General features: G+C 36.9%; 1 protein-coding gene across 2 annotated transcripts; it reads right to left on the reverse strand.

The window, feature by feature from the left end:
* Window positions 1-37,774: 37,774 nt before the first annotated feature.
* On the reverse strand, window positions 37,775-79,775 carry Cyt-b5 (Cytochrome b5). 2 transcript variants are annotated; one of them, XM_081764711.1, is made up of 4 exons: window positions 79,469-79,771; window positions 65,329-65,457; window positions 62,538-62,602; window positions 37,775-38,300 (listed from the first exon to the last, which is right to left on the reverse strand). In XM_081764711.1, exons 1-4 carry the CDS (start codon window positions 79,580-79,582, stop codon window positions 38,213-38,215), a joined length of 396 nt encoding a protein of 131 aa, XP_081620837.1. In that variant the 5' UTR covers window positions 79,583-79,771; the 3' UTR covers window positions 37,775-38,212. The 2 variants fall into 2 exon arrangements, with proteins under 2 accessions (XP_081620837.1, XP_081620838.1); XM_081764712.1 differs by lacking the exon at window positions 37,775-38,300 and adding an exon at window positions 60,635-60,776 and having other exon boundaries at window positions 79,469-79,775.
* Between the last annotated feature and the right edge of the window lie 30,851 nt (window positions 79,776-110,626).

Genomic DNA, 110,626 nt, shown 5'->3' on the forward strand with positions numbered 1-110,626 from the left:
GGCACTAAGACAATATGCGAATACGTGAACAAAAATTACCAAACATGTCTTCTGCTTGATTCGGATAGGTGCTGATTGCACGGGTGCTGACTGCCACAGCCAATTATTGGTGCTGACTGCCACTACTGTCGTTGATTGCAAATATTAAGGTGCTGACTGCCACGACGGCGTGCTGACTGCCACGAGCCTGGGATAAACTGTATTTGGAGAGGAATTAATCCCTCATACTAAATTTATGATTATTAATTAATTTAGTAGGGATTAATTTAGTAATCATCACAGCAAATCTATGTGGCATCCTATAAGTTTCAAAGTTGCTCACTAATTGAAACGACATACACTTGGATGTTTATAAAGGGATTGTCTTTTCTGTTATATGTACAATTTGCGCATTTCATTGTTTATATTAATTGTTTTATTGTATTATTTAATGGATATGATGGTCTGAAACCAGCTGACAAGGGAAGTTTGGGAGAAGCACTCGCCTGCAGAGAAATAAGCATGTCATTTGAAGGACCAATTCATGCTGATTACAACAGGTAATAAAACTCCTGTACGTTGAGAACTGTTCAAGATATTCAGCTTGGAAATTTATATGAGAAAATGAGTGGATGCACATTTCAATGCGTTAAGTATTCTCACCCATGGCGAAGTCTGATGGTTTAAATTTGCTATTGCTTCATCACTGGGGTCCATTCACAGACAATTTGTCCATTACAAGTTGCATGACGGATGGCAAAGACCTAATGGTTGAGAAGATACCAAAGAATTGCACACGATTTGTGCAACCATTTGATGTGTTTTGATTCCGATCAATCAAAGATTATGGCAGAAGATTTGTACATAGTATGCGTCTTCTTTATCTGGACGTTATAATGTACCAACGAAACAATCAAATAAAGTTCGTGTCCATACGGATCACTTCCGATCACCGCGATACATTGGATTGTTTCAGTTTGCGTTCTGCAAGGCAGGTTACGAACAAATTATATGCCTATAACTTTTGAATCACTTGTCGCATTTGCTTTTTGCTTTGGTTCTGCGAACTGTTCTCTTGACGGATGCAACACAATTGCACATATAAAATGTTCATGGTGCAATGGAGTATTTTGCCTGCGTCATTTCTTCATAAAACAGAAGAACAACAGTGGTCAATTTTCATCTCTAACTTATGATTATTGTGAACAATGTAATGACTAATTGTATCTAACAAACCCGTTAGTTATTGCGAAACACTTTTTTTTCTGTTACTTCCGATAGCTTTCAATTCGTATGTCAATATTCGTTACTAATTATGTTGTACTTAACGCGTATAAGTGCGTATATCCTCATTTTCTCATATAAACTTCCAAGTTGAATATCTCGAACCGTTCTCAACCGTATAGGAATTTTATCAGCTTGTTATAATCAGCATGAATTGGGACTTCAAATGGCATGCTTAGTTTCTCTGCAGGCGAGAGCTTTCTCCTGAACTTCCTTGTGAGGTACAGCCAGCAGTGCTTTTTTGATGGAACTTTCAAGAGCTGCTCGAAAAAATTTGCACAGCTGTACACAGTTCATGCTGACATAGGCAGTTCAAGTGAGAATACATAAACCGTACCAATTTTGTACGCACCGCTCCCTGACAAAACTGAAAGTACACTCATATCCAAAATTATTGTCGCATATCTATAACTGTCTTCTTCTAAGAATATAATTTGATAATTTTGCAGAGTACTTTTAATATTTATATTGTGTGTATAATCAGGAAATTTATATTTGTGATAAATTTCATAGGAAAAGAATTATAAATACGAAAATCATGAGTAAAATAAAATGTAACTAAATGGACAAGAAAATTTTATTTTCGTTTTATTGTTTTTATTTACTGCTCTTTTGACATGAAATTTACCACATATTTGCCTTTGCCGATTATACACATACTAACATTATAAGAAATACCGGGCGAATTCGTTATCAAATTATATTGCTAGAACAACATATTTATAATCATGTGACAATAATTTTGGACATGAGTGTACATACAGAGACCTGTTTACCTTTGTTAGGTGTTGGTCTGAACAACACGATCCTAAGGATCATCTAGTTTCTTTCATGCTTCTTGGCGTCCGGTAATGTTACGTCTAGTAACTTTCTCTCAGGCTCGTGGCAGTCAGCACGCCATCGTGGCAGTCAGCACTTTGATACTGGCAATCAGCGCCAGTCGTGGCAATCAGCACCATTAATTGGCTGTGGCAGTCAGCACCCGTGGCAATCAGCACCCCACCCTTGATTCCAGCAAAACAGTAAAATGACGTGTCATCCCAAATGGCAGGCAACTGTCAATCACTTGATTCTAAAACAGGTTGGGTGGGAGTGGAATGCAAGCAAAGGATATGAAGGTGTTGTTAAACAAAGACGCTTCATATGAGTTTCTGAACAGCCAGTTGACAAGGAAAAATGTTATTACAATGTTTCCTTGGTGATATATGTATGCATTTCTGAAAATGTATTTTTTCTGTATTTTTCAACTTGTTTCTAGAGAAAGTGTCCGTAATATGGAGGTAAATAATACCTATAAGAGACAGAAAAGACTGTCCGTGTCCGTACTAGAGAGTGTCCGCTTTAGAGAGGTTTGTCAACATGGTTTTTCCTATTACAGTGTTTGGGGATTACAAAATATGTCCGTTATGAGAGGTGTCCGCTTTATAGAGGTGTCCGTTAGTAGAGGTTTCACTGTATATTAGATTTTTTTTTCAGGGTCACAACATTTGTGAGCGGCCCCTATATCGAGTTTTCGTTTTTTTTTTTTTTTTTTTTTTTTTTTGCGAAATAAGCAAATGATACTGAGTTAAATGATAGTATGAGTTTGGCTACACTATATGTAGTTCTCCAGGTATAAGGCGTACAAGAAAATTTTGCCTAAAATATATTGAATCTTTTGATCCAATAAAACAAAAATATTAAGATAGGTAATTTTTAACAATGTTCTGTATTTTTTTTACTTTAATTAACGCGCGTATATTAAAGGTGATAAAGGATTAAAAAATTATGGCAATAATAAAATACCTCAGAGCCTCTCAAGTTACGGCTGTGAAACTCGATACAAATGTCATATTATAAATAAATAGACATATATCCTAACCTTTTCAAAAATTCCAACTTTAAGAAGTAGTAGAGGGGATTTCTTCAATTGTTTTATTCATATTATTTTGTTATCTATTGCATCATCACAAAAACATTCCAACCGTTTCAAATTAGTTTTTAAACATAATTATCAACCTTTTCGAACGAAGGCTTTATTATGTTACTTTCGTCTAAAGTCCATAGAGAAAGAGGGTGGAAAAATTTATGCTTAAAAAACAGTATCTCACAAGACTAATAAGGGGAAAGCAGACTTTGGTAAATGAACTTCGGGTTCATCCTTCGCGAGGTAGTAGTGCATATTTAAGTGTATATATTACAAACTGGGAGAGCACAATAGCCAGAAAAAGTGGAGAAAACGCGTCTTAAAGATTCCGACTCTCGCATATGATACCACGCGTAAAGTTATCAAGTGACGACGTGGCAGAGTTAGGAGCATCTACGACCCCGTGCAAATGGTTCCTGGTTGCATCCTCGCTCGATTCAACTTTTTTGTTTTTTGCTTTAACCAATAAAGTAGCCATAAAATATTAATTCACCATATGCTTATAATGCATAAAACAATAGAAATATTCAAATCAGTTGTAAAATCTTTCAATGTTCTGTGTTTACTAGCAATTAATTGTACCCTATTCCGCGTTGTATATTGATATCACGCATTATATTATGGTTACCACAGTCGTTGTGCAAAAAATGTTCTTGTCGCTTCGTATCTATATTTGTGAACATTGTGCGAATTACAAGGGTAATGAGGGAGAAACTCCCTTTGGTAATACTGGATGTATGCTGTAATCAGCAGCGTCATTTCAGACTTCAATTGAGGGGGAAAAAGCACCACCGACATAAGACTTTCACGTTTAGTTCTAGTGTATTAGTAGACAATCGATTAAAGGATATTTATTCCTCATACTCTTGAGGGGTAATTGCCGCTCTTGCTCTCCCTAAATGACGCCCCTGGCTACAACTATCATACTTTGCCATGCTATTGTCGTCTGAAGTACAATCCATCCTCCCTTGCAAATGTCCGGTCAATTCGCACACTGTTTACAGATACGACACGAAGCGTCAAGAACATGTTTTACACAACGACTCTGCTAACCATAATATAACTCCGGGCCGCGGTGACTCAATGATTGAGCGTTCAACTCTGGAGCATGGGGTTTCGGGTTCAAACCCTGCTCCCGCCAAGTGAACTTTGTGCTGGACAAACACCATATGCGTGGGTTTCGTCGGAGTTCTTCCGTTTCCTACCACTTTCTTCATTCCACCATTTCATTAATTTCTCATCTTCACCGTCTCCTTTAGCCTAGCCGGCATAAACGTGGGACGTAAAACTAAAAAATTTCATGTTTTTTTCATAATACAACCCGTGGCATCAATATACTACGCGGAATAGGTTACATTCTATTGCTAGTTAACATAGAATATTCAAAGATTTTACAACTGATTTGAACAATTCTATTGTTTTATGTATTATAAACATATGATGAATTAATATTTAATTTGTAGTTAAAAATGGATACTTTATTTGTTAAAGCAAAAAACAAAAAAAATTCACTCGAGCAGGATTCGAACCCAGGACTCTTTGCACGGGAGTCGTGGATCATCCTAACTCTGCTAGGCCGTCACTTGAGAACTTTATACGTCGTGTCATACATGCGCTGAGTTAGAATCTTTAGGACGCCTTTTCTCCACTATTTCTGACTATTGCGCTCCTCCAGTTTGTTATATTAACATTTTAAATGTGCACTACTGCCTCGCGAACGATGGCCCCGACGTTCATTTATCAAACTCTGATTTTCCCATGTTAGTTAACTCTGGCCGGGCTTTTCGCATGTCACTTTCATACAATACATGTTCTAAGGAAGGAGAGCAAATACTAAAAATATACTTCAAAAAAACGTTCTGACGAATGACTCATCATAGGGAGATGAAACTCGGCATTTAAACTCCTCCTTACAAATCTGTGACCACGTGATCCATCGTTTTTGGAAATTCCAACTCTAGCAAAGAAAGTAAGCTAACTGCTACACTATTTTAATTTCCCATTTTGTGTCCATAAACTGGCCAAAGTGAGTAAGCATTTTAGCTGTTTAAATTAAATCTAGAAGATAGCAGTTGGATTCACTTGGATCTTTTTCATTTCACTTCGCTTGATATGCTATTCTATTGAGGAACAGGTTTGAATATTTCCCAAATAATATTTCCATAAACATATTCTTTTCGTTCGATAAATGTCTATTTCACTAGTTGGTACCTGACCTTTAAAGACTGCTCCAGCCTACATTTTTAAACGAATTGTGAATTCTATTTTTGAGTTTTAGAATACACTAGCATCAATTATCTGCTTCGCTGGGGTAAATTAAGAAAACATAGTTCCGCTAGTCAGTCACTTTTTACTATTACTAAAGCGCTCTTTTATATTGGTCATTTTCGATGGTTTTTATATATCCCCCTTCTCTCCCCATGTTGCGGGGCACGGGATCGGAAGTAACACCGTTCATCTCACCAACCTGGAAATCTATAGATTCGCCACTAATATCGGTCATTTTCTATCGTATTTATATATCTCCCCCTCCTCCCTCTCTCAAACTGTGGGGCTGAATTTGGATTTAAACAGCATCGGAAGTGTCACTGTTAATCTCAGCTAGCTCAAAGGTTATAGATGACTAATATCGGTCATTTTCGATCATTTTAAATGTCTCCCCTCCTTCTCCCTAAAGTTACACCGTCAAAGTGATATGACAAAAACCATCTCAGGTTCGAACTTCATCTAGGTTGGAAACTTGATCCTAGTGGTTCAAGTGTCATTAAGTTTTATTTACTTTAGGTATCCCCTCCCCTCCCATAAGTTCTACTGTCAAAGTGAAATGATAAAAAAATCTCTGACCCTAACTTCATCTATGTTTAAAAATTCAACCGAGATTGATCGTTTGGTTCAAGAGTTAAGTTTCACTTACTTTTTAACTCCTTTCTTCCCCTCCCCTAATTTTTATCGTCAAAGTAAATAGATACCGGTAAATACCATCCCAGGCGCAAATCGCATCTATGTTGAAAATTTGATCGATATTGGTTGGGTGGTTCAAGAGTAATAAAGTCACAAAGACAGCCAGTTTTATTTTTATTTTTTTTACATATCTCCCCCCTCCCCACCTTGCACCGTCAAAATTAGATTATAAAAATTATCGAAGGACCGAACGTCATCTATCTTGAAAATTTGATAGAGATCAGTTGTGTGGTTCAAGAGTTGTTTTATTCATTTTCATACATCTCTCCCCTCCCCTCCCCCTAACTCTTTGTTCTACCGTCAAATTGATATGATAAAACTACCCCAGGTCTGAACCTCATCTATGTTGAAAATTTGATTAAAATCGGTAGGGTGTTTAAGTGTGATGAAGTCACAAAGACAGTCACTTTTATTTTCATTTTTTAACATATATCTACCCCCTGCCCATCCCTTACGTTGCATCGTAAACGTGAAATGGCAATAACATCCCAGGCCCGAACCTAATCTATGTTGAAAGTTTGATCGAAATCTCTCGGGTAGTTCAAGAGTTACTAAGTTTTATTCATTTCCATATATTTCCCCTCCTGCTCTCCCCCTTCCCTAAAATCTAGCGTCAAAGCAAAATGATAAAAAAAAACTACAGGGTGCAATTCTCAGATATGCTCTCAATAGAGTTTTCAGATATACGCTGATTTCAAGGAGGGTCCAATGTAGGCAGAATATAAGCCTTAACAATAATGGACATCCACTGCTTCGGAGGGAAGTCGGAAGTGTTAAGAACCGGCAGCTCCATGTTTTTTGTGTTCGCAATAATGTGTGATTCAATGGATTTCCTCACTGTATATTTCACGTTCTCTTCACTTATACGCGTGAAAGAAAACATTACAACATGCGTTTTCCCGATACGAGAAACCGTGTTGCTGACGATCCTTAACACTTTCGACATCGCGCTAAAGGTTTCTGTGTTCACTGCTATCAGGGCTTATCTTTGCCTACGTTGGACCAATCATAAAGTCAGTCAAATCTCAAAATTCGGTTGATTGTATGTCTGGGAATTTTGCCCTGTATGGAATACTTTGTACACCCACTGAAAAGTAATGAAATATGCATTTCTGGATTGCGTATGTGTGACTTCTTTTACCTGATAAGGACCACCATCTACAATTTCTGGAATTCGAAATAGGACATATTGAAGTTTTGCTTTTTCGCGATTTTGGACAGCCCTAGCTCTGAAACTATGCACTTTTCCCCACAGGTCCATATGAACTTTTTCTCTTATTTTGATGTAAGGAATCACCTCTTAGAGTTTGTCGGTATAGTTCATTAACACCCTGTATAAAACTCTAATACTACAAGTAATGTCTGTTCCTTTGACGAAAAGAAAAAAGTAAATATTACAAGTAATGGCTGTTTCTTCGGCGAGAAAAAACAAAACACACTTGACCACTGGCGTCTCTGGCATGTAAAATTTGGGGGAGACATCAAGGAAAGTGATTTAAATGGCACTACCAAACCCAACCTGTTTATTATCTTCGATTCCATTTGTTAGCTTTCTGATTACCTTCACGGACCCCTGAGGTATATCAAGTCTGTTATAATCCTTTCATAGCCAGAACATTATATTCCAAATAGTGTAATTATTATTTATATGTTATTCTGTCGTTAGTAAATAAATTAGAATAAAATATTGAATATTTTGTACTTCAAAATATTGAGGTGAACGCGTCCCCCTCAACCCCCCGCCAAAGACGCCCATGCACTTGACGAAGACTCGAACATGGATCAACTGATTGATAGATTAGAACGCCAATACGCCAACGTGTATATTAGATTGGTACGCCACATACTCAGGTGCTTTTTTTTTCTATACACTTTAAATATCCAGTTTGTGATTTTTGTTTCTGTTGTCTTACCATATAACAGTTTCTCTGCTTTCCCTGCTTCTCACACTATTCGTGTTATTTGTTGTGTAAATTGCATCTGCAAACGTAATATATTTTGTTAATTTACCAGCATCCACAGCTTTTAAAAGTTTTAATGGTCAATTACATTAACTGAACCGATTTTCCCGTATTTTCCATCGCGTCAAGAAGCAACAGATATTATCCTGCGGAGAACATGCATTTTCTTATGTGACAGGCAATACCTATCCCGCCCTGAGTGCCATTACACCCTTTCCCTTGGTTCGGATCAACTTCGTGTCCCTTCGTGTGCTACGAAGAAAACCGAAGGGTCGCGGCCGACAGTATCTCTTCAAGCTATCGAGTAAGAGTGATTGAATTATATAATTGTATTTTATTTATTAATTTACTAAACACATTTCCGATATAGCAAAAATACCATTATTTTTATAAAATGTTTATTATTTTCAGAAGCAGAGATAATTTTCTACTTGGCTTTAGAACTATCCCTACTAATTTTTAATCGACATCTAATAGTTTACGTTCATTATTTCTGTCTATTACCTGAATGTTACTTGCAGAAACTATGTTTTATTTAATTACTGTTTTATGAAAGTTTAGTCATATGTTAATTAAAATTCCACTATTTGTAAGTTTCTCATTTCGGTTATGAAAATGATTATAAATGAAGCTTCCGCTTTTTATAAAATTCTTGAGTTTTAATGTTTTTAAAGACATAATTTTAAATTATTTGGAAATATTCAAATAAACTAGAATGAAGAGAATAATACTAAGGAGCATTATTAGAACAAAACATTGTTCCTTAAGGAATTCACAGAATCAAGCTTTTCTTTAAAAAAAAAAAAAAAAAAAAACTTACTATAGGGTATGGGATTCGAAGTGATGATCGTGGAAAAATAAAGTATGTAAAGAAGAAGCTTTAACCGATTACTCTACAAAGGCACGATACGAATTGCACCTTGGTAGACGTATGTACCGAAACCACTAACACAAAATGCCTGATCGCTTCGCACATTTTGTAGCTTATTTCTATTTAGTCGTTTGTTTAAATGTAAAATACTTAATAGCAATGATTGTTAGAGCTGTGCCACATGTATAGTAACTAACCTTATGACAGATTTACGTTGTATTTCTAACAAAGCATAAAATTCCCTCCCTCTTTGTAAATTTCGCTGCGCGTTTGCCACGTTTACGAAAATGGAACTTAGAATTTTTCGATGAAAGTTTCGGAGATTTCTTTTTTTTAATTATAACTTGCTTATTTCTTAATTTTTTATTGAAATATTTTTTGGAAATATGTGTTTTGTTTTTCTGATTATTTCAAAGAAGAAATGTGACATTTTCTATCACAAGAAAGAGAGTTATTTCAATTTATGTAATTTCTAAAGACATGCGACAACAATTTTGGACACAAGTGTACCACCGGCAGCAGCTCGCGTACCACCAATGGTACGTGTACCACAGGTTGTGAAACTCTGCTTTATTTAATTGAATAATTATGGTAACAACTAGGAAAATAAACAATGTTACTTCCTTTAGGGACTTTAGTTATATATATTCTATACGTTCAAACGTCAAGTAAATTTATAAATGAAATGTGATGTCCTCGATAAATTTTACATGCCATGTATATAACCTTTTCAGTAGTATCAACGGACTTTTCAAGGCTCGTCCTTTCGCACGCATATCCGCTGACTGGGAATCATGAACTTCTCACACAGATAAAAGCATGCATGCTTGCTACGCATTTGAAAGTTCTCCATAGAATAAATTTTATAAAAATAATCGCTATTTCTGATTCAGTATACAATTCCACGTTTATAGCATTTTCAGGAGGAGAATGACTTTTTGTGCTTTGTATCTTTATACAACACAGAGGTTATGAAGACAGATATAAATTAACGTAGGCCTAGAACTACGAGATCAGGACTTAACTTCACTACAGATGAAGGGTACACATTTCACCATACAATCAACACACACACACAGACACAGACACACAGACAAAGACACAGAAACACACACACATACACACAGTATAGGCCTTCCCTATACCAAAAAGTTACGATGTAAAAAAAAAAAAAAAAAAAAAACTCAATTTTAACAGATGCCAGTGTTCCCAACATAATCACTACTTTAGTGTGTTCTTTCAAAACCAATAGTCCAATGTTTCGGTTAACACAGGGCTGATGTTATCGATTGACACAGACGCGGTGTGAAAATAACCCCGCTGTGGTGTCACAGAACTAGGGGAATGAACAAAAAAAAAAAACATGGGAATAAGAATAGTGCCACAGCGATCTTACTATGTACACTGACCAGCCAAAATATTATGACTACCTAATATTTGCCATGTCAGCCTTTGGATCGCAGGACAACCCCGATGTGATTTAGTATGGAGGCAAGGAGATGTCATGTACCACACCTTGAACACATAAGTCACTTAATTCGTGTTAGATGAGCTCGGATCTAACACTCAATGATATCCCAAAGCTTTCAATTGGGTTAAGATCGAGTAAGTTTGTAGATTATTACATCAATTGAAGTTCAGCGCTTTCTCCTCAAACTTTTCCAGGGCAACGTTGCCCTTGTGACCTGGAGCTTTGTCCTGGTAAAATATGTCATTCAAAGCTGCAAATATGGCCGACATGAATGAGTGTACGTGATCAGCCAAGACCTGCCAATACCTAGAAACCACCACACTGCATTACCGGGCTCATGGATGAACATGTGAAGGTTTCCCAAATCATAATGAAGCCTTCACAGGTTATCAACATCCTACTATACACGTCTCGAGCAGTTGTTCCTCCGGAAGACGACGGATTCTGACCCGGCCATCAAAGTGATGAAGGTAGTATAGTGATTCATCGGGTCATGCAATGTTGTGCTATTGATCCAATGATGATGGGCACGCGTGTCCATTCTAGTCATTATTAGCGATGCCGTGACGCTAACACTGGACATGTATAAGGCGTCGGCTACGGAGAACCATATCTATAGTGTATGGTAAACTGTGTGCTGAGAAACATACGTCTTTGTTCATTGTTAGTTTTTTGAAGTCTGCTGTTAATTGTTCCACAGTTCAGACTCTATTCTGTTGTACAAACCTCGACAAACTACGACATCCGACATCTTTAATGAGATGTAGCCGCCACATGTCTTATGGTTTATTGCTGGTTTCCACCATCCTTTCCCCATCTTTGGAAAACACTAACCACGGCAAGTTTCGAAAAGTCGCGCTGTTTCCGAGATGCTCATTCCCACCCGTCTCGCCATCACTATCTGGTCTCTATCAAACTCTGATATATTGCCGGTATTCCGTATTCTACTCACAAGTATCACACTCATTAATCGAGAAAATCCCTGTCCTTATGCAGGGTGTTTGTGCTGTGCCTCGTGCCTCTTACTTCAGCCCGACGACATTGTTCACAAAGTAGGGGGTGGTCATAACCTTCTGTCTGGATAGCATATATCATGTGTTGTTAATAACATCCCAGCTTGCATGGTGAACACAGATCATTAAGAGACTTTTAAATTAATAACTGTATTTATTCGTGAGTGATCAATTAAACCTTTTATTTACTAAGAATAATAATTTAGCAAAGGTATCATAGCTGCCTCAAAATCTTATATAAAAAATAGATACAACTATACTGTGCATTCTTTCATCCTCCCGTTTAAAGAATTTTGCTCTTTTTCCGGATAAATAGGCCTGCTACATAAATTATCAATAAGAAGTATATAATTGTGATTGTCCAAGGGATGTTTTTAATTCGTTCATTCATACGTAATCCAGGTTAAAGGGGAATGATGATAACACATAATCAATAATAGATATAAGGTATTGGTATCTACGAGGTGTCACACACATATAGATAAGGGAACATACATGTACTAGTACCAGTACCTATTATGTTATGGAAGGGTGAGAAGATAATCGGAATTAGAATGTAAAGAAGCTTACGGCTTGCTGAGGAGAGAGAAAATAGAACATTTAAGGGAACGAAATAGAGATTAATTACAGTGCATTGGACGCCATATCAGGGGGATCTCTTAGTTTCAACAAATAAAGTTATCTTCTGTTCCTGGGGCGATTCAGGAACGATGTAGACGGGGTAACTCATGTGAGTAGGTATTTATAGTGCATATGATAGATGGATATGTGATAAAAGTTTTTGTGGGGAATAAATAGTAAAAATAGTAAAAATAGGTTTAAATGCCCATTTATATATATGTATATATATGGTCGCCGCCCTTTATATCAGGGAGTGGAGTGAAGGAATCATTGAGACTAGGAGATTATTGATAAGTACTAATAAGAGTTATTAAACTTTTTTTTTCAACAGTATGTTACACAATCATAAGTTTATAGGTGTGGCATTTATTCAGCAGAGCAACAAATCACACATTGGAAGAGGTGGACATTACATACAGCCGTTAATCATAATTATAAAGTAAGATGAATGGGAATGAATGATATTGAGATATGCCAAACGTTACAGCAATGGATATGGTTTCAAATCAGATCCATGTTATCTTCTAATTCGAGGCTTAAAAAGAAGTGGTAGAGTGTAAAGAGGGGCGAAAGAGGTGTATGACGGAGCACATGTAAAATATGTAAAGGAAAATGATTAGTCATTTCTGGAAGTATGGAGTGACGAGTTTGAACTCGCGTTGAAACGTTGCGGAGGCGTAAGGTATAGAGGAAGTAGGGAAATAGAGTGCGGTCATAGAGTTCGTGGGATAAGTTGGAAAGGTGAATAAGGAAAGTTAGACGGAGGGTATACCGTTGAAGAATTTGAAGTCTGGTATAAAGCAAGGGAGCAGCGACAATCCAGGTGGTAAAACAAAAAATGAGAACCGGGCGTTAACAACCAGTTTGTATTTTGAAAAGTGAATTCAATGATATAATGTAAGATTTCTGTAACTGAAGATAGCATTTCCTCTTGAAGTTGAATAAATAAATAGACTGTCAAACGATTTAACTTTGGCAGAGGTTATGTGATACATTGACTTTGTAGAGGATGTAATTCCGCAAAAAGCAGATCCAGGCAATCTTTCTGATGCGTGCTGGACACTGCTAAGTTAGTCCTTAGGCCTTGTTTTCATTGAAGTGTTAGAACGGAAGCAGTCCAAATAGCGTGCTCAATGTTTTCCGTTTCCGTTCTCATGGAGGTGTACGTATTGTGGCGCATTACTTAGAACTAGAATATTGTCCTTGCGTGAAGAAAGATATTTCGGATCGCTAATAAACCATCATGGTCATACGGTGAAAAGTTACAATAGTTTTTGCTGCAATATTATATTTCAAAACACCGCAAATAGGATAGAATACGTGGCAGGTTTATCCTGTGCTGTAGGTTTGACAGGAGTACCGTGATTACAGAAATCTATTCTATGATGAAAATTTAATGACCAGGATTTTTATTATTATTATTTTGCAGAATGTCCTTTGACAATTTTCACGAATTATTTACTATTTTGCGTCCTTTTATTTAGCAAAATGAATGTAACAAGAAAATCAGTAACATCGGAAAGCCGATTGCTACAGTAAGGTCAATCTGCTTATTTATTCCAGATTAAGAATATGATAACCACTTTTCTTAAATTTATTTTGGAAAATGTAGAAGTAAAATATATGAATTCATAAAGAATGAGTAGCCTAATATTCAAGGAAATTCTTCATGGAGGTGCCAAATATGTCAGTCATGTAACATAGAAACAGCACTTGGAAATGTTCTTCCTTATGCGCACCGAATTAATGAACTATATAAGTCCGTATCTATTGATACAGATTTGAACTATTGAGTAATTGCCGATAGCGCTTACTTCTGCCCTGATACTCATTGATTGCTATTGCTCCTCTGGGGCCCTTACTTCCTTGTGAATCACGAAACAAACATCTCGTATAAATATACGTAGGAAAAATGAACAGTAGGCATTGGAATAATCGTTTACATAATATCAGTTTGCAACTATGTAAATCAGTATGCTGTTTACGAACAGGCGGCAAGAAAATAAGGATCAGAATGATTAGAAATCTATTGATACCAGTACGAAGAAACATATTAAAATATTTTCTTTACTGACCCCATATGCTTAATCTGTAATAATAATAGGTCTAATTCGAAAGAAGGATGCCTTTGAGAAAGACAGAGATAATTACCCTCTCTGAGTTTGAGAAACACGTGGCTTTTAATGGATTGTATAGTAATATACTAATGAAAATTATGAAACTTCTATGTCGGTAAACAATCTTTCTCTCCTCCCCACTGGTAAATCTGAAATGACACTACTATCTAGAGATTTCCTCTGACAGTAACCATTTTTCTGTTACTCTCTGTGTAAACTCTCTGTACTACTTAACATAATTGACAAAAACACTCTCATTCATTTAGTGTATTTCATTATTTCAGTACCAGTGACATTCTTAGCTGCTAACAGAACCCAGCTCAGTTCAAACCATTTATTACAATACCTATTACATTGTGTCAAAGTGAACAGGTATTGAGTTTCCTTTTCTTTTAGATACAGGGATTCATTCCAATATCATTCTTCGCAAACTTTGCTAATCGCAACAGAATGCAAAAGCACAAACACCAATTGTAACTGCTACGCCGATTATCGTAATTTAAAACGCAAATTTTGCATTGTGCTAGCTCAAACCGCTACGGTATGAAGATCATTGTCCATCATCACTTGTCCAGTCTCGAGTTAAAAACTTTTTCTTGACAGTACATAGACACATGTCTGCTTTGCTTGGTATCCACATACTCGTATTTTCATCTTTAAAAAACATTTTTAAGGCATTATGCAGTCGTTTAAAAGTATGATTAACGTCATACTAAAGGCCTGACTGCAGGAAACATGTTAGTCCAAGTCTTTAATATGGCACTAGTCACACGTCAGAACGACTTTGTATAAGGCCTTTAGTGTTTGTAGCCCACTACACAATGGGTCTCATCTTGGAACAAAAGGAAAGAGAAAGAAGGGATAGTTACAAATCTTCAATGCGCAGTTTCATTGGTTACTTAGCAAAATCGCTCACAGGTAACGGAGTAAAGGACAAACAAAATCACTTCATTATTCTGAATTTAAGGACAAAGGACCTCATTCCGATATGCATAACGATATGCGTAAGTAAATACCACAAAAATTTTACATTTTAGTTTATGATATTCGATAACATAAAAATTTGCGATATGCGGACAGTAACACATTTTGTCCTATCCAATAATCTATTCTTTGCAGTTTTTTGTTCCACAAATTCACCACCAAAATTTATTAATGCATATTTTGCGTTGCGCTCGTCAAATTTTCGAAGACTGACGTAGAAAGTAGATTATTCTCACGCTTACCAAATCAAGAAACTAAAAAAAATGTTCAATTCATATTTTGTTTCATTGGAGTGGGGAGGAATCCGAAGGTTAATGACAGCAGAAACAAGACTACGACATTGCATATATATTGTTCATTCCGAATTATTATTACCCACGTAACTAGGATATTAAAATATGGAAACAGCAGTTGTGTACAGAACCAGCAGTACTGTGAAATAGCGTGGTAAGATTTGTGGACACGTTATGATATCATGCATGAATAATAAACTTACGTATTTCTCAGCTGAACATCACGTCTCCAAAGTATTTCGCATGTTCAAGACAGCTATATTCCCCCAATTTTAACATTTTCTTTCGTTCCTCGCATTAAAAACAAATACGAGACTTTTTGATGAATGATTCAGACAGCTCTGGATATTCTGAATACGGATCAGAGTTGTTGAAGTTGTTTGATGTAACTAACTAATAATACTAATAATAAGCACAAAAAACGCAAAGTCTTCTTATGTAAGTGTTTTAAACCAAAACTAACTGTATACAGATTTGTTACGCACTTTCCTAGAACATTAATTTGCTTTATGGCTATAATAAATATGACAGTCACGTCGAACCCAACCGCCATGCAACCTTCAACTAATTTTTAAAAAGTCACGTACGCCAACTTCCGTGAAGAATGAACAAATAATGCTTCATCATCATTAAATATTTTGCCATCGCTAGCGGATCATTTGCTACAAACTCAGAAGTTCGATGCATTACGATGTTCTCAATAACCTTTTAGTATTCCCATAAGAGCAATTATCTGTTAGCGTTCATCAGTTGTAATGATTTCTTTCTATTTCATAGACACGTCAGCAGAGCCGTAGCTAAGGGGGGGGGGGGCAGCGGGGCGCCCGCCCCGGGCGCTGATAGCAAGGGGGCGCCGAACGAGCGAGGAGAAAGAAAAAGTGGTGTTGGACATGAGTAAAATACGATTCGCCCCCAGAAAGTATTGGCGCCCTATTAGATTAATATTGCTGTCGGTTATCAATGAAACACGGAGATTTCTTAAAAATATTCTTGCTCGCTTCGCTCGCAATCCAAAAGTTTAAATAAGTCATAAGTTTTTACTTATTACTTAAAGGGTTTATTATAGAGGATTTCTTAATAACATGTGGTATACAAGGTCCCGAATAATGACTTATAGTGTATGCAGGACAGTGGCGTATTTACGATTTTGTTTCGGGGGCTTTGCTAACTTTCGGGTGGGGCTTTGCCTGAAAATGTGAAAATTCTGCAAGCTATTTCATATACTTTACTATAATAAGTAAGATTTCGGGAGGGGGGTTAAGCCGGGAGGCCCCTTAAACACGCCACTGATGCAGGAGCATTTTTAAAATCAGAAAGAATCAAAGTCGTGTTCGGCATTTAATAGCGATGAGTTTGCTTAGTTCAAAACTTTTTTTTTTATCTACCCAATCGGATTAATCATGACGCACAGTGGGGCCAAAGCACTGAATTCTTGGCAAAAATAAGAATTCGCAATATGAAGCAGAAAATTGAAAGAAAACCAATTAGTTCGGTGTGTGCAGTGGCTACAATAATGTTATTTCGACATTATTTCATCAAAAGCATAGTGTTTTACATCATAAAAGGAAATAGGTCTATTCCTTATATTCGCGCCTAAATTATATATCAGATTATATGATTGGCATAAACAAACGCGTGGGCAATATGCTTTGATTTGGCAATTTACGATTGGCTTATATTCTTACGCATGAAAGGAAAAAGTGTATTTATTCATTTTACAACTGAAGAGTAATAAAATTGAAGAAAAGTTCTTGCTTCTCAAAATTATTTCAAACTTGTGGAGGATTCGTTATGACAATGAAGATGCAAGGACGCTTCAATACATAAAAATTATCTCATCACAAGTTCTCGATATGGATATATTATCAGATATATTAAACATTTTGGGCCATATGCAGAGTCCTACTGAAGTGTGATTGGTGCCATACTAAAGCGTTCGACTTACATATGCTTCCTGCAGAAGTCGAGCGTTTAGCATGAGCTAATCATTTGTCAAAACGACTCTGCATAAGACGGATTATGATTTATAAGCATCAGTAACTTGTTCAGTTTGTTTTATATATTGCATCGTGCATTACTTGAGTTCATTTCAGGGCTTGATTGGAACATTCTCAGTTGGAGCGAGCGGAGGCTCATTACAGTTGATTCCAATGTCACTTCTGTGCACGCATCACAAAAAAACACAATACTGAGTTGATCAACACCATTTTAATATGGTTCTACCTTATGGTCCATAGATTGTTTAGCATTGGCGTTTCAAAATGTCACCACCATTAATCAAATATATTTGACTAGAGTTTAGTCCTGTTGGTGAATGCCAGAGAAGTATGACTAGATGTTGGAAACAAGATGGGTCGTGGAGGCGAAACCCCCAACGAGGTCTGGAGGCAAAATTCTCAGAATCGACCTATATTCAACTTCGTCACTGCGTGCATGGGGATCACACGTCTAATAACCTAACACTTGCTCTCACATTCATCCCAGCTAAATTCAAAAGCAGCATTGCATCCAGAATGCGGTTTTCATCAAACATTTTAATGTGGTATACTTCCCAAAAGTGCAAATATGTGCAGGTTTTCTCTTTGCATACAGTAATAACAATGTTTCCACTACGGCATATTAAAAAATCACAGACATTCGTATTATGTCATACTTTCTACTAAAATGCCATTCTATCGTTTGACCATAGTTTATATGCTTTCAGTATCACAGCATTTTCCAAATATGATATTAAGTAGGAGATTATCATAGGGATATGATAATGATATTAGCATCATTGCAAATATGATTATTGACTACACATCACATCAACATTCTAAATATACAAAACTTTACATACATATCGGTCGTGTCACCGTGTTTACAAGCCACTGAATATCTACACGCAATGTAGGAATAGTCGCATTCAAAGTCAGTCCTATCTTCTGTCACTAAGCAGCGCCTCTCCGGCTTCGGCGGATAACCACATTTACACGTCCCATGAGTTCATTGTAAACTGCTATCACTTCTTTTCCTGCACACTATATTATGTGTACACTATTAAACTTTCATTATAACAAATCATATCAAGTCAATCTTTTACTTCATTTTTCGAGTTTTTGCTGAGAATTGCCTGGTTTGGGCCCAGTGTGCGATGGTGAGAATGAAGGTATGAAAGTGAGAAGAGTGAAGGGACATTCAAGCTACTGTTTGCGCGGGAATATTAAAAATAAAAGTAACGAAGGGGAACAATAACATTTTCGAACTTCAAGCAGTTGTAGAATAGCGGCTTACCCAACGAAGTTCGACTTTTTCAGACACTAGTCACTACCTATGATTTATTTTAAAATTCCATTGACATATCAAATGCTTCCAATTTGGAGGAATTTATTGGGTTCATTTTTTCATAAACTATTTGCATCGCAGTATATTATTTTGTGCATACGTGTTTAGTTGTGTGATGTTTTTATCTATCTACATACACACATTCTTTATATACCGTATGTACGTGTTAGTGTATTTTCATATGTTAATTAATAATAAGTACCTTAAATTCGGAACTTTCATTCATTAAGAAATTAAGTACTAAATAATTACTATAATTTCAGACATATGTAGTAGCCAAAGTATATTTTGGATTTTAAGTACAAACATTGAACATATTCTTCATCGATCAATATTTAGAAATTCACAAAGAAGGCCCCTTCTGAATTTCCATTACATTTCACAAAATTTTTTTTTACCGTAAAAAGATCGAAATTAAAATGCTATTGATGTCGTCACAAACAGAATAAAATTAAATAGTTTACAATTATTACTGGCAATTAATACTGTCACCCATTTCGAACGATTAAAAGAACATAGTCTAAATGTATTGAAATTTCATTTCTTATCGTTAGTACGAAACGTTGTAAATAGTAGTAACTTTTAGTAGTAATAGTAGTCTAGTAACCAAAGGTAGTTTTAACAAGTTTAACAAAAAAGTCCAAAATAACACTCTTGAAAACAGCTCTTATTTGCAAAAGGTACATAATGATCGCGTTTGGTTTTTGCAATGGTCTTTCCAAGAAGATTAAAAAAATTCAACATAGCATAACAACAATAACAACAAAAGCTGTTTTGCTTTTATATATATAATGATTGGTAAGTTGAGTGTAGGGGCGCCGAAATCTACTTCGCCCCGGGCGCCGAAATCTCTAGCTACGGCTCTGCACGTCAGAACTAAAATTAGTAGTATCCGACCTACATTTCAATTACATGTAAAGTAGATTTGCCACTTTTAGTGCGTTCTTAGTAATTCCATGATTTTACAATATACATGCTGGTGCAAAATTGGTTGAATGTAAAATCGTGAATATTTCCATTCAGTAATATACAGATGATGTTGAATGTCTTTTTATTTTTATAGATTGGTAATTCGTAATGATGGACATACTGACAAATGGGAAAAGTGGATCCTTAAGATTTTACTGGAAATTTGAGAATGAAGAAGCAGTGTGACCAATGTAGAGAAAAATAAACTTTACAAAAAGTAACTTTAACAACTGTTTATTTACCAGATGAGATAAATTTGAAATCTGTAAGTTTTACGTCCCACGCTTATGCCGGTTAGGCTAAAGGAGACGGTGATGATGAGAGATGAGTGAAATGGTGGAATGAAGAAAGTGGGAGGAAACGGGAAAACTCCGAGAAAACCCACGAGCACGGTGTTTGTCCACCACAAAGTCAACACGGCGCGAGCTGGGATAGAACCAGGGCCCCCAAGTACTGGAGGTGAACGCTCTACCACTGAGCCACCGCGCCCCCTAGAGATAAATTTGAATATGAAATGAAATTTCCAGTTTAAAGTCCCACGTTTACGCACGAGGCTAAGGCAGGGGTAAAAGTGAGGGGTACGTAAGGGGACGCCGTCCCCTCAACTCGAAAAAATATGTACCGCGTTCTCCAGTTCTTAAAAAAATGCAATAGGCAAAGATAGGCAAGGGGAACGGCGTGACGTCATGCCGCTACCTACCGTCCCCCTACCTTTTCAGATCCACTTTTACCCTTGGGCTAAGGGAAACTGTGATGATGATAACACTAATTAACAAATTTAAACTTTTTGTTTGTTACATGAGAAAAACCACCTGATCTTAAAGGAACTTTTTGCGCTGAATTCGAATATGCACTCGGTTTCTCTCCATCACATACAGTTTTCCCTAACAGAGGGATTTTCGGGAAATTCCCTAAAAAATTTCCCTTTTTCAGATATTTTATTCCCCTAGCTCCTGTCCCCTTACATATAGTAACATAGAAATTATACCTAAGTATATCTTGATTTATATTTAATAAACCCTAAAAGTTTCGTAAAAATCGCTTTGTTCTTTCTAGAGAAATAAATATATTTGTATGTATACTGTGTGCACTGTTTATTGCACCTGATAGTAATGCTTTCAGATCTCCTGAGTTGGGGTAAAAACGATTTGCTTTATTACTACAAACACAGACATAAAAATGAATATTTACAATAGTCAACAACACACTTGTATTGCTCTCTGTAAATTAGAAACGTGTATAAAAATAGAATGTACTTCCAACGTATATTTTTTTTAAACGTACAGTATATGTATATCTTAATACATATATACACAATTCTCCAAGTTTTTTCGTTTTGTTCATGAAATGGTTATCAATATTTGTTATCAAATGTAACAGAATGCAAAAGAAAGAAAGAATGGAATACAGACTCATTGTTGACAACAATGAACTAATGCAGTCTGAATTTTCCACTACGGTATCGTTTCCACCTACCCCCCGCGCATTTCTTTCTTTCTTGTGTTCTTGACACCTGGTGAGGGAGTTTTGTACATTTTTATATTGACGTGTGATTTAACACTACTTCACTTTCAAAGTTGTCTTTGCTGCTAAGAGTGCTTTCATGTTTGATCTTAACGGCATTATACCCAACTAAGACCAGAAGTTTAGTTTGTGATCAGTACAATGGCGTCAAGAGGACGGCGTTCGTGTGTTAACTCACCAAATAGTTTTTGTTATGTGTGTGGCCAGTTTGTAGTTAAAGGACAGTGTAGATCCATTACGCCATCGGTGAAACTAGCATATTATATATATTTCGGATGTCGTGTGGGAGATCAGGACAAAACTTGGGCACCCAACATAATTTGTGCGTCGTGCTACGTCACTTTACTTGCATGGGCCAAAGGGAAACGGAGGTTCATGAAATTTGCTGTACCAATGGTGTGGAGAGAACCCACCAACCATCTGGATGATTGTTATTTTTGTCTCACAGTAGTTAAGGGACATTCTAAAAAAAGCAAATACACAATAAGTTATCCCAACGTTAAATCCGCAATTAGACCTATTCCGCACGGGGATGAACTTCCACTTCCCGAGCCCCCTACCAACTGGGAAGAGATATGGCCAAAAGACTCTGATGATGATCATGACCTTGATGAACCATCGACATCAACATGTACATCCAAGGATCCAACGTTCATCCCTGACTGTGTTCGCGAGCCACATTTCATCTGGCAATGTGAACTTAATGACCTAGCCCGTGATTTGCACCTGACAAAACAAGAGGCGAAACTTCTGGGATCAAGGCTCCAGCAGTGGAACTTATTGGATGCAGAAACGAACATATCAGTGTACAGGAAAAGGCATGTTCAATTTTCAAGCTATTTCTCAATGCAAGATAATGTGTGCGTATGTACGGATATAAATGGGTTGATGGCGGAGCTAGGAATTCCTTACGTTCCAGAAGAATGGAGGTTATTTATCGACGCGTCAAAGGTCAGCCTTAAAGCTGTCCTTTTACATAATGGAAATAAAAAACCTTCTATACCACTTGCGCATTCAGTGAAGATTAAGGAATCCTATGACACCATGTCAACTTTGCTAAATCTTATAAATTACAAGGACCATTGTTGGCAAATATGTTGTGATCTCAAGGTAGTTGGTATTTTATTAGGACTGCAGTGCGGTTACACGAAGTACCAATGTTTTTTTTATGTTTATGGGATAGCCGAGCTGATGACAAACATTATGAAGTGAAGGAATGGGAACCTAGAGTGAATTACGTACCTGGAGAATGCAACGTCAAATACGCTCCTTTGGTAGATCCTAATAAGATATTACTACCGCCACTTCATATCAAGTTAGGACTTATGAAAAACTTTGTCAAAGCCATGGACACATCTGGTGAAGGTTTCAAGTATTTGCGAGATAAGTTCCCTAACCTGAGTGATGCTAAGATTTCAGCGGGAGTGTTTATTGGTCCCCAAATTAGGAAATTAATGCTTGATGATAGCTTTGACAGCAAGTTAAACAGTGCTGAGCTAGCTGCCTGAACAGCATTTAAGTGTGTTGTGCGCAACTTTCTGGGCAATAACAAAGCTGAGAGTTACACAGAAATCGTACAGGACATGATACAGAAATACAAAGAGTTGGGTTGTAGGATGTCTTTAAAAATCCACTTTTTGCACTCCCACCTCAGCTTCTTTCCTGCTAACCTAGGTGCTCTCAGCGACGAACAGGGGGAAAGATTCCACCAAGATATAATGGCAACGGAGAAAAGGTACCAGGTACGATGGGATCCTTCAATGATTGGGGGCTATTGTTGGGGTCTTGTTAGAGAATGCAACATTTCTTACAAAAGAGAAAGTAGTGTACGTTTTTGTAACCCAATGGAAGTTTCATATATTGTGATAGTTTTGATTGTCTTTCCATGACCTTTTCGTACATTTGTATTATTGTTTATTGTAAATTGTCACACTTGTAAATTATATTGTATTATATTTTATATATGTGTTTGTGGTAATAAAGCAAAACGTTTTACCTCAACTTAAGAGATCTGAAAGCATTACTATAAGGTGCAATAAACAGTACACACAGTATACATACAAACATATATATTTCTCTAGAAAGAATAAAGCGATTATTACGAAACTTGGAGGGTTTGTTAAATATGAATCAAAGTATACTTAGGTATAATTTCTATGTTAGTATATGCAAGGGGACAAGATCTTGGGGTATAAAATAAACGAAAAGGGAAATTTTTGAGGGATTTTCCCGAAAATCCCTCTGTTACGGGAAAATCGTACGTGATGAAGAAAAACCGAGTGCATATTCGAATTCAGCGCAAAAAGTTCCTTTAAGAACAGGTATTTCCTTTTATGTAACAAAACCTTTGTTAACTAGTGTAATGGATAAAATGGTGGCGTGAAGAAAGTGGGAGAAAACGAGAGAACCTCGAGTAAGCCCGTGCACAATGTGCTTATTCGCTACGAATTTCATTAGGCGCGAGCGAAATCTGGACATCTAAGATGTGTTACCACTGAACAAAATGAGATGTCGGTAGTGTTGGGAGTTTGAGGACAACCTACAAAAAACCATCAGACGAGCGTTTGTTGAGTTGGACAACACAAGATGGCATTTGATCATCTCGTGAAAGAAATACATAAAAAAAAAAAAAAAAAAAAAAAAAAAAAAAACTTGGAGACCTATACTCCGAAACTTCTGCAACACCTGACAGGATTAACCAAACTGTCGTCTGCAGTTCTATATATTCTGTTGAATGAGGTTTGCAGCTCAGAACATCCTATACAAGATTATTTGGTTGGATAAAGCTTAAAATAGATTCACTGCTTAGAATATTAAAGATGCCACTGAGTTCAGTGTTGTTAAATCGTTTTATATAGTCCACTCTATGTTTAAAAATCACTGGTTTATTTTACAGTACGAGAAGATGATTAAAGAAAACGAAATCTTTCAGTTTAACATCCCATGATTATGCTCTTTAGACTAAAGAAGACGATAATTATGGCAAGTGAATAGAATTATGGAATAATTGGTGGAATGAGAATGTAAGAGAACCTCGAGGAAACCCACGGACATGTCCACCATAAACTTACTGGGCCGGGAAGCGTACCAGAGATGCCACACACACACAGGTAAGCGGTTTACCACTGAGATACCGTGCTTCCCTAAGACAAATAAACATGAAATTATATGTAGGCCTACATGAAATACTCAAAACACTATCACGATTAAGACATATCACACCGCAAATCAAATAAATGACTGTTAGAGCTCGACTAGTGGATATCGTTAATCAATTATAAAACTCTGCAGTACTGCTGATATTTCAGCTGCTTCCGGGTCTACGATGCGAGACCCAGAGCCGGATAAATGTCTTGACCTATGATCCGTTCCGTAAATGTCTTCTTCATAAATGGGCTTTTTATCGACGAAAAACTGAACGAAGTGGTGATTTACAGCCTCATCTAAATTGAACGTTATACCATATTAGGAGTTTTCAAAAGACTAGGACAAGTAGAAATATCAGGAGTGTGTGAGAACATCCTATCCAAGCTCCAAGATTTTTTTTTTCTTTAATGGGAATCGAACTTTTTCTCCCGCCTTGTATATTACAGAATAAATTTATTGAACTAGAAATTTCACATGTGGATCTTTCTGCACAACAGATTGTTTTTAATAGGGGACAGTTGTATAAAACGGGGACGGCGGTTCAAACGGGGACATTGTGTTTCTAATATGATTGCCGCTGCTTACAGCGGCAAGGCTATGCATTATTGTTCAAGACAACGATTACACCATTTTGGGCAGGAATAAAAACATCACTGTACAGTTAGTGTGGATGTGTATTGCTTGGATGTTTTTGGCGAAGTATTTTTCGATGTGTCGCCGTTCTACTATGTGACTTACTCCCTGATTACACGTAGAAATAAATTTGGTAAATACACTAATGTATTCATTTGATTTAAGCTATTGTTTACACTTTCATTATTGGGTTATATAACCTATGAGCATAGGGAAGCCATGTTTTTCCATGTATGTCACATTCTGCCAAAACGGGGACATAGAAGTTAGTACAAATTGGGGACGTCCCCATTTTAGACAACATGCAACATCATTACAATTTACTTGTAGTTAACGTATTACAGTCCTCTTGAGACTGCGTATTACAGTCCAGCACATACTAATACTAGAAGAAAGTCTTTTTGGCCTGACATTAACCGATTTACATTCTCTTGCGTTCGAGTTAACTGAAACTAACCGTATTTCCCACTCGTTTAACAGGGACAAGCAGATTGCTGGAAAACACTGGCTTACGGTTTTCTCTAAGGCACCCTAATCTTTCTTCGCGTGATCCTGAGAAGACATCTATGGTTAGGGCAAAGCGATTTAATCGCGAAACTCTCAAAAAGTTTTTGATATATTGGAGTCTTTTTATGAACAATATCATTTCTCTCCGAATGATATTTATAATGTTAACGAGACAGGCATCATGATGGTACCCAATAAGCCGTCTAAGGTGCTTGCGCTCTGTGAAAAAAAAAAAAAAAAAGTAGGTGCTTTGACATCATCTGAAAAAGGGGTTTTAGTGACTACAAAAATATGTATAAACGCGACTAGTAATTTTGTACCTGCCATGTTTGTTTTCCCCAGGAAAAGGGAAAATCATATGTTGATGGATGATGCACCTCTTGGTTTATTTGTTGTGTACCACGAGAGTGGCTGGATAAATAAGGAAAATTTTTGGTTTGGTTTAATAAATATTTAGAGTTCGCAAATCCTACTTCTGAGAAACCTGTGCTGCTGCTATTAGACGGTCACAATTAACATGTCAAGAGCTTATAACTGATCAAATCTAGCAAAGAAAAGGAATGTAATTTTGTTCTGCTTTCCACTACACATCCCACAGATTACAACCTCTGGATGTTAGTTTCATGGCACCTCTAAGTAACCACTATTCTGGAGAAGTAAGGAAATGGTTGATAAATCATCCTGGCCGGAAAGTAACCATTTATCAAGTCGGGAAACTCTTCAATGTAGCTTTTGTAAACCAGCTTCAGTGCAAACAGCAGTAAATTGCTTTAAGAAAACTGGAATATACCCCTTAAACAGAGATGCACTTACTGATCACTTACTCACTCTATCTGAGAAGACCGAAAGACCATGCGGATCGACAACAACTGCTGAGCTTTGTCAACTTTCTACCTCTGTGCCCATTTGTGTCCTGCCACCAGCTGCAGAACTATCTCAACACTCCACGTACGCGGCTGCCACTTCTCCAACATAAAAATGTTAAACCTACTCAACCTTCAATATCTGGGATTAATTGGGATCCGGTGGATTTTTTTTAAAAAAAGTTTTCGCATTTCATCAAAATTGCTCATACCTGTCTTGTGTGATAAGGGTTATACTCTTAGAGATCCGAAATCAAAGAAAATTAATCTCAAGACGAAAACAATACTATCTTCATCGTCGGAAGAGGAAGAAAATTCTGATGTGGCTTGTGTTTTTTGCAACGGACTCTATAGTCATTCAAAAGCAAAAAAAGGATGGATTAGGTGTTCTGGCTGCAATGGGTGGGCACACGATGCCTGTTGTAACGTGGACGAAAAGGATAATATATCTGTTTGTGACTTTTGTAGCACGTAAAGTTTAAATTGTTGCTTACTAGACAAAAGTATTTTATTTCTAATTAGTTTTATTTAGTACGAAAATCTCATTTTTATTTGTTTTTTGATTAATTATAAACAAGATATTTGTAAACTAGATATTTGTAAATTAGATGCGTGTATAAGATATAAACAAGTTGTAAACATGATGTAAAAAGTATTAAGCAAGATATTTGTAAGTTTTGAAAGTATTTGGTAAGTTTTTAAAGGCAACCCCATTTTACCCGACTAGTAGTATAAAACGGGGACTTTCATCCTTTTTCAGTTTCCCTTATTTTTTGTTAAAATAAACGTTCTTATGATACATAACGGCCTGTTTCATAGTAGCCAACATTCCACTGAATGTTTTGATTTACATCTAGCAATTTTATCATAGATAGTTTTGGTTTTATGTACTAAAATATATAAGGGTCCCCATTTTGTACAACTTTCCCCTATACTTCTCCTTTTTCGTGACATGCGCCATGCCTTTTCCAACAGCCCAATACACACGTCTTGGGACCATGTATTGTTATTATTTGTGAGCATTGAGTCTAGTTCACTGCTTTCTACCGGAGAAGTATAAATTAGGGCTGTTCCGATAATCGAGTAATCGATAACAATTCGATAAAATTTCAAAACCGTTTCATCGATAAAGAATTTTAATTTTATCGAATTATCGAACTTTCGAGACTCCCGAAATGTTTGAGACTCTCGAAATGTTCGAGACTCTCGAACTATTCGAGAATCTCGAATTGTTTGAAAGCAGAAAATACAGAAATATATCAATATGATCGCATTTGTCGAGTCGCTTGAATATTTACAAAAGTTCGGGATTATCGGAGTGTTCGAAAGAAACGATGTATTCGAGGTTATCATAGTTGTATATAATATGTATTGCACTGTATGTATTGCATATATGCAGTGTTCATTTTAAAACTTCTCTCCTTAGCAATGTAGTGAAGGAAAAGTATTTTCCCCACAGATCTGTACAAGGTTTAAGCAGTCTGTCAGAAGAGAGAAAGAGGAAGAGAAAACATGCATCACCCGAATGGAGGATTGCGCCAATAACGGGGAAGGCAGAAAAATAATTTTACATGTGATTTCGACAAATACAACTTTGCAATAACTTGCGCCAATAACGGGGAAGGCAGAAAAATAATTTTACATGTGATTTCGACAAATACAACTTTGCAATAACTTATCAGATGAAAAAAGTTGTTTGACTAGTTTGGCTGCAAGAAGAAATCATTGGAGAGGTGAAGGAACCGAACTGTTCATCACTACTTTTGATAATACCCGAAACTTCGATAATATTCGAAATTTCGATAATACCCGAAACTTCGATAATACTCGAAATTTCGATAATACCCGAAAGTTCGATAATTTCAAATACTCGAACGGTTTCGAGTAACCGATGACAACTCGATAAATTTTCACTCTCGAAGTTCGATAGGTCTTCAGGGTTATCGAACACCCCTAGTATAAATTAGTGTGTGTGGGAGTGTCCCTGTAAAGAAATAATAATTACTTTGGGGGGTACCTTCTTTGTGACCTCTATTTTCTAATTAAAAAGAATAAGAACCCTCCAATTCAGAACAAAATAATAAGAGAAAGAAACTATTCACCCTCTTCCCTGTTGATACAATTGTCCAGAATAGTTACTTACATAAATCGCCTAGAACCTCCATAGGTCAACAGACAAGAAATTTAAACTAATATTACAAAAGATTTAAACTAATATTCTATTGTGCTTCTTCATCGTGAAGTGGTTAACACACGTCAAGGTCCTGGAATCGATCGCATGCTTAACACAAAAAACATGAATAGTTTGGATCCTATTTTAAGCAGTAAATTCACTCTTACAAGGAACCCTAGGTGTCTATCAGAGCCCGATTTTTATAAAACTTTGTATATAAATAGAGTACCTCGGGAAACACGCACAGCCAAAATTGTATCTGCAGAGTCCAAGACGTTGGAACACTAGAGCTCGAGATAGATCAAATGTGGAACGTCAGTACATTAATGATATGGTGAGAACATGCAAGTTTTTCTTTAAAACTCGTCATTGTAACCACACGAAATGAGCATACATAGATACGAGATGGTAGATATGATCTGTTAAAAGTGATGAAAAGAATATCCGCCATCTTGAAAAAGGCCATGTTGAAACTGGTGCGATTGGTATAAATGAGAAGAAGGTCATGCGATGCATCAATTTGAACATAAATATACACAAAAAACAGTTGGTGAAGTTTGTTGTGGGATTACATTATTTGTGTGCTTGTGGTAGAGTGGTTTAGGTACAAGATCAGCAAAGTGTATCTCATGACGCTCGAGCAGATGCAGGTTATGGTGCGCTATGAGTGGGATCAGTACAACTAGAAAAACAGAGCAAAATATAATTTTAGCACTATATGATTTGTGTCAGAGTCAACATATAATTGATATGGATGTGCTGATACAACGGGTTCTTCATAATAATGCCATGGTTAGCATTAATTTGTAACTGTTTATTATATTTCCATTAATTCAAACAGAAATGGGAACGCCAATCATTCACTCATAGCGCTCCGTACCCTCCATTTGTTCGAGTGTCATGAGATACCTTTGCTCATTTTGTACATAAACCACTCTGCCAGAAGCACAGAAATTATGTAATCCCACAACAGACTTCACCAACGGGTTTTTGCGTCTATTTACATTCAAATTAAAGCATCGCATGACCCTCTTCTCATTTACAGCAATCGCACCAGTTTCAACATGACCTCTTTCAAGATGGCGGATATTCTTTTCATCACTTTTAACAGACCATATTTACCATCTCATATCCATGTATGTACATTTCGTGTGGTTACAATGACGAGTTTCAAAGAAAAACGTGCATTTTCTCACCATGTCCTTAATGTACTGACCTTCCGCATTTGATCTTTCTCGAGCCCTAGTGTCCCGACGTCTTGGACTCTGCAGCTACGATTTTGGCTGTGCGTGTTTCCCGAGGTACTCTATCTATATATAAAGTTTCATGAAAATCGGGCTCTGATAGATACCTATGGTTCACTGTTAGATAGCTTCAGTCCTGAATGTTAACATTGGAATTTTTAAAGCGTAAATTATAGACTTTCAATCAAGCATCATCCCTATTTAACTTAGGATCATGGTTCGTACCTAATTCCTTCAGAATAGAACATTTCAAACGGTACCATTCACATTTCCCTCTCATGTCCCTGAGGCGAGGAATTTTTAGAAATCGGGATTTTTTTCTGAATATTTTCTTTTCAAATTTGAGCCCTTCTGGACCCCCTGTTTTAACACACAAATCTCAAAATCAACTAAAAAATAGTAAGTGGTGTATTAAATGTGTATCAAATTTCAAGCCTCTGCTTTGAATAGTAAGGGTGGGAAAAAAAATATTTACCAATGAGATCCACAGACCCGACAGAAAAAAAAACAAAAAAAAAAATGGGTAGACCCTACAATATAAAAATTTTCTGATATATCCCTGTTTAATACATCATTCTCGTCAGAATAGAACAGACTTTCAAACATTACCATTCACATGTTTCCATAATGTATCTGAGGGGGGAAATTCGCGAAAAAGGGATTTTTTGTTAAAATATCCCTTTTTATCCCTCTGGACACCCAGATCTGAAAAATACTAAGGAATGCACTGAATGTGTGTACAAAATTTCAATCTTCTAGGCGCAAAAGTAAGCCCGCCAAAAAATAGTATCACTACAATACCCCAGATTCCCGTATAAAACAGGATCTTAGGTAAAAATTCCCTGAGACATCCCTATTTATCCTATGGTTCATATACCATTCTCTTAAGAATAGAACAGTCTTTCAAAACGGTACCATTCACATGTCTCCACCATGTATATGAGGCGGGAAAATCGCGAAAAAGTAATTTTTTTGTTAAAAAGTATCCCGTTTTTAAACCTTTCCCCCCTCTGGAGATCTGAAAAATCTAAAAAAATACTAAGAGGTGCACTGAATCTGTGCGCAAAATTTCGATCTAGTTGCAATAGTAAGTCCGCCAAAAAATAAATATAGGCCTAAAATTATTTTCTGTAAGTTATGACGTCATCACCTACATCTCGACGCAGAAAGGCGTGAAACCATACATAATATGTTCTAAATGTCTCCTTGCTTTTTAAAAAAATTAAAAAATGTTATTGGTTCTTTTTTATTCCGAACAATGAAAAAACTACCCAATATACTAAAAATAGTACATATAACTTAAAAGGGTTAAAGCCTAATTAACCAATCAAACTACCATACAATACTGTCACACCAGTAGCCCTACGTCTTTCAAATCGGACAATAGTGAATTTCCAATAGTGCGACGTGGCTGAATAGCCAATTGAGCAAGTTGTTTTAGTACGGTCCTACCTGGAACACAACTTTCTGTTGGCTACACATAGAAGTCGAAAGCAACAAACTCAACCGACGCTTGTATGAAAATCCGCCCCCAAAACTGCGTCCTCCACCGTCTGAGGTCAACTTTCGCACAGTTCTTGGATCCCACACCCATAACAGTTATTAGGAGTCGTCCCATATCAGTCTTCGCAAAAAAACTGTGGACACTAACACAACGTTAAAAAATTATTAAAACTGATATGTCGACTAATTGCATATTTTGCGTTGCGTTGACGCAAACCAAAGCGGAACATAGCCCTTTGTCTTTCGAGGTGAGGAACTGCACTATAGCTTCTGCCTCCTCTTGATTGTTGAATCATTGTATGCAGACGAAATATGCCATGGGTTGGAATAAGTAAGGTTAGTTTTAGACGGAAGCATTTCTCGTAGCAAAAATCGTATCATCGATATCCTACCGTGTAAAGTAGTAAATGCTATAGCATTTTACATGCCATGGCATTTCTTGTCGATAGAACCTGCTCCATTTTGTAGCATTTTCCCCAGCATTTCTGGTGCGATTGCAGCACCGTAATGTCTTAAAAGGAAGTGAAAGATTTTGTGCCAAATATCCATGCTCTTGTTTTGTATGGGAAATTTAGTTGTATTAAAGAAAACTGAGCTGAGTAGGGATGCTATTACTATGCTGATCGAAAAATATGAGTACCATCCTTGTTGTAGAAAGAACTTTCCGAAGGCTTCATTATCCATACGCAGGGAGTTCTTGAATGTAATAGGATCCTTAGGTTTCAGTTCTTTCTCTACCATACAAAGAACTGAAATATTATCATCCCTCCGCAACAACAAATTCTTTATCCACATATTTCTTTGCAGTTTTCGGTTTTTTAATATAACCGGCGAAAACTGTTGTTACAACCACTATAGCTTTAGCTACTTCACGCTTTAATTTCGGAGCCATAATTGTACTCTTCTACAGTGATTTATTTGCTACGTTGGATCAGGATGCTTATCAAAGCCCTACTGTGTAAAAGCACCATATACTTTCGATGCTATAGAATATACGAGATTTTTGGCAGCACATTGCTATAATAAATGCTTACGTCTAAAACTAGCCTAATAATCCGAAGCCTAGCATGCGAAGTCCGGACTATCTGGTGGAAATGGCATCAGTTCAATTGAAGGGCTTGATGGAAGAAGGAACAATCAAACTCCTCCATGAAAAATGAGTTTTGTGTGCTATTCCTTAGCCCGCCCTCTCTCTTCCTTCCTATCAATCCGCCACCTTATATCCACAGAAGTAACAAGGAAGGTTGGAAGAGAGTATTAAGCGGGAATCTTGCTTCTTTAGCTCTCTAGGGGTATGTCAAAGTAATAAACAAGTAAAGAAAAAAAAAAAAAAAGAAGCCAAGATTCATAGATTATGGGAGGAATGCCTCCCCCTTCGTCGCTTCTCCAGCCTATCAAGGAAAAAATTTATAAACATAAACTAAGGTCGACAAAAGAGTATCAGCTTAAATAAAAACCTGAAATTGCCCTGGAATAACTCTTTATTGACTAGTTAAAATATCTGTACCATGAGGTTACTCGCTCTGTAACCGCAAGCTCTCCTAAAGGCAGAGACCTCCACTATTAGGCCTGCTGTCTCCTAACAAGTTCCTCTAATTTCTCTAAAGAACCTTAAATTATTATTATGGACTCGAACAGGAACTCAAGCCTCGCTCCAGCCTTCGTGAATTCCCGAGCCCTTAAAATCATCCGAGAACCTCATTAAAATTCTCATCCCGGCAAGCACCGAAAAGGTAACTGCCCAAGTCGTTCTCTCAGACAGAACCAGTGCCAGCATTAAAATCTAAAGAGAAACCCTCATTTTGGGCTACTCTGGCCTATGTCCCTAAAAAAAATAATGATCTAGCTATTGTTTACGAAGTCGCAGGCTTCATCACTTAGAAACCTGCTCAAAACTATCAGGAGCAGCTCATTCCGCCCGCTCCGTCCAAAAATTCTTAAAGTAAAAAAAAAAGAGAACTTTATTCACCTATGTCTGGACATAGAGACAACCCTCTTACCGGAACAAGAGAGTCCCCGAAGAAAATCATAGAAGTGAATCCTGGAAGAAGGGGTGGGTTGACTTATATAGTCTCAAGCCTCTCGCCAAGTGGTCAGCCTTCCACACAATTTCCCCCTTCTTCCCTGTAAAAAAAAAAACGAAAAATAGAAAGTGAAGCTTCCCACGGCGTATAGGGGAGTCAAGTCCAGAGCTCATTTTGTAACTTTCTAAAACTGCTAAAATAAAAAAAAATGTTAGAGGCATAACAAGAATTCATTTACACAAGATTCTTAACATTTTAAAATATATAAAAACAAAGCAAGAAATTAGCACTATATACATAAGTACCTTGGCCAAGGATTTTTCATACCACTAAAACAATACTAAAATTATATTAAATACTAATTTAATTACAAAAATATTTACAAATGAAACAGCTATGCACCAAAGGTGCTATAGCATGTGGCTGAAATATACGCAAGTGTCATGTAGTTACTTGCTGAAGTAAATGCATTGTGGGATATGTAATATGGGATATGTATCTATTCCTACAAACTAAAGTACTTATGTTACTTAGATTATTTTCTACATCAAAAACTACTTGAACTGCATTTCTCTCCAAACCACAAAGTTATGGGATAGGCCCTTCTTCCACTGACCCCTTCAATTATTACACATTTCTGATGTTCATTCGTAGTCGTTCGAGATTTATGAGATGTAGCATTGTCTTGCTGAAGAGTGGTTTGCTTATTTTCCAATGAAGTGTGTTTTTGACACAAATTACTACATCTACTCAGGTTGGCACTGATGGTTTGACTGTCCAGATCAAACTCGTGCTAGAGCTCCTTCGTGGCCTTTGGAGACCCGGGTTCGATTCCCGGCGGGAGCTCATGTGGTTTGGATTCCACGTTAAACAGAAAGGTTCCATCTCATATAGCCTCGCTGTTGAAAGGAAAAACTCAAAATCAACTCAACTCAAACTCGTACTAAATTATCAACTCTTATCAGATGCAGAGACAACTAGTATTTGAAATAGCAGTGTTTGCCGATAGATGCCGGTACCTAATCCTTATTTAATCACAGCTTATTCAAGTTAGGAGTAGTACTGTTCGAATACAGGATGTTTCTAAATGATTCTTGGGTTTTTAATTAAATAATACAGAAATGAAACATACCTTAAAAGGATAACAGCTTTCCTCTCTTTGCAAATGGCATTTCGTTAACTCTGCAGTAGTTGCAAACTTGGCGACGAAATCTTTAGTTTTCTGTAGGAATTCGCAAGGAGTAACTTAGCAAGTGGTGTGCAACACGCTTTTCGGCAGGAAAATGGATATGATCCCCCATCGGATAACATCCGGACGTGTTACAATTAATACTGGATGCCTGTGCAAGAGAAAGAGCTTTCGATGAAATCCCAGAAATCTGTAAGCCGGGTGCGCCAAGAACTGGTAATACGAATAACTGTGTGAAGGGTGTCCTGAAAGAATTAGGCTGTCCAGTCTGCAACTCTTACAGGCCCGAAAGTCTGAAGATGTGACCCATGCCAACTTCTGTGAACAGGTGCTGAATGAAAGGATTTTTTAGTCGTATAATTTTAAGTAATGAAATCTCATTTCATTTTAGTAGGACAGTGAATACTCATAATATACGTGTTTTGGGTGTCTGAAAATCCACATGAAACGGCGCAGCACTTGAGAAATTTGCGAAAAATGAGTTTTTTTGTAATATAAAAAAGGTATAGATTTCCTTTTTAAAACACGATCAATGGTACTGGATACGTTCCAACAATGGTCCTACACTCACGTGGATCGTTAAAAATCTAGCCAGAAGACGACGCACCCCCTCACTCTCATCATGAAATATGGAATTGTTTGAGTGCCGTACAGGGAGTCCATGTCCTGCAGGAAACTAAAACTCCAAAACTTCAAAACCGTTACGTTTAAGTGTATGAATTTTTGGAGTTAGAAGAAGGGAAGTTTAAAATTTTGTTCTGGCCACAATGCTCGATGACGTTTGCACTGGTAATCACGTGACTTAAGATGGCGTCCATTAAACAAAAGGCACGATGTGTTTTGTGGTTTGCGGAATTAAAATCTTGCGTTTCAGTGCGGAGAAAGTTCCAAACAACGTATGGGAAAACACCCCCAGCAGGAACAAGTATCAACAGTTGGTACAAGAATTCAAAGAAACGGGAAGTGTGTCAGATTTACCACGCAGTGGAAGGCCAGGAACGAGTGACGATGTGATTAACACGTTACAGGACAGCGTAGCCAGGAGTCCAATGAAGTCGTTTAAACGTAGGTCATTGGAACTGGGAATACCGAAGTCAACGTTACACAAGATCGTACGCAAGAATTTGAAGGTCGGGCCCTATAATTTAAAATTTGTGGACGAGCTGATAGAAGATTGTGACATGAGAATGGATTACATGATTCAATGCTTACCCGCTTACAAGATGGTGACGACCTGTCTCGATTTCTGTTTACTGATGAAGCCACATTTCATGTGTCGGGAATGGGGATGGTGGTGGAAAATACACATGCCTTCGAGAAACACAAGCGGGGTAGTTCCAAAATCAATGTGTGGTGTGCTGTTTCAATGGACCACATTATCGGTCCCTTTTTTTTTTTTCGAGGAAGAGATGGTAAATGGTAACAATTATCTGAAAATGCTACAGTCATTCCTTTTGCCAGAACTTACTAGGTTAGGCATTCTTAATGAGGTCCACATGCAACAAGATGGGGCACTGCCGCACTATGACCTTCAAGTTCGACAGTTTCTTAACGAAGAATTTAAGGAGAGATGGATTAGCCGAAGAGGACCCACACCTTGGCCTGCAAGATCACCAGATTTGTCCCTTGTGATTACTGGCTGTGGGGACACGAAGACCAAGGTGTATTCGCAGAAGCCAGCTAATCTGCACAATCTCAAGAACAAAATAACTGTGATTTTGAACATTCCACACGAATACCGCCAACACGCAACTCTTGGTTTCCCAAAAAGACTGCAAGTGTGTTTGGGCGTGAATGGTGCACAATTGGAGGTTTGGCGATGAACCTTAACTAGCTGAAACAAAACTTTGAACCTTTCTGTACGTACACCAAAAAGTATTTGTTACATTACGTATTTTCCAAGTTCTAGAGTTTTACTTTTCTGCAGGACTTTATGGACTCCCTTTATTTCCCCAATGATGGGTCAGTCGTCATTGTGAGGATGATGTGGTTCTTCTGCAATGGCCGACTTCAACCCCGTGGATTTGTTTTTGTAGGAGTATGTCAAGGATTGATTACATGCCACTGCCATCCTCCCTGAATTGCATCGCAGATTGTTGGAGCAGTGGACTTCGTTACACAAGACGTGCTAGCTTCAATATGGGAAGAAATTTACTGCAGTTTAGATGTGTGCTGTGGCGCAAGAGAATCTCACATTGAACACACGTAACTTGTGCCAAATAAATAAATAAAAAATAAACGTTCAAGATAGATTTCTTTTCCGTATTATAAATGTGATAGAACATGCACTTATTTAAAATCCCGATATTTATTTAGAAACACTGTATTATGGGAAAGAGGCAGGGGGCGAAGGAGACTACAATTAATGGATGATATAAAAACAGAAAGATCATATGTGAAGAACGAAGAGGTTAGTGGAGCATGGAAGCTCCTCAGCTGCCTGCCAGTAAGGACAATACCTATGATGATGATGATGGTGTATTTTTTATTCGAATATTGAAAATTAATATTACAATACTCGCAAATGAATAATTCGGATAACGAATAATTTTAACCGCACCAGTTTTAGTTTTACACATATCCACTCTCCCTTGTGTTAGAGCTAGAGTCAACTCGGAAAGCACAACTAGATGGCTATGACTACTTCTGACAAGGTCATAAAGATTATAGATCACATTGAACTAAGGATAAGGAGCTTGCCTGATAACCCTCCAGTCTATTCGCCACATTTGGCTATACCCTGTGTACAACTTACGAATCCTTGGTTTCCGGCTGCCTGATCAGCTTGTTGTGACCAGAGCGAGACTCCTTGAAACACTTTGGTTGCGCTTTCATTTTTGCTGCTACCAAATCACACACGGAATGATGCACCATCTAACATATGTGATACAAGCCACAAAAGATCCATGTTTACCAATATTACGTACTTATTGATTACCCTAATATATTAAGTTGCAGACGAGCCATTCCCGTCTCTTCCAATATTCACTCAATGAGCGATGTCAATTGAGCTGGAATAGCAAAAACAACTGAGCTGTAAGTATTCTTTTCTTCTTCCACAACTACGGTATCATCCTTGGTGGAATCTACCTTCCTTTAGAAATCAGCTTATCACAACTTAATTAGTAAGTACGCTGATTTGAATACATTTTCTTTTAACCGAAAAAAGAAATTATAAAGACATCAAGTAACATAGAAAAAAAAAAACAGGACTTAGGAAGAATATTTTATTAACAAAATCCCTTATACAATTAATCATCATTATGAGGAAAAAATTAATCTAATAGTTTGAATTTACAACAATATATCCAAATCCCTATAGGATTTCATAACAGACGACTTGCGCCTCATACTTGAATCAGCAATAAAATAGCATACATGATACATAAAACGTCGTACCAATTATAGACTACATACGGAAATGCAAAGCCACAAAAGGCTTTTTATATGTATATGTAGTTTGATCCCTTCATTATTAACAGCATTTGTTCCGATTTCTGGTCAGCACAGGGAGAAGTGAAACACTGTACAAGTGAGGACATTATTTCTTCCTTATAAGCACATCTAAGAATATATAGATTCTCTGTAACCATCATATTTGTTCCAAAATAAACATCGGACAGCTTGACAACAATATCGTTCGGGCCTTCTTTAACGATTTTGAGCAACAAAATAAAATCTGTAGATAATTGTTGCTACCACTCCCAAAGTTACCGGTATTAGCCATGACTTCCAAGAACTGGAAAGAAAAATATCAGTGTTAATGAACATTTGCAGGCTCAAGAATCTGTTAATCATTTTATACAATTTTCTTGATTGTTATATCCACGGTATCACTAAAAAGTCTCCATCCGATTTCAAAATCAAAGCTTGAAAACGGCTAATCGTAATTCAAGTTTCAACGAAATGCTTACAGTTCGAAAGAGAGAATGTTCAATCAAGTTCATACGCATATTATGAACATACACATATCAGTTTTCAAAGTGCTCCATCAAATTTTCAGTTCACAAATGATTAATATGGATTCTTCCGATCGTATTGCAGACATTAAGTCGATAATCGAACTCTTCCCATACCTTAAATACTAATGGGAGATGACTGATGGTTGGTGGGAGATGTCCTGCAGATCAGTAACATCTTCCGCCAACCAGAGAACTTTCTTTCGAACTGTAGGAGTTTCATTGACTTAGAATGTGGATTTAGATACTCTATGTATACAGTTAATCATAAAATCATAATGCGACTACTTTTCATTCTTACTTTCGATGCACTTAACAGAATTAGAAAAGGGAAGCGATTATTTAATTATTTTGTAGATATCACCTGGCTCACTACTTTTAATATTTTTCACTAAGTCATTCACTACATTTTAAAGAAGGAGGAAGCTTAAAGCTTTAAGGCCAGTCTTTAACACACTGATGGAAATGTGGAATATGTGACGTAGTTTTCCATAAGACCATTCTGTTACTCGTTTGTACATCAGAGGTACTGACACGGGACATCAACCAATTGTCCGGCTCCGATTTCAGTGATTTTTTTTTTTTTTTTTTTTTTTTGCTGATAGAAGACATGTATGTATTATTTGTTATGACAAATTTTTACCATAGTGCATATTTTCTATTTTTCTATAATTTTTAAGAATTGTGATGTGGTTATTAGAGATTACTGCAGAAGTCCCTTACTACCCTTTGTAAACGGAGTGTTAATGAAACAACATCCATGTTGATATATATAAGGCCTAGGGGGAAGTCGTATGATAGGTGATATATGACTTCGCAATCATCTGATGCTCTAAAAATTGACAACTGCCTGATTTAATCCTCACAGTTCGGAAACTTTCCTTCTGTTTCACAAAAATCACAAATTTCGTCATAATATGGATGCTGTCCGATCATTTTTCTCAAATTCTAAACTTGCAATGTAAATTATCCCTCTGTATCCATACCTGAATCCCTCTCTCAATGTCGTCTGCTATGAACGCACATGGTTTGGGATCACACCCTCGATTCTTGAAACCAAATGTAAGCGCTCTAGTGATGTGGTATCATAACTCTATAGATTTGTTACTAAAAGCAGTGTAATTTTACATTTTGTTCGGGAGGAGGGAATCTACGAACATAAGAATTTCACTTTTTATATCAGTGTTCTACTTTACATTTGATCAAACAATGTGTATCACACTCAAGGGAGGGAAGAATTACACCCTCCTGTCCTGCACAAATGATGAGTCTGGAACATTTGCTTACAATTACTTTGAAACAAATTAATCATTGAATAACACTAATTTCTGTCAGTAGTCTTTGGATCTGTGCGCCCGCATTGCAGACTTTGGGAAGCACAAAACCTATCCCCGTGATTGACAATTTTGATAGATTTCACAAAGAGCATCTTCCTAGCTTGATGTAATACGCAGTCTTTGAAGAGAGGAAAGAATGCAAATAAAAGCATTTATGAAGCTATGGGAACATTTTGTGGATTTTTATTCTGGCGCTAAAAAGGCATTTCAGAACAAACGAATGAAAGAGACTGTTTTAGAGCTATAAAGCTTGCAAACATGCTTCCTGTATTTCCGTCGGAATGGAAAGAGTATATTACGTCCCACAGACTGCTTTAGATAAGGAAGAGGAGGAGGAGGGAGAAGCCTAGTTGGATTGAATACCAGGAGCAAGTAGTCAATGGAGACGTGTTTCTGACTGCATAAGCACATGGTGCAAGAGCTTGTTAGTAATTTGGACTTAAAACGTTTTGTAACATTTTCTATGTCGCGAACTGTACAAATTGAATAACGTTCTGACGGAAACACTGAAAGCTTCGAAAAGGTTATGTTTCTTCAGGACGATGTCCCTGCTTACAAAACTGAGGTGAAATGGACGCAGAACATTTTTCTTTACCGATCTCCAGTGTCTTATTTGCAACTCTTTAATAGTTGCAGAAACGTTGTCGGAAGTGCAGTAATCTTCGTGGAATAACCTGTAAGTTTCATTGCTCTCGGGAATTTCCTTCCTGGTTGGGCTAAGAACACCCCCTATCTTTTTAATGAAGTAAAATACCTCATTCAAACATTCAATGTATCTTTCTCGCATAACATTTTCTTCTTCCCAGAAATCTTCTTTCACCTTGTATTGTTCTATTCCACATTTCAATTTCAACTTATTACATGGGTAATGGAGATAGTCACACCGTAGAGTTCTTTCTCAAGAACTGTGTTTAAATGAATGAACTACGTATATAATTATGAACTCTTACGGTATATAGAAGGTAGTTTCACGTTTATGATAATGAATTTGTAACTCTTACCAGCTTAAGAAAAACCGCAACACAACCAGTGATTGTGCTCGATGTGCAAAGCCGTGTATGTTAGCTTGACGTCGCATTCAATCCATGTACGTCATCGTATGACAACGCCTTGCTTTGAGAATGACAACATGAGATAGGTTGCTGCCATATAGAGATGTGATATCCTATAATGGCTCCAAAATATTCGCGTAGTAATGGACCAGATTGATTTTAGTCTTTGATTTTAGTTCACTCTGTGCAAGATTCCCATTATAAAATTCGGAAAAATTTTCCGCACATTCATATCCCGTCAGAACGGTCTCTGGAATCAATGAAACGATATAAGATACCTTTAACTTCCGCCTCTTCCTTGCAAGATGACGTTCCTACACCTTTCAACTGCTCGTCTTCTCTTCACGTGTGAAACTGAGTGCATGAACTTGTGCCTTATGCTTATTTATCAGATGTAAATCTTGAACAACTACGTGATTTATGGTCACGCAGGAAAGTTGTATTTCCTTCTTATTGTTCTTTGAGACTACGTGTCATTTGGGTAGGCAGGGGAAGAAATTGTTTTCAGAGTTTCAGAAACAAACAAACAAACAAAAAAAGTATACTGACTATTATTAGAAAAATACGGAACTCTTATCTCAGTGGGCAATCTTCTTCCCCCTGGGAACATCTTAAATGACGAAACTGACACACACACTTTTGGCACCATATTGGATGTACGATTGTACCTGCGAAAACTACGATGAGTAATACCTGAGAGCTTAGCAAGAGGAGGGGTGCCAGTTTTATTGCTATTCAACATAGTTGATTCATTTATTTGACAGGAAATCTTTTGTCATATTTATTTGGGTGTAACTATAACCAATGTCGGAAAAAGCACAAATGTGGTCTTCCCAAAAGAACGAAACTTCACGGAACGTCCCTTCCCCCAACAAACTTAACACACACAACAGCCGTCTTTTCTCTAAGTCAACACAGCACTTTCGAACTACTCCAGTAACTCCTTTCATGCGTGCTTCTACTTACCGAGCGTACTGGTTACTATAAACCTGAAAGTACTTTCTGTACAACAGCATCTTTATTGGAATAAAACGAGAGCACTGCGGTTTAAAACCGACAGTAGCTACATCATGTAGCGCAGCTGTGAAGTTTCTACTTTCACCGAAGTCGACACTTATTCTCTTGCTTCGCCGATTATCATATATTTATTCCTCACAGCTTCCCCCTCAAATTTTCCAATTAGATTCCGCAATATGAACCATAACAGACATCGGATGGAAATATTTAAAACAGAAGAAACGTAAAAGAAAAAAGCACGACAATTTAATTTCCTCTTGGTCTTTTCTTTTTCTCTTTTCCCACTTACGTGGGATCGACGTTTCTGATTAGTTTTCTCCATAAAGCCCTGTCACGGAATTCTTTTCCTGATGTTTTATTCTCTCTTAAGAGGTCTAATCACTGCGAAATTAAAATATCGTTAATTTTAGAGTAATTATGTGATATATTCAAATAAATAAAAGATAATCGAAATGTGGAACAAGAGCGCCCTAGACAATACTATTTTGCATGAGTACCGTTATCACGAGTCACCTAGTATAGTAGCTTTCCGGTTGCAGAGATTTAGAAACGCAGAAAACAAATGCCAATCTTCTAAATGGCTGGAAATCCAAAGCAGATAAGTGAGTGTGATAACGGTATCTCATGTAATATGTTGTCTAGGGAGCTCTTGTTCCACTTTTCGACTATCTTTTATTCAATTGAAGATGATATAATTACTGTAAAATTAGCGGTATTTTAATTTCGCCGTGATGGGGCCTCTTAAGTCATTCTTAACCATATCCATTAGTTTTTTCTTGGCCTCCTATCTCTCTCTCTACCAACTATTACTATCACTCTTCTCACCACATAATCGTTTGTTTTCTGGTTAGATGGCCATATCACTGCAATCTTTCTTGAATCTTCTTGCGAGACCTTGGTTCGATTCTCGGAGTTCATGTGGTTTGAATCGCACATTAAAATGTAGGTCCATGTTTCATATAGCCTCATCGCTAAAGGCGATGGTAACTTAAATCCAGTCTAATCTTAGGCCTTCTTAGTTATCTCCAGAACTCTGGTTATTCCCGTTACTCTGTCATTTCTCACTCTGTTACTTGTTATACCATACATCTACGGGAACATTAAATATTTTGGCCTGAGCTGTCTTTATTGGCCATTTCCGCTCTGTACATCATACTGTTTTGTAAATTATCCCTTTATTCTTTTCTGTGACTCTGCGGTCAACCAGAACGTCACATACTTTTTTCTAATTTCACCACCCCTCTTGTATTCCGTATGTTATTTCCACGTAAAAACTGCCATTCAGGAGAACCAAGTGAAATGAAACGGGGATAAAACAAAGCTGTTCACTCAACGTCGCCCATCCCCTACACACTGCCAGTTTATTATTGTGCAGTAGCGAGTATGAAAACTTATCGAGTGCAATGAAAGCGCCCGTGAAGTGTAAATTCCTCCAAGCAGCTAATGAGTTATCTGAAATTCCAAGATCAGCTATATATTAGAAAACATATCATTCACGTAATTATCAAGGATGTCTGCAGCTACAGATTTCCACATTTTGCTACTCTCGTCGTGTGTCTGTATGTCTTTGAATCTTGAAACGCTCACTAACACGCTTTAAACCTCAATAGCTCAGGCTAGAAAGAATTTTGGTATGTTCCTGAAGGATGAAGCTTTCCTCCGATATGCATTTCCTGTACGTGCAGGATACCACGGCGGAAGGGAGGGATCAAGTTCGTTATTTTTTGTATCAGGTTTTATGGGGGCCATTCCTCCCTTGGGGTACGCACATAAAAATTGCTATGTGAAGAAATGAAGTAGTCAACTACATGGAATACCGCGTATATGTACTTTTGCTTATATGGGGGGAACGAAGGGGGAAAGTTGGCCAACTTTTTGAGTCTCAGATTTTTGACATGAATTACATTTTTCAGGTCGGTTCCTTCAGGTTTCTTCTACAAATACGGCGGGAATTGCACAAATGTTACCTTGTTGGAATCTGTGTTTCACAAACTTTCCAACAATGTATTAATCATGACTGATGATTAAGAGGAAGGGGGGGGGTCACAAGAGCCGCCAAAGCAAAGGTCATAACAGCCCTTCGAAAATGATATACAGGGCGTTTTTATAGGAATTTCGTTCTGAATTTTTATCTCGTTTTGTATTGCAGCAATGGCTACCATATATATATAAAGTATTGTCACAAGTGTGTTGCCTATACATTAGCATTATCTTCTTAGCGTAAGGTGACTGCAAGGGCCTCCCAAATTCTATTTTTTCTTACTTTCTGGGACTTTTTGTTTGTTTCTTCTATAACTAGGGCGGGAATTGCACAAGTGTTACCTAGTTGGAATCTGTGTTCCATAAGCCTTCCAACGACGTTATCAATAATGATTGTGATAATTAGGAGGGTCACCAGGGTCGCCAACCTTAGAATCTACGATTTTGTTCAAATCCCTGGCGGCCCTGTAGCAAGATTAAACCTCACTGTAGCAATCGGCACACAGTTATCACTTATAAGTTCCGCCGTAATCCTTACTCATTTGATGAATTGCAGTTGTATTACGCTCTCCCGCCTGGAGCAATCTAATTACATCACGTAGTTCACATTTGGCGGGCGCTTCCGTTTCACTCCATGTTTCCACGTTCGCAAACTACATAGTGATTGAATGGCAGAATCCGTCTACGTTGTGGAAGATGGGCGACGTTCACTATACACCTTTGAATTAATTAAGTTTCATCATCATCTGTAGCCCTCCTCTCACGGCTTAACGGAGACGAAGAAAGTTACCCTCATACAGTCCGCAGCAAAAAACCTGCAACATGAGGATGTAAGTTTATTGTGAAACGACGAAGTCTTTTGCTCCAAAATAAGTGTGCAGGGAAGGACGCCGAGGTTTCTCATGGCGTGATTCGTGCCACTTAGACGTTATGTTGATTCCCTGGACTGTCAGGCATAATTTCACAATAAACTTACATGCTCATGTTTCAGATTTTTTGCTGCGGACTGTACAATACCAAGTACATCTCTTTCAGTGCCGTGTTCTGAAATATTCACTACGAGAATATCCTCGCCAGTTTAAGAACTACTTTGAATTATTAGTTATTATTGGAGGAAGACTTGCACTGTGATAATACGTGAATTTACTAGCACGAACTTCACTTTTTTGACTTCTGATTGACGAAGAGAAAGCTGCAGCAGTTTTCCGAAATATATCGGGAACAAATACTGAGATCACAACATAAACTACTTGTATTCAACAGATAAACATGGTTACTTTTTGTCACTTGAATTGATGTATGTTATTATCGGAAATATAAAACAAGACTCTCTAAACATTCCCGTAATTTCTATCACAGCTATTACATCCCAGTTACGTGCTACAACATTCGTTAGATGTACAAAGTGAATAAGAGATTTCGCAATATTTCTCCAAGTATGAATTGATGATACAAAACTATTATTTTATACTCTATTTCTATATGTACGTAATACTTAAATGTCGAAACTAATAGAGATCTCAGCACACAATAATATTATTTTACGAATAGTTTAAAAAAAAATGCAAAAGCTAATTTTGTGATGTGACTTTTATTCATGATTTTGTATTTTCACCTAGTCAAGAGGTTTATACGTAAAACTAAGAGTAAACTTTAGCAGAAAAAAAAAAAACCTTCCTATTTTATCAATATACAGGGTTTATCCGGAAAGTAATGAGACTGGATCCAGGGAATAAAATGTATTGATTCGATTGATATAAATTGTCAAAATTCTTCGAAGTACTTTCCTTGGTTATTGAAGCACGCTGTCAGCCGTGATTTCTACGCAGCGTATGCCTCCTGGAAGTTAGCTTTCCACAACCCCCTAAGAACACCCGTCGTTGCTGCTTTGATGGGAAAACATCGTCTAACCGGGATCTTTCAAGTTTCTTTTCAGCTTGAGAAATAGAAAAATGTTCGCTGAGGGACTACGGTGGCTACGGCAACATGGCAACGCCAGTTGTAGTCAGTATAACGTCACAACGAACGCACTGTGTCTCGGCGCGTCATCAAGATGGAGTTTCCAGCATTTCGCAATCTCCAGTCGGACCCGATTGACTGTCTCGCAGGCGTTTACGGACTTCCACGTAGTAAGCCACGTTGATAGTCTTTCCTTCAGGCAAAAATTCTTTATGTACACCTTTCTTATCAAAGAAGACAATGAGCATTGTCTTTATCCTGGACTTGGAATCCTTGCCTTTTTATGGTGCTGAGACTCCTTAGTGTGTCACTCTGAACTTTAGCGCTTGATTTCAGGGTCGCATTGAAAAAACCCATTTCGTTGCCTAGTATTACGTTGTCTAAAAAGTTTGGTTCACTCTGCACTTGCTCCAGCATTTGATGGGAAATGTGAAGTAGTTTTTTCTTTTGTCCATCATCCAGCACTTTTGGCATCAACTTCGCACAAATCAGGAACTCTTGTGCATATTCAAATTTTCACTAACAATTTCGTGCACTACTGTTTGGATAGATTCAGTTCTTCAGTTATTTTCACACTCAAACAACACTCTTAGTCCAAGAGTTCCTTCACTTTCACGAAATCTTCGTCTACACGGCTCGTCAAAGGGTGTCCAGAGCGTTCGTCGTCTACGTTTTCCCGTCCGTTCTTGAAATCTTCATATTGACGATAAACCTGGGATCTTGACAGGGCTTCGTGCTGGTAAGCCTCCTTGATCATGCTGAACATCACTGAAGCGGTTTTCCCAAGCCTGAAGCCAGGGTTACCAAAAACCATGGTTTTTATTGAAAAAAAAAACGTTCTTTTTGTTTAAACGTTTTTTGTTTAAAAAAGGATTTTTGGTTTAATAAATTTGTCCTATGTATTTATATCACATATGGACAGAAATAAGTGTTTCGCCTTCGTGTTATTATGCAACAACCAGGTTATGCTGGAGGGTATCACATAAGCTTAAAGCAGAATCCAAACCGCTTCTCGGCTTACATCCGAAAGAAATTGTCCTTCATTTGAACTGGCCACAAATGCGATACGTCTGCTGATTTACTTACGAAGTACTCCTGATAAAAATATGTTGTACTGATCTTGACATACTTGTTAATGTAATTGTGAAGTCATTTCAGAAGGACAAAAAGATAAACAATTGCACAAGTAAAACCATTATACAGAATTACATATGGACAAGAGTGCATATATGCAGAGTACAGAAGAACTAATTCAGTCCAAATTAGTTCACTACGACTTTTATTACTTAAAGAAATACGACTTAATTTGCATATCAATAAAAGTGAATGAAGATACGAATTATTTGAGTCCACTTTGGCTCTGACCCATTTATACATAAACAGATACCAAAGATACTTCTAATTTCAATAAATGCCTCTCGTGGCGTCTGTATGACCCCTCGCTGGCCCCCCCCCCAAAAGTACGGCATTTCGATGTATTTTATCAACAGTCATCATCATCATCATCATCATAGGTATTCTGCCTTTATTGGCAGGTCACTTGCCGCAGCTGAGAAGCTTCCATGCTCCACGGTCCTCCGCTAACCTCTTCGTCTTCGCGTATGATCTTTCTGTTTTAATATCATCCATTAATTGTAGTCTCCTTCGCCCCCTCCCTCTCTTTCCCGCCACCATACCTTCGAGGGCGTCCCTCATGATACAATCTCTTCTTGGGCAATGTCCCAACCAGTTTCTCTTCCTCTTCCTAATACTATCTAAAAGTGTTCTTTTCTCACCCACCATTTCTAACACTCTCTCATTCGTTTTCCGCTCGACCCAACTAATTCTTTCCATTCTTCTCCACACCCACATTTCGAAGGCTGCCAGTCGATTTTCTTCACCTTTACGTAATGTCCACGTTTCCGCCCCATACAGTACAACACTCCACACGAAGCACTTTATGAGTCTTTTTCTCAACTCTTTATTCAAGGTCCCACAAAACAGACTTTTCTTCCTCCTAAAGGCTTCTTTCGCCATTCCTATCCTTGCTTTTATTTCACGTTCGCACTTCATGTCATTACTAAGAATACTACCCAGGTATCGAAAACTATTCACTTGTTCTATTTTCTCCCCTCCTACTTTTATATTTGACACAGACCCCTTCGTTCCAATCACCATGGCTTTTGTCTTTCTAACATTTATTTTCATCCCATATTCTTCAAAGCCCTTTCTCATTTTTCTAACATTTTATTGATTTTCTTTTCAGATTCTGCAACAAGCGCCATATCGTCTGCAAATCTTATGCATCTAATCATTCTACCTCCTACTGAAATACCATCATCATGTAGGCTCTTTTACACTATATCTTCTAGATATACATTAAATAGTGTTGGCGAGAGACAGCATCCTTGTCGAACTCCCCTGCCAATTGCACTCTCTTCCGTCATTTCTTCCCCTATCCTCACACTTACTTGTTGGTTCATGTATAAGTTTCTTATGAGTCTTCTATCTTTCCATTCCAACCCTATCTTCGTTAGAACTCCCAACAACAATTCCCAATTCACGCGGTCAAAAGTCTTTTCTAGATTAATGAATACAACATACACCTCTCTCCCTTTTTCTATAAATCTTTCACCGATCGCCCTTAATAATCCAACTGCATCTCTTGTGCCCTTGCCTCTTCTGAACCCGAACTGCTCCTCCTCAACATTTTTATTTGTTCTTTCATATAACCTTCTGTTCAGTATTCGGAGCAGAATTTTAGCTGAATGAGATATGAGACTAATAGTTCTATAGTCCTCACATCTCTTTGGGTTCGATTTCTTAGCCATCGGTATCATGATCGTTTTCAGAAAGTCTTTTGGCCATTCTCCTGTTTCATATATTTCATTGCATAGTCGCAACAATTCTTTCTTTCCCTTGTCTCCTATATTTTTAATGAATTTAATTGGTATGCTATCTATTCCGGTTGCCTTTCCATTCCTAATCTCGGATATAGCCTTTTCAAACTCATCCCGAAGAATACTAAATCCTTTATCATCCTCGTCTACTTCATTTTCTACTTCAACATTTAGGCTACACGGTCTATTCCTACTCTCATATAAGTCTTCAACGTATTCTTTCCACCTTCCTATGACCTCATTTCTCTCGCTGACTACCTTCCCATTCTTATTTTCTACTGCCATCATAATACCCCCTTGTTTCCTCCGAAATTCCATAGATTTCACCTCCTTGTACATTTCCTCATATTTCCCAACTCTTTCTAATTCTTCTATGTCCTCGCATTTTCTTTTGTAAAACTCTTCCCTCGCTCTATCTGTTTCTCTTCGTAATTCATTATTTAACTTCCTGTACATCTTTCTGCCCTCTTCTGTATCAACCTGTTTCCACATCTTCCTCTCCCTCATTTTCTGCAACATCTGCTCTGTAACCCATGGTTTCTTAGCATTTTTGTGTTCTCGATAACCTACTGCTTCTTCTGCAGCCTGCTGTAAGCAACGTTTAATATGTTCCCACCGTGCGTTACTACCTGCGCCTATCCTTTCCTCGTTTGAACATTTTTCTTCGAATGCTTCAACGAAAAGATTTCTTATTTCCTCGTTTTTCAACTTTTCAGTATTCAACACTTTGTTACCTACTTTTCTTCTGCCTACATTTTTCAGTTGAATATCTACTTCGGCCAGCACAAGATTATGATCAGAGAAAATATCAGCCCGGGAAGGATCTTCGCGTTCTTTAAGCTATTCCGATACCTGTCCTGAATCATAACATAGTCTATCTGATATCTTCCGCCGTCTATTGGTGATTTCCATGTATATCTTCTTCTCTTGTGCTGATTGAACCAAGTGTTCCCAATTACTAGTGAATTCTGTCTACAGAAATTCACCAGTCCCTCTCCCCTTTCGTTTCTTTCGCCTAAACCATATTTGCCTACGATACTACCTTCCTGTTTTTCTCCCACAACTGCATTGAAATCTCCCATTAGAATTATGCATGCACCCTTCTTCTCCCTATCTATAATTTCTTCTATTTTCTCATAATTTTCCACTACTTCTTCAGCTGCATGCGACGTCGTCGGTGCATATGTCTGTATCACCACTAGATCCTTCGTTTTTCTTTTAAGTCTTAACATCATAACTCTATCATCAATAAATTCTACTTTCACTACCTTCTCCTTTAAGCGCTTTCCAAGAATTATTCCTACGCCATTATGATCGCTCTTTTCATTACCTGAGTAAAACATTCTATATCCTTCGCTGTTCAATACCCCATTATCTTCCCATTTAACTTCACAAACGCCTACCAAATCTAAATTATTTTGTATCATTTCTTCTTTAAGATTTTCTAATTTGCCTCCCTGTAACATAGTACGTACGTTCCATGTCCCTATCCTAAACCTTTTGTTCTTCCTTGTCTTTCTTTCTCTGTCTGTCTTCCCTCCATTATTACTTTCTCGTCCAATAGTCCTTCCCAAGCCATCCCCCTCCCGGAGATCCGAATGGGGGATATTTTACCTCCGGAACTACATTTTGACCTGCGAAAGACCATTGTTCATATGTTCTCTCTTTGCTGCCAGCAAACTAGGGAAAACATTATTAAAATGAAACTATTAAAAAATGAAATCTTTTCAGTTTTACGTCCCATGATTATGCCGGTTAGGCTAAAGGAGATGGTGATTGAGAAATGAATGACAATGGTGGAATGAAGAAAATGGGAGGAAACGGGAGAACCCCGAAAAACCCACGAGCACGCTGATTGTCCACCACAAAAACGAAACTATAATTTTCCTTTGATTGCAATTGCATAACAATAATAAACTATTAAATCACAAAAGAAACATTCATAAACTGACAAAAAAAGTTGCTTTTCTAGTAATGAGTAATGAATGGGGAATTTAGGTCTGAATATAATACGAATAATATACGGGAGTGAAACGTGATAACCAACAAATATGTGTTCATCAAGATTTTACGAACATCTACACTTTTTCAAACATTTTACGTTTTTTGGTTTAAACCTGTTGGTTTTGGTTTAATCCAGCCAACTGCCTGAAACAAAATTCAATGGCGCTTCGTTGCTCAAATGAACACTGCATTTTAAGCTTCCAAAACTCTATGTAGATTTTAAATTCATTTCGCACGATATAAGCGACTCACTCTACTAGAGCTCGGAAGCAACTGATCCGGGTCACGTTGGTTAGCTGCGACCTGTCGCCACCAATCCCCAGCGTGGCGGACAGAGTCGTGTATTAGCCAGTCTCATTACTTTCCGAACAAACCCTGTATTTGGACACCACAGATGACAAGTATTGATTGATTGCTTTCATTAAGGTGAGTTATCTGGGCCTGTGTGTATCGCTATATAAGCTGATCTTTTTCTATTATCCTTTCACTTGAAAGAAAAATAATCAATCTGTAAAAATAATCAATCAATCTGTGACGAAGAACAATATCACTTCAATAAATAGTTTTAAATTAATTAAACAGAATTCCATTCGAAGATATTATCTCGCTCACTTTACCACTGCTTTTAATTCTATACACCCGATTTCTTGGGATTCTTTTTTTAACGCTTCATACAAAATGATAAGGCACTATCCTGAATTCTTATCATAGTACTTAACGATAAAAATACAAAAAATTAAAAACAATTTAATCAATTTGTTTTTAGTTCTCCGTCAACTTTCTCTTTAAATACTGGTACTCGCTACGTTAAACTTACTTTTAAGTTACTCAGGCAGTTTCCAAAGTAATTTCTCTTTCGTAATAGGTTTCGCATTTTCTTGCCTAACAAAGTACTGTAGTTTAACGTCATTACGTTGCTTGATATCAATTTTCTGTCAGAGAATTTCCTTCAATTTTGATACTTTCTCATTTATATTATACATATATACACTGGGTGATTTTATGATGTCGGCTACTCGAATTCTTCGTTAACTACCTACCTGATTCGTTATGACCCAAGAAAATACGAATATTATATATATTTTCCCTCTAGTGGCTATACAGGGTTTTCATAAAGTCTGCACGGATTTAATTCGCTTATAATTTACATAAAAATGCTCATATTGAAATCAAATAAAGTGCAAACGGTAGCGGAAGGATTAAATTTTTACCTGTAATCTGCACCCGCTCAGTTCATTCACCGCCATACCTCCAACTGGGCGCCATTTACGTCCATACATTCGCGTAGGCGGCGCTGGAATCCACTCACAGCGTTCCGCCGTGTTTGATCCGAAATGCCAGCCACAGATGCAATGATTTTGTCCTTTAAGTTCTCCAAACCACTTGGCTTCTTTGCATAAACTTCCGTTTTCACATGACCTCAAAGCCAGAAGTCGCAGGGGGTAAGGTCGGGTGATCTTGGCGGCCAAGCGGTCGGGCCACCGCGGCCAATCCATCGGTTAGGGAATTTCTCGTCAAGGAACTGTCTCACCTTGATTGCATAGTGAGGGGGTGCCCCGTCCTGTTGGAACACGATGTCGTTCTGGATTCCACGTGCCTCCAGTTCCGGAATGAGGTATTTCTGCAACATATCCAGGTACGAATCTCCATGGATGGAATTTGGTAAGAAACTGACCCTTGCTCTCCCTCTCCCTCTCTCAACGTGTTCAGAGTTGCCGCTTATCTAACAGTGTTGCCAACTAAAAATTTAATCCTTCCGCTACCGTTTGCACTTTATTTGATTTCATTATGAGCATTTTTATGAAAATTATAAGCAAATTAAATCCGTCCAGACTTTATGAAAACCCTGTATTAGTACGCAGTAAGCAATCGTAGAAGTTGAGGAAGAAGATATGAAGGCAGAGGTACTAAATGAATGCCGGCGAATTTGCTTTAAAAACAGATGTGTAACTAAAGTAAAAGAAAAGTAGTAGTGTCACTGTAAATTCCAGTTGAGTACTGAAGTGTTTCATAAATATAGTGTGTGTATGCGAAAATTCTAAGCATTACGACGAGAACCGGTGAATGTGGACAAAGACATAGGTCTCATGGTGCCATAGCTGCAAGCAGTGTTGGAAAATAACAAAAAATATTTGCATGTGTACCTCGGGGCAAGTTGATACAGAAAGACGTGGGGCAAAATGGTACAGGTATCATTTTGCCCCATTATTATTTATATGAAAGGTACAGGGAAGAAATAAGTTAAGTCACACTTCGTAAATTATTCAGGAGAGCGTATCTAAAGTTCGGAAACCTATGCTTTTCTCCTTGAGGGCATGTAACCCTGTACGCGATTCATTTAATAGCTAGTAAAAATGATAAGAGAAAGAACTTGCGTCTAAGTATAAGAAGGGGAAACGCATTCTGAGGAAAAGTATCAAGAAGTCATCAGCACCAACGTCAATATTATTGCCCAATATGTTCATTAAAATATATCGATCCGCTGTCCACTGATTGGATTGAGTGTTGTGACAGCAAACAGTGGTTTCATGAGAACTGTAAAAATTATAAAGGTGTTACTCTTATCTGCAGTGATGAGTGATATCTGCAAGTGGTGAATGATCAGTGATAGGAATTCGGCACATTTCAAGTTTCACCTCACATTTATTTTTATTTCAGTTCTAGTATCATCACTTACATTCTATATTACTTGAATTAGTTAATTCGCTTTTCATTAAAATTATTATTAGCCAAAGAAGAATATGTAACATCAGTTTTATTTTAAAATCATAGGATTAGAAGAATAATCTTATATAGCCTATGAGTACACTAATCCTTTTCAGGTATCTATTTTCAAATTACAAATGCAGTCTTGACCGAGTTTATCTACATCGTTGAGACCTCTCAGTGTACCATTTGTGTTTATCACTAATATACATTTAAAATGTTCGATATAGGTTTATTTGTACTTTTAGATTACAAAATTATATATTATTTACATGTAAGGAAAGCATTAGTATTGTATCAACTTGCCCCAGTATCATTATCATCTTGCCCCAGTAGGTGGGGTAAGATGATATTTTTAACCTAGTCATTAAAAAGATATATTCCTCGGCAACCACTGAGGGAACATCAATATCACTTTGTTCGTTTTTGCTAGAAATACCAGTCTTTCTGTTGCTATAAAAAGCTGCTACTTGCGATGAATAGTACTTTCACCACGTGATAAACAACAACTGTATCATCTTGTCCCATCTTCCCCTACATATACTGCCTGTCAACTGATCACTACGGGACTGGGCCCTAGACGGTCAGTTAAAACGAAAATCACCGTTTCATAGCCTCTAGATTGTATAGTTTTCCCACAATAGTTAAAAAAGACTTGACCAAAATCAGAAGTTTCGACCACAAGTTGCTACAGTAACACTGAATTGAACGAAATACTATATATTGAATCAGGCCCACTAGACTATCACATAAACTAATTATTTACGGTGTATATGTATTGAAAATCACAAAATCGAAAAAAAAGACTGAACCTGTACAGTATTGTATTCTATTATTATTATTATTATTATTATTATTATTATTATTATTATTATTATTATTATTATATTGAGTGTACGATTAGTTTTGTTTATATATTCAGTGTCGATTACATATACGTCTGAACAAATTAAATAATTAGCTACATACAAACAAATTATCTACTGGATAATTAGAATGTACGAAGCCACTCCGGAAAATAAGATTATTCACTGAAAAAATGTGTAATTGACAACATGTCTACAACATATTTAATGATGTAGGGTTTAGTTTTCGATTTATTTGTCGCCATTGACCGAACTCTATTTTTAAGTCGAGGTACTAGCTTCTGTGTACCACTGTTACACGAATTCCAGCGTCTACTGCTAGAACCACTTTCAAGTTAGCTTTTAATCTGTTCATCGTCTCGAGAGTTACTAGCACTCGACTCCACGTAGCAATGAGAAACAGTCGCGAAAAGGAGACTGACAGCGAAGCTAACGTATGCACGAAAATACTACCTCCCTGCCTACAGGGGTTGTAACCTTCCTTTACGAATACGCCTCGTATATCCAAAAGTAACAATAGCAACTAAGAGCAGTGCAAAGAGTAAATGAACGTTTAGTATTCTCCCTTCATAAGCGGAAGGTTTCGGGCTCGAATCCGACGACAGGCCATTCCGACATTTTTTTTTTTTTTTTAAATCACGTTCTGACTGAGTTCCTTCCAAACTTAGTTCTATCTTTCATGGTGGTTTCCAGGCAACACAAGTTCACAACTGTATCGGTTTTAAAATTTTTCAATTAAAACAAACAACATTATGACACTAACTGTAGCAAAATATGGCTTTCTTCAATACAAGGGACATGTAAAAAGAAGCCGATAATTTTTAACGAGGGCTGGAAACACTGATGAAACTGAGCATGTGCAGATGTATACTCTAGTATTCTGTGCAAGAGAGAATCTTCTGAATGGAGCTGCGTACTTGCGAGTAGCAGTAAGATGAAATGGCTGTCGTAATACAAAATTCCCCTAAATATGAAGTTAGATCTGTCATACCATTTCTGCCAAATAGCTGAATCCAGCTGACATCCATCGAGAACTGTGTGGCATTTACGGACCAACAACAATGAGTTAAGGTAAAGTCAGACAATGGTGAAGAGAGTTTCGGGAAGAGCGTTCAAATGTTCATGACTATGAGCGTAGCGGAAGGCCGTGTTCAGACGATATGGTGAAAAATGTTACCACGAAATTGCGATTCAATCGCCAATTCACAATAACTGAAATCGCCAAATAGTTGTCTAGAAATGTCTGCGAAAACAGTTCATCGAATTGTGACTGAGAAGTTGGATTATCACAAACTGTGTGCGAGGTGGATACCCAAAATGCTGACCGAAGCTCACACAAAGAGTGTCACTTGCAAATGATTTTTTTTTTTTTTTTTTGGCCTGTAGGGGGAGATGGGGATGACCTTTTCTCACATAGTGATGGGAACATTGTACACTATTGGAGAGTCGAAGCAGCAGTCAAATGCAGTGCCGGTATCCTGGTTCACCTAAAAAGAAGAAACTCAAACACTATCAACCAGTTCACAAAATCATGGCAACCGTGTTTTGGGACCAAAACGATGTGATTGGAACAAGGATGAACATTTACAGCGGATGTGTACTGAAAAACACTGAATAATCTGCGACGTACTATCCAAAATCGGCGGAGAGTAATGCTACGCTCTGGAATTATTCTGATCCATGGCAACGCCCACCCACACAGCTGCTCATACTGTTAAGACAAATCAAAAGATTTCGATGGGAACTATTCAATCATCCCCCTTACAGCCCCAACCTTGCCCCTGCCGATTTCATTCTTTTTCTTCACCTGAAAAAGTGGTTTGCATCGAATTGTTTCACCAACAATGAAGTGCTCAAGGCATCAGTTCTGGACTGGCTGCACTCTCAGACAGTAGAATTTTACACAGAGGGTATAGGAAGCTTGTGCCACGCTACCACAAATATTTGGAGGCCTGACTTAGTCGAAAAATAGCCAAGGTATGTATGTACTCTTATATCAATGAATTTCTTCTTCTATCATTTTTTTTAACATCGGACTTGCTTTGACATGCGCCTCGTATATTGAAGCACCATAGAATTATTAAGAAGCCTACATAAATGACCAGGTAAAAAGTGTCATATCACGGCATCTCACATTCTATTATTTTTGTACTCTTTTTAAAACGTCTTTAGATATAACAGGAGTGAGAACAGTGTACAAAAGAAAACATTAGAAAGAAATTACAAACGACATTTCTCAGCTTGAATGAATAGATACAGCAGTGCCCAATCCTCTTGAAGTGCTTAGACACAATCCCCATAATTTACCCACCTCAGCCCGCCAATAAACAAATAAAGTAGAAGGGACCAGAATTGGTTGCGATAAAACCAAGACAATTCTCTTTATAGACTACCTTTCTTCATAGGATGTTATTCAATTCCGGAAACTTTCACCATTCTGAAAAGCAACATTATGGCATAATCAAAGTTTAACTGTGCCATTTTTTAATGAAAAATTATGTGTACTCCAAAAATTCTCAGTTGCAACCTCCGCCCTAAAACACCCTGTGGGCACCTGTGAACAGGTAATTTAATAAGAACGAAAATCCAGATTACAAAAGAATGTGTTATATCTCTCTGTAAGTTACTGTGATTTCACTGAATATTTTGATCCGAAATAGATACAAAAAGAATCAATACACTATCAGACTATTAACACCATTTTCGCCTAGCAACAATCTAATCAAGTGTATTTCTGTTTAGTATCTTTGGCAATCAAAACATCAACTATGGTTACTTAACATTTAGAATATTGACAGAAATTATGCACAATGAAAAGGGTGAAAAATCAGGCCACAGATCAAAACCTGCATTTTCACTAGCGCTTGGAGCAGTTGCTTGGACCAAAAACAACTTTAGTTTGGTACTGACAGTTTGCATTCTACATGCTGTAGTGAGGCTCTAGCCTGGCCCGCTTGTTTGCGTCCACCAAATTGTCCTTCATAATTGGAATTTGTACTCTTCTGTTTTATCAACTGTAGCTTTGCAATGTACCGTATTGACCTGAATACAATAGTACAACCTCGAATATAGCACGACAAAGTTTTTCAATAATTTTGTTGTATTTTTTTCTTTTTCGTATGATTTATCTTGTTAGTTTTTTAAAAGAAGAAATAGTTTTATTTTTCAAAAATGTCTTTTTTCAAACGTTATGAAAAAACGTGAAAATCTGAAATAATATTCGAACATGTGAATGTTAACCTCTGTATACTAGACACTCCTCCTGTATTCTTGGAATATGTTCGAACTTGAGAATGTTAGCCTCTGAACTAGACAATCCCCCTTTATTCTTGAGTGACATCCATCTTTAAAATCATATAAGAAACCTAATTTTAGACATAAAAGTAACAATGGAATATCGTATTATCACCCGACTTAATTTCGCTACCGGTATGCATAATTTCATCGTTGTAAAGATTATGGAACACAGATACCAACGAGCTAACTTTTTTGCCCCCGTGCCAAACACACAGAAAAAGAATTTTTTTAAAATTGAGAAATTTTTTTGTTTTTGGAAATTTATGAGGCTGGCCACACTGTTACTTGTACGCAGGAAAAAATATTTTCACGTGTACGCCAGACTTTGGGTACAATCATGTAATAAAATGAAGGGCGAAAGTTCAATACCAACTGAGAAAAAATTCCGAACATGTTTCCTATCAGAATCACCTATACATATTTTTCGAAATATTGTGGTCTACCCTGACGTTGGCAGCCTTAACGACGCCCTAATTTTTATAGAGATATGAGTCACACCTCGTTGGAAAACTCAAGTGAAAGATTCCAACGAGGTAACTTTTGTGGCCCGTTCCAAACCCGTAAAAGATAATTAAAAAAAAAAAAATCGAAGTTTGTGGGACTTATGGCGTATATGTAAGCAAGAAAAAAAGTCTCACATATATGCCAGACATTTGTGACCATTGTACAAAAAAATGAAGGGCGTGGGTGAAAACCACTCGAGAAAAAATACGGAATATCGTACCTATATGAACCATCCTGTCTATTTTCGATGGACTGTCGTCTACCCTGGCGTTGGCAGCCCTAGCGACGCCCCTAATTGTCACAGATTCAAACAAGGTAACTAGATTCTCCCGTGCCAAAAACGTAAAAGAAAAAAATGAAAAAAAAATCGAAGCTTGTGGGACTATGGCAATACTTATTTGTCAAGAAAAAAATCTCACATACACTCAAGACATTGGAAACAATCGTACAAAAAATGAAGGGTAGCTACAATAGAAATGGAGCAAACATGCAGTGTACTCACCGCTCTATATTCGCTCATGATAACTCCGGTAACAGTCAGGGATACAGAGTGCGACGTCGCAGCCAGTACAAACTATCCAGACCTGTTTCCGGATTCCGCGAGACGAACACTCCCTGCACCTCCTACTTGAAACTTCTCCCGGAATATGCCGTAAAATATCTCTCGATGGGTTGTAACTGGCAAGGAATTCAAATATCTGAGAAGTATGCAACCTGGACGACGGAGTAAATGATTGGATTGCCTACCTCACATGCACTAGACTTCAATATTTATAATTTTTGCATACATTTTGACCCTTGATTCGTCCCTGAAGTCGAAAATCGTAAAAACGGCTTTGTACACGATTAGATCTGACGAACGTGTATCTGTGTAGAAAATTTGATGGGTTTTAGGTGACTCTTCTATCCGAAAATCGGATTACACGCGCAAGCTATTTTGTTTTACTTAGTAAAGATAGTGTATGAGTTTCACGATTTCCTGCAATCCCCAGAACGGACTCAAGTCAATAAATGTAAGTAACATTTGCTATCTCGGTTCGATCGATTAAAAAAAAAATGTTCTTCAATAACCTGCGTTGATAAGTATATTAGAAAGTGAATTTAATCCTACTTCGACCGTATATTCTGCCAAAAGTGTGGCCAAGTTTAGCCCCAACTTCATCTCCCCATGAATTTGCCCGAACGTGATTGCAATCGAGTTTCCGATGCGTAGAACACGCCTATCAAGGAACCAGAGTGGTCAGATGCACCATTCCTGAGATATCGCGTTACAAAGGTGTGGGATGCCAAAAGATGGCGTCAGCATGTGTTTTCTTGGAAGCTTAATAATTATTCCTATTAGTTGAGACTGAAGTTGGTGAAACGTCTTCCGTAACTTTTAAAATGTGTACGTTTCTGTTCCCACTAGACTAATTCTGGTCCATTGTGCTGTTACAAACCAAGGGTATCCATCAACTTTTGCACAAGTCACATCCCTAAAATTTTTCTCCCATAATCCTTCAAACCCGCTGAGGTCGAAAGCATGGGTCTGTAATCCAAATCTTGGAGGTGAGATAGCGTGGTGGGGAACGGCCTATACTGTGAGGGTTGATCTTGCAGATAGTTTGTACACTCCCAACCACATCGGATTCAAGTCCCGGTCGTATCTCGGAAAGCACAGCCGTAATTAAAAGTGTTTTTGTATTAAATATCCTCATTTTAAATATACTTTGAAGACTAATTTCAATTAAGCTACTTTGAAAGATTCCGAAAAATTTCAATGACAGTGTGGGTTATAACCCATTCATTCTTATGGGCACTCTTGCTACAAACGTAAATATTTCATAAAATATGGTAGTAGTATTCGCTACCTACACGTATGCGTATTGCTTCTATAATATTCTAAGCATGAATGCGACGGTAGAGCCACAAGAGGTTTTTAAGACTTCTACAGTTTAGGATTAGTGCTCCTACATGACTTTTAAGAGTTCTGAACTTTAGGACTACTGCAGTATCCCCTTATATTCAAGTCAATTAGTTATTAGTGGGCCTTCTAAATGGCTAGCATGCCTCGTTATGGAGAATTCAAGCCACGAAACTGTCAGCCAACACAAAGGAATTTTTATTAATAATATTTAGTAGATTACAAGCACAGAAAAATCCTACGCACACATGACACACAGCACATTAAAATTGGATATGATCAGGTGAAAACGACAGATTCGATAATCATATTAATCTTCATATACAACTCTATATTTCGATTATTGTGTTTCTTTGTTTACACTGCAGGTAGAAAGCAGATGAAAAATGGTATAAGAAATATCATGTACGTTCCCTTACAACGAGCTGTTGAAGATCTTGAAGTACACTAATGTTCAATAATGTACGTTATATTGAAATAAAGGGATGTTTGGGACACGCTAATTGATAGTCATTGTATTTTAAACAAGAAAACATGTTTTAATTTCTTGAAGAAAAAATCTTTAGACACTCACAAAAGTTAATATAAGGAGTGAAGTTCAGAGTTCATATTTTAAAACTTTTTTTTTTTTTTTTTTTTTTTTTTATCTCCTAAACAAAAAGTATAGAGGACACTGGACGGATGTTGTTGGTATGACGATCTTCATAGCCATTAGATGACTTCCATTCAATTAAGAAATGACACACCGTTTCCTGCAACAGGACAAATACTTCTGTATTACTTGCTCCCTATACACTTCAGAACTACCATACTTTTCCATTACTGTTCTATGTGAACTATAATGGAAAATAGACCTTTTTATTATATAACGAATTGGGAATCTACACTAACAATCCATCCTGACATGTTTTGGAAAACTGAGAAATAATACTTCACATTTTAGTTTTCTAAATTTTTGCCAATAAAAAATATGCATAGCACCTATTAGTAAATTAAACAGTAGCTTTTTAAAAATGTTCTCATCTCTGATGTTCTAGGAAGCACTTAATAAACTTTGTAGCTGAGGCAGCAGCAGTTACAAAACGTTCACTTTTAATAGAAAGGGTTCCTGACAAGATTCCACATTATGAGTGTGGTTGGCCAACATAATGGCCATGGATTTTGGGTTCTTCATTTCTTTCTACTATCTATTCAACTAACTACCAAGGTTTTTTTCATTTCTCTATGGTTCTATTAAGCTGTTGTTGAGAGCTAAAGTTTTAAAGTTTTACCGTTATTTCGTTTAAGATACATACACTGAATGATCACTCATTAGAAAAAAAAAGCTTAATTTTACTTATGGGAAGATTGTGTTGGTTAATTTTTTTTTACATTGCTGCTGAGGAAAACTAGCTTAGGAGAGAGGAAGAAAACCTTCACCACGTCTTGTAATATGCTCAAAATAATTCTAGTTAGTTATTAATTAGAATAGTAGCAGCACAACCTAATATTTCCTATACACTTTGAACATATCAGGTCAAAAGCAGAAGATACCAGCAAAACCCACGAAATAGAATGGAAGAGAGATACCAAGATAGGAAAGAAAAATCCAGACGCTTCTTCGATTTCCCAGATATATACGCAGAAACTTCGAACAAGTACTTAAGGGAAGTTAACTGAATACAACAAAAAATAGTGTGATACTTCAAGATCTAAAACAGTCACCTTAATGAATTTCCTGGTCCAGTATGAAACAAATATTGGAATAAACACTAACAGCGACAGGACAAAGTCATGCACACCACAATCATGTTCAGCTTAAAGCACCAGAAAAATCATACCCATATCTCCAATACATACTTATTTTGAAATCAGTAACGGATACCCAACATTTACATTGATATAGAATTTAGTGTATGAATTCGATACAATTTTGGGTCTTTTCCACGAAACGATACTTAAATTTCCGTACAGAACTTTCAACAGAAAAATGTTGCCTAATACATGCATGATCCAAGGTAAACCTTATCACAAACGAAAGAATGGAAGAGTCCCTCCTCCTTCCACTAGCATTCACTTTCTGTTGATCGAAGTTTAATTTTCAATAATTTTCTTATAATGTACTACAAGAAATGTCTGTAACATCATTACTAACTTAATAATTAAACTGACTTTATTAGGTCAGAGTACTGATTTTACTTTGTGATTAGAATCATTACGTAACAGTGATAACTGTTTCAGCATGATGAAGTTCTGCATTTGACAAGTTCGATGGAAGTTTTTGTTTTGCAGTAAAGGTTTTTCTCCGTACGTCATAACTAACAATAGTGTTTTGAAATTTTTCACAAGGTAAATATACAGTGACAATAAAGTCAGTTCTATTATTAAATTACTCAAAAGTGATAAATCTGAAAAGAATTCCCACATATTGCCAAGTACTATTTAGTACATACGTTAACCAGTATCTCAAAACTCATGGTCTTGTAAGTTAATATAATTAGAACCAGTAAGGTATAAAATACATGCAAATATACCTTGAAGGCTCTTCGGATGATTCCCAGCTCTTTGGAATATTTTGCTTCATATCTTTCCTGTCCTCCTGTAAAAGCAGATAATCTTAAATTAAAATTCTCGCCAAAAATAACCAAATAATAAAAAATTACGAACTAAGTTTACTGTAATATCAGCCCTTTTAGTGAGATTGACTTACGTAGTACGGAATTAAAAAGATTTCAATTGAAACTGCAATTTCGTCGTCTGCCCTTTTTTATACACATTTCCACAGATATAAAACTAGTATATCAGCAAAGTAAACTAGTCCTAGTATTAAAGTAGTAAATAGTAACCATTAGCCCTATAGTACATTACAATTAATCAGATCTTTAAATTAAAACTGACAAACGACCCGACACATAATTACATAAGTTTCACTATTTCTCAGTACTCTACTTCGTAGAATAGAAAGTTTCAAATTTATTTGATCAAGAAATTGATATTACTTCTTACGGGAAAAAATCATTTCTAGAATGCCAAGAAAATATATTTTACATATACACATAAGGCAAGATGTCCTATCATTCTCACGTGTGAGTGGGATTTCTCGGGGTTCTCCCGTTTCCTCCCACTTTCTTCATTTCACAATTTCATTCACTATTATCACAGTTTCGCTTAGCCTCGGGTGTATAAACATGGGGCGAAACATTCTTAATATATATCTTTCTCATGCACTGACCCCGTCATTCCACGCCGGATTGACAAAAATTAAAAGGTAGGAGTGTTATAAGTGACGTGCGAAGAAACAAGTATCACACGATTTTCTAGGAAGAAATATGAACTATCGCCTTCTGAACACACACATGAAGCATCTCCTCAAACAGAAATAATTAATATATATATATATATATATATATATATATATATATATATATATATATATATATATATATATGGCAGATGCAATACAAAGACAAGTCACACGAAATAATTGGATAAATTAAGAACAAAATAATAATAATACTAAACACCAATACTGAATTATCTTCAATAAGAATTTTGTAGTACTTATTCTGGAACAAACTAACAACTTTTCTAACACTTACAACCTAAGTTTGTAAATAGTAAAAATCTGAATAGGTCATCCAATAGTCTTCATTGTCATTATTATTATCGCTCCTGTATCTTGGTTTGAACCGGTTTCAACTTAATTTGACGGCCGTCTCGTACAAGTGGAAATTCTTGGAAGACTTCTCCAAAGAACTTCCTAACATATGAAGATACCTAGAATTATTAACTTTTGTAGGTTTGTGAGGTGTTTTGAGTTTATCTGTTCCTATTGCGTTACAGTACTTTCAAGGATAATAGCCTGTGGCCGAGATAATGATTGGTATATGGCCTGCCAGGTCTTTATATTTACTAATTTTCTTACTAAATGTTGAGAGACAGTGGCACTGCTACAACTGAGACTGTCTTCTAGGTGATGTTTAAGGTTCCGTGGAGTTCTTTTGCTCTCCATTTGCTATGTTTTTGTTCTCTGATGAATAATTTATAATGCATTCTGTCTTGGCTAGATGAAGTGATATAGCTATTACGTCTACATCGCATACTACATAAAGCAGATGATTTGGTTTCTTTCCTATTGGTGAAATATTGGCAAAGGTCCTTAACCTGTTCCTGATAGTTTTGGTATATCTACAACACCAATGTCTCCTTCTGTGGGAAGTGATACTCGCTCTATTGCAGCTTTTGGGTGTTTCATTCTGAATTCTCTCATTAAGGCCGGATCATTCGTCTTAAATTCACGAATTCATTTAATTCATTCCCTGTCCATTTTATTAAGCCAAATGAATACGGTATGCATTTAGAGATACTACAAATGTGTTAATGGCTTTAACTTTGCTAGTCCTAAGTGAGATGAGTTCTGAGTATACCCTTAATTTTTGACTAGTAATCTCGTCATGTACGTTTCATTGTGTTTTGTTAAATACCTCGAAGTTGCACTATTCCAAGGTATTTGTAATGTTCGTTTAAGTCTTTCTATTTTGCGGTGTTCATCAATTGGAAATTGCTGTGTGTGTTATTTTTGACTTGAAGTCCTTTACTCTTAAATGCGTACGGAGTCATGGCTAAAAGCTGTTATTACCTTTATTTCTGTAATTGAGTTCCTTCATGGACAAGCGGTTAGCGTACGCACCTTTGGTGTGGGAGACGGGTTCGATTCCCGGCGAGAGCTCATGTGGTTCGGATTCCACGTTAATCAGTAGGTTCCGTCTCATACAGCCTCGCTGCTGTAAAGGACGTCGAACTAAAAATTAACTCAACACTTTCTAGTAATCTGTGTAATTGGCTTACCGAGCTTTAAGTCACCCATATACAGAAGGTGGCAAATTTTACATGATTTGTTGTGTGATTTTACCTTAAAGCAGGAAGTGTGTACTAATTACCTACTGAAATGATTAGAGCTATGCAGAACAAAGGACAGTGAGAGAATCGCCTTGGAATATTTCTGTTTATTCTACCTTGTTCTGATCATTGGAGAACCAAGTTTTCCATTTGGTTCTGTGTGCATTATTATTGAAACTATGTATAAAACAATATTATTTTAAATTCAGATATACAGTTTGATTATAATATAACACCTGAAATAGAAAATGCCACTCCTACATATCAAGTTGAAACAGCAGCCAAGCAAGAAAGAAAAAATATTACTACGGGTTGGATAGTGATTAAAATGTTTATTGCTGCTACTGAAATAATTTCGCTTTGAATCTGACTCACCTACACTAAATTTTTCTTACACACTAAAACACAAACAATGACATTTCTTACTTCTCTCAGCGTGCCAATTCTGTATTTCTTCATGAGTTCTCTTGCATCTGTGGAATGGCCGACATCTTCGAAGTTCTCAGTGCCATCCTTGCCTGCTTGTTCCAACAACACTTCTTCACCACCGGGATGCTGAAATAAAAACGAAAACAATTGTAAGCGTGTTTTGTACTAGTGAATGTAGAATACAAATCACATTATAACTGAACTCCTGGAGTCAAGAGTTAACGAAATCTTCCGGGCAGCCCACAGCATTAGAAAAGAAAATTCTGAAACCTTCAAGAGTCAAGGAAAATCGGTCATTCGATAGGGGAGAAGGGCAAATCATTGAAGGCAGAGGGATTTCTAGTTCCAACGAATTGTTTATAGAGCTATTACATTAATGTTCAACGACAAAAATGTTTTTCCAAAAAGTTTACTACTTTTATCAATAAAACTGTGGCAAGAACAATACACCTGCCAATCAAATTATAAATGAAGGGAAACGGGAAAAAGGAAGGAATGTCACAAAACTGCATTTTCGAGAAAACTGCGATTTAATATTGAAAACCGAGTAAGAAGAATAGGGTTAGTTACATCTTTTGCCCCTTTTTACATGGACATTTTTACATCTACGTATGCATGGCATATACAGTCAAATAGTACCAAGAGTCACCAACAGATAGGACAAAGCACCCGAAAAAGCACATACATGGACATTCCTTGTTTTTTTTCCCCTTATCCTTCACTTAGCTACGGAAGCCTTTACGAGGAAAAAAAAAAAAATGTTTTAGCTTTATGTCTCAAGGTTGGTACAATAAGAACGTAGGAGTAAATGGGAGAAAACTCACGGACACGATGCTAAGTTCTCACCACCAACCGATCATCAAATTCTAGAATCGACTGCAATCCCTCGCACCAGTCACATCCGTCTCCTTTAGCTTACAGGGCATAACATGGGAAGCAAAACTGAAAATTTCACTTTGCATTTCATTTACAATTAAGGAAATAACTACGTGTTTGCTTTCGTCTTTTTACAAACTCTGGATGTTAAAAAGAGATTACTGCACTTTTTCGTATTATACCTTGTTTATTGTCTTAAATGTTTGTGACAATTCAATTTAAACCTCAATGTAAAGAACTCAAGCAACGCAATTTTAAACAGCGTGGGCGTTTCTTGGAAAATTCAAATTCAAAGTTCTCACTTATTCGGGGAGCACGAATTGACTGACTTTTCCAGATCACGATTTACAAATTTACAGAGCTTGAAAAATCCACTCGCTTGGTCGCCAGTGACGAGTACCTTTTTACATTTGGCGAGTAAAGTCGATCAATCAAGCTGTACAGCTGGACATATACACAAGAAATTCAAGAATAAATAGCAGGTACCACTATTTTCATTTGTAAAAGAGGAATAAAAAAAGTATTGATACGTTTATTGTGTCGCAAAGATTTTTTTTTTTTTTTTTTTTTAATAATAATAATAAACACTGTAACTGCAAAATGGTCTGGCTGGTAACTTTTGGGCTGACTAGTATTTGCAAGCAAGATTTCTCAAACCCTGCAAATTTCTAAGACTATATATAATATAAAAAAGCAACTATATTTTTCTCGACCACGTGGTTCTTTATCCATTATGCATGCACGTCTATTTTCTGAGCTATCCAGGTTTTTTTCCCCCAGTTTTCCTGACTTTTCCAACATTTTTTACGAATAAGCTTGAATTCTCTGACCTGACCTTTCCAGGTTTTCTAGTCAATGACCAATCCTGTTATTGCTGAGTTTACACTGAAATTCTGGTATTATTTCATAGTCTTTCCCTGAATTTTATGAGTATATTTTTCCCAACATGCGACATCGTAAGCACTATAATTTCTAGTTAAGTTTAAAAAAAAATCTTAATCGACCTCCACCATTTTCATGAAGTTCAACATTATTCTTATTTTTTAAAGTCCGCAGTGACTAAGTAGTACAACATTCACTTCTGGTGCAAGGGGTCTCTGGTTCGATTCCAGCTCGCTCCAAGTGATCTTTGCGGTGGACAGTGTGTCCCCCAGTTCTTCCACTTCCTCCCACTTCTTTCATTCTCATCATTATAGTCTACTTTAGGTTACATGGAATAGATTTCATTTAATTTTTACATATAGTGTAAATTTACTTTCTTATTGTAGATAATACTAAAATTCAAATTTCCTGTATTTGGAATACAATAAAATATCAGTACTGAACAGAAATTATACACTAACGATTTAATAATTTCACATTCTGAATCATTCATAAACAACGAAGTAAACACGTATCATGATTCGGCATCTCTCTCCCTAAGTCTTTTTTTTTATGTTGTTGCATTTTTTAATTTTTTAAATTCCTTTTTCAAAGCTTTAAGTGTTAACAGCTCCTCAATCATCTTTAATTAAAGATAATTTAATGATTTTTCCTTTTAACCCATCTTGATTCTTTGAAGTAGTGTTCATATCTTGTGGGCAACTTTATTTTGAAGCATTTCTCGGATGTTCCTTGACTCCTACTAATTTCCCTGACCTTCTCTCACTTTCAAGGTCACTATGAACCCAGAATTAACCGCAAAGTATTCCCGTATACGGACTGGAGAAGATATAATGAAAAGAAGAAATTAGTGCAGGACAAAAAAAGTGTACGGAGAAAGAACATTCCCTTCGGGAAAAAAAAAAAAAAAAAACTTGTGGTGGTGATCCGTTAACTGATCCTTTATGTCTCGATTGGCTTTAACCCTACAATTCATTTTTTTTTTTTAATTTTCTGTGAAAAACTGGTTTTACAAAAGAAAAAACTGAGTAACGGAAGTACCGGTACTCTTAATAGTGCCATCTATGCAGAAACTGGAATTAGAACTAGCTTCAAACGTTCCCAACCTGGTTCAACATGCATTAGCAACTACATACTGTTATGTAGGAAAGCACAGATTATTTACCACTATGATAAATATCTGTCCCACTATGCATCATAGGGTTAACTGTCCCGAAATATAGAAAAGTATCAAACTTAACTGGCATTAGGCATACAATATGCATCGAATCCTGTCTTTTTAGAGCAAAACGGACGAACTGAGAACTACAGCATCCTACTGAACAACTGTTTCCGAACGTCATACTTTTCCACGTCCAAACAAAAATGAATTCTAACAGCATCGGCTACGATCATTCTAACAATGATTCATGTGTCGTGCATTATTTATCGACTCCTTCACCTTTTATTTGATTAAATGTTAATAAATATTGCTGCCATATCTAGAAAATGAAAAGTTACGACTTGAGATTGAATCTTAAAATATCATAAAACAGCCTACAGCACTTTCACATAACACTTATGGAGGGATAAATTAACATTAAGTGTGGACACATTTTTTTTTTTTTTTTAAAGAAAAAACGAAACCGGCTTGGTTTCCTATCAAAAACCGGTTTTGGTATTAAAAACATCAGATTTTGAAAAAACAAAATTTCGGTTTTTCTAGAAACCCATCCCTAACAATACTTTTAATTTTATTTATTACAGGCCAAAATCACCCGTACTTTTGGAAGAGAGATACATTCGTCCCCACTAGGTTTCGTAATCTGCGTCTACTCAAACACATTCAACGTAATATAATAATTTCAATCATCTTAATCATAAAGATTTCCCAACTGTACGCAACTAATATGAAAACAGCTACTGTTCTACTGAATAATATTTTGTACATACCTGACTTAATTTCTATGTTCTTTATTGTTTTGAAATATTCTTTACAATTCAAAAATGTTATGCAAATCGTAGTTGAATGCCTTTAAATAATTTTACTTTTTTTCTTTTTTCTTTCTTTTAATGGCCTTTAGTCTTATGAAATCATTATCACCAAAGCAAACAATTCAATTTGCAATCGCAGTCAACACACATCCTAGAGCATTTTGAACATGCGCTTAGTAGAGTAAGCAATATCATCCTGATTTTATTATTTAATTATAAATTCCTTTCAGGATTTTTATGTAGATATAATTTGCCGGCAAACAATAATCATAATTTTAAGATCTATAAGGATTTCCTAGAAAGTAAAATGAAAGTATCATAAAACTTTCCTTAATTATGTATATGACCTTCAGCATTTCCCACTACCTCACTATCTAACCGAACAAAGATCGTGTACATTGAAGGAACTTTGATCGTTATGTAAGTATAGCATTGCTCAACACAACGGGAAACGTAATGAATGTGGATATGGTTGGTTGATTTCTAGATTAAGTGTGTTTGCACACGGCAACGATAATATCGGTGGAAGCCCCGATAATATCGGTGTCGGCGTACTTTGCACACGTCGCCGACAATATCGGTGGAAGACCCGACAATATCGTTGCCGGTGATGAGCGAAGTAAGCGACACCCACAAAAAATCTTCTCCATATATGAAAACAAATAAAAAAAATAATAATTGGGAAAATTATTTTTTGAAACAAGGACTACAAAAACTGTTCTGAAGAAGTGTGGAGGACGGTACAAAACTTAGAAAAAATAGCCCTATGCCTAAACATGTTTAGATTTAACAGTGCCGTTTTAAATAGATGCTGTAAACATAATATTTTCGTTTCGATGAGAATTGATGCTGCTGTACATTGCAAACTATATTAGTTTTAATTTTTGTTGGAACACTGTTACATATTGTATGTATATTATTTTGTTTTCCATGCCATTAACATTAATGTCATAGTAGATTAAATGATAAGATTCGAATTAGTAATTCTGTTTTACATTGCTCCATACCTACACTGGCGCAAATCCCGGGGGATGAAGGGGACATGTTCCCTCCAATCTTGGAACTGGGGAGATTGTCCCCCCAATAATCCGATTTTAAATGTGTTTTTTGGGAAAGAAATTTGATTGTGTCCGACCGCCAGAAAGGAAAGTGAGATGAAATTAATGTCCACTCAGAATAAGTCTCAAATCTGCCCGCCTCCCAATGTTGAAGACAACTCGGCTCCCCTGATCCTCCACAGCATTGTTTCTCGACTACAGAAATAGTTTGAACATCGCTATATATATATATAATATGGGAACGATCTTACCCCCCCCCCCCCCTAATGTTGAAGACAGATTTGCGCTGTTGCATACATACCTGTCGTTTCTCGTTTCTTTTTGTCCATGAACTCAAAATCCTGGGCAAGGCTTGCATAAACTTTTCGCCATGCTTTTTGCTTTTCGATTCTGTCCTTGAAAGAGTCTGTTATCTTATCCCATATGCAAGGTCTACATTCCACAAGTTCAATAAGGGTTAAAATATCGAATGGAAAAATTCCTGCCATCTCTAAAAATCTAAGCAAAACTAGAAAGATACGAATGCAATCATACATAACCTTTTCATTCAGTCACTGTAGCTAAACTGCAGAACTCAATCAGGGGGTCGATCCCGGTACAAAGGGGAGAGGGAAAACTTGGATACATAGCTTTGGTCTTTGTTTTCAATTGCCATTCCACAAATTATTTTTAAAAAGAGGGGATTTGGGATAGTTTTGGAAATGAGAGAAAAAATCTGCAACAAGTGAAGCATGAAGTCACATCCCTATTGTTGAGATCACAATCAAGAAAATGCCAAACGAGTAACTTGTCCTTGGAGCTTTGGAAAGAGTGTTTGATTGTGCTGGTTACGTTTCAAAATAATAATTCTACTTTGACTTGTCAACAAATATTCTATTCAATCATTGCTTATTGAGTGGGAACCGGGAAAAGTGATCTGCACACAATTCTGATGAAAATAAAAGAAAGTAATAATAATCAGGATTTTTTCCATATGCTTATGTTCAGTGTATTAAACTTTGAAAATTACGCTTAAATTAATTTCCAGAATGTATTAAAATTTAAAAGTATTAATAGATTAAAAAATATACCATCAAAGAGTGTGTGTGAGAGTGAGAAAGAACAAAAATAAAAAAAGGAGTGGAAAATAATCAAGAAATTGATTATCTAAATTTCCTATATTCTATTTGGTAATAGCTATTTAGAGGGAAACCAGTACTCTTCAGACTTCCCACATTTTATATTTATTTAATAAAGGGAATTAGCTACTCCAAAACAGACTGTAAAAAAATAATAAGCTGTTCCGAAGTTGTTTATAGGACAAGATAATAATATTATACAATTGTAATAGAAAAAATGGAAACAACAAAATTCCAAAGACAAGAAACGAAACAAAAATACACAGCGCCTTGTCACTCACTCTCTTCATCTAACCCGCCGGCCGGCCGACATTATCGGTGGCGTGTGCATTCAATCATAAGAAAACATGCCGGGAATCGAACCCGGAACAACGATCTAACCACCAGACTACCGGAGGACGTTCCTGCATCAGTCTTAGTGGATTCGACTGCTGAACAGCACCTACCAGCCTAACATAGTAAAATTATATTATCAGACACCAGACACACATGACAGCAGTTCCTTCATATTGTGGGAAATTAACAAGTTTATAGTTTGGAAAGTGTAATTCTTTTAGAAAATAGTGCACTTCATCCTGTCATCGACGAGTTTCTTCGACCCAGAGAAAGAACGTAGTCAAAAATTAAGATTTTGTACGAGTATTTGATTCTGCAATAATGCCTGGCGCGCATTTAAATTATATGTTTTGTTGGGCCCCTACAAAAAAAAAAAAAAAAAAAAATCTTAAATAGTGTGTGTTAAGTTTGTAACTGAACACACAATACACTTACGACTTGACTCATACTATGGTCCTGGGCAGATATTCATTTCTGGTGTAGATCAACATTTAACTCCTGACAAGCAGTAATGTGATTTTTTTAGAAACAGCAACAGTATTTAAACATTCAATGATCAATATTATTTTGTAACCCTACGCAATAATGCAGCGACTGAAAGTGTGTTCTCTCTAATCAACGCTGAGTTGACAAATATTTAGTTTGATTTGAGTTTAAACCTTTTCAGAACCGAAGCTGTATGAGACAGACCTAAAGCTTAACGTAGGATCCGAAACACGAGCTTCCACCAGAAATTGAACCATGCCAAAGGTGCGTACCGCTAACCACATAACCATAAGGTACTTGCAGTGAACAAACAAAACGAATAAAAGATACGAAAAAATATAAAAATACCCTGTTAATACAGAAAGTTGAAATCATTGTAGTAAAATGTAATTTTACACACGACTTGTAAAGAATTTCACAAACATCTGTGGCAAGAATATATTTCTTCTGTCAAAAATGAGGACTGTGCTAAGTATGACTCTGTTCCTGTAATAAACACGTTTGCAAAGAACTTTTCAAAATTTCATATATATACAGAGTGGACAATTTATCTTGATCATCCGCCATAACGGAGAAACCAAACGAGAGAGAAAGGCGAAACTTTGCACGAAGTAACTATAAGGCGGAAGACATCTTCGCATGTATTAAACAGAAATATTATTACATACTTCAAATTAACATGTCAGACGAAAACTTAAAATATCATTTATTATTCAGTGTTGCAAACTAAGGATGTTATAATATCACAAAGCTCCAAAGTTTACAAACCTCTAATGCACACACAGCAAAACGGAGATGCACAGGATAATGCACATTGAAAGTACTTTAGCGTTGGATACCATGGTCATGGTATGATTTGTTTCGAATGAATAGGAACGAAGTTACCAGGGCTTGAATATTTTATTTTATTTAATTATTTATTTTTTTGAAAGGCTTTACTTCGAACAAAAATGCTTAGATAAGTATCACATCTCGTTATTTGTATGGTTTGTAATGAATGTGTGAAGTTTTTTGACGTTTACAGCACTTCGCTATCTCAACGAGTTCTGGAGATATGATAAACAATGATAATGTTTGCAACACTACTGAAAATGACGCATTTGTGGAGAATATTTAAAATGATTATTGTTCTCTTTTATATTATGAAAGGAATAGCTTTTAGTAGCTGTAATTACAAGTTCTCGTAATTACTGATTTAAGCAGTCTTACAAACTTCAGCAATGTTTATATCTCCGGAACGGTTTCAGATATCGAAATGCTGTAAATGGCAAAATAATTTAGACATCCATACAAACCATACAAGTAACTAGATGTCATACTTATCTAAGCATTTTTTTTTTTTTTTTAAATAAAGCCTTTCAAAAAAACAAATTTTCAATCCCTGGTAACTTCGTTCCTATTCATTTGAAACAAGTCATACCATGACCATGGTATCCAACGTTAAAGCACTTTCGATGTGCATTTCTGTTCTGCTGTGAGCGCGTTAGGGGCTTCCAAACTTTGGATCTTTGTGATACTATAACATCCTTAGTTTGCAATACTGAATAATAAAAGTGGTATTTTAAGTTTTTGTTTGACCCATTGATTTGAAATATGTAATAATTTGACGTAGTGTCATTGGAAAATATATAACTATATTGGGTTGGCAACACTGTTTGTTGTGTTTCTGTTTAATACATGCGAAGATGTCCCCCCTCCCCCTTCCTTATAGTTGCTTCGTGCGAAGTTTCGCTTTTCTCTCTCGTTTGGTTTCCTCTTTTTCGTAGCGTTCTCGTAATTGGTACAGTAGAAGCAGGAACTACATTTTAGCAAACACTATACATAACGTATCTTTGGTGTTTCAAACTTAGATCAAAAAAACCCTACCTTACTACCCAATAAGAAAATTAAATACATTTAATTTCGAATTATTTTTTCTTTATTTAGTCCTACAAAATAAATATGAAACTGTTTGTAGAGCTTCAACTTGTGATACAGTATTCCTACAATTATTTTCTTCTTGACAACAGGGAAATTGGAAAAATCTTTTACAGTTAGTATCTCCGTTACTTCCCTTTGATTTCTACTACAGGCATGTATGTAGTACTGTTTAAAAGCACAGGAAATTACGGTTCAAAAGAGATTAACTGCCTGGTATGCCGGAAGTTACAAGTATTTACAGAAAACTTTGGGTTTTATAGAAAAATAAAGGTCTCTTATCTCATAGAAGGGATTCGAACATTAATAAGACAAACTGTCGAAGTTAGGATAGTGGTTCCCAACCTCTGACTGATAACACCTTGTTGAAACTCCACGACATCGCGACTAATCTACTTAATTTCTTTATTAATAAAAAAATTTAGTGTAAAACCAAGTTCTATGTTTTATTATTAATAACAAATTTTAGTGTAAAATTAAATTCCTATGGAGCAATAACTAGACAATACTGAGCAATGTTGCTGCCACTAGAGGTGCTGACTGATACAGTCGGGATCAAAACTGATTTTAACTATCGTAATTATTATATGCTTCATAATATTTCTGATTTTAAAACTTCGCGACACACTGGCTGGGAACCAGTGATTTAGGATATGTACATTCATGTCCAAAATTATTGTCGCATGTCTATAAATAGGAATATAATTTAATAACGAATTCGTCCGGTATTTCTTATAATGTTAGTATGTGTATAATCGGCAAAGACATGTATGTGGCAAATTTCATGTCAAAAGAGCACTAATAAGAACAATAAAAGAAAAAAACTTTCTTCTCTATTTAGCAATATTTTGTTTTACTCATTCTAATATTTGTATTTTTAATTCTTTCCCTATGGAATTTACCACAAATACAAATTTACTGATTATACACATAGTATCATTATTAAAAGTACCCTGCAAAATCATTACGAAATTATATTCTTACAAGAATACAGTTGTAGATATGCGACAATCATTTTGGACATGAGTGTACGTACGCTGATCAATAAAGACTGATCAACAGAGTTTATAAGGTGAATACAATAGCTAGTCGCAGAAAACGAAACACGTCTGTATAGTGGGAGAAGTGACGAATAGATCGAGCAAATTTCAAGGCCATGACGACAGGAATGTGATCTTGGCAGCCGTTCAAGCGCACAGTTTCAGTTTCGCATAAGGCAACAATGGAAGTGACACGCGAAGACCAGTACCGGTACAGAAATTCAGTTTACTATCTTACAAAGATCAACGTTTCGTGTGTAAGCATCCTTCATATAGCCCTGATTTAGCCCCATGTGATTTCTTTCTTTTTTCCAACTTTGAAGAAACACCTCCGAGGACGGCGTTTCGCATCTTCAAGGGCAGTGGTGAAAGCTGCGGAGGCGATTTTGAAGGATCTGCCCAAAAGTGGCTTCCAGCATATTTTCGATGACTGGCAGAAACGTTGGGACTAATGCATTGCATTGATGGGGACTATTTTGCAAAAGACCATCAACATTTGGAGGATTAGTACAGGTAATTATGTTTCACTCATTTATGTTCAATCTTTATTGATCAGCCCTCGCATATTAGGTTGGTTCCTACTATGATTACATAAAATGTCATTTTTTAAGTTAGGTTAAGATAGGATAAAGTATGTTAGGTTGTTTCTGTAGTCATTCTGTGAATCTTATTTTATATATATATATATATATATATATATATATATATATATATATATATATATCTCAAACGGTTTCTTTCCAGCACTGAAGCTATATGAAACTGGATCTTTTGTTTAAAGCGGAACAACTATGCACATTAACAATCTTGGTACCATCATACAATGAACATACGTAACAATTTAAGTGCCGATTGGGAATCCAGATCCACATACTTGTAAAATTTACCGAAAAAAAAAAAATGTGTTGTAATATTTTAAGAAACCAACGTGCAAATAATCGAAATATTTATGTTTTTACCTGTGAGATGCGTATCTACTTAGAAATACGTCAATAAATGTCTACCTGTCAAGCACTGATTCCTACATAAGGTACCCGTTAAGCACAGTATACAAAGTGAGGTGAAATTTATCTGAAGGCAGTGTGCTAACTCATGAGGCTCAACCATAGACGTATTCAAGGCAGGGTGGAAAAAAATCATGATTTTTTAAATAAAAATCATTTTTGTTGATTTTTTTGATTTAAATCGATTTTTTTGATTTAAATCAAATCTTTCTCCTCGTATAATACAAGTCGCGAACTGGAGAAAAAACATTAGGAATTAATATTAAATGACAATTATGCCATTTAAGTGAAAGTATTTTGGTTTAATTTCGAATTAATCCTCAATCGTTAACCTATTTCAATCCGAAACAATATTTCTTAAGCATTAAGAAAAAAACGTACAGCAACGTTTATCAACATGACACTTTTCTTTTCACGAAAGTTCCTGATATTTGGCAGGAGTATATTTTTTAAAACATCGAAACTACCCAGCGCAACGGCACGAAATACATCTAAAGTACATAAATTTCGCCCAAAATTAACTGTTTAACTCTATGGCCTATGGAACCCGGAGGTTCATTGCCGCGTTCACGGAAACTCTCCACTGACTTCTATCCTTAGCCAACTGGATCCAGTTTCTATTTTGTATTCCTATTTCTGCGAGATTCATCTTAATATTGTCATCCCATCTGCGCCTAGATCTTCCTAATGGTCGTTTTCCGATTGGTCTTCCAGTTAAGAATTTGAAAGTGTTCTTATTTTCTTCCATCCTGGCTACATGACCTGCCCACCTGAGTCTCCTAGACTTGATGACCCTAGCAATGTTTGGTAAACCGTATAAATTATGTAGTTCCTCGTTATGAAGTTTCCCCCATTCCCCTCCTCTTGGGTCTGAATATTCGGCTCAGGATCTTGTTCTCAAATACTTTCAGTCTACGTTCTTCCCTGATAGTAAGCGACCATGTTTCGCAACCATACAGAAGCAGGGTGTCTACCAGTCAGGGAAAGTCAGGGAATTTGCAGGGTCAGGGAAAATGTCAGGGAATTTCATTGTGTGTCAGAGAAAAATCTTTCCCAGGCTGTGAGGGGTGAAGGAATGCCACTAAAATAGTCATAAATTACAGGTAAATGAATTGGTTCGTTTGTACGTTTGTAGAATATTGTATAAGCATATAAACAATGGTGAAAACTTACAGTTCACTTTAAATATAAGTTAGGGGCGCGGTGGCTCACTGGTAGAGCGTTCACCTCCGGTGCTTGGGTTCCCTGGTTCGATCCCAGCTTGCACCGTGTGAACTTTGTGGTGGACAAACACCGTGGTCGTGGGTTTTCTCGGGGTTCTCCCACTTTCTTCATTTCATTCATTACTCATCATCACCGTCTCCTTTAGCCTAACCGACATAATCGTGGGACGTAAAACTGAAAGATTTCATTTTCATGATTTAAATATAAGTTACTTTTCATGAGTTACTAAGAAAAAAAGAATGACAGAGTCAGGGAAAATTATAATTTTGTCAGGGAAAGTCAGGGAATTTGATTATGCTTGCTTGCTAGACACCCTGAGAACAACAAGCATATATATTTTAATCTTCAAATTCCTGGACAGAATTCGTGACGACAAGAGATTTTGAACTGAATAATAACACGAATTCCCTGCTTTTAGTCGACATTTAATTTCTTCGTAGATATCGTTTTCATCTGTTAATATTGATCCTAGATATTTGAAAGAATCCACTTTATCAAAAGTATTATTCGATATTTTAACGCATCCAAAATTTGCCGTATTACGATCCCGAGGAACTTCGTTCTATGTATTTAGTACATAAATTTCGCCTAAAGTTTTATTTATTTATTTTTTGTTTCGGAAAGGGGATCGGGCCCCTCTAAATACGCCCCTATTATCTGGAAACAAACAAATAGACGTGGACATAAAAGAATTTTTGTCTTAAATGTCGATGGTGATTTCTCCGTTTTAATAGTTAACGATTTAAAAACCCTATGTTACGAAGACAAGAAAGCAGGATTCTCCCGTTACCCGTTCAAAACGGGAATTTTCCTAATCATCCTCTGCATGATACTCGTTTTCATACTGTGTTGTACATACATTTGAGTCTCATTGTATTATGATTATTATCTTCCATAATCGAAATAACAGAACAGAAACGGGATTTTACTTATTTTCACTTTAAATTAATTTATTTCGAAATTTGATTTAAATCAACGATTTTTATTTAAAAAATCAAGTGATTTAAATCTTGATTAAAATCGTGATTTAAATCAGACTGATTTAAATCAATCCACCCTGATTCAAGGGTTAAGATATCCACAAATCTGTGAAATTTACGTAATCAGTGTCATCTTATATTAGAACAACAATGTGGAAGTAATGAAAATTTATTCGGATCTTATCTCCAGCGTACATTATAACCTACAAATCCAACACGGCCATATAGTGTTTTTCCTACCCTCGTTAGTGTGTATATTCACCATCGCTGACGCGTATCTTTCGGCAACCAACCTACGGACGCTCCCCGCGCGGCCTCCTGTTGCCCCTGCCCTTACTCTACTAATCTCACTTACGTTTTGTAATAGCAACCTACCACAAATTGGTCACTGCTCTTTGCACAATAGTTCTTATTGCATACAAAAACAATCTGCACCGAGAAATGCAAGACTATCCTCAAAAATTAGCTATTAAGGTATAAACTTGTTATAAAAACAGATATACAATATATGTACCGTACGTATGAAACCGGATTTTCAATCTGCACCATATTTATAAAGAGGTCTCCATACTGTGAAACTGCTTTTCTTATGAATAACTATACAATCTGACGTACAGGTTTTAAACCAGCACCCAATTTGATGCTTACACTATCTGAGTAATGAACACATCATTGTTTCCTACGAACGACTTCCCTTGCGAATAGTAAAATTTTACCAGTAAATGTTCCAATTATTGGGCATCCAGATATTTAATTTGGACCATTGAAGGCCAGTACTCCCATCTACAAACAACCCGGGAACCCTGCACATTGAATGGGGTATTAGCAGTCACTGGAGAAACGCAACAAAAACAGTTTCAGCAGTGCAACAAAAACGGAACTGGAGAAATTGACGGTCAATGATTAGTTTTTATACTCTAATTCAAGGCAATAAAAGGGTTGAACTGTACTCCTGCCTATATGTAACAACGTATTTTACGGCACGCAACACTAAGTGTCTACACTCTTCTTGGGAACTGTAATTTAACATGTAATAATATAAACAAATGCTACATCCTGTTAACCTCCCTCAACATAGGAAAAAGTGACCTACGATAATATGAAACGTATTTTAAGTCTGAAAGCTGGAATGAATTTTTCTAAGGTATAAATGAAGAAGTACATAAGTTACTTGCAACATTGACCTGTTAAAAATTCACTTACGCCTTTATCGTTTTTTTTTCTTTCTTTATTATTACTCACCTCATCCAAAAACTTCGTGACATCGTATATACCCTCATGTATCACTATCCACGCCGAGGTATTGTCCTTGTGTTTTGCTACGTCTTCCAAAGAATATATGGTTTCCGTAGCCATTATAACAATAAACTAACACTTTTAGTTTTAAGTATTCTTTTATATATTTATAATTCCTTGTCGTGTGAAAAGTTCAATGAAAATTCCTTTGCTTCATGCACCTCATACACCACACTACTTGCCAAAGACTATCTTCCTCTCGTCTCGCCACTTACTATGCTGATTTGCTGAATAATGTGATTTGCACTTTCTTTCACGTCGTGTTTCATTATGCTCACGCACGTTCAACTGTACTTACTCTGAGTCTGTGTCAACCAATCAGATTTAATCTAACAAAAATACCAAATCAAACAACATGTTACTCTCTTCATCACCTACATTCTGTTGAACTACTTTTAATTTCAGTAAGTGCTTATGAACAAGAAAAATACTAGTTTTACAACTCTTTTCGTATATTAAAAGTGATAATGGGAAATTTGTCTATATTTTAACATCACGTGTAAAAGTTCAACAGATAAGCACCAATGAAGTTACAGTGTGAGAAAACTTTTTTTTTTTTTTTTTTTAATGTTATGTAACCATAATTGCTCTTCAGGAGTCCAGTATTGCCATATTATCTAACCTTCACTGTATCCTCTTCTATTGTTAATTCGGTGGAGCCTGAATTACGAACAGGAGTAAGGCATATATATGTGTACACCTTACTCCTGTTCATGTATAGCCTATATGAGGAAAAACAGTTCTTTATGTTTTCTTTTGTTCCTTTTTCTGTTCTTTGAAGACGTAAAGAAGAAAAATGATAAGAGAAAGAATAAAGAGAGAAGGAAATGGAAAATAAAATATAAGGGTTAACTTTACCCACGGCCGGCGCGAGGGGGGTCCCGTGCCACCGCCCAGAGCGGCAAGTCTAATGGGCGACAAAATTTGAAAAAGAAAAGAATACTATCAAAATATAATGCTTCGTAATAGGCTCACATGGAAAAATAAAATTGTGTTAACCTGAGAATGTAATTGAACTTACTTCACTCACATTCAAGAAAATACTCCCTCAGGAAATTCAGAGCGTTCCTACTCATTTTCAATTATCAAACTACTAGTCACAGGTATCTCGTTCAATATTTCCCTTGCAGCGGCGTAGATAGGATTTGAGCTAGAGTGCATAAGATTATCAAGGTGTTTTTTTTTTTTTTTTTTTAATTTTAATTCAGTAATGTTCTAACTCTCCGCTCCAAGTATGCAAAAGGTACACTCCCACTTGAAACAGGCCCTTCTAGCTTGTAGCATCTAGACACATTTAGGTTCTAACAGCGAGTTTTTGACCAATTTACAAATTGTTCATTCCGAATATAGTAAATCGTACAGCGTATTTTTTCTTGAGAAATGTTTCATTCTTTGTATAGCTAAAAAAAAAGTTTGACTTTTTTTCTGCGTCAGTTCAACGTTGGGCCATACTAAAGGAACATATTAGCAGTCTCATTTTAAAATCATTAACCACCACAAGATGGGGGAGCCGAATTGATGCTCTGACTCAGTTATCAAATAGGGGAAGTTTATGATGCCTTACTGCAAATAAGTAATGACAATAGAACAGATAGAATGGTCGCCCACGATGCTCTGTGTATAGCAAACCAGCTGAGTTAATTTCCTTTCCTTTACTCACTCGTTGTCTAATATGACTTTTACTCCACATAAACATAGTAAGCAAAAATCTTCAAAGCATTGATTCTCATGTGTTGAATGCAGTAGGAGTTCTTGAAAATATATCTGGGTACTTTCAGAGGAGCAGAAATGATGCAAAGTTTCAATCTTACTTACGAGGAAACGGTCTCAAGTGTAAACAACCGATTTGGCAGGGGTCTGGATATGTGTTACGGGAGACCAAAGTAGGAGACACGTATTTTGGCGTTTGGGCCCATACACAGAAATTTCCGAAATACGGGGCCCCAAAGTGGCCCTATATGCTATAACTAGGAGGCGAATGACGTTACATGTACACAACCGATCTCGCTGGGTTCCGGATATGTGTTACGGGAGACCAAAGTAGGAGACACGTATTTTGGCGTTTGGGCCCATACACAGAAATTTCCGAAATACGGGGCCACAAAGTGGCCCTACATGCTATAACTAAAAAGCAAATGACGTTACTTGTACACAACCAATTTCGCTTGGTTCCGGATATGTGATACGGGAGAAAAAAGTAGAAAACACGTATTTTGGCGTTTGGGCCCATACGCAGAAATTTCCGAAATACGGGGCCCCCAAAGTGGCCCTACATGCTATAACTAGGAAGCGAATGACGTTACTTGTATACAACCGATTTGGCTGGGGTCCGGATATGTGTTACGGGAGACCAAAGTAGGAGACACGTATTTTGGTGTTTGGGCCCATACGCAGAAATTTCCGAAATACGGGGCCCAAAGTATCCCTAGATGCTATAACTAGGAAGCGAATGGCGTTACTTGTACACAACGTAGGGTGTTGTTTTGTAGGGATACGCACGAGTCGAGACAAGTCTCGAATCTCGACTCGACTCGAGTCGAGACACACTTTGTAAAATTCGAGACGAGTCGAGACAAACGTATTTCTCGACTCGAATTTTCGAGTCGAGACTCGAGTCGAGTCGAGACAGCTGGTAAAAATCTCGACTCGACTCGAATGTCTCGAAAATTTTTCTATAATTTTTAATATTATTTTGAAGAAAGTGCTCGCTCAGAAACACTCGGCACGATAATTTGCGAAACTGTAGGACTTGTCAGGTGTTCGAGGAGTGCTGTGGTGATTTTCTTCATCAAGTGGCGCAACCAAGGGGAAAAGACGTCCAAATGCCGAGGGGTTGGGGTGCCCCCACCTCATTACAGATGTCGAACGTCGTAGGCTGCGCGGACTGGTAAAACAGAACAGGCGGCGAACTGTCGGAACTAAGATCAGAGTTTAATGCTGGGCAAAGTACAAGTGTCTGAACTAGTGTTGTCAAATTTCCGGAAATTTTGAACCTGTTTTTTAAAAAAACGTTTTTTTTTCGATTTTCCGGAAAAATTGAAAAAAATAAATATGTTTGTATTAGATTAATTTTACTAGTAATGATATCTCTTTTTTTTTCAAACACGCGAAAAATGTAAGTTCAAAAATTTCAATATTCCAAATATTAAAAAATAGCACTCGAAAATAGAACTATTCCGATTATTATCTATATATTAAAATACTAGATTTACGCGTATATGTTTCTTCTCACAGAAAAGTAAATATGTTTATCTCCAACCCTTTCAACAATGAGATCTCGAACCCACAAGTGCTAGAAACGTGCCGTTTTCATTTGTCGATTCCAAATTTTATGTAAATTGTCCAGTTCTAATTGAATATTTTTATTTAAAAAACATGGCCATTAGTTCTTTATTACATTTACAGGGGTACACAAGAAGTACTGTGGGGGCGCAGTGGCTCAGTGGTAGGGCGTTCCCCTCCGGTGCTTGGGGTCCCTGGTTCGATCCCAGATCGCGCCGTGTGGACTTTGTGGTGGACAAACACCATGCTCGTGGGTTTTTTCGGGGTTCTCCCGTTTCCTCCCACTTTCTTCATTCCACCATTTCATTCATTTCTCATCATCACAGTCTTCTTTAGCCTAACCGGCATTACCGTGGGACGTAAAGCTAAAGATTTCATTTCACTAGAAGTACTGAAATTTTTGAAAAAGTAAAGCATCATACCCTACGAGTTATATATTCCAACATCACATAGTTGTATATAGGGTTGTATATCTATCAGGCGTTTGTTTCATGGCAAAATGATAATGAAAACGAAGATAACCATTTCTCCAGTCTGAAATTAATCTTCATTGTTTGGAGAGGGTTTTTTTCAATAAACACCGTTTATCACTGACATAATTAATTGTGTGTGTACTTTATTTACTTATTAAATAATGCATGCAAATGCATGCATACACGATATGGGCATTCATTAAATGGATACTTGAATATTTGAATTCAATTATTTATATAAGCCGGCTACGCATCTTTTCTTTGGCCACGGGTGCACTAATCTTTGGATTGAGCTTCTTACCGGATGTGTAGCCTACCGAAGGACCACACAGATGTTATTGAAACTATTGTGCTATTGTTTCTTTGTATGCTTTGGCAGAAAGTTCTGTAGATATCGAAGCCCGCCAGTGAAGCAAGGTCTAGCATCTTGGTGCTAGATCTAGCATAATTCACTCCCATTTAGAATCTAGCATCTTGACTTTAGCATCTTGGCAAAATCTCATTCTTTCCTCTGGAGAACAGAAAAAGAACGAAAATTTAGATGGCTCACTGGCCGTTGGGAATTATCCCTTAGTTGAAGCGATGGTTGGAGTAATAAAACCAGTTAGTATTTCCGCTGTTGTATTGTTGAATTCACAGAAATGTTCAAAAATAAGCAAAACGTGACTCTGTACAAGATGTTTACTTACCCATAGTTTTATTATTGTCAAAGTGTCTGGGATGTTTTTGAACCTTCTCATTTTACAAATTGAGAGGGGAGGGGGTATGACCGCTAAAAGAAATGCTTCAGTGCTGCGTCGGAAGCGGCATGTTTTGTATATATTTCTTAAAATGTTATCCATTCATAAAGTATAAATTCCCCCTTCCTCCCCTGATTCTCTTTCCAATACAGAGAACCGACTCTTTAAATGAAGAAAGAACCCTGAACCCTCCCGAAAATGCAAAAATGAATGATGCGTACAAATAACAAATCTGTAGGTGAATCAAATAATGCAGATACATGAGAAGATGATGAAGATAACAGTGCTTGATGCAGCGCAGTCCACCACATGTAAATAGATTTGAAGTGTTCATATTTGTGTATGTGTACGTGTATATGTACTTGTTTCTGAGTATTTATATGCGCGTGTGTCTTGTAATTGTTATATTAAGTTAATATCCACTGGATTAAGTGAAAGTATCAAATGGATTTGATGACTGCCAAATTGACGTCACCTTGGTAAGTCATTATTTTTTAATATTTAGTAATATTAAATTAGATTACAGTTTAGCGTCGTTTTCAGGAGCAAAGCTCTACAAGACGTGAACGTACAGTTTAACGTCGGATTTCAAACACATGAGCTTCTACCATGAATCAAACCTCGTTCGAGAAAGGCGCATACGCTAACCACATAGCAACGGGGAGCTCAACATTTAGTGATATGTGTATTAAGTTGTAAATTTGTATTCGTTTAATTTTCCCTAATATAATCTTCACAATGTAAAGCATTCGCTAGGCACGTTACCTTGTTTAAAAACAAAAAAGCCTATCTCTTATGTTTCCGTCTCGGGGTTGGACTGCGGGATGATAGCATTCCGAAAGAGATGTTTTTATTATATTTTGTAGAGTAGATCTGCTCCTTCATAATCTCCGTATTTGATAAGAATGAACCTTCCTGGCTCACGAAAATGTATACGTAATATAACAAAACCATGCACATTAAATGCCAGACTAATATAGCAAACATTGAAGATGTCCCCCTAGAAAATTTTCTTCGGCCGCCCATGTCTGAAGGTACACAATTTCGCAACTCAGTGGATACGATGTGGATGTATTCAAAGTCTACTGATTTACCCATCAAATTAAAATTTTATAACAATATTCTCAGTGAATACTAACCTGAGGAGAACTATTTTTTTAATTCGATCGCTAAAGGAGTTTTTTTTTTCACCAGGTCTCGGTAATCGTCCGGCACGAAAACTGAAGTTTCTACAAGTGTTTCTCCAGCAATTTTTTTGAGAAAGGGGTCCTCCAGGAGCATTATTTAGGGGGTAATTCCTGCGTTTGTTATATACATATATAGATATAGATATACTGTGTGTATATATAAAGATAAGTAGGAGCGGGTCTTTAAAATTAGTTCGGAAAGATAATATGAAAATCTGGCATAATTTGCAAGAATCTATCTAGTCTAATATAAATAAAATAAATAATTTGTTTGTGTTTGTCTGTCTGTATGCGGCCTGGGGACCAGACGAGTGGACCGAGAGTTACCAAATTTTGGTCTGGGGTACCTTGGCCCAGGCCCCAGGTCAAGACGAATCTTTTTTTTTTCAAAATTCGAACCAGGGGGTCTTAGGGGGCGCTTACAGGGACATGTAAAAGTGGTAGAAAATGGCCGATATTACTGTCGAATTCATAGTTTTCGCGGTCGCTGAAATCAATGGTGAAACTCTGATCACATTAACTTACAAATTCACCCTATTCGGACCGGGGGTCATCGGGGAAGGGGGGGTTGGATACCGAGACAAGTAAAAGTAATCCAAACTGACCGATATTAGTGTCAAGTTTTTGCGGTCGCAGAAATGAATGGTAATACTTCAACAGGCGTTGTCTTCCAAATACTGCCCCCATGCGAAGAATGGGTATATACAGCTGTCTAATTTAAATAAAATAAAAGAGTTTGTTTGTGTGTTTGTCTGTCTGTGTGCGGCCTTGGGACCATACGAGTGGACCGAGAGTTACCAAATTTTGGTCAGAGGTACCTTGGCCTAGGCCCCAATCAAGACGAAAAGTTGTTTTCAAATTTCGAACCAGGGGAGTCTCAGGGGGGCGTTTAGCGGAACCGGATTGGTAACCAGACAAATTGACCGAGAGTTACCAAATTTTAGTCACGAATACCTTGAGTCAGCGGGGGGGGGGATACCGAAACATGTAAAAGTAATACAAAATGACCGATATTAGTGTCAAATCCATAATTTTTGCGGTCGCTGAGATGAATGGCGACACTTTCATTAGCGATCACTTGCAAATTCAGCTACTATTGTGTGCGGGCTGGGAGTCAGCGGGGGGGGGGGATACCGAGACATCTAAAAATAATCCAAAATGATCGATTCAATCTCAGATCCATAGTTTTCGCGGTCGCGAAAATCAGGGTAATACTTCCACAGGCCTTGACTTCCATGCGAAGAATGGGTATATTTAGCTAATATATATACTGATCAAAAAATTAGAGAATCAGATGAAAACACACGTAAAACTTCTTACGAGCAATGTGAGAACACTGTATCTTGTCCAGTTCAGATTAAAATCATGAAGGCCCAACGTGCAAACGAACCGTTTGGAACATCTGTGCACGTGATCAGTGACGTGGCGCTACCAGATATCATTTTGTAGTGTGACGCTGCCAACACATTCCAGCTCCAGGATACCTTTGTTCTCATTGTATTTAGTGCGTCACAAATCAACGTAGTGAAATTGCGCAACAACGTGATTTGCCAGAATCGTTGGCATGGCGAGCTGTCGGCAGGTTGGAAGCTGGTCAGTCACAGCGGGAGGTGGCACATGCCATAGGAGTGGAACAAAGTGTGATTTCCCGATTGTGGAATTGATTTCAAACAACTGGAAGTGTTCGAAGAAGACAAAGACAGGGCCTTCCACTAGCAACCAAAGCCAGAGACGATCGTTATCTCTTGTTAACAGCCCGTCGAAACCGGCGTCAGAATACAACTCTACTCCTGCGAGCCTTCCGGACAACAACAGGACGCACAATATCTACTCAAACGGTCCGCAATCCCCTTCGAGAAGGTGGTCTTTATGCACGTACACCTATGGTGTGTGTCCCATTAACTGCACGACACCGTGTTGATCGAAGAGCGTAGGCGGAGGAACATCGTGGGTGGGGACGCAATGAATGGGGCAATGTTTTGTTCTCTGACGAGTCTCGATTCAGTGTAGAGCCTGATAATCGACGTGTTTTATGTGCGAGAAAGATCCCAGTATCATGGTGGTGGACTGATGGTGTAGGCAGGAATCAGCATTGGTGAGCGACTGAGCTCCACATCCTCCGAAATGGCTCTTTGACGGCTCTCAGATATAGGGATGAGATCATGAAAACTCTTGTTCTTCCTTATGCTGGTGCCATTGGTGATTCGTTCCTTTTTATGGATGACAATACTCGTCCTCACAGAGCTCGGTTAGTGGATGAGATGCTGGATGCTGAGGGTATCGCTCGGATGAAGTTGCCAGCATTTTCTCCGGATCTCGTTCTAGTTGAGCATGTCTGGGATATGCTTGGCAGACGAATTGCCGCTAGGCCAGTAAATCCAACAACCATTCCAGAGCTGGAAGTCGCTCTTCTGGATGAGTGGCACAACATCCCCCAAGAACTCATCGATAATCTGATTGAATCCATGCCACGCAGGTGAGAGGCTGTGTTGGCTATTCGAAGTGATCATATGACATATTAAGGAACAATCAGTGTTGTTGCCTTGCCTGTTTGTGAGCAGTTCGAGAGGTGCACACATAACCGTCTTGTGTCATGAGCCATGTGAACAAGGTTTTCCGTGCCCCAACACCAGTATGTGCCCCATTTTTCTAGTGTATCTTAAAACATTCCTTCTTGTATGATATATATGAGTCAAACACAAGCTTATTCATACACTATCTTAAGGTCTTGTGTGATATTTCAGCTGAACCCCTAATTTTTTTGAGCATTATATACAGTATATATAGTAGCGGATTCAGGATATGATCAAGGGAGGGGCTAAACCATAGTTTGCAGTTTTATCCAGGATTGAAGCCCATTTTATGCAGTGCATACTTGATTGTGAAGGGGGGCTATAGCCCCCTTGGATCCGCCTCTGTATATATATATATATATATATATATATATATATATATATATATATATATATATATATATATATATATATATATATATATCATCATCATAGGTATTCTGCCTTTATTGGCAGGTCACTTGCCGCAGCTGAGAAGCTTCCATGCTCCACGATCCTCCGCTAACCTTTTCGTCTTCGCGTATGATCTTTCTGTTTTAATATCATCCATTAATTGTAGTCTCCTTCGCCCCCTCCCTCTCTTTCCCGCCACCATACCCTCTAGGACGTCCCTCATGATACAATCTCTTCTTAGGCAATGTTAGTTCTTCCCCTATTCTAACACTTACTTGTTGGTTCATGTATAAGTTTCTTATGAGTCTTCTATCTTTCCATTCCAACCCTATCTTTGTTAGAACTCCCAACAACAATTCCCAATTCACGCGGTCAAAAGCCTTTTCTAGATCAATAAATACAACATACACCTCTTTCCCTTTTTCTATAAATCTTTCACCGATCACCCTTAATAATCCAATAGCATCTCTTGTGCCCTTGCCTCTTCTGAACCCGAACTGCTCTTCCTCAACATGTTTATTTGTTCTTCCATATAACCTTCTGTTCAGTATTCGGAGCAGAATTTTAGCTGCATGAGATATGAGACTAATAGTTCTATAATCCTCACATCTCTTTGGGTTCGATTTCTTAGCCATCGGTATCATGATCGTTTTCAGAAAGTCTCTTGGCCATTCTCCTGTTTCATATATTTCATTGCATAGTCGCCACAATTCTTTCTTTCCCTTGTCTCCTATATTTTTAATGAATTCAATTGGTATGTTATCTATTCCTGTTGCCTTTCCATTCCTAATCTCAGATATAGCCTTTTCAAACTCATCCCGAAGAATACTAAATCCTTTATCATCCTCGCCTACTTCATTTTCCACTTCAACATTTAGGCTACACGGTCTATCCCTACTCTCATATAAGTCTTCAACGTATTCTTTCCACCTTCCTATGACCTCATTTCTCTCGCTGACTACCTTCCCATTCTTATTTTCTACTGCCATCATGATACTCCCTTCTTTCCTCCGAAATTCCATAGATTTCACCTCCTTGTACATTTCCTCATATTTCCCAACTCTTTCTAATTCTTCTATGTCCTCGCATTTTCTTTTGTAAAACTCTTCCCTCGCTTTGTCTGTTTCTCTTCGTAATTCATTATTTAACTTTCTGTACATCTTTCTGCCCTCTTCTGTATCAACCTGTTTCCACATCTTCCTCTCCTTCATTTTCTGCAACATCTGCTCTGTAACCCATGGTTTCTTAGCAGTTTTGTGTTCGCGGTAACCTACTGTTTCTTCTGCAGCCTGCTGTAAGCAACGTTTAATATGTTCCCACCGTGCGTTACTACCTGCGCCTATCCTTTCCTCGTTTGAACATTTTTCTTCGAATTTTTCAGCGAAAAGATTTCTAATTTCCTCGTTTTTCAACTTTTCAGTATTCAACACTTTGTTACCTACTTTTCTTCTGCCTACATTTTTCAGTTGAATATCTACTTCGGCAGTATATATATATATATATATATATATATATATATATATATATATATATATATATATGATCGAAAATGGCCTCGAATCCATACTCGCTGAGATGAACAGATGATGCCGTTTAAATCCAGAACCATTAGTACTCTAAGGAGGATGGTGACATGTAAAGATAATTGAAAATTATCGATATTAATGTCAAATTCATAGTTTTGGGACTCCACAAGTTCATTTGTGACAATTTTGGTGCCCTTTTTGTCCAAAATGAAACGTATTCACCCCGTACGAAGAACAGATATTCTGCTAGTCTGTAATAATAACTAACGTAAGTTTCACTTAATATACTTCTCGCTGCTCAAATTTACTCACTTGTGCGGTATATGTGTGTAAAGTAGAATTAAAACCTGTTGCTTTAAGTATTTTTCCGTTAGCGAAATACATTGTATATACAGTAGGACGTCGATAATTCTAACGTTAAAAATCCGAACGCGGTCCCTAGAAGTTTTTTACATTTTGTCTTAACGCTAGCGATAAACAAACAATAGCGTGTCTATCGACGTTATGTGAAGTCAGTGTTTCTACAAAAGTTCATTTATATAATAGATTGTTTGTCATGTATTTTTATTTTTATTTTTTCTTAGGCCTATAAGTTTTAACTGTGACTTACAAGAACAGTGTCATTTAGAGTACAAGCAAGTTCTTCAGAAACATTAAATGTAAGTAGCCTTACGTACGGTATTGTAATTACTGTATGTACTGAATAACCACTGTATCGATAGGAGAACATACCGTACAGTATATGTAAGCCTAAATGGCATTTTCTTGGTCATTTTCAAAAATCCGAACAATTTGAAAATCCAAAGACCTGTGGTTCCAATTAGTTCGGATTTTCGACTTCCCACTGTATATGTTGCACTGTATATACAGACATGTTACAGCAAGTAAGATTACTAGCACCAGGCCAACAAATAGTTTTTAAACTACATTTTCCTGTTTTACCAATATTTCCGAACAAATGATTTTTTCTAATGGTTTCAAAATTTCCGGAATTTTACATAGAACAATGAAGATATCTCTATGAAATATATGTTTGATTTAACATATTAACTAAAATGATTCTGTGATTAACAAAAATGGTGATTCTGATAATACCCAAATTTTCCGTTTTTCCCCAGCTCGGGAAAACAGTAAAAAAACTGTTTTTTTACCCAAAATTTCCGTTTTTTTTTCACAGGCCTTCACAACACTAGTCTGAATACACAGTGCACCGAACACTCTTAACGATGGCGAGTGTTAACACCACGACATCGACAACTATAACTGAAATGAACACGTGACCATCGCCACTAGACCTCGGCACAATGGCAGAGAGTTGCATTGTCTGATGAATCCCGATATCTTCTTCATCATGACGATGTGAGGGTGAGAATCCGTCATGTTCAAAGGGAACAGCTCCTTGACATCTGTACTGCGGAACGGAGACAAACTGGCTGTAGCTTAATTATTATCTGGGGAACATTCAGGTGAGCATCCATTTGTCTAGTGGAGCTCGAGCAAGGCACCATGACGGCCGAGGCGTCGCACGCTGCTTGCAGACTACGTAAACCCCTTCATGACGGCCATGTTTCCCATCGGTAGTGGCATGTTTCGACAAGATAATGCACTATGTCACAAGGCCAGGAGTGTGATGGAGGGTTCAAGGAACACAGGAGCGAGTTCCAAGTGATGTGCTGGCCCCCAAACTTTCCGGATCTGAACCCAATCAATCACATCTGGGATGTGGTTGAACGTGACGTGAGGGCGCATCACCCCCTCCCCGGAATTTACGGGAATTAGATGACCTGTGTATGCATATGTGGTGCCAACTCTCTCCAGCGACCCACCTAGGAACATTGCGACCATGCCAAGACGCGTTGCCGTTGTTATTCGTGCCAAAAGGTGGACATACTAACAATTAGGTAGGTAGTCATAACGGTCTGGCTGATGTGTGTGTATATTTTAACTCGTATATTTTGTCTCGACTCGAATTTCGAGACGTCTCGACTCGAATTCGAGTCGAGTCGAGTCGAGACAGAGACTGTCGAGTCGAGACAGCAACATATTTTCGAGTCGAGACAACATTTTCTCGAGACGAGTCGAGACAGGCTTAAATCTCGACTCGACTCGACTCGTGCGCATCCCTAGATATACTTAGATACGAAATTAAACTGGAATGTGCATACTATGCAACTTTGAAAAAAATTATCAAGGGCAGTATTTATTACGTAAATTAAATATTACGTAATAATGTATTATGTAAATTAAAAAAAATGTGTGTTACGTAAATTAAAAATATCTGTAAGTAAAAGTCTATTAATCACTGCATATTATTCTTTCTTTCACACTCATCTTTCGTATGGCATACTATTATGGGGTAATTCTTCCGGGGCACAAACAGTATTTAAGTGGCAAAAAAGAGCGATAAGAACGATAACAGGAATTCCAGAGAGAGAATCTTGCAGACATTTTTTCAAAGATTTTGAAATAATGACCATCCCGTCCTTGTACATATTATCGTGCCTTATGTATATCAAAGAAAACTACAAATTATGTTACTCGAAGTAGTGTTCACTCACACAATACAAAGCCAGGGGTGTAGCCAGCAGGTTTGTGTAGGGGAGCCCGTCGTTTTTGAGGGGGGGCAGCTACAATGTACAAAGCCAAAAAAAATGTGTTGCTGCTAGTATTTTTGAGGCCTGAAAGAAAGGACAATTTTTGTTTCTTTCTGGAAGACTAAAAACACTATTTTAGCTTATTATTATTATTATTATTATTATTATTATTATTATTATTATTATTATTATTATTATTATTATTATTATTATTATTATTATTATCCATAAATTATATTCAAGATAGTTTTTATTATGCTTAATCAAGAACTACTGCCCGGGATCAAACGCTATACTTTTGTGCATAACTATAAAGGTAACCAAGAAAGTTCTGTCCTTTTTCGTGGAGGTCTGTGTTCAATTGGACCTCACACTGTGAGTTGAATGCAAGTGGAGATAAGGCGAACGTCAGTTGTTGGTGTGGGTATATCCAACATACTACCTGGTTGTGGCAATTCAGACACACCGTAAACTTTCGTAAAGACAGAGGGAACATGGGACATCCACAGAGCGTCATAAGAGCATGTATGCTGAACGAGTTCAAATGGAGGTCAAACGCCGCTGTAGCGGAACAGAAGATATGCCGGGCCTTTGGTGAGGGTGTCGTTACGACGCGGACATTGCGGCGATGGTTTAACAAGTTTAAGAATGATGACGAAACACCCGAAAACACCACGTGCCAGAAGACCAACACATGCACAAAGAGGAACTGGGACTACTCTACAATTCAGTATGTGCTAAAACCATTCGGCAGCACATCCATCAACTTATGAAGCACTACAAGTTGGGTCGATGGGTCTCTCATATTTTGACTCCGGGCCAGAAGGTAACGCGGCAGTCACCTGTGTTTATTTACTGTTTCGGAGCCATTTCTGGACAGGGCATTGACATGTGATAAAAAGTGTGTCCTATACGAAGCTCCACGGCACCGTCATCATTGGTGAGCATCCCATGAAGCGATTTCAAAATAGCAGAAACCAGCACTGTACCAGAAGGAGGTCCTTCTGTGTTTGGTGCATCGTGCATCGGGAACTGCTACCAGCTGGTCAGAGTATCAATGCAACTGTGTACTGTCAGCAGTTGAACTGTGCTCAACAAAAACTCAAAACTCTGCAGCCATCACTTCTGAATTGCAAATGGGTCCTCGTTTACGGGACAACGCTAAGTCCCACGTGGCTAGGATGACTCAGGACACCATTTTCCGCCTTGAATGGGAAACAATATTGCAATCACTATATTCCCCGGGTATTGAACCGTCCGATTATCACCTGTTCCATTCTTTGGACAATCACCTTAGAGGACGCTAGTTCAAATCCCTAGTAAAAGTCCAAAATGCACCTGATACTTTCTTCGTTTCACGGCCCACCAAGTTCTACCGCGATGGATTGCATGGCCTTCCAGAACGTTTTCAGAAGGTCGTCGATGCTGATGGGGACTATTTTTAATCTTCCAGGTTAGGTGACATATCGATGTTCGAAGGTGGTGGGTGAAAAAGCAACAAAACTTTTCTTGGTTACCTTTATATTTCAATTTAAGACCTTGTACACAGAACCTATCCTCACAAGATTGATTTTCTGTGATATTTCACTTAATTTCTTTGTTTCCAGACAACAATATTTATTTATTATTCGTGACTAAATATAATTCGTGACTAAATATTACTCGTGTAATAATTATTTTATTACACTGAGTAGAAATAAGAGAGAGCGAATGAAATCCAAATTGAATAAAAGCATTGTTTCTCACCAAATTTTCCATCCTCTATGTCTTTTAAAACACTTGTTAAACCATATAAAATATACTGTACTTACAAATCAGTTTAGTACCTTTGTTTTATGGCTGTATTTATAGTGCCTTGTTAAAACGTTGTCTTCAAACTGTCAAATACAAAACGCAGTAAATTGTGTAATCTGTTGTCACAAGAAAGTATCCTATTTTTCGATCAGTATAAGGAAGAGATACTATACTATTTTTCGATCGGTATGGAAAAACAATATTTCTCCATACTATTTTACCATAAATTATTAATTGTCAATAAACTTTGTTACTTTTAAATGAATGAAGCGAGATAATTTTACTATGATGTTTTAAAAGCTGGTCATTTGGGGGTGCCAGGAAACCATTTGGGGGGGCCTGACCCCGATGCCCCCCTTGGCTACACCCCTGTACAAGGCGCAAAAATGAAATAAATATTCCCCATGTGCGGCTGTGCAAAACTCAAAATAGTTATAAATATATAGGGATGAAATTGTATAATCTATTGCCACTTAGAGTGAGAGAAATGGAGATTAAAAATTTTAAATGTTTTTGTAAAAAGTGGCTCTTAGAAAAGTGTATATATAGTATTTCAGAATTTCAGGATTAGAATAGAAAAGTAGTACTAGGTAAAATATAAAATATTGTATTGATTAATTAAAATTGTAAATATTACATGTACGCGAACTTAAATTTTGACGTTGTCTATTACAACATCATGTTGTTTAATGACAATAAATTATTCTTATTCTTAAAAAAAAAAAAAATGCCTCTCACTCGTGGTTGTAAATACGCAGCTAACAACTTCTGTTATGTTTGTGGCGAGTTCACCTTCGTGAGGAACAGATAGAAAATCACACCAATCATCAAGAGAGCATATAAGCAGTACTTTGGTGTCGGAGCTGCTGATTTTGATAAGAAGTGGTCACCTAATATGTGTTGTGCTACATGTTATTGTAAATTAATTAAGTGGTGGCAAGGACAAAATGTTTCATTATTTGCTGTACCGATGGTTTGGAGGGAACCAAGGGACCATTTGACAGACTGTTATTTCTGCTTAACCAAAATTCAGGGATTCACGAACGGCAAATCAAAGAAACATATTGTTTATCTGGATCTGCCGTCAGCAAGACGACCTATGGCACATTCTGAAGCTTTACCAATTCCTTGAAGGCCCACAGATATAGAAGAGGTGAGTGATAGTGAAGAAAGTAGCACTACAGAACTTACATCTTCTCCGGAAAAAGAAGGGATCCCCCGTACTGAGTACGCCCACGCCACGTGTATTACAGCAGGATGATTTAAATGATTTAGTGCGAGAGGACTCAGTAAACAGAAAGCAGAATTGTTAGGCTCCAGGTTACAGGAATATAACCTTCTCCACGAAACAACCAACATAACCTTCAGGAACAGAGAACGTGCTTTTGTGTCTTATTTTGCCAGTGATAGTTCCATGACATTCTGCAATGATGTTCATGGATTAATGACAGCCTTGCACATAACATACGAACCTGGTGAATGGAGATTATTTTTGAATGCTTCGAAGAAGAGCTTAAAAGGTGTATTTCTGCATATCGGGAATAAACTGTTTTTAATCCCAATGGCATATGCCACTTTTACCAAAGAAAGTTATGAAATTTTCAGAAATTTTCACCTTAATTAAGTACAGTGAGCATAAGTGGAAGTTGTGTTGTGACTTCAAGGTAATAGCATTATTATTAGGGATGCAACAAGGTTACACAAAGTATGCATGCTTTTTGTGTGAATGGGATAGTCGGGAAAGAACTTCCCACTATGTGAAAAAGGAGTGGCCTAAACGCAATTGGACAGTTGGCGAAAAGAATGTGCAACGGGACAGTCTTGTAGATCCTAGAAATGTTCTTGTTTCACCCTTACATATAAAACTTGGACTTATTAAACAGCTTGTGAAGGCAATGGATCCCAATGGGCCAACTTTTGCATATCTTGTTGACAAATTTCCTCGACTGTCAGCTGCAAAAATAAGAGAGGGCGTGTTTGTAGGTCCGCAGATACGAGAACTGCAGAAAGATAGAGGTTTTGAGGCATGTCTCACAGAGAAAGAAAAGCGCGTATGGATAAGTTTTACGAAAGTAACCCAAAACTTCCTTGGGAGAAGACGGGACCCTAAATACAAGGAAATGGTGGATGAAATGCTTGCAGCTTATCATTATTTAGGATGCAAAATGTCCTTGAAGGTGCATATCATGGACTCACATCTGGATTACTTCCCCAGTAATTGCTGTGACATTTCCGATGAACACGGAGAAAGATTTCATAAAGATATATCCACCATTGAAAAACGCTATGAAGGGAAGTGGATGCCCACCATGCTGGCAGACTATTGCTGGTGTATCATTAGAGACAAGAGAGACACTCAGTACAAAAGATAAAAGTAAATCATTATGTACGGTAGACAGCTGTTTCGCATACCTACAATTCTATGTAATATATAGTGTCAACAATATATAGTAATGCTTTACAAACATAAACGTTACGTGCTGATTACTCCAAAACTATCCCTGATGCAGAAAAACTAAAATCAGATTTGAATTCAGGAGTGAAAATCCTTTCAGAATCACTACTTTGTTACCCAGAAATAGAACTTTTTTTTAATTTTTTGTAGAACAGTGTTATTTACCGAATATTGTGATTAGCAATATTTAAAGTATCATATTATTGAATGGAATGCAATACAATGCAATGTAATACAACGGAAACCAATATTTATTTAATACGTTTAAAAATGTGTATTTCGGTTAGATTGATGATAGTGGGGAGTATAACATTTACATACTAGTCCTCATTCACACACTCTCTCTTTCTATAGATTTTTCACTTCAAAAATGATGCAAAAATGTCAGGAGTAGAGATGCTCTTTAGGATCCTGTCACAATAATTGCTCTAAGTGGTCATAGTTGTTCCATACCGTCACCTCACAAGAACAATGCAAGTAGGTACTAACCTTTTGTACTCTCAACCCTTTCGTGGGTCAATTTTTTCTACAAGTGATGGAACGATACCTCCTCCATGTTACCAAACACGCACTCAAAACAACCAAGCAATCAAAAGAAATGATTTCTCTAGTGCAATTCCCATTTCCGTGGTGAAAACGACTCATAATCAATTGGAATATCGCTTCCCAGTGGAGCAAATAAGAGCATACTTATGTTCCCTTGGCGGGAACTCTTCTTCCCATTGCCCACGAAGTGTAAGAAGAGATTTGATTCCTTGCACATGAACATCCTAAAATTCTGTCTGGAAAATTGTGTGATCAGATTATTTAATAACAAATTTGCAAAACAAATAAATAGAAAGGATAATATTAACATAGTAATGAATAATGAGGCTTGTTTTGCAAAAGTTATGTTGAAACTGGGGATTAATGAATATTTTCAATTCCACGCATGCTATTAAATGTATATTATTACTCTTAGAAATTAAAAGACAGTAAATACTACAAGTATATGTTACGTCATTTAAAGACATGCTTTTGCAGCTTTCCGAAACACGTTCGTTGCCATTAGGTGCAGTTTCCACTTTGTTGGAACACATCAAAACACAATGGGCCTTATGCAGAGTCGTTCTGACGCGTAATTAGTGCCATACTAAAGAGTTCGACTAACATGTTTCCTGCAGTGGTCAGGCCCTTAGTATTACGGTAATCATACGTCAAAATGACTCTGCGTAAGGCCGAATAATACTTAGAATCAGGAGCGTCATTTCAGATTTTGCTTGCGAGGGGCAGGACCCCTTGATATAAGAAAAATTTCCTGTTTTTCACGGTATCTATAGAAATCTCAACCGTGTAACGTCGGTTCCTGTCACCACGGCATGGCGCGTCCTCAGGTTGCGGATCGAGGAGAAGGCTTCTAGATATAGAGGTTGGCTGCGAATATACTGAATAAGCAGTCGCGGACAGCCGACTAGGAGTGGTCCTCCAGCTTGGGGGTTTGGGTAAGGCTAACAACCTCATCCTGTAAAAAAAAAAAAAAAAAAAAAAAAAAAAAAAAGCACTTGTTCAGAAATATTTACAAAAGCCTCGGACAAGGACTGGTAACTTGGCACGACCTCAGCAAAAGAAAATGGACATGAGATTTGGAACATTGAATATTAGAAGTCTTTATCGGGCAGGCGCGTTAAAATCCGTAACGAGTGAGTTAGAGAAATACAGGATGGACCTAGTAGGAGTTCAGGAAGTTAGGTTGGAAGGAAATGGATCTGTGAATTCCGAAAATTTTACGTTCTTTTACGGGGAAGGAAATAAAAATCACCAGTTAGAAACAGGGTTTTTCGTTCACAAACGAATATTACCAGTAATTAAACGGGTTGAATTTGTTACTGACAGACTTTCTTTTATTACTCTTAAGGGACGGTGGTGTGATATTATTGTTTTAAATGTACATGTCCCAACTGAAGATAAGGATGACGATATAAAAGACAGTTTTTACGAAGAACTGGAACGGATATTTTACCAACTCCCGCGATACCATATGAAAATTCTATTAGGGGATTTCAATGCGAAGGTAGGACGAGAGGATATTTTCAAACCAATTATAGGGAACGAAAGTCTGCATAAGAAAAGCAATGACACCGGTGTTAGACTCATGAACTTTGCAACATCCAAAAACCTAATCGTGAAGAGTACAAAATTCCCTCATCGCGACGTTCATAAATACACTTGGACATCACTAGACGGAAAAACACATAATCAAATTGATCACGTTTTAGTAGATAGAAGAAGCCAATCTAGCATAATTGATGTCCAGTCGTTTAGAGGGGCTGATTGTGACACTGATCACTACCTGGTAGTAGCGATAATACGAGAGAGATTATCGTTCAATAAAGGTAATATTCATTGTCCGAAAACGGAGAGACTCAATTTAAAGAAATTAGAAGAGAGCCAGGTAAGAGAGGAATACCAGATTGAAGTTTCGATTAGATTCTCGGCTTTAGAAGATTCGGAGTGTACTAGAGTTGAGGATACTTGGATTGAAATTAGAGATAGCATTAAAATTTCAGCAAAAGAAAAATTGGGACACGCGGAAATACGTAGGAACAATGGTTCAACCAGGAATGCATTAAACTAACAGAGAAGAGAAATCAGGCAAAATTACGCTGACTAAAAAATCCGAATGAAATAATTACACAAAATTTCGCAGATATCAGGCGGGAAACTTCCAAAATTTTAGAACAAAGAAACGCGAGTTTTTGAAAGCTAAAATTAAGGAACTTGAAGATAATAGTAAAAATAAAAACATCCGGGACATGTATAAGGGGATCAGCGAATTTAAGAAAGGCTATCAACCTCGTGCTTCCATATTAAAGAAATCTGACGGTACAGTTCTCACTGATACGGATAGCATCTTAAATAGAAAGATTTCTTTGACGATTTGCTTAACACGCAACCAAAAACTAGTGTGCGTGGAGAAAAGGAGATATACACCGCAGAAGCGTATATTCCAGAACCCAACCGAATAGAAGTAGAAACCGCTATAAAGAAATTAAAGAAATAGAAATCTCCGGGTGTAGATGAAATTCCGGCTGAGTTAATTTTAGCTGGAGACGAAAAATTGTGGAACAATATACACAAACTTATTCTCCTTATCTGGAACAAGGAAGAATTGCCACAAAAGTGGAAAGAATCAATCATTGTTCCAATTCAAAAGAAAGGCGACAAAACTGACTGTAATAATTATCGAGGCATTTCTCTTCTGTCAACATCCTATAAAATCCTTTCAAATATTCTATTAGCAAGATTGACCCCATACGCAGATGAAATTATTGGAGATTATCAGTCTGGATTTAGACGAAATCGATCAACTATTGACCAAATATTTACCATTCGCCAAATACTCGAAAAAAAGTGGGAATACAATACCCCGATACATCAACTATTTATTGATTTTTAGAAAGGCGTACGACTCGGTTAGGAGAGAAACATTATACAACGTTTTTACAGAACTTGGAATACCGAGAAAGCTAATTAGATTAATTAAGATATGTTTAAATGAATCTTCCAAAGTAAAGTCCGGGTAGGAAAATTTTTACCCACGAGCTTTCACGTCGAAAATGGCCTGAAACAAGGAGATGCGTTGTCGTCATTATTATTTTAACTTTGTTCTGAAATACGCTATAAGGAAAATCAAAGATAGCAACTAGGGCCTACAGTTGAACGGAATTCACCAGGTTATGGCATATGCTGATGATGTAAATTTAATAGGGGATGATATGAGAACAATAGAAAGAAATGCAGAGATCTTATTAAACGCTTGCAGGGACATGGATTTAGAAGTAAATGCAGAGGAAACTAAATGCATGGAAGTGCGTCGGGACCGTAATACAGCAAATTATGGTTGCGTTAAAATATTAATACTTTTGATAAAGTGGATAGTTTCAAATATCTAGGATCGATATTAACAGACGAAAATCATATTCACGAAGAAGTTAAATGTGGACTAAAAGCAGGGAATTCATGTTACTATTCGGTTCAAAATCTCTTGTTATCGCGAATTCTGTCGAGGAATCTGAAGCTTAAAATATACAAAACGATAATCGTGCTTGTTGTTCTATATGGTTGCGAAACATAGTCGCTTAGTCTGAGGGAAAAACATAGATTGAAAGTATTTGAGAACAAGATCCGGAGACGATTATTCGGACCCAAGAGGAACGGGAATGGGGAATGGCGGAAACTTCATAACGAGGGAAATACATAATTTATACGGTTTACCCAACATTGTTAGGGTTGTCAAGTCTAGGAGGCTTAGGTGGGCGGGTCATGTAGCTAGAATGGAAGAAAGTAGAAACGCTTTCAAAGTCTTGACTGGAAGACCAATCGGAAAACGACCATTAGGAAGACCTAGGCGCAGATGGGAGGACAATATTAAGATGGATCTCGCAGAGATTGGAATACAAAGTAGAAACTGGCTGCAATTAGCTAAGGATAGAAGTCAGTGGAGAGCTTTTGTGAATGCGGCATTGAACCTCCGGGTTCCATAGGCCATAGAGTTAGTTAGTTAATAGAAATCTCAAACTCAGGGGGGGGGGGGGAATTGCCCCCTGCTTAGAGCCACTCTACACTTCAGTTACACAAAATAATCCTAAAACCTAGACTTATGTTGAATTCACCAAATTTAATTGTATATATACTAAACTTGATTGTATTTCATTTAACACCCCCAAAACACACAATTTCATTCGTATAATACATTACTGAATAGTCACATTCTCGAGCTACTGTGGAAACCTTAATATAGATTTCTGCAGAGCTTTCAGCATTATATTTTCCTTATGGGAAGTACTAAAACTGAATTACACTTAAAAAAGAGCAAAGTGTTGAGATTTTCGTCGAGCAAAAATATCTCCAGTTTTGTCCAAGTAAACAATAGGTTTCTCAATTGCCAAAATTGAAAGGAAGGAAAAACGATCTTGTGTACACGTGTTTCTTAAATTTTTTTTTTTTTTTTTTATTCTTCTTACTACACTAAATGAGCGTTCTGCAAAAGCAGTGGATGTAGGCAGGGCCGGAATTAGTTGATTTGAGTTGAATCACATTTTAGCGTCCCTTTCAGCAGCGAGGCTGTGTGAGACGTAGTGATTAGCGTGGAATCCGAATCACATGAGCTCCAGCGTGGAATCGAACCCGGGTCTCCCGAGGGCCGAATTTAGGGGGTGCAAAGGTACACGTGCACCCCCCCTTTCGTTGTAAATATACACTACCTAAAGTCAGAAACTAGCAGTAAATTTTGCAAAAATCAATAGTTTCAGTCAATTTTCTGAAGGTTGAAGGAAAAGGATTCACCGAGAGCAGACAATTAGCATTTCCAGGACAATTCCTCATTCACACCACAGATGCCTAAAGGCATTTAAAAAACTCAAATTTAATTCAAATGTACTGACAGTAATTTGGTATACCCTTCTCAGAAAATCCTGGATCCGGCCCTGGATGTAGGCACTGTTAAATACAGGCGTAATAACTTAGTCACGGAAAACTGGTAGAAAGGGAATTGTCCTTAAATTTTAACATAACGGTATTTATGTACACTCATGTCCAAAATAATTATCGCATGTCTATAAATATGTTGTTATAGGAATATAATTTGATAACGAATTCGCCCCGTATTTATTATGTTAGTATGTGTATAATCGGCAAAGACATGTATGTGGAAAATTTCATGTCAAAAGAGCAGTAAATATGAACAATAAAACGAAAATAAAACTTTCTTGTCCATTTAGTAACATTTTGTTTTACTCATTCTAATTTTCGTATTTATAATTCTTTTCCTATGAAATTAACCACAAATATACATTTCCCGATTATACACATAGCATCAGTATTAAAAGTACACTGCAAAACCATTATCAAATTATATTCTTACACGAAGTTATAGATATGCGACAATCATTTTGGACATGAGTGTACTTGCAATCTTCATCCACAGGCACACAATTCATATTTGCAAAAACACGAATTTCGACAGATAAGTGATCATGTTTTAAGTTAACCCAAAAGATTTTTCTACAAGCGAACATGTATAATCAAATTTCTTATCATTTGTACTCTCATTCGCATTTTGGCAACACATTCTCAATAGTAATTCCATTGAACGTAAACGTTCTAATTATTTTTGGTGAAATGATTTTTGATATGTTTAGCAATACCGTCAAGGAAAGGATAATAACAGATTGCAGAAAATATTTTTGAGCTCAGGAAAAATCCACGTTGGTATAACGTCCACCAAGTTTCGCTCGTACCTTTCTCTTTCGTAGCATTTCATATCCTTGGAAATTATTTTCTTCACAGAAACGAATGAAACTTGGATGACTGATGATGTGCTTGATTGTGAACTGCCATTCTCCAATAATAAGAACGTAGCGACTTATACAGTGAGGACTGTGAAATCTTATGGGATGAAATAAACATTCGAAGCGGTCCAAAACAACTCATAGGCTGCTTTTATCGACCACACAAAAACTCTCCCTTGTACATGTTTGAATCAAGTGACAACCACAAAACAATGATTTCGTCGTGGTAAGCCGATATATCAAACAGAGTAATAACAAAGAGCGACTTCATATTACATTTAAGTGTCAAAATACTTACCAATAGATAGTTGCATTGCATTATGCTGTTGTAATTTTGCTACAATATATGCCCAATATAACCTCCATATGAACGTATACAAGCATGTGCACGTTGAACTAATGAGAGCCGTATTTTTGCAAATATCTGAAGCATTTTTAGTTGCGCCTGAAATCCACTACGTCCGTCCGTTACTCCACATGATCTCTTGAACGAACTTAAATTTTCGAATTATCTTTATTTATTTTTGCAATAGATAGCAAGAGTGATTATCTCGGCTGAGTTCTTAATGAAGCCAATTCATTAGCATTTCTCACGGGTAACAGTGAATTTAACATACTGTATCGTTTAAAATCTCTAGTATCGTGTGATGTTAAACTGGAAGATTTTATCTCGAAATCCCTAGCTTCTATGCAACCTGTACAGCAGCAAAGAATTGATGGTTGTCCATAGTAAAAAAAAAAAAGTGAAGCTTTTGCGTGATCACTTGACTGTCTTTACCAGAGTTTATTATATACGTTTCGGTTCATTCTCATGTAATGAATACTGTAGAACAATTTCAACATGTCTAGACCAGTAGTTCTCAACCGATGTGTCGCAACACAGTGGTGTGTTACGCAGTCCCCTAAAGTGTGGCGAAATTTTAGAATTTAAAAATCATGACGAATTTTATAATTAGTTAAAATCGAGACATGCTGTACCAATCAACACCTCTAGCGATAGCAATAATGATTAGTGCTATATAGTCATTATAAATAGTAATAGGTTTCACTATTATAAGAGATTTTATTATTATTATTTATAATAATAATAATAGTGTGTCGCGATGATCTGGACGTTTAGTAGTGTGTTGTCAGTCATAAAAGGTTGAGAACCACTGGTCTAGACATTTAGCAGTATACATGCATATAACTTGCTATCGCATATGAACATGAATTTAATATAATTGATATAAAAAATATTTTTAACAAATGTATAATAGAGGTGACGTTTTGTTTGTTTGAGTACATTCGAATTCTTTGCTCAAGTACAATACATTGTTAGTATTTTATATTCTCCACTCTGTGTTTAGTCATTCATTAGCGTACGCTGAAGTTAAATTTCCTCTTCTTTGTTTACAAGTGCCTTGGCTACCTGCACGTTGTACACTACTGTCCTTGGAGTTGTAAAGCGGCATAGTGTTATAGAATTGCCCACGTCATCATTATCCGATTTGACATATCATCCTGCTTTGCAACTGCCGCTCAGTATACACATACTTATGTACACGTTCCACAGAAACATGCGGGAATCCTTTGCTACGTATTTCCGGGATCTTGAGCTGTCAATGTACAATTATGCAATGTTAAATAGAACAGGTGACGATTCTACGATAACACACATCATCAGTTCTTCAGCAACATTCAGCTCAGAAGATAACTTTTCCACACTTTCGGAAGTCTGTAAGTTCTAAATTATGGGTTTCCGAACACATTTATTTGTTCTTTCCATAAGGAATTCTTCCTTGTATATCACTGTCATAGTAAACACAGTATATATATATCAACTGACATTTGGATTCCAATGGCTTATCAACTGAAATTTCGCCAAACTAAATATTTCGGGAAGTTCGTTAAACGTTGCACTTTTGTCAAATATTTTTTGCTATGTTCAGGGATAATGTATTATCCTTTCTATAATAAGCAACAAATATTTCAAACAAGGTACCAGTTTCTACATAACTGTGTGGTGGTCCGTTTAGGTATGTGAATTTCGTTCCCAGACGTCAAAAAATATATCAATGAGAATGTTGATAGAAATAATGAGCCCAAGCAAAATTCGGGCGAGTTGATACCCTCAAGATTGATAGTCGTGGTTTGAAGTAATATCATCAATCTTCATATTCGGCTGTATATGCGGTTATAAAAGTTCTTCGTTTTTCTATTTTGCTTGGGATCCGGAAAAAACTCATTGTGAGAATTGAGGAAAAGTAAAGAACTAATAGGAGAGATGAAGTAATGCATAAATTAACTTTTGACACTTGCTACTTTCTAGCTATCATCAAGCCCCTAACATTCCATAGTGGTACAAGCAAAAAAGTATTCCCCACTGCCTTCTACATCCGTCCGCTCCCTCTAAGCTGCCTGCTCAATCAGCCAAAAAATGCGTGTACCGTTCATCACGAATTCGCCACTAGGTGGCAGGTCCTACCATGGCATCCTACCGTTTGACAGTCAATCCTGTTGCGTTGCAGTTTGACATCTGTACTGATCTGTACGTACACAATACATGCTAATAAAAAGAATGTAAAGAAATCTAAATGGTTTGCGTAAAAGTTATAATATGCGGTAGTCATTGAAGAAGTAGAAAAAATATTTGTTCAAATAAAAACACATTTGTTGATGTTACGGCTGAGGCACAAAAATGAAAATACGCTCAATCATATATTGCCCTAAATACAATATATGTAATTTTATGCTTTCGTGTGAAGGAACTCCGATGCTATAAGCAAGAGTGCCGATCCTGGGGGGCGGGGGCCCCGGCCCCCCGCATTGTACTTATGAATATGCGATATTCGGTATAATTTGAATGCAATTTGTCTTAAAATCCTCATATATGTCTTCTGCATCTGAATGCCCCCCTCCCAAATTTACTGAGAAATCGGCGTCATTAACTATAAGAGTAATTATACAGGGTGGTTTAAAAGTAGGTACACGCCTACACCCCTACATTGATCAGGTATACCCTCTAACATTCTAGCTTATAGGGTCATTTGTTTCGGTTGTTCCGAGCTTAAGATATAAGTACAAATACATTAAGAATAAATAATAAAGAAACTACCTTATGGATAGCAATAAGAAATGATATAAAAAGCAATGGGTTGATCAGTAAGTTACTGTATACCTACTTTTGGGCCAATCTCTCTCTCTCTCTCTCTCTCTCTCTCTCTCTCTCTCTATATATATATATATATATATATATATATATATATATATATATATATATATATATATATATATATATATATATATATATATTTATAGATTGTTTTTACTCTAAGCTAAATTATACATTGTTTTAGTATTAAAATTAGTGTTGCCCACGATACGAGACAGCAGCTAAGAAACGAGATGACAAAGCTGTCTCACAATATAGCAAGAGCTTCTTGAGATGAAGTAGCTTAAATCTTGTCTCGAGAGCAACAATATCCAATATATACAAGTGACTATCGTTTCTGACTGTGAAACTACAGTAGACTTCCAAGCTATGTAAATTGAATACTATATTGAAGACATGGAGTATAGTCTTGGGACTGAATCGATTACTGAGAAACGTTTCGCAAAATCTCTTATCATTTTTGCTATATGAAAATCAACATTGAAACTGGACGTAGTACTGAATTTCTTCAACTTCCAGTTTTACTGAAATATAGGGGTGCAGAGGTTATTTCCCTGAGACCATGAATCAATTTCCGAAAACAGTTTGTGGTTATCTATCACCGTTTTGAGTTATAAGCTTTACTGTTGAAACCGGAAGTGGTCGATTTCAACCACTTCCGGCTTAAGTAGAAGGTAGTCCAAGGAGACGGAAAATATTCCTTCCCGAAAACTGCATGTCGATAGCTCTTGCCGTTTTTGCTCTGATACCTGTCAACCGAAGGACATAGCCGTTCTATAAGACTACCAACACTTATACATAGTATAGTTTGAAAGTCTAATACTGGAGAGATCTTTTTCATTTTATAAATCCTCGTCAATATACCTCATTGTTCAACTCATCAAATGTGGAGTATACAGTTAGTTTTTTGATTTAGAGAGTTTCGTATATGCAACTGCCAAAGGCTTGAGGAAAAAAACAGAAAATCTAGTATCATTCATGTATACCCCTATTAATGTTCTTACGTAGTTCATTATCGGATGGTATTTCATGAAATAACACTCCATTATATTCCAACTTGGCTTTTCTTGCTTTGCAGAATGATACCCAACAATATAAGACCATTTTCTTTTCTAAACTATTGGAAAAGCGTGGTCATTCCTATGCAAACCATAAAGATTTACTTACAAAAATGGGCAGTACGTGCTGCACTCTAGCGTCGAAATTAGAAAACAAGCGTTCACGCGGGAGACAATGGTTTTTGAAAAGAATGAACAGGCAGGTAAGTGAATCGAGGAGGCGGTGGTATTCCCAAATTGAAGGCCTACAGTTTAATGGTAAAACTGAACCATTAACTAACTAACTAACTCACTCTATGGCCTATGGAACCCGGAGGTTCAATGCCGCATTCACAAAAGCTCTCCACTGACTTCTATCCTTAGCTAACTGCATCCAGTTTCCACTTTGTATTCCAATCTCTGCGAGATCCATCTTAATATTGTCCTCCCATCTGCGCCTAGGTCTTCCTAATGGTCGTTTTCCGATTGGTCTTCCAGTCAAGACTTTGAAAGCGTTTCTACTTTCTTCCATTCTACCTACATGACCCGCCCACCTAAGCCTCCTAGACTTGACGACCCTAACAATGTTGGGTAAACCATATAAATTATGTAGAAAAACTGAACCATTAACTAAGTTTATAGTAATGATAACTCTGGATTAAAATCATCATATGCTTAATGATATTATGATACATGACATACTAAATATTTATTTTAAATGTAATTTTTAATAATAATAATCTGTAGTTGGAAAATTTAATGAGAAATTTAACGAAATAAAATTATTAAAGAAAGAATAATACTTAATTAGATTAAAAATCATGTCAGAAAAAGATAAAAGTTAAAATGAAAAATGACAATTTTCACGCAATGAGTATAGTCGTCAGTTTAGAATTTAATTGATAAAATTATGGGCATGGAAAAAGTAATTGGTTATTATAAAAAGCCACTATTTAAAAAAAAATAAAATGTCATAAAAATGATAAGTTGTATTCTTTATATGTAATTTTTAAGTGAGTATTATAGTATCGGCTGCAGTTGGTCGAACTTTTGTGGTCCTGGCCCAGAAACTGTGGTCTCAGGTGCGTAGGACCACCCTTCCTAATTTTAACAACGGGTGCATTGGCCAATTCCTTTAAATTTTGGGAGGTATGCATAGATCCACTTCTTAAAATTTGGAAATTGCCAAAACTAGAAATGTGATATGATAGTATAGAACCATGGTATGTAATTCTAATTTTGGGTGGTCCAGATCATTTCATGGGTAAAAGAAAAATGACAAAATCTCAAATTTGAGAGGTTTTTGACCTATTTTATTCCCTTTGATGAATCTGTTATATAGTTGAGTAGAGAAATCCATTATTTTCCATAAGCCATGGGTACATTAATGCTAACCTCTTAAATTTCGGAAGGGGTACGTACCTTGGTCCAACCCTTAAATTTAGACTTGTCAAAAAAAAAAAAAGAAAAAAAAATGTCACTGATAATCTTTTAACGTGAAAAGATTTTGTGATTTCTGTAATTTTTTGCTGTCACATTTAGAACTACAAATAACCTTGAAATTTCTGTAAACGGATTACACAGCTGTTGCCCTGAAAGACCATCTAGTATCACTTAAGTTATGTATTTCATAGGGACTCCGCGTTTTGATATTTAGTTCATCTTGCATACTTTTGTACTCGGAGTATGTCTCAGGGAAAATAATAATAATAATAAAAAAAATCATATAATGCTTGCATCATTGAAAAAGAAACAATCATTACTTTTGTAAGTATTGACAAGAACTAAGTTTACCTTATGTGTTAAGAACTGGACATATATTATAAATGGATGAGTGTCTGTGATAATTTTTTACACTCCATTTTAACACTAGATATAAAACTTGCGTCATCATGTGACGGTTTACATAGTAGCATAAATATCAATTTATTGACGGTAAGGCAAAATGGAGTTTTCTAAAGATTCATCGGTTTGGCCTAAGTTAAGTTAGGCCTTTCATAGTTAACAAACTCTCCTTAATTTTATTGTTGAACAAGTACCTTACACAAATACACAGTTGTTGAACCCTGTGTCTTTTTTCTCATCTACCATTAAAGAAAAACAGCAAGATTCATACATTTCAGACACTGTTTCGTTCAAAACCTCTTTTGAAGCAATATCGAAAATTTTATTTTGAACCTCAGAATTTGTAACCGAAATAACGTTCACTTTTTCTTTGAATTTACACTTATATTTTGAAAACAATTCTAAATAATTCCCTTTGTTATTAGAAGTTTGAGATTCATTATTTCGGCGAAGAGGCATGCCTCGCCTGACCAAGTACAATAGAAAATCCATATTCTTTTTGAAGTACTCAGATTTTCTGAAATAAGCTCTTTGTGTGAAGACGATATTTATATTGCAATAATCTGTGTTGGTTTTTTAAAGTTAACCCACTTTGCCAATGAAAATGAGAGACTGTCACTAAGTTCATGTTTTTCCCCCAATCTTTTTCCAGTTGCGCAACCTTTGTTTAGTGAGTCCTGTTTTATGATTTGAGAGAAATAATCTACATGTGTCACAAAACATAAAAACAACAACATATTCTTCACAGTCTATTTAAAAGACATTCAAATTTCTTAAAGTAAGCAGATGTGAACGCTTGCTTTGAAGATTTAAGCTCTGAAAGTCAATATGCGTCTAAACTTTGTGGTGATGATGATGGGGTGTGGTGCACCACCACCACCACTACCACTACTACTACTACTACTACTACTACTACTACTTCTTCTTCTTCTTAATGATATTCAAACCATAATGCAGTTCGTAACAGGTACATTGTTTTAATACGTATAAATGGAAAACTAGTGACATCTTGGAATTTGAACTTAATCTGTCCCGGAACCCTATTTAAGTTCCATGACAATTTTGCCTCTTTAAAATAATAGAAATTGGACTAATCTGTTCCTAAATCACAAGAATTCTAATTTTCAAAATGATGTTAAGGTAAAATATTACAACGCCAAATGGAGAGAAGTATAAAATTAGCAGTGAAAATAACGCTGAATGCTTTCACTATAATTTTCGACAACGAACTGAATGGCAAAGCGTATAGGTGACCCGATCGCAGGAAAACGCATGCACAAACACGTACCAAGAACGTGCTGAACGTTCGGATTCAAGGGCAAAACCTGCTCGATTTGTTTTTCCAGATTCCAAATTGTGCGTTTTTAGGCGTTCAAAATGAAATGAAATGAAATTTTTGAGTTTTTCGTTCCACAGTTATGCCGGTTAGGCTAAAGGAGACGGTGATGATGAGAAATGCATGAAATGGTGGAATGAAGAAAGTGGGAGGAAACGGGAGAGCCCCAAGAAAACACACGAGCATGGTGTTTGTCCACCGCAAAGTCCACACGGCGCGAACTGGGATCAAGCCAGGGACCCCAAGCACCGGAGGTGAACGCTCTACCACTGAGCCACCGCGCCCCCATTTAGGCGTTCAAATTCCGAAGGGAATACAATATGTGCAATCTTATCTTCTTTTGAACGAAAAAAAAAAAAAAACAACTAGAACTTCCAAGACAGTTT

The sequence above is a fragment of the Thermobia domestica genome, chromosome 7 (genome assembly GCF_964235325.1).
Source record: "Thermobia domestica chromosome 7, izTheDome1.hap1.1, whole genome shotgun sequence".
Classification (NCBI taxonomy): domain Eukaryota; kingdom Metazoa; phylum Arthropoda; class Insecta; order Zygentoma; family Lepismatidae; genus Thermobia; species Thermobia domestica.

Bases quoted from the DNA above. Each gene is read 5' to 3' on its own strand.
- Cyt-b5 (XM_081764711.1), bottom strand. From the start codon at position 79,582: ATGGCTACGGAAACCATATATTCTTTGGAAGACGTAGCAAAACACAAG. The intron at 65,458-79,468 runs GTGAGTAATAAT...TTTTTATTTCAG, and splicing joins TCACGAAGTTTTTGGATGAG to CATCCCGGTGGTGAAGAAGT. The intron at 62,603-65,328 runs GTAAGAAATGTC...CTGCTTTTACAG, and splicing joins GAATTGGCACGCTGAGAGAA to GAGGACAGGAAAGATATGAA.